This window comes from Adiantum capillus-veneris, chromosome 11, assembly GCF_014529385.1.
Source record: "Adiantum capillus-veneris isolate H3 chromosome 11, ASM1452938v2, whole genome shotgun sequence".
Taxonomy (NCBI): domain Eukaryota; kingdom Viridiplantae; phylum Streptophyta; class Polypodiopsida; order Polypodiales; family Pteridaceae; genus Adiantum; species Adiantum capillus-veneris.
Genome location: NC_140941.1, coordinates 21118009 through 21262187, shown reverse-complemented (window position 1 = coordinate 21262187; position 144179 = coordinate 21118009). Strand labels below are relative to the sequence as shown.

The 144179-nt window shown below is 43.3% G+C and overlaps 1 protein-coding gene and 1 pseudogene across 4 annotated transcripts; both read left to right on the top strand.

Annotated features, from left to right (window-relative positions):
- Positions 1–45591: 45591 nt before the first annotated feature.
- Positions 45592–46937, top strand: LOC147446975 (uncharacterized; annotated as a pseudogene).
- A 37053-nt stretch (positions 46938–83990) lies between these two features.
- LOC147446974 (uncharacterized) lies at positions 83991–134103 on the top strand. 4 transcript variants are annotated; one of them, XR_015189578.1, is made up of 6 exons: positions 83991–84687; positions 111054–112377; positions 112461–112566; positions 112646–112781; positions 113483–113606; positions 133831–133968. XR_015189578.1 is itself a non-coding variant. In XM_086522890.1 (6 exons), exons 1-6 carry the CDS (start codon positions 84217–84219, stop codon positions 134026–134028), a joined length of 2385 nt encoding a protein of 794 aa, XP_086379016.1. In that variant the 5' UTR covers positions 83992–84216; the 3' UTR covers positions 134029–134103. The 4 variants fall into 4 exon arrangements, 3 of the variants coding, with proteins under 3 accessions (XP_086379016.1, XP_086379017.1, XP_086379018.1); XM_086522890.1 differs by having other exon boundaries at positions 83992–84687; positions 113457–113606; positions 133831–134103; XM_086522891.1 differs by having other exon boundaries at positions 83995–84687; positions 113478–113606; positions 133831–134103.
- The last annotated feature ends 10076 nt before the right edge of the window (positions 134104–144179 follow it).

Below are 144179 nucleotides of genomic sequence, written 5' to 3'. Positions count from 1 at the left end.
CCCCCTAGCGTACACACTGTCCCGCCATGCCGGTGGCCTTGCCCATAGGACCCATGTCCTTACAGTAGCGTTTTTGAAAAAGGAGGTTTTTTCTTTTGCTTGGAGGAGGGAAGGAAAAAAGAGAATTGGAAGAAAAAGAAAGGCTTCGTGCATTCGGCGATCGAGGCTAGCGCACGCGTTGTTCACGAAGCGGCTCCAAAGGGCGAGCGTCTTGCAGAAGAAGGGGCCAACGAGGGTTGCCAAGAAAAAAAGTTGCGATTGTAGTGAAGCCAGTGGGGAGTTTTTTCTCGTCGAGGTGGGTACCGACAAGAGTCGAATTTGGAGGGAGGCGTGTGCCCCTTTGTATTTCGTGGTGATGGCCATGGTGCAGCCAAGAGTAAACCATATGGGTCCTATACATGTGTTTTTTGCTTGAAGGAGAAGCTGTCGTTGTCAATTTTGGCATCGCCTTTCCCCCCTTCCCCCCTTTCTTCTTTGCTCGTCTCCACGGTGTGTGGTGTTGGTGTGTGTGAGCGTGTGCGTCCCCCGGGGCCCCCTCTGTGTGTGTGTGTGTGTGTGTGTGTGTGTGTGTGTGTGTGTGTGTGTGAGAGAGAGAGAGAGAGAGAGAGAGAGAGAGAGAGAGAGGTGTTCAATTGTGGAAGAGCTGGAGGCATGCGAGATCGGTGTGTCCACTGTCTTAGGATTGTGCAGGTCGTGTGTGCGTTGGGCGAAGTGCAGGAGAGGCCCTGCTAGTGTGAATTTCTTTTTTTGAAGGTGTTTCTGAGAGGACAGGGGTGTTGTGAATACCTTGATCTATATAGGGGCAGCTATTTGTGTGTCGAGTGTGTTCCCCGTTCCCCCTCTCCATCTTCTAGTGCCCCCACACAGGAGCAACCTGACTACTTCTAGTTAAGTGAAGAGAAGCATTTTTTGGTGTTGGTCGACATGGCATCTCAAAGCTATGGGCCAATTTTTACAGGTGAAGAGAATCTTGATGAGTGGATCGCAGACTTTGAGCTGTATATGATGTCGTTGCGTATGCCGAACGAGGACAGCAAGATATAGACATTTCCTTTGGTGATGCGCGGGAAGGCAAAGGTATGGTACGAAGCTTTGGAAGGTGAGCCGAGGCATGCTTGGCCGGCTCTACGAGCGCGTTTCCTACTTGATTTCCGTAAAGAGGCGTTGCCAGTCGAGATGGATGCCAAACTGAAGGTGCTCAAGTAGGATGTAAGTGAAGAGTTTTGTTTGTTTTTGGATCATTTTGAAGTGTGATTGGTAGAGTTAGCGGGTGCCATGCAATTGGCCAATGGCGACTACTTCAAACTGGATAAATTCATGGCATGCCTGCATCCTAAAGTGAGGGAGAAAGTGGATTTTGAGAGCCCAGAAAACTACAATGGTGCAGTGGCCATTGCAAAGGCAAAAGCAAGAAAATAAAAAAGACGATTGAACAAGGCGTGTCCAGTTATGAAGTGGTGGTCCAACCTCAGGGTCTGAAGGATGTGGTTCATGGTGAGAACAAGGCAAATGGACGTGTAGCCATTGTGCCACAAAATTGGGTGCAAACTGTGCAAGATTTGTCTGAGCAAATGCAAGAATTGCGGCTAAGTGTGATGGATAGACGTCAACCAAAAGGAGCAGGAGGCAGGGCAAGGTCACTGCCTCGCTGGTGTTACAATTGCGGTGAAGAAGGACACTATGTGCCGGATTGCCCTCATTTGCTAAGAGAAAGAGGCAGTATTTATCCACTGTTTGGCAGAGGTAGAGGCCAAGCACAGCTCAATGGCCCGAGGGAGCAGGTAGTCGAGAATCAGGTGCAGCCAACTCCTCTGGAGGGTGGTGAAGTCCCTAGGGTGAACATCATCGGAGTGGATAAGCAGGATGTTGAAGTTTTGGCCAACAAAAGAGCAAGGGTGGAAAGGGAGACAAACCGAACGGGAGACAAGGGCCCTTAAAGTAAAAGAGAAAGGGTACGAAGGCAAGGAGCATCCAGAAACTAGCAAGAAGAGAAGGCATCACAAAATCAAGAAAGCAGACTTTCAGCTAGGGCGCGGGGCGCGGCTACCCCGAATATGACTTGGTAAGTGATGTTCAAAATCAAAAGGCTAACAAAACCTTTGGTCAACTATTGGCTTTAAATCCCAAGCTATGAAGACAATGGTCTACAAGCATTAGCACGAGGCTACCAAAGGCTAAGGGAAATGTGCATGCAATACAAAATATGGCATTGAGAGTGGGTAGCCTGACGGATGTCCTCCCTCTAGTGGATGCAGTCATTGAAAAGAGGATGCAGGTTTAGGCCTATATAGATGGCGGAGCACAAGTTTGCATTATGACAGAGGCTGCTAAGAAGGAAACATGGGTCAAATTAGTAGCTAAATCAAATGTACGCATGAGGATGGCTAACCATACCAAAAACCAGGTGTTTGGGCGTGGCTCAAGATGTAAGAGTGAAAGTGATGGGCATTGAGTGCCTAATTGATTTCTTTGTGATGAAAGCAAGTGACAATGCTTATCCGATCATCTTGGGTAGGCCATGGCTACTTGCAATAGGGGCTAAGCAGGATTGGGGGAGCAGGGTGTTCACCTTGCTTAACAAAGAGAGAGGGAGGCAGGTGATGCTTGATTTGAAGACCAAAGAGAACCGTTTTCACCCTGTGGCAGAAAAAAATAAGGATGACACGACAAGCTATGAGTATGAGACCGAAACGGCCTATGATGAGGGCTACACAGATACTGAGGAAGAGGAAAGTGAGGATGATATGCTAAAGATAGATGCCGACTTGTTTGGGGTCACTCTTGCAGGTTCCCATGTAAAAGGAGAGGTGCAACCACAAGTTCATAGCATAGGTGTGGAGGAGGTAACTGTTATGCTAACCGAAGATTTGACCAAGAAAGAGAGACAAGGTTATGTTGAGTTGTGTGCCTCTTTTCGGAATTTATTTGCGACGAACTATGAGGGGCTACGAGGGGCAAAGGGTGCAGAGCACAAAATAGTTCTTAAAGAAGGGTGCAAACCAAAGGCACAAAAGTTAAGGAGGTTAGGGAAGATTCAGAAGGAGGCTCTTTGGTAGGAGATTAACCTATTGTTAGATGCACGTATCATATACCCCGTGAAGGAGTCGGAGTGGGTTTCTCCGGTGGTTATCACCCCTAAGAAGAATGGAAAATGGCGGGTATGCGTCGATTACAAGCCATTAAATGCGACGACCAAGAGAAACCACTACCCGCTGCCATTCCAAGATGAAATCTTAAATTAGGTAGCAGGTCATGAGAGGTACTATATTATGGATGAATTCTCAGGTTACTTTTAGATAGGGATTGCTCTTGAAGACCAGCTAAAGACGACATTTATCTCTCCATGGGGGTGCTTTGCTTCTCGCAAGATGCCGTTTGGTTTGGTGAATACCTACGCCACCTTCCAAGACTGGATAAATAGGGTGTTTGGTCCCTACATGGGCAGGTTCATTAGGGTTTTCATGGATGACATTGGGTGTTATAGCTCAAGGGCAGATCATTTATCGAAGTTGCGGCTATGTTTTCAAAGACTTGACGAAGAAGGAGGTCAGTTGAATCCTAAGAAGTGCAAACTAGCACAACCTCGAGTGCAGTTGCTAGGTCATGTGTCACAAAATGGAATTGAGGCGGATCTGGAGAAGGTCAAGGCTCTAGTCTTGATGGAGCCTCCCTCTAGTGCACAAGGTTTAGCCTCCTTTGTACATAAGCTAAAGTACTTGTCGTGTTTTTTCTGGATGCTGTCAGTATGTGTATCCCCTCCAAAAGAGCGCTCAGATAGTGCATGGCTTTGAATGGGATAAAGATGCTCAAGAAGCTTTTGACAGGGTGAAAGAAATTTTGTGTCAGCTGCCAACTGTGTGCCCTAAAAACCAAGAGGATGATCTCTATGTGGCAATGACGGTAGGTACAATGGCTATTGGGGCGGTGTTATTGCAAAAGGTAGTGATGGGGGCTTTTCACAAGCCAAGCTCCCATACCCCTCTTCTCTCGTCCCCACCCCATAAAAACCCCCTCTTAGGGAGGGAGTGATAAAAGGCATTCAAAAAAAGTAAGAAAAAAATAAAGTATGATTATGTAAATATATAAGAAAGGTAAAATAGGTCACCTCATGCCTGCGGGGTAGCCCATCCCCACCTTGCCTCCTTTTTCTTCATTGTTGCCCCGCCGGGTGTCCCTTTTCCTCTCCTCCACTCAAAAGGTCAACCCCCTCTCTCTTCCCCTTGTCCTTTCTCCTTTCTCTCTCCCCTCAAGCTACCCCACCTCTCACCAATAATTCATTATAACTCACCAATAATGCACCCTAACTCACATGCAACTTACCCTATCTTCCAAAATAGTATACCCCACCCCCTCTTTCTCACTCCTATCATATCCCATGACCCAAATACCCCCCTCTCTCTCTAAAGGGCGCCATGTCTCTTGTCTTGTAGCTAAATAACCTCCCCCACACTCACTCACACTCAGTTTCACTGAAAAAGGTGCCCACAAACCCATCCCCACCCGGTGGTTACCTGATTTTTCTTGTGTTCACACACATCTGCACACAGATTCACCTCTGAACACACTCCCCTGTCTCCCCTCTTGTAATACTTTATTCTCCATGTCACCTCTCACTTTTTTTCATCCACCCATCTCTCTCTCTTAGTCTCTCTCTCATGAGACTGCTGTTCTGGCACATATACACACAGCCAGACAAGTGGGGCCCACAATCACATAGCCTATGTAGATAATGATTTCTTCATTTCTAAATCCTAGAATTTCTCCCCCCTCCTCCCCTATATAAAGAGGGGTCACCATCACACTAAATACACACACCATCACCAAAGAGTACACTATGCATTGTGTGTGCCTAGTGCACACACACACACCCACACCATCACCATCACCGCAATCACCATGCTTGTCTTGAGCATGACCTCTACACCCTTGGCTATGGAAGATGAAGGGAAACTAAATGAAGGATGATGGCCATAACCCTCGTGCGAGTCTTCGCCATCAACTCCCACCTATCCGCCATGTGCTCTACCACGCTCTCCCTTCTCATTCCCCTACCCTATGCTCCCCATTTCATCGCCTTATTCTCTAAATAAATCTTGAGGTTTTGTGAGTATGTTTTCTTGCAATGTTTTGCCCATGTGAGGTGTGCGGAATCGCCACCTAGTCTTGTGTTTGGAGTGAGCTTGTGTATGTGTGAAGGGTGTGCGGATTCGCCATCCTTTTGTGGTGCCTAAGTACTAAGCCGCTATACCCCCTTCCTCACTCTCTCTCTATCTCTCTCTCTCTCTCTCTCTCTCTCTCTCACTTGATGTCATTCCCTTTCCTCTTCATCATTGCTCCCAAGCATCCATCTCTCTTGGATGAAAACTTTGTTATGGTGGTGTGGTGTTTACGTCCTAGCCGCTGAAGCTAGGTGGTGCCCCCTCTTTGCTTTACCATGACAGGCTCGAGGCGCGCCATTCGGTCCCCGGTGTTTTAGAGGCCGTCGGGGTTCGAGGTTCGCTTTGCTCCCGTCATTTGGTGCCCCCACGGAGGACCTTTTCATGAAACCCTTCAGTTTACAAGACTAAAACCCCTAAACTATTGTGAATGGATGAATGGCTAGCAGGATTTGCTAATTGGACGACAGAAGAAGAAGAGATCCAAGCACAACTAGACGAACTCCGCATCTCCATTGAAGCTCGAGTGCCAGGTGTAACGGTAATCGATTTGCAGTGGGAGAGTCAACCAACACGCCAAACCCAGTGGATATACATAGGCCAAGTGCCAAGAAGAAGAAGGAGAAGGTCGAAACCATGTCCGCAACCTACAACCAACCCACAACAACAAAATGGAAGGAGCTCTGCACAATAGAGAATCAACACTATTCTACTTTGAGAATCAGGTAACTCAAGTCACCGAGGTAATTATCACAGTCAGTTTTCAAGTCGCACCTGATGCTGCAGCACAGATAACGGAATCATTGGCTCACACTCTCACTAGAGAAACTAGGGATCTACTGAGTTTGTTTCAGGAAAGAACACCACCCTCTCCCACAAGCTTGGACAGTGACTAAGCACCTCTAAGATTCACATGAATCAGTACAACCTACCTCAAGACAGATCACACATACCAACACGTGTACGCTCAATCAAGGTGATACTGGATTTGAAGGCTCACTACCAGCACGTCATTGACACCATGCTGGGTGGGGAGCGATTTTTTGAGGTTCTGGCATCAGATCAACCATTTGTCCTACCTTTGGTACAAAGCAATGTACCGTTTGAAGTTTTAATCTATGTCCTAGTATAAGAGGGTATACATGCCTCCTTGTAAAGAAGAAAAAACTTTTGCAAGTTAAGCAGTGTGTCTTTCTAGATCTCTCTCAGTAATCATGGCAAGTGTAGCATTTCCAACATTTAAAGGAAAGAAGGGGGAGGATTTGGTAACAGCCTTCCTAGATGACTTTGAAGTAGCATGTGTAGTGAGCAACAAAGATACGGATGAATCCCGGGTTAGAATCTTTAAGTATCTCATGAAGCTAGAAGCTAGATCATGGTACAATGCACTTCCACAAGCAACCAAGGATGACTGGGAACCCTTAAAAACCGCTTTTAAGAGGCACTTTGGGGGAGGTACCACTTCAGAAAAGTTGTGGGACAAGTTGAGAGACTTGAAGCAGGAGGGTCTTTTAGAATATGCCACCTATGAGTCCAAATTTGTGGATTTGTGGGAACGGTGGGTTGAGTCACTGGCAAGGGGGGAAGCTGCACCCGATTTCCTAAAACAAGATCGGTTCACGCATGGCTTATGGCCGCTTCTCAAGGAGAAGGTGAAAGGTAGATTCCCGACTACGTACGAGTTAGCCGTTGAGATTGCTCGCCTTAAGGACAAGAAGCTACGAATGAAAGCCAAAGAAACCGAGTCAACAGAAACAGCAACATCACGTCGACCAGCAACTACGACAACCACCATTCCACCACCACCACCGGCTCTTGGGGTAAGAGATGACCAACAAGATATGTTGGCCCATATTACTGACCAACTGCAGAATTTGTCTGTCCACTTAATACAACAAGGGAGGAGTCAAGAAAAAGATCAAGACCCTGGAAGAGCACGACAACAAAACAGGGAGTATCATTGCTACAACTGCGGGGACGGTATGTACTATTGTCCCAAACCACGACAAAACTATAATAGAGGAGGTAGGAGGAACCAATTGTCACCCCCTAGAGAAAGAACACCCCCACCCCGAGCACCAACCCCACCAACACAAATTCTACGTCCACCCCAGACACCACTACAAGCATCCATTCCACCTCTTCCACCAGCCCCACCACCTGATCGCCCTGTAAACATCATAAGGCTAGAAGAGAAAGGAAAAGCCGTAGTAGTGGATCCACCCAGAGCAAAGGAGAGGGACAAGGGTAAGGAGAAGGTAACCTTTTTAGAACCACTTGAGGCCATGACTATGAAAAGAGCTAGGAGGGAGAAGGCTACACAATCAAATGATGAGAGAAGCATGAGAGGAGAAACTAGCAAGAGTCCATCCAGGCCACGACGGAAATTGGGCATCACAGACTTCCAGCTAGGGGAAAGTTCTAAGCCCTATGATCTAACATTGGATGTGGCAGAGCAAGGACCAAAGATTACATGGCCACAGCTGCTACATCTTGTACCTAAAGTAAAGCGACAATGGTCTAAAATGGTAAGTACAAGACGCTCCAAAACAAAGGTAGCCGGAGCAATTTCGGGATGCAACATGGATGACATCCTTCCAATTGTCGACGTAAACATAAAAGGAAAGAGGGTTGGAAACACCTACATTGATGGAGGTGCACAAATATGTGTAATGAGCGAAACTATGATGCTTCGATTAGGGCTCAAGGTTGACAAGCCTTCTCCATGCAAGGCAAAGATGGCAAACAACGCAAAAGTAAAGTGTGTGGGTGTGGTAAGTGCCGTGAAAATCAAAGCTTTCAACACTGAGGTAGAGGTAGATGTTTTTGTAATGCCTACTAAGGGGGAGGGCTATCCACTAATTTTGGGAAGGCCATGGTTGATGGCCATGAAGGCAAAACAGGACTGGGGTATTGGCCTTCTACGCATGACCGGTAAGAAAGGGGAGACAATCTACTACGACATGAGGATTGGCAAGAAGAAGCAAATGAATCTGGAAACATCGGCATATGAAACCACTAGCGAATCTTCCAGTTCTGAGGAGGAGACCACATCCACCGACGAAAGTGACAGTTCCATTGATGTGATGGGTATCATTATGAAGGATCCACAAAGGGTAAGCACAATTGGTGATCCATCACCAAAAGGGAAACCCAATGAAGAGGAGAGAAAATCACCTGGCCTAGGAGGAAGTAGGTTGAAGGGTATGTTGTCTACGGAATTAACACTTGAGGAGAAAGATAGTTTTTTGCAAATGTTGATGGGATTTCCGAACCTATTCATTGACAACTATGAAAGAATCACATGTATTACAGTGGTGGAACATCATATTAAGCTGAAGGAAGGGGTAAAACCAGTTTTGCAAAAGCTACGACGACTGGGGGTCATACAAGAAAATGCACTCTTGGCCGAGGTAAGGAAACTACTGGAGGCGGGATTAATCTATCCTGTAGAAAACTCAGAATGGGTGTCACCCGTAGTGGTGACGCCTAAAAAGAATGGTAAGTGGAGGGTCTGTGTTGACTACAAACCACTAAATGCAGCTACAAAGAGAGACCACTTTCCTCTCCCTTTCTTGGATGAAATTCTGAATGAAGTAGCGGGTTTTGAATTCTATACCGTCTGTGATGGTTATTCAGGATACTTTCAAATACGCATAGCCTTGGAAGATCAGCTAAAAACCACTTTTATCACGCCATGGGGTTGTTTTGCATACAGGGTTATGCCATTTGGTCTCACAAATGCACCTGCCACATTCCAAAGATATGTCACATATGTTTTTCAACCGTTCTTTGGAACATCCATAAGAGTGTTCATTGATGATTTTTGTATATATAGCTCCCGTATTTCACATTTAGAAAAGGTAACTGAAGGTTTGGCCAGGTTGGAGAGCTTAGGTGGGCAATTAAATGTGGATAAATGTCACATTGGGGAGAGTAAAGTCATTCTACTAGGCCATGAAATTTCAGCAAGAGGTATCAACGCCGACCCAAGTAAGGTGTCCACACTCATAGCCCTACCTTCACCAACGACCGCACGTCAACTGGTCTCTTTTCTACAGAAGGTGAGGTACTTAAGTAGATTCATACATCTACTATCACAACTTGTTCTACCACTGCAACAACTCACTCAAAGATCAACTTTCACTTGGGACGAGGAAAGCGAACATGACTACAACAAGGTAAAGGAGGTCTTAGCCACTCTGCCAACTATCTCACCACCTAAGTGGGATGAAAAATTCTATGTTACCTCAAGTGTTGGTGATGACTCATTGGGGGCTGTGCTACTCCAAACGGATACGATGACATCTTTCATGAGGCCAATCTACTTCTCTAGTCGAATGATGACAGCAGGAGAGAAAGGTTTCACCCATGTGGAACACTTAATCCTAGCTCTTAGATTTGCAACTACAAAGTTTAGGTCATATTTGCTGCCTAACCAATTTGTGATTCTAACCACGGATGAAATATTTCCCTATGTTGTACAACACATGGATGTGTCTGCTACAATTACTAAATGGCTAGTTCGTCTGCAAGAGTTTGACTACATGGTACAGGTAGAAAGCACGACAAGGGAAAGTTTGGGGGGACTCATGACCTACCAAGTCTTTGAAGGGAAGGAGAAGCAATCTAAGGAAGGAGAAGTATGATTACCTCCAGTACCACCGATGGTAGAAGGAGCATACTCTCTCTACTTTGATGGAGCCTACAAGCGAGCGTCCGACAAAGCAGCTGCAGGAATAGTGGTCTTTGATGACAAAGGGACAAAGGTATTCTCGTTGGGCCAATTGTTAGATTCACATTCTAACAATGAAGTTGAGTATGCAGCACTAACCAAGGGTCTACAATGGTGTGTCTCACAAGGTGTACAACGCCTTAATGTATTTGGGGATGCTCTACTTCTGGTAAGGCAAGTAAATGGAGCATGGACATGCAAGAATCCTAGTTTAAGAACTCACTTAAGTGGTGTAAAAACCTTGTTGGGTAATTTTGAAGAAGTTCAAATACACCATATCCCAAGGGCTCAAAACCAAGAAGCAGATGCCCTAGCAAGTGAAAGACTACAGGAAGTGGTGGTTGGAGCAATAAAACTAAAGCTCCCTCTATTTCAAAGCAATGATGCCTTGCCTGACATCATGCATTTTTTGGAAATAGGGGAATGCCCATCAGATTTAACAAAGGGACAGAAGCAATGTCTGACGCGGAAGGCCACAAGGTATCGACTCATCAATGACGGTTTGTAATGTAAGGATAAGGACCAAATACTCAGGAAGGTCCCTCTCTCTCAGGAAATCACGGGAGTAATTGCTAGTTGTCACGACGGGGTTTGTGGTGGTCACTTTGGCCTAGACATAACAAGTAGGAAAATCTTGCAGGCAGGCTTCATATGGCCTAGCCTCAACCGTGATGTACACCACTGGTGCAAAACGTGTAAGTTGTGTCAAAAGGCCGGCACTAGGTCACTTATGCCTGAACCACAGACACCTATTCTATCATATGGCCCATTTGAAAAATGGGGTATCGATGCCATTGGGCCATTACCTAGGGCCAACTCAGGAAAATTATACATTATCATGGGGGTCGACTACATGACTAGATGGGCAGAGGCTACAACCACCACTAGAATCACAGCGGTAGAGGTAGCTAAATTTATATACGAGCACATATGCTGTAGGTTTGTCACACCTTTAGAGATCATCTTTGATAGAGGGCCAGGTTTCAGAGCAGACTTGGTAGGAGAATTAATGCAGAAACTGGGCATTACAAGGAGGCACTCTTCACCATATTACCCTCAATGTAATGGCCTAGTTGAAAAGGTAAATGGAATGGTTTTTAAAATTATTACCAAGCAGGTAAACAATCATCCTGGAGACTGGGATAAGTATCTACTACCAACTTTATGGGCCTACAGAACTTCATTTCATACATCCTTGGGATTCACACCGTATCATCTAGTATTTGGTAAGGAGGCAATCTTGCCCATTGAAGTGCAACTACAAAGTCTCAGAGTAATGGCAAGCTAGCTTCAACAGCCCAACATGCATTTGAGAGATCACATCATCAACTTGGAAAGACTGCAGATGGACAGAGAAGAAGCAATAAATTATTATGCAGCACAAGCAGAGCATAGACGGCTTAGCTTTAACGAGCATCTCTGGAAAAAAGAATTGAAGAAAGTAATGTTGGTGCTCCGCTACGACAATCGCTTCGACACGCGCAAGGATAAGAAACTCCTACTCCGATGGGAAGGTCCTTTCATCGTCAGGAAAAAGTATGCCAATGGAAGCTACCAGCTTATGGAGGCTGATGGAAAACTTCATAAAACCAGGGTAAATGGTTGGCGACTTAAACCTTATTTTCTTCGATTTGACCAGGCTCCACCAATTGACATTCCAGATGAGGACACACCATCAGCCGCCACCTCCGACGATAATGATCAAACAGATGAGCTAGAGACATGAATGCCTCTAGCCAAAAGGGGAGGGCTAATGATGGAGGCTTTTCACAAGCCAAGCTCCCATACCCCTCTTCTTTCGTCCCCACCCCATGAAAACCCCCTCTTAGGGAGGGAGTGATAAAAGGCATTGGAAAAAAGTAAGAAAAAAATAAAGTATGATTATGTAAATATATAAGAAAGGTAAAATAGGCCACCTCATGCCTGCGGGGTAGCCCATCCCCACCTTGCCTCCTTTTTCTTCACTGTTGCCCCACCGGGTGTCCCTTTTCCTCTCCTCCACTCAAAAGGTCAACCCCCTCTCTCTTCCCCTTGTCCTTTCTCCTTTCTCTCTCCCCTCAAGCTACCCCACCTCTCACCAATAATTCATTATAACTCACCAATAATGCACCCTAACTCACATGCAACTTACCCTATCTTCCAAAATAGTATACCCCACCCCCGCTTTCTCTCTCCTATCATATCCCATGACCCAAATATCCCCCTCTCTCTCTAAAGGGCGCCATGTCTCTTGTCTTGTAGCTAAATAACCTCCCCCACACTCACACACACACTCAGTTTCACTGAAAAAGGTGCCCACAAACCCATCCCCACCCGGTGGTTACCTGATTTTTCTTGTGTTCACACACATCTGCACACAGATTCACCTCTGAACACACTCCCCTCTCTCCCCTCTTGTAATACTTTATTCTCCATGTCACCTCTCACTTTTTTTCATCCACCCATCTCTCTCTCTCTTAGTCTCTCTCTCATGAGACTGCTGTTCTGGCACATATACACACAGCCAGACAAGTGGGGCCCACAATCACATGGCCTATGTAGATAATGATTTCTTCATTTCTAAATTCTAGAATTTCTCCCCCCCCCTCCCCTATATAAAGAGGGGTCACCATCACACTAAATACACACACCATCACCAAAGAGTACACTATGCATTGTGTGTGCCTAGTGCACACACACACACACCCACACCATCACCATCACCGCAATCACCATGCTTGTCTTGAGCATGACCTCTACACCCTTGGCTATGGAAGATGAAGGGCAACTAAATGAAGGATGATGGCCATAACCCCCGTGCAAGTCTTTGCCATCAACTCCCACCTATCTTCCATGTGCTCTACCACGCTCTCCCTTCTCATTCCCCTACCCTATGCTCCCCATTTCATCGCCTTATTCTCTAAATAAAGCTTGAGGTTTTGTGAATATTTTTTCTTGCAATGTTTTGCCCATGTGAGGTGTGCGGAATTGCCACCTAGTCTTGTGTTTGGAGTGAGCTTGTGTATGTGTGAAGGGTGTGCGGATTCGCCATCCTTTTGTGGTGCCTAAGTACTAAGCCGTTATACCCCCTCCCTCACTCTCTCTCTCTCTCTCTCTCTCTCTCTCTCTCACTTGATCTCATTCCCTTTCCTCTTCATCATTGCTCCCAAGCATCCATCTCTCTTGGATGAAAACTTTGTTATGGTGGTGTGTTGTTTACGTCCTAGCCGCTGAAGCTAGGTGGTGCCCCCTCTTTGCTTTACCATGACAGGCTCGAGGCACGCCATTTGGTCCCGGTGTTTTAGAGGCCGTCGGGGTTCGGGGTTCACTTTGCTCCCGTCAGTAGGAAGGAGTTATGAGCCAATCTACTTCGAAAGCAGGGTAATAATTCCTGGAGAGGTGACTTACACTCAAGCGGAGCAGTGGTACATGGCATTGGTTTTTGCTTGCAGGAAGTTCAAAGTGCACCTCATTGTGTGTAAGTTCTATGTGTTGACCGCTAACAATCTATTGCCTGAAGTGGTGTTACACTTAAAGCCAGGGAAGCGGATCATGAAGTGGCTGATAGAGTTGCAGGAATTCGAGTTTGAGTTCAAGATCGACCATACAAGTCGGTCCCATTTGGCGGACGTTTTGGTCAGCAAAGCCGTGGATTTGCCAATTTATCCAAGAGTGGTACGAGATGAAGCCAGAGAGGAGCCAGACCTGGTGGGAGCTTTTACCATGTGGTTTGATGGTGCATATAGGAGGGTGATAAAGAAAGCTGGTGGAGGTGTGGTGATACACGATCCACACTGCAAGGTAATCTTCTCAAAAGCCTATGATTTGGAGGATATTCATACCAACAATGAAGCATAATATCTCGCCCTCCATCTAGGTTTGAAACAATGCGTCGAGTTTGGAATTTCTAGGTTGGTGGTCAAAGGTAATGCCTTATTGGTCATCAAGCAACTGTTAGGCCAGTTTGGCAGGTAAATCAAGATTCTTAAAGCATTGCTCTTTGCCATCAAAAAGTTGTTGAAGTTTTGTAGGGAAATCCAGTTCAAGCATGTGAAGAGAGAGCACAACCAAGAGGCAAACCAGCTAGCAAGCAGTAAGGTGAGGGTACATTTCGCAGGTATATATGCGGCCCCGGCCACATACACGGGCCACATACACGGGTAGGGAGCCATCGGTCCACTCCCTAAGTCTACAAGTGGTAAGAGATATGTTGTGGTAGCCATCGACTACCTCACCAGGTGGGTCGAGGCGAAAGCTGTGAAGGAGGTAAATGCACAGGTTGTGGCCCACTTTGTTTTTGATAACATTTGTTGCCATTTTGGAGTGCCGTGGGTACTGATTTCTGATAGAGTGCAAGGATTCAGAAGCAAGATTATGCATGCATTGGTTGAAAAACTAAAGATTCAACATTGATTTTCCTCGCCTTATCATCCCCAATGCAATGGTCTTGTGGAGAGTGCCAATGGACAAATCATCAAAATGCTCACGAAGTATGTGTATAAGTAGGAGACAGAATGGGAGATCAATCTAGATAAGTGCCTATGGGCCTACACGACGTCCTACAAACTGGCGACCAACTTTACTCCATTTGAGTTGGTTTATGGTAAGGAGGCAGTGATGCCAGTGCATGCACAGATGGGTGCTTTAAAAGGTATGTGGCGCATCAATGAGAATCCACAAGCTGTATCACAGGATAGAATTGTCGGCCTTGAGGCATTACAGATGGATAGAGAAGCAGCAGCTGTCATAATAATCAATATCTAATTCTCCTAAATGATTTTCTCATGTTAAACTGATCATTTAATATGGGGAAGTGCCAGGGGAGAAAAAGCTACAATATTGGTTAAGCTAGCAGACCGGCCACACTTAATAAAAAGAACTAATGAAAATTAAGTCTCCTGGATGATTATTGGACAGCCTGTGAAGGGGTCCAATAGGAATTGAGCAGCCCAATGGGCTAGTTAATTCCTATTGCTTCAATGCATGCTCATCTCCTCTACCAAGCTAATTACTAAGCTAAGCTATGCTAATATGAGTGATTATGTGAGGAGATGTTTATCTTTCTCGTAAGATACTCCTTCTTCCTCTCAATCTACTCTCATACCGTGCTAGCTCTCACCATCTTCGAAGGTGTGTGAGGTCTTGGGTCTGAGAACGGGGATAATTAAAGTTGTGTTTACTAAGTGTTTTGCTTAGTGCATGAAGCTTTCATCTTCATTGCACTAGCTAGTCTTGAAGAAACACAAAGAATTGTATTGTACAATGTCTCTCTTGATGGGAGAAACCATAATACAAAGCTTTTTGGAGGGGGGACCGGCTCCATGCAAATCCGGTCCTCAACTGTTGTCAATAGCTTAATTTCTCTCTCTTTTGAAAGTATTGTTGATGCTATCTAACTAGGTGTTATGCTTTTTGTTGCTCTCTCCACCTAAGCACTCTTGTAATTCTCATTAGGAATCTATTCTAATGAAATGCCCACTATGGTCATGCTAATTTCCGCTACACACAAGTTTTTAGGCCATTAAATGTTACAGCAGCAGACTACTATGTGAAGCAGCGGGAAAGACGAATGGCCAAAGTCAATGAGGGTCTACCAGAAAAAAAGATAGAAGAAGGGGACCTAGTAATGAAGTATGAGAGCTACTTGGAATTCACCTTCCAGAAGAAGTTCAAAAAGAAATGGACGGGTCCGTACAAAGTACAAAAGTCCTTTGTAAATGGGACCTATCAGCTGGTGAGAGCTAATGGTAAGCTTCTCAGGCACAGGGTAAATGGTGTACTGCTCAAGTTGTACTTTGATATGGGAGTGGTGCCCGTGGTGAATCAAATTGTGACCAAGGTGGTTGGGCAACCCACCTGAAAGAGCTCAAGAGTAACAGACATACAGTTTAGTACATATTGTACATATGGTGGTGTGTTTTCCAGTGTGCTTGGGTGTTTGCAAAGTGTTGCGAGCTTCAAGTTCAATAAAGCTACTTTTGGTTGAACATGAATGTTCAACAAGGGGGTGGGCAATGATGGTGCAGCCAAAGTTGGTCCGCGCTGGGAAGTGTGATGTGAAGTGCAAAGGGTGCTAGCAGGCACATGGCAAAGGGCTAAAGTAGGTATGAAGGCCCTGGGCAGGAGAGTGGCAGCAGAAATGTATGCTTAAAGGGGTTTTTTAGGCCAAGGAGGTCCTCCAAATTGGGATAATTGAGATGGTAGGTCAAGGTGTCCAAAATGTGGGAATGTGTCCTGGAGTGTAGTGTTTGAGATGCTCTAGAAGCCCATCTAGACTGCTCGTCAAACGGGGCCATGTGGTGGAAGATGTGCTAGTTCAAAGTGGGAAGGCTTTGCAGATCTCGACGGACAGGGCAGGTACAGACATGTGAACAAAACTAGGGTCAGTGGGTATCTTTGTAAAGCTCGAGTTGTGGAGAATGTCGGTCTTTTCGGATTACCATTCGGAGCTCAGGCAGCCAAGTTATGGCCTGTGGAATATTTGCCGGGGGTCGGATACGTGCTCACCAGGCCACATTGCTAGGCGCGCCGCCAGGTGTTTTTTTGAGCTCGCTAGAGTTTTGGAAAGTTGCATGCGACATGGGGAGTCAACCGAAATTTGTGGCTTGTCGATTGGAATCGAAGGCATCGTAATACGCACAGTTCAGGTTGGCAGGCAATCATGATAAAAAGAGATCGGATGGTTCTTTTTATTTTTGGACGTGTTGTCCAAGACTAGCGTGACATCCAATGGACAAGGGTTGGAATTTGGAATCGGTACGATCAAATTCTCATGCGGCATGACTGGAAAAAAACTCATTTGACGAATTTGAGCACGCAAAGCACCGACAACATGGAAACTTATGTTAAAACTCTACCTTGGTTATCAATTGTAAAGGAAAAGAGTGGTGGCTGGAGTTTGCAAAAAAAGAAAATGTCCAATACTTTGAAGAGGAGAAAAAAAGGAAAAGAGGAGGATTTCTTGAAGTGAAAAGTAGTAATATCGCCGGGTGCTATTGCTTGCTAAGTGGCCTTTTTAGAAAGTGAAAGAAAAAAGAAGAAAAGGAAGCGGGCAACGTTTTCGAAAAAGGAGGTTTTTCCTTTTGCTTGGAGGAGTGAAGGAAAAAAGAGAATTGGAAGAAGAAGAAAGGCTTCATGCGTTTAGCGATCGAGGCTAGCGTACGTGTTGTTCATGAAGCGGCTCCGAAGAGTGAGCGTCTTGCAAAAGGAGCCAACGAGGGCTGCCAAGAAAAAAAATTGCGATTGTAGTGAAGCCAGTGGGGAGTTTTTTATCATCGAGCTGGGTACCGATGAGAGTCGAATTTGGAGGGAGGCATGTGCCCCTCTGTATTTCGTGGTGATGGCCATGGTGCAGCCAAGAGTAAACCATATGGGTCCTGTACATATGTTTTTTGCTTGAAGGAGAAGCTGTCGTTGTCAATTTTGACATCGTCTTTCCCCCCTTTCTTCTTTGCTCGTCTCCAGGGTGTGTGGTGCCGATGTGTGTGAGCGTGTGTGTCCCTCCGGACCCCCTCTGTGTGTGTGTGTGTGTGTGTGTGTGTGTGTGTGTGTGTGTGTGTGTGTGTGTGTGTGTGTGTGTGTGTGTGTGTGAGAGAGAGAGAGAGAGAGAGAGAGAGAGAGAGAGGTGTTCAATTGTGGAAGAGTTGGAGGCGTGCGAGATCGGTGTGACCACTGTTTGAGAATTGTGCAGGTCGTGTGTGCGTTGGGCGAAGTGCAGGAGAGGCCCTGCTAGTGTGAATTGCTTTTTTTGAAGGTGTTTCCGAGAGGACAGGGGTGTTGTGAATACCCTGAGCTATATAGGGGCAGTTGTTTGTGTGTCGGGTGTGTTCCCAATTCCCCCTCTCCAACGTCTAGGTGGGTGTAAGCACCTCAAAACTTACTATATTTGGATGAAAGTGACAATAAAGTAAAAATTTGAAATTTAAAAATCTTACATTAATATATTTATCATTAGCTCATTAGAGGTGGAAAAACTATCAAAAATAGAAACTTTTTGTGTACGACTGAAATGGTATGATATTTCTTTTCTTTGCATAGGAAGGGAATCCCTCTCCAAGGGTGCCAGAGACCTTATATTCTTCCCAATTTGAAAAATTGAGATGTCCTCATGTCAAAGGTAAGTCACGATGATCTTTAAGGAGAGATGTTTCATCTTCCCACGTTGCATCTTCTTGAGAGAAATCTTTCCATTTGACAAGGTGTTCGGTGATGCTACTATTCCTAAGTTTTCTCCCCCGAGTTTCTAGGATATAGTAAGGCTAGAGTTCAAGGGGTTGGGACAACTATTTGTTCGATATCCAAAAGTTGATCAAGGTTAGGAACATAAGGTTTTAATAGACTAATATGGAAGACATCATCATTTTTGAGGTTAGAAGGTAGCTTTAGCTTGTAAGCTTGATCACTTATCACTTTGACAATTTCATAGGGTCCACAGTATCTTGGGCTGAGCTTCTTATACTTTCCCAAGGATAGGTTTCTTTTCTTGGTCCTGCTGACCTTAAAGAATATCTTGTCTCCTTCTTTAAAGATTTTATCTAATCTCTTCTAATATGCATAATGTTTTTGTCTATCTTGGGTGGCTTGAATATCCTTACGTATCACTTTGGTCTAGGCTTCCATATCTTCGAGCATTTGCTTTGGGGCTTCTAACTTGATAGTAGGATCTGAGAAGTTTAACAGAGCCAAACATTCTTGTCCATAAAGAGCCTTGAATGGTGACATGCCTATGCTTCTTTTGGTCAGAGGAATTATAGGCATATTCTACCAAAGGAAGATATTGGATCCATTTCTTTGGTTCCTGTGAACAATATGCTTTAAAATGTCCTCAATCACCTGGTTTACTCTTTCAGTCTGACCATATGCTGAAGATGATATGTTGTGCTGAAACACAGTTATGTCCCAATGTCTTGAAAGAGTAAAGTCCAAAACTTTGAGGTAAATTTTGCATCCCTGTCTCACTGATAATTCTCTTAGGTAAACCCTGAAGTTTAAAGATTTCCTTTACAAAGATTCAGCTAATATCAAAGGTGTGAAGGTAGTTTTCACAGGCATCAAGTGAGCTACATTAGTAAGCATATCAACAACAACAAATACTGAATCATAGCCTCCAGCTAAGGGTAATCATGTGACAAAGTCTATACTGATACATTCCCATTTCATTTGAGGTATATCAAGAGGTTGAACTTGTACAAGTAGTTTGATTCTTTCAACTTTAATCCATTGGCATGAGAGACATTGCTTCACATAGTGAAGAATATCCCCCTTCATTCCTGGCCAAAAGTAGCTTTTTCTAGCAGCATGTAAGGTCTTTGCATACCCAGGGTGACCTAAAGTTGGGATATCATGATCCTCAAATAGGATTTCTTTCTTCAGTGTTGGGTCCTTAGGTACACAAAGCCTTTGTAAAAAATAGAGGCATCCCTCTTGAATAGAGTAATCCTTTATCGATATGTTCTTTGTCGCAAGTGTTATGCCTTGTTGAATCTACAAGGATAACTGCTGATAATCTGGGTCTTTCAAGGCTGCTTCCTTAATTCTCTCCCACATAGGATTTTAGGTATATAGATAGCACTAAGGAAAGCTTTGCGACTAAGTCCATCCGCAACTAAATTTTCCTCCCCCGGTCTAAACTTTATGTCGAAGTCGTATTCTTAAAGAAGTTCAATCCACCTTCTTTGACTCATGTTGAAATTTGGTTGTGTAAAGATCCACTTCAATCTTTTATGATCAGTGACTAACTGAAATTTGTGACTAAGAAGATAATGTCTCCATAGCTTTAATGCATGGACACTTGCTAAGAGTTCCAAGTCATGGGTTGGGTAATTCTTCTCATGATCTAAGAACTCTTGAGAAATATAGGCTACTGGCCTACCTTCTTGAGTAAGGACTCCCCCTAAAGCAAGCATGCTAGAATCTACTATAACTTCAAACTCCTTGTTAAAATCAGGAAGCCTAAGAATAGGAGCTGATGCTAGGTAACCTTTTAACTCTGTAAAATTGGTCTCGTATTCTGCTTTCCATTCTCCTTATTCCTTTCTTTAGCAATTCTGTTAAAGGTGCTGCAATGAGATCATAATCCTTGACAAATATCATGTACCATCCTGTGATTCCAAGAAATCCCTTTATTTCACTGACAGAAGTAGGTTGAGGCCATTCTAAAATGTCCTTAACTTTATATGGGTCGATTGAGATACCTTTGTAAGATATAATAAAGCCAAGATAGCTGACTTGGGAAGAACAAAAGGTACATTTACTCTTCTTAGCATAAAGCTGATGCTATCATAGGAGCTGTAATACTTTACGAATGTGCTCTTCATGATTTGCCTCATCTTTAGAATAGATCAAAATATCATCAAAGAAAACCAAGACAAAACCATCTAGGTAGGGTATGAAAATATCTTGCAATAGTCGATTGAAGCTTGCAGGAGCATTAGTAAGACCAAAAGACATTAATGTGAACTCATAATGTCCATACCTAGTATTGAAAGCTGTGTTTGGAATGTCTGATTCTTTGATCCTTATCTGATAATACCCAGAGCAAAGATCAATCTTCGTGAAGATCTTAGCCCCGTGAAGCCTATCCTATAGTTCATCAATCGTAGGAATGGGGTACTTGTTCTTAAAGGAACTTGATTAAGCCCGTGGTAGTCTATGCAAAGTCATAAAGAACCATCCTTATTCTTTTAGAAAAGGACTGGAGCACCCCAAGGAGAAGTACTTGGTCGAATAAATCCTTGCTCAATAAGTTGCCTAAGTTGCTCTTTAAGTTCAATTGCTTTAGGGAGTGACATTTTATATGGTCTCTTTGAAACGGGTTCACAACTAGAGATAGTCTCAATTTCGTGATCAACTTCTCTAGGTGGTGGAAGACTTGTAAGTTCCTCAGGGAACACATCTAAATAATCTCTCAAGCAACCAGGTTGAAAGTTTGAATCTGTGTCTTCTATGTTGTATTTACCTGCATAAATTTGCTGACCCTTTCATAAACCCTTAAGAGGTCTACTAGCCTTAACTAAGTGAGCTTTAGGTTTCCCATTCTTTCCTTGAACTAAAACTGTAAGAAATGCGGAATACAATAAGGATCTAGTAGCAGGGAGAGTAGAGAGAGATACGATGCAAAGTAGATTAGTGGCAAATCAAAAACTTTAGATTAGCACACTGTTACAAAGTGATGGCGTCATCCACCCATGCGCTCTCAAGGTAGAGCTTAGATGGTGATTTAGACAACTAGAGAAAGTAGGAATACAAGGGACTAACAATCCTTACACAAGGATGTGTTGTGTGCGTCAAGTGTGCACACCATTCTACCGAATTAGTCATGATAAGGCCTCCTTATATAGACGTAAGGGATCCTCTAAACGCCCACGTGCAGATACCCTTAGATAGCCAAGTCCAAGTAGGACACTCCCACACGCCCATGTGTAGCCCCTTTCGGGTAAACAAGTCCTCCTAGAAATAGGCCACTGGCCACCGGACAATTGTCTTCCGGCCGTCGTCGCCCGATTGTCTTCTTGGCCATCGTCCGGCCAAGATATTTCGACAAAAAGGAATATTCCAGTGAAGGGAAAAAAAGTCTCAGAAAGTTGCCCCTGAATTTGCTCCATACCATCCATGATCACAAATAGAGATCTCGTCAGTGTGCAAAGCTGGAATCCACCAAATATATGTGCACCACTGGCTTGGCCTTACAAACTATGCAACATATATTGTGGTGGCAAAACTGAGAGAGGTGGGCATTGCAAGTATACCAACAAGAACTCCATTCCCTAGTTTGTCTTAAAGGTAAAATTACCTTGTGCACAGTGAATATGAGCTTGGTTTTGCTTCAACTAGTCCATTCCCAATATCCCATCGTAAATCCTTAGAGATAAAGTGCAATAGTGAGTGAAAGTAGAGTATCCCCCTTGTTCAAATTCTACTTGTTCTGTTGTATGCTGAGTTAGGACTTCCTTCCCATTTGCTAGTTCTACAATTAACCTTTTAGCAGGATACTAGTTTAGTTGCAGTTTTCTCATGCATTTGGGAGAGAGAAATGAGTGTGTGCTTCCACAATCAATTAAGAATAAATTTTTTCACCTTGGCGAGATCCTAGTGCTTGAATGACTGCATATTACTAGCGAGAACTAGGGTTGTCAATAGGGCATCATGTAAAGTTGCTCTCTCTTCAGCTTGATCTCGTACTATTGGTTCTTCCTTAATAATGGCATGAGTTTGAGCCATCACTCCTCTTCCACGACCTCTTCGTGTGTTCCTTCCTCCACAACAAACAGGTTGGCCTCTACCATTTGGTGCTACAGGAATGGCATTTGTGGTTGTTGCTACGTTTCTTCTAGGACACTGGCTCCTGTAATGACCCAACTCATTACACTCAAAGCAGCAAACATTTGGATGTTGCGGCTTAGTTTCTCTCAAACTCCCCGATTAGTCCTACTAGATTCTGAAATATACGCTCTTTTCAAAAATTCCTTGTTTGGACATCGATTGCTCTGTTTTTTAGGATTTCACCAAATTAAGCTTCGCAGGCCCACTTTAGGCTTTCTGTCACCATCTTGAGAATTGAACAAGATTTGCCATGGTCATTCATCTCTTCTAATTGATCACCATGGTATCTTCCATTTCTCCATGTGAGCCTGTTTACTTTTTATTTTCTATTTTTTATCCTTTTTATTAGAAAAATTAAAATAAATATACAAGACTAATCCAAAAATTACCTAAACACATATAAGCACTACACTTGGCCATATTTTTAAGGATTTCTCCACTATGATCACTAATATATTTGGTTTTTTTTGAAAATATTTACATTATACACACACACATACACACACCTACAGGATATCATATTAGATTATCTTCATTCTATTTAGTTATAAGGGCATCTCTCCTGAGCTTGCCATAAATTCACACATTAACATAAAAAAACTTCAAACATTGCCCTTTTTCTAGCCGATATCATTTTCTTGGGTCCGCATTTAGAATGCTTCCCCCCTTCGAATCGGAGTCCTTTGAGACGACATGATGTAGCACGGATAGTGCAATGCATGGGCCACAAAGTCGAGATTCGCTCTACCATGCTATCGATGTTAATACCATATACGTGTAGTAGTGATGTGTGTGAACACACTTAGGACCGTCGGGGCATTTTTCCCTCACTAGGAGGTTTTTTCCCCAATGCATTGTATATACACCCATCCCTGTAGGGCTATCTTATCTTTCCATTGCACACTAAGTAATACACCCTCTATTGTGTGTGTTGAGCTTCCTTCATCTTCTCCAAGCTGTGAGTGTTTCCCTGCAACCCGAATTCCAACAATTGGTATGAGAGCAGGTTACATCCTCTCAAACTTAGTTGGCAGCAGCTCCAACACATGCTTGCTCACTTTCTTCAATTTTTGTTTGCTTTGGTGAGCGTTAGTAGGGCGACAAATACTTCAAGTGAAGTTGTAAAGCTCAGTCTGCTCAGATTTTTGATTCGAACTCATTTTGGCCTTCGTTTCCACTAAAGACAGTCCTACACATGCAATTTTGTTATTTTGTGCAAAATTATTGTCAGTGTCGTTTTTTGCATAACAGGTCCCTTATAGTCTTCTATGGGTTGTGCTATAAAGCACATGCTCGTCTCACTTCCTTTCTCCTCTTTTCGAGTAGTTTTCACATCAGGTGCAGGCATTCTCCATGGCTGACAACAACACAGATGTGTTCAAGATGTTTGCCGTTGAGGATAGATTGGATGAGGACAATTACCCTATGTGGGCTTACATGATGCAACATTTCCTTGTGTTAAAGGGAATTTGGAATATTGTGCAGGGCATTGATGCATGTCTTGATTCTGAGGATGTAAGTGATGTTGAGGATGTTGCAGGTTTTGGTGGCAGGGTTGCTGTTGCCAGAGCTCTTTTGCCTACGTATGAGCAAGCTTGCTGGGATGTAAGTGATGTGCAGGCTCATGCATTGATTGTGTTGTCTATGAAGAGCACTATTACTCCTCACATCTCATTGAGCAAAATCTGCAAAACAGGCTTGGGATATTCTGGCTGGTCTTTATGCAAGTCGCAATTAGGCTAAAATTGCATTACTGCCGAAAGAGCTAGAGTCAAAGATTATGCATGAGGAAGATGAGATGGACACTTTCCTTGCTGGTGTAAAGGATATTAATGAGCAACTAATTTTTGTAGGCAAAATCATTTCTAACCATTCCTTTGTGCAGTCTATTCTTGATTCTTTGCCACATTCTTGCTAGACTTTTGCTAGAACTTGGAGACTTATGACCCAAGGAAATCTAGAAGTTGTTAAGTATGATGCATTATGCACATTGTTGTTACAAAGAGTCACCTTCTGGAAAAAAATAGGGGTAACATTGTGCAATTGAATAGGCGTTTATTGTTGCTCAAAGAAAAGGTGGTAACAACAATGTAGCCAGTTCTCAGGGTGCTTCTTTTATGGGTGGTAAATCACATGTTCCTAATGCTTCTGTTGGCAACAATTTGTCTGGGAATTCTAGTGAAAAGGAAAAAAAGAAGATGTGTTGCCATAATTGTAAAGCTAATGATCACTTGATCAAGCACTGTACTAAGTTGAAGGCAAAACTTAGGCTAAGAAGAAAGAGGCTGGTTCCACTACAAATGGAGCTATTGTTGAGTCTTCTGTGAAACGAGATTGTGATGTTGATGTTGATGCAAAATGGGCTTTTAGTGTAGAGTGCACTCATGATCCTTCTGTTTATGAGCATGTATGTTAGTTGCTACAGATGATGATGTGTGGTACTTTAACAATCGTGCTACAAAGCACATTACCTCTCATTGTGACTTCTTTACCTCTCTTAAGGATTTCCCTCATGGGAATTCAGCCACTTGTGTCAACAATGCCTCTTATCCGGTCAATGGATTTGAAAATATTGTGTTGACTGCTGCGAATGGCAGTTCTTTCACCCTTGTTGATGCACGTTATGCCCCTGGGATCAAGAAGAACCTTTTGTCTGTATCTGCACTTGCTAGACTTTATCTTGTTGTGAAATTTATGGATGGCAGATGTCAGTTCATGAACTCAGTTTTGGTGATGAGATTGTTGCATTATGCATTTTATGTCGTGCATTATATAAGCTCACTTTGTATGACAAGTGTGGGCAAAATTTTGCAAATGCAATTGTGGATTCTAAGGCTATTTCAAATGCAATACTTTGGCATGCACATTTTGGGACTCTAAATTTTCCAATTTGCTTCATTTGCAAAAATCTGATATGGTTGCTTCTTTACCGCCTCTTGAAGCACCTGTTAAGCATATTTGTGAAGGATGTATTTTGGGTAAGATGCAGCGTTTGAAGTTTCCAAAGGATTGTTCAGTTAGGGCTACATACAGGTGATGTTTGTAGGCCCATGCAAACTCTGTCCTTGGGCAATTACCTTTACTTTGTGACTTTCATTGATGATTACTCCAGGCATGCATGGTTGTATCCGCTTAAGGCAAAGTCTGAAGCTTTTATGTGCTTCAAGAAAATTTTGGCTATGGCTCAAAATATCTCTAAATGTACTATGGGCACCTCCGTTCTAATCAAAGGAGTGAGTATATGTCTCATAAATTTAATGCATTTATGGCTAGTGGTGGGATAAAACACCAACGTACAAGACCGTATACACCTCAACAAAATGGTGTTGCCAAAAGGAAGAACAGGTTGCTTGTGGAGATGGCAAGATGTATGGTCAAAATTCAAGCTTTGCCACATTTGTTTTGGCTTGAGGCCATCATGTGTGCCACTTATGTACTCAATAAGTGTCCTATAAAAGTTTCGTAGTCTACGACTCCATATGAAGCATGACATGATAGAAAGCCTATTGATCACATGAGTGTTTTTGGGTGTTTGGCTTATGTGTTGGTGCCACAAACACAATACAAGAAATTGGGTGATAAGGTTTTCAAGTGCATTTTTGTTGGTTATAGTGATGAAATCAAAGGTTACAAGTTGTACTATCTGCAAACAAAGCTTATCTTGGTTTCATGGGATGTTGTGTTTATGAAAGATTCTTTTTAGCCCTTGGTGTCATGTACTAGAGACAGTAATCTAAGCTTACAGGACATTTATGACACTTTATTGTCTCTTTTCAATGGTGGAAGTTCGAATGTAAATTCCAATGACACAAATGTATAGCCTATGGGGGTTTCTGAAAATGTTACAGATCAAGCAATTTCTGATGCAAATGTACATGTGGAAAGGGCTGAGAATGAGTAGGCTAGAGGTAGGCCAAAATGGCTAGTGCATACTTTGCGTGATTGTGAATTGGATGCACCTTTGTCTAGTCCTACTCGTTCAGTTTCTCACCATGCATCTTATGCATCAGATTGCTATGCTTTGGTAGTTTCCAATTTATGTGATGCTGAGAAACCTCTATCTTTTGATGAAGCACAAAATTCAAAAAATTGGATGGCTGCCATGCAATCAAAATATGATGCACTTATAATAAATGACACGTGGAATTTATGTGATTTGCCTCCTGGTAAAAATCCCATTGGTACAAAGTGGGCTCACAAGTTGAAACGCAAGCCGGATGGTGAGATTGATTGCTATAAGGCTTGACTTGTTGCAAAAGGCTATGCACAACAGAAAGCCATATATTATGAAGAGACTTTTGCTCCCACTTGCCGTATGACTATTGTGCATTGGCATCTCATTTTGGTTGGGATGTACATCAATTAGACATCATTACCACTTTCGTGCATTTTGACATATTCGAGGAAGTTTACATAACGCAGTCTTGTGGTTTTTTCAAGAAAGGACAAGAGGATAAAGTGTGCAAATGTAAGAAATATTTGTATGGGTTGAAGCAATCTCCTTGTGCTTGGTATGAGAAAGTTGACACTCATTTGGTCAAAGAGGCTTTCATAACAATCTAGCAGAAAGCACTTAATTTGTATGTAAAGTGTGAGGGTGATGTACTTCTCATCGTTCCTCTATATGTGGATGATTTTTTATCACTGGTCTGAACGATGCACCTAATGATGATTTGAATGCTAGTTTCAAGATGAAAGATTTTTGGGATGTTGCATCATTACTCTGGCATGCAATTTAAGCAATGTGATGGTGGTATCGCCTTTTGTTAACACTAGGTTGGTAACCTAACAGGACATAAAAGTGTCCTTTCAGGGTTTTGAAAAAAACCTCCAAAACCATAGTAGATCCACTCATTTTCTAAAATCCTTTCATGAGGTTATAGTTCAAGGCCTACTACACATGTAAAAAATAAGAAACTTGTAAAATTTCTCATCTTTTGGTCACACCAAGCCTCCAAAGTTGATGGACCACTACATTTTCATCAAAACAGTCATTTCTTACGTTTTGTTGCATAAAAATTAGATTAGGGATTTTTATGGAATTGAGATAAATTCCCTAGTTAACTTCAATGGGTTGGTGATCAGAACATATGATTGCTTCTCACTCACTTTTTTTTTTTGCCAAAAGAAATAGGTACAAAAAAGTTGATTTTTTACCATTCTGCAAACCTATCATCAAAGTTTCTATAGCCACGCTCAATACAAATAATATATGCATGTTTTCTTAGTTCCCTATTGTCCTTTAGGTTCATAAAGAGCCATGGAGCATGTCAAAAGAATAATACATCTCTTACCAAGGGGAATCTTGGGGACAAAGATGAAGTGCTAAATACAGCAAACATGAAAAAACTAGGTTCAACATTATGAGTTGTAGAATCCCATAAAACTATTCAATATCTAGCCAAATTTGATCCTTATGACTAGATATGGTTACTACCTACAAAATGCATGTAGTTGTCACAAGAAACTAACAATATTGAAAAAGCTATACTTGATATACTAGAATGTTTCATTTTCTTCTATAATTGAAAAAATCAACCATCGTTGTCTACTATGCAAAATAGGGTATTAGGTGCCCCAAAAATCAATGAATATTAGCTTTATGTTACAATATGCGACATAGAAAATCAAAACTGCATTTGGATATCATGAAAGCCACCAAAAAAATCATAGAAGAGCTAAAATTGGCTCAAAAACAGGATTTGACAATTTTTGTAATTTGGTCATAACTTACAAATTTAACATTTATTTCTCCCTAGAAGCATCAGGACATGTTGAGGACTACTAAAGATAGTTCTCTAGCATTATAGACCTCACAAACATGAATTCTAGAGTGGTATAGTTGCAAAAAGTTGAAAAAAGCCAAAAACAGGACCCGTTTTTTCACACAGTTTAGGTTGTGAGATGTTGTGCAAGGACAAGGTTAAAGATGGAATTGATATTCCAAAAAAATGTCGAGTTTTTTTCAGCTCATGAGACAACTTTCTAGACAGATAGCACCTCAAAATCCATTTTGAAACTCTTGACATAATTCAAGGAAAATGGTCACTTAACAGGACATAAAAGTGTCCCATTACCAACCTAGTGTTAAACAAGTTAGATAGAGACATTACTATGTAAGTTTGGACTTGAGGATTGCAAACTTATTGCCACTCCCATGGAAACAAGTTTGAAATTGAGTTTCATGACGCTGGTGATCTTGCTGATGTCACTCTTTACCAAACTATTGTTGGATTCCTTTTTTATGAATGCAACACAAGGCCTTATATTCAGTTTGCAATCTCATAAGTCAGAAGATTTATGCATAGCCTAGGGTCTAAGCATTCGCAGACTATCAAGTGGATCTTCCACTACTTGAATGGCCACAAGGCAATCTTCATAGCTACGGTTGAGTGTATATGGATCAGACGCCTTATGGCTGATTTGGGTGTTGGATAGAACACTGCCAACATCATCTACACTGACAGTCAGAGTGCATTGGCAGTTGTGAGGAACCTAGTTTTTCATGCTTGCACAAATCACATTGAGGTGCATTACCACTATGTCAGGGAGAGACGCTCAGTAGGAGAGACCATCATGGCTTATGTGCCAACACATGACAATTTCACATATATTTTTTTACAAAGACATTGTCTCGTGAGAATTTTGAAGCTTTCTGCTAAGCTTTGTGCTTAATCCCCTTTGTGGACTAATCATGTCCTCAGGGCATGGCACTTCCCTATACCTTATGTGCTAGCTCTCATTCATCGCAATCCCAATGGAGGATTTGTTACCATATACATGTGGTAGTGATGTGTGTGAACACAGGACTGTCGAGTAATTTTTTCCCCCATGCATTGTATACACTCCCATCACTCTAGGGCTATCTTATCTTTTCATTGCACACTAAGTAATACACTCTCCGTTGTGTGCCTTGAACTTTCTTCGTCTTCTCCAAGCTGTGTGTGTCAATGCAATTCAAACCACAATGTGGTGCAAGAGGAGGGTCTTGAGTGGATGGCTCAACGGTTGTCGATGTCAAAGCATCATGTTGGTTAACTCTCTTGAAGAGTAGACCTTGGAGCAATTGTGCCCACTCCTTGATAGTCCTTTACGAGCAACCATCTGTTTTCAATAGATCTGGTGTTAGAGAGATTGGTTGTTGATGCGGCGGTTGCCGAATTTTTGGTACCCACTTGTAGAACACTTTACCTGGTGTCTTTGACTTTGGAGCAGCTTTGGGTAACCACTTGTATACTGACTTGGTCGGTTCCACTTCTCTGGCACCTACACCCTCTTAGTTTCTTGCGACTACTTGGACTTGTTTGGTCGTGGTTGTGGAGCTAGTGGTGTTGATTTTTGTTGTTGGATCAAATGTTGCTTGGACACCCAAATCTGCTTAGGGTTGTTTTGTAATTGAGTTTTGGTACCCAAAATTTATGGTTCATTGCATGCATGTTTTATGAGGATGGATTTTATGAGGATGGTTCATTGCATGCATGTTTTATGAGGATGGATTTTGTGTCGAGTGACTAACACTGGTGTTGAAATTATTTTGCCATTTCTTAGCTTTGAAGCCCGTAGATCGGCTTTCCACTCTTCTTTGTTGTAAGAAAATGGTACTCGCGACTTTCCACCCACCACAATTGGTGACACCCAGTCGGTCTGTTCTATTTCATAGATAAACTCAACTTCCTTGAGTTTCTATATCTCTTCCTGTAAGGGTGTTGGTAATGCATGTGCTAGTCTCCACCCAATCGTGCTATCTTATAGCCTCCCCCTAGCGTACACACTGTCTAGCCTTGTCGGTGGCCTTGGCCGTAGGACCCATGTCCTTACATTACCCCCCCCCCCCCCTGGAGAATCGTTTTTGTCCTCGAAAATGAACGTAGGAAAATGTTTCTTAAGTGCAGAGACATTCTCCAACGTAGAACCTTCTTCAAATCTATCTAGCCATTTTACCAACACCTGACGTCTGACATGATGTCTGGTGCAAAGCTCATGAGAAGCCAAAATCTATCTGGGCTCATGAGGGATGCTTGGCGGTTCGATAAGGTCAACTAACACACCATTTTCAATGACATTATCATTCTGTCCTAACTGTTTTCGTAAATGGCTAACATGAAAAATAGGATAAACCTGTGAGTGCTATGGAAGAGCTAACTTGTAGGCTACTTGACCTATACATTTGAGAATGGTAAACGGTCAACAATAGCATGGTGAAAGTTTAGTAACTTTTCCCGTCTTCAGATTTTCTGAATGCTTCGAAACTTGAGGAAACCTTGTCTCCTTCTTCGAAAGTAGCAAGACGACGATGCTCATCTGCGTACTGCTTATATCGATCTTGAGCTTGCTTAGCATTCTGTCAAGCAACTCGAAGCATGTCAAAATGGTCTTGGAGAAAATCCTTCACTTGTTGTATCTTCTCCTTAGCCAACCCAACCGTAACGGGTGATCTAGGTTGAAATCCTTATAAAAGCATAAATGGAATAAACCCTGTATTCACATGCTTTAAAACTATTATAAGCAAATCCCAATATAGGTAAGTAGTCTTCCCAATTGGTTTGCTTCTTGCTAACGTATGCTCGTAGCATATCCTCTAGCACTTGATTAACTCTTTTGGTTTGACCATCTGTTTCTGGATTATCAGCCGCACTTAGATTAAGTTTAGTTTCCAACTTTTGAAACACAACTCTCCAGAAGTGATTATCGAACTTTCGATCTGTGTCACTAATGATACTAGCTAGAAGCCAATAGAGTCTATGTATATGCTTTACAAATAGGCCTGCTAATTTCGATGTCTTAATCGTAGTCTTGATGGGAATGAATCGACCCATCTTTGTGAGACGGTCTACAATTACCCATATGACATCATGGCCACGATTTATAGTAGGTAGTCCTACTACAAAATCCATAGAGATACTCTCCCACTTACCTTGAGGAATCTCTAAAGGATGTAAACGGCCACCTACCTTGAGGTGCTCTGCCTTATTAACTTGGCACTGTTGGCAGTTTAGTACATACTCTTGAACATCATGATGTAAGCTTGGCCAATAAAATTGCCGTCGAACTAAGGGATACTTCTTACAAATACCTGGATGACCAGCACTTGGACTATCGTGACACTCAAATAAGATTTGGCGCCTGGTGTTTGAGTCCTTTGGCACACATACTCTACCCTTGTGGAGTAAGTAGCCATCATCAATGGAAAAATTCTTCCATCGCTTAAGCTCTTTCTGAGTAGGGGTGGAGCTCTGTGTGTTGGAGTTTTATCTGCGCGTGTAGAGACATGTTGATCTGGCTGTACAGAGACATGTGAGTGTGAGGGATCCCTTTTTAAAACTGCACTCCACACTTAGCATATGATTGATCTTTTGCACACTTGACACATAATGACTCCAAAAATTCACTCTTTATTTTTGTGAAAGTAAGTGAATTAATCTGAGGCATCCGACTTAGTGTATCCGCTACTACATTATATCACCCCTTGCGATATCGTAGCTTACAATCATAATCTTGAAGGATTTTGGTCCATCTAGCTTTACGATGATTATTAAACCATTTGATACTCTCATGGTTAAAAACTACTTCAAACTCGACACCATATAAATAGTGTCGCCACTTTCGTAAAGCGTGAATTATGGCATAGAGCTCTCTCTCATAGACATAATAATTATGTTGAGCTCTATCTAAATTTTTACTTACAAAGGCTATAGGTATTCCCTTCTGGAGAAGTATTGCACCAATTGCTTTATCACTAGCATCAGTCTCTACCACAAACGTCTTAAGTGGGTCAACAACTGCTAGGATGGGAGCAGTGGCTATAGCTACCTTGAGCTTTTCAAAACTGCGTTTTTGGGCTTCTTCCCAAGAAAAGGTCTTACCTTTTGCTTTAAGTTGATCCGTCATAGGAACAATGATTTTGACATAATCACGGAAATACTGCTGATAAAATCCAGTCATGCCGAAAAATATTTGAAGCTCCTCGACCATGTTGGGATGTGGCCATCGAAGAATGGTAGCGACCTTGTCAGTGTCCATTTTGATGCCAGAATAAGAGATCACATGACCGACGTAATGTATCTCTATTTTAAAGAAATTACACTTGCTTTGCTTAGCATACAATGCGTAAGCTCGTAGTTGTTCAAATACTATTTTTAAGTGTTCTATGTGTTCATCTTCAATCTTATTGTAAATGAGAATGTCATCAATGAAAACCACAACAAATTTTCCAAGATAGGGACGTAAGACACTATCCCTGAGTGTCATAAATGTGGCTGGAGCATTGGTTAGACCAAAAGGCATAACCAAAAATTCAAAATGCCAGAACCGTGTTCTAAAGGCAATTCTGGAGATATCTTGCAAAAGGATACGTACCTGGTGGTATCCTAAACAAAGATCTATCTATGTATAGTATCTTGCCCCATGGAATTGATCAAACAACTCATCCACTCGAGGTAGAGGATACTTGTTCTTGATGGTTATGGCATTTAATCCGCGAATCTATGCACATGCGCATAGTACCATCTTTCTTTTTTACCAACAGAATTGGTGATGCCCAAGGCGAAGTGTTAGGACTAATGAAACCACGAGCTAGATAGTCAGCCAACTAACTCTCAACCTCCTTGGCTTCTTTAGCACTCATACGATAAGGTGGTTCACTCACCGGTTTAGTGCTTGGCAAGACATCTATGCCATGTTGCACATCACGTGTAGGGGGTAAACCCGGCGGTAAATCACTTGAGAATACATCACTATACTCCGTGAGTAAGTGAGTCAGCTTTTGTCGTGCAAAAGGAGAAATACATCACTTGAGAATACATCACTATACTCCGTGAGTAAGTGAGTCAGCTTTTGTCGTGCAAAAGGAGAAAGTAAACTAGAGTTATGTTGGGATGGAGAATCTTGTAATTCATGTAATGTTTGTTTTACAACAGTTGCACGTTGCTCTATAGAATTAAAATGGAGAGCAATTTGCTCGTTATATTTGTTAACACTTTGCTTATCATTAGAATTCATTGCACTTTACACTCAAGAATTCACAAGACTTGGAGACAAGCAGTAACACAAAAAGACTTCATCTATTAAATCTGCTTTCTGCAAAATAGAAAGCTTTGCTGTACATATAAGAGGTACAGATGGTATATTTTTCTCACCAAGCAAAAGCACATGTTTACCATTGGCCATAAAGGATAAGGAGTTGTGTTCATAACTAGTGTGCAATGTGTTGGTCCAAAAGACATTTAAAACACAAATTGTGTTTCTTTGCACGCTCAAAATCAGCAATGCTGAGAGACCCACGTGGAGTATCTCAAGATTGCTTAGGCTTCTTAGCCTCTTGTGGGTGTGGAGAGGTAGATTGTCTCTTATTCCTCTTGGAACGTGTGGGAGATCTACCTCGCCATTGGATCTTAGCCACATTGCTCTTAGCAAAACTATTCTTAGAGTAGGAAACATTTCCTTTCCTCTCTTGGTCGTCATCATATCTTTGGGCATGACTGATGGCTTCTTCCAAAGTTTTTGGATGTTGGGTCTTGACATGAAGACGATAGTCTTTGTCAAGACCCATATTAAAACCCCGTATCTTTTGGAATTCATCTAGACCTTCTAGTTTTAATATGATTTCCCGGTACTTTGAAAGGTACTATGTGAGAAAGAGGACAGACATGTGGCATGCATCCCATGCTAACCAATTCTTATCTTTTTCATTGGAGTCCAAAAACTCTTTGGAGAAAGAAGCTTGAAACGCAGTCCAAGACGGAGGACGACCATCTATTGGAACTGCCATCCACCACTTATAGGCCTTGCCTTTAAGAGATAGACTTGTTTCCATAGCCGTCTTTATATCCGGGGTGTGTCTCAATCTATGAATATCACTCAATTTGTGTAAGAACGTATTGACCGCATCCTTGTTACGATCACGCTCTTCCCCGTGAAACTCAGGAATGGTGATATTCTTAAGTAATACATTGCTACCTTCTACATCTTCTGAAGTACTTGTCTCTTGGACTCCTTGAATCCGCAAGCTTGGTTCCCTTGAACCGTGCCACTTGTGGCTCCTTGAGCCGTCTGTGAATTCATAAATTCCACAAGTAACTCCGTAAGATTGGTAACATTTGCATTGAGTGCAGAGAGGTTGCGTTCAAGTACACTTTGGTGATGTTCCAAAGTCTTGAAAGCAGCCATATCTACAAGGCCATGATCTCCTAGATCATCATCACCCGTGGTGCCCTGATTTTGATCTACGTGCTCAAAATCAAAAGTGTGTGCAGGTGGGATATACTCACTGGTCATGGTAAACACACACTAATGTAAACAGAGAAAAAAAACATCAACTTGTACCTTGTGAAATTAAAGTCTTTGTGTTTTGTATGCTCCGCGATTTGTGTTGCATGCGAACCTCGCCTTGCAAAAATTGTAGCGCTTCATGTGTCGTTCGTCATAAGAACATCTTTGTTGATTCTTCACAAAAATTCATCATTTTTGTGAAGGCTTTTGTTCACTTTGAAGCTACCTCCTTGAGAAAAAAAAGAATTTTTGGAGCTCCAAGAAGTAAAAGGAAGGGTGAAACTACTTCCTTGAAGTTTGAAGCTTTCCCTTTCCTTGTAGCTTTCTTTTCAACACAAGTATGCTATGTTTCCTTGTTATACACAGCAAAGGTCGATAACTTGACGGTAAAGTGTTGGCCTCTTACCCTCATGGGGTGGGTTCAACCCTCCTTCATGCAAGGATTAAAAGAGGGCCTTCATACGTGCGCAGCCAACGACGCTAACGGAAGCCTTCGAAGCCTCGGTGCCATCGAGTTGCCGGTCGAGTTTGCCTTGGTCTCCCACTATGGAGGGCATAGGTGGGTCAGTCACGGTCGGTTGTCACTATTTGTCTTTGCGCGCTGCGCATAGGAAACTGTGCATGTCTTCTTTTTGTTGCACAGCGATGATGTCGCTATCTGCGGAACGTGGGAGAGAAGAAGCACGTCGCATCCACATGCAACCCGCTTTTCCCCTTTCCCAAAAATAGCTCGAATACTAATGTAAGGGTGGTGGTAATGCGTGTGCTAGTCTCCACCTAACCATACTATCTTATAGCCTCCCCCTAGGGTACACACTATCTGGCAGTGTTGGTGGCCTTGTCCGTAGGACCCATGTCCTTACACTTCCTTTATCTTTTTGGAAATTTTTCATTGTTTGCATAGGGTCTCTATCTACTTGGCTTAGCATCGTCTCTTGTATGAATACTGTGCTGACAAATGTTGGGTTCTATTCCTATACTCTTTCAAAGTTTTGATGAGGATTTCTTCCTCTTCCTGAGACAAGTCTGTAGCTATGTAAGCTGGTTTTGGTTCTTCCCAAGGTTTCGCTAAGTCAATCTTCTTGGAGTTCTCCGGACCTTCATAGGATTTTCCAAGTTCCTTAGGCTGTCTCATTGGTTGCTCCACTATGATCCGTCAATTCTCCAGAGTGTATTTTTTATAATGTGATGGAACAGTGATAGCCCCTGGTTTGTTGCTATCGAAATCCATTTCAGTGGCCCATACCTCCTTCAAGGTTCTCTTCAACTCCTTGTTCTTAGCTTTCCGCTCTGTTTTTGTCATTAAAGGTTTTTTTCTTTGGTTTCCTCAATTCTTTCCAATTTTTTGTTTTGTTTTGGGTTGTCATTTCACATTCTTTCCTTTTCTGAGATGGGGTACCTACCAGTGATCTTATCCTTGGTACAATCTTCTGCATCTACCATCATCAAAAAATAAATTTTATCCCCTATTTTTGGCACATTTTGATTTCTTCTTAGTTATTCTCTTGTTTCTTATGATATCTCTATTGGCGTCTCTGATACTGATTTGAAAATACAAAATACTTTTCCTCCCCTCCTAGCAGCAATAGTTTTGCTCTCATGTGCTCTTTTTTGGAGTCACATTGTTCAGTTGTGAGTGTTTCCTCCTCTAGCTTATCAGTGGCATCGTAATTGTGATATGAAAAAACCTGGTGTTCATCCAAAAGCTCAATTGTCACCATTTGGATAGGAACAATGTCATAGCCTTCTTCATCACAAAATAAAGTGGGAGTGGACTCATTGACACAAACATCCATAGTGGCCAAAGTTTGGGTCCACTCAAATGGCTTGAACAAATGTTCCAAAAAGGATTCTAGTATATAATCACTGTCATTTACATCTTGATCCAAGATGTAATCCTTTCATCATAAACTACCATTCTCTAAGGCTCCACACATCCAAACCGGTGTGTCTTGGTTCAACCATGATAGCAGTTTAGTTTCGACCAAAGTTTTTGAATCCAACTCTTGGATTGGTGTCTTCAGGACATCCTTATGTGAATGGTCTTTCAAGTTTACCCATGTAATCAGTCAACGAACCTGCTTCAAGTAAATTTGATAATTTCTCTGGTCTTGGATCAATTATATTTGCTTCATAAAAGGTCATCCCAAGATGATTTCATTATTCAAGTTTTTTCTCAAAATCTAAAATGGAAAAAGTGTGTTTTGATTGTCAATCCAGCAAGAGTTGACTATCAAGTTTTCTAATAATCCCATGGGTTTTTCAATGTACCCATTTGCCAATTGCACTTGCATCCGTGTTTGCCTAATTGTAGGTCTTCCTTAGGCTTCCCAGACTGCTTTCATTGCAATGGCAATACCTGTCCCACTATCTATAACAGCCATGGTTGCAACATCGTTGTATTGTACTGGAAGAGTCATGTTCCCTGTAACATTTAATGCACTAGTAACTTGTGTGTAGTGGAAATTGATAACATAGTGAGCATTTCATTAAGAACAAGATCCTAATGAGCATAGAGAGAGTACTTAATTTGAGAAAGCAACATATCAATTGACACCTAGCTAACTTGGCATTGACAATACTTGAAAAGAGAGAGAAATAGAACAATTGACAATAGTTGAGGACCAGATTTACATGGAGCCGGTTCTCCCTCCATAAAGGCTTTGTATTATAGCTTCTCCCATCAAAGGAGACTTTTGTACATTACAATACTTGTGTTCCTTGACAAAACTCGTTGGTGCAATGAAGATGGAAGCTTCGTGCACCAAATTATGCTTGAAAAACACACCTAGTGTCCCTAGCCTTAGTCCCAAGACCTCACATACCTTCAACAATGGTGAGAGCTAGCAAAGAATGACGATTGAGAGGAAGGAGAGGTAGCTTACGAGAAAGAAGAATTCTCCTCACATAATCACTCTAATAGCATAGCTTAGCTTAGTAATTAGCATGGTAGAGGAGATGAACATGCCATGGAAGCTTGGCTCTTGGTGGTTGGATTTACATTCCATATCCAAGAGTTGTTGGTGTAGGCCTCTACTTCTCAATGCTTGGAGAAGGAGATGGGGTTCTTCTTGCACACATGAGTTGTGTGTGTGTGTGTGGCAATGTGTAAAATGCAGCCCTCTCTCTCATCTTGGTCGACCCCTCTTGCTATTTGCTCATGCTGGTCTCCCATTGGCTCCTGTAAAGCTTAGCCAATCACAAATTAGAAGCATAGTTGATAGCCTTTGACAAGTGTCCCCTTTTCCCCTTTTGTGAGAGCTGAATGTGGGAAGAAGTTTTAGTCTTCCCATGACCATCCAATTTTCCCCTTGCTTTGGCCATTGGATAAATGAGTTAATTTTGGAACCTTAGCCTATGGAAGTCTTAATGGAGCTGAACCTTAGGTCTTTTAAGCTCCATTGAAGCACATTGCTCTTTTGCAGATTGTCCCCCTTTGGATCCCTATTTTCGCTCCTTTGGATCCTTGACAGAGACCGGTCTAGCAGCCTTACCAATATTCTAGCTTTTACTCCCCTGGTACTTCCCCATATTAAATGATCACTTTAACATGAGAAAATCATTTGGGAGTATTAGATATTAGTTTTTATGAAATTCCCTTTGTTCTCTTCAATGTGTAATCTCCTACCTTATTCATAGGTACAAATTCTTCTTTATGCAACTCTTCAATATTTTCTTTGATTATTCCTAATATGCCCATTTCTTCTATGGAGCCTTGTAGAACTTTCCATAGATGTGGTCTTATCTTCAACAACTTACCCATGTAATGGTACATTGAATATGTGTCAACATGATGGACTGCAAGTTTTCCACATCAAAAGTCTCCTTTGCTTGATTCAGTTTTGTAGTCTTGTGCATACAAGTGATTTGTCTTCATTCTTGCCTACGTATGAGTGTAAAGTTTTGAGTGTCTAGGATTTTGAAAGGGTTGATCGCTCTGATCCCCAATCTCCATACAAAAATTTTCCATCTAGTTCCATAGGCGGTTGGTCTAACCATACTTCTTCAATTGGATTTCATTTCAAAGTTAGGCTTCCATCATTCACTTCTTTAACTCACTCCCATAGATGATCGGCCAGTCTTTCTTCACTAAGGGGACTAGCCCATCCTCACTATCTGCAACTATCAGCTCGTGTTTGTCAGTTATAACTAAATAATTTCTTGGTTCTTTAGTGTCTATGGTTTCCTCAGTTTTGGTTTCATTTCATTTCTTGTTGGATCTTTGATGACTTCCAATTTTAATTTTTGTGTTTCCAACATTGATTGCATGATTTCTACCAAGTTTTTGTAAGCTTCTAGCTTTGCGGCTTGGTGTTGGATAGTTTTTCCATTTCATTTCTAGTGTTTGACCTGCATTCAATCCTATTAGGAGATCTTCCAAGGCCGCATTGATAGGCTCATATACTTCGTCTACCAATACTGATCCTCTTGATCTTGGTTTTGGTTCCTTGAACTTTGACGACATTGATTGAGCTATTTCCTCAACCATTTTTTGGGCCTTCTCTCCAACTTTCCTTCAGTGTTTTTGCCTTCCAAGCCCGTAACATTGGCATCTCTCTCTCTCTCTCTCTCTCTCTCTCTCTCTCTCTCTCTCTCTCTCTCTCTCTCTCTCTCTCTCTCTCTCTCTCTCTCTCTCTCTCTCTCTCTCTCTCTCTCTCTCTCTCTCTCTCTCTTGAAGACTTCTTGCTTCCTTCGGTCTCACTTGCATTGTTTTGCTTGTTCTTCTTGTCATGTGCCCTGGTAACTCCTTTGATTGAAATCATGGGTTCATTGTCCGAGGAGCTCCTTGGCATGACTTGCACTACGTTTATGGCTGTTTTTCCTTTATTTGCAAAATTCCTATGACAATCTTCTAAAAAATTCCCACCCTTTTTGTTGTATTGCATGCAATAAGCCTCAAATGTTTAAACATTCTTGTATGGCTCTGGACAATCGTTTTTCCACCATCATCTGAACCACAATTATGGCAATTCTCTATTCTTGGTTTAGGCATTTGTTTCACCATAGTGATTTAGCTCCCTGGTTTGTAATAAAGTAAATCAATGCTACCTCTGGAGATGCCTAATAAACTGGCTCTACCATGGTAGGAGTTCATTGACTATACCACTCGTCTTCTATTGTGACCACAATTGACGAACTGATTCATTAGATGGCATATTCGGTACTAGTGCCTGCTCTTCCACTTGTCCTTTAGGAAGCATTACTTGACTATCACATCATTATTTCCAGGCAAAGGTGGTTGTTAGCCTGGCACTGGCTATGGTCTCTCCACAGCCATAGATGGTGTGCATTTGCTTCATGTTTGGTGGATACCTATACATAGGTTGTCCTTGTTGTCTCATCACTATGTATTGGACATTTCCATCGTATTTAGGCTTGTAATGCACTCATTCATTTCATGGTTTGTCCATTTACCTTCAATGGCACACCATTTGGACATTCTAGCTTGTCCCATTGGCTATCCTTGTGGTGGACACTGTCCTGGCCCTTGCATCGGGGGGAATTCCAAACTCCGAGAAAAACTTTTCAAGCAATCATAAAACTGAGCAGCACCAAACATGATTGATATAAAAAAGATCATAAGAGGCATTTGCATAGCAAAAGACATACAATAGTTTAGCTATCCCTAAACATCTCTCTCTGCCCCACCCCACCCCTGTTGTTCTATCTCTGCCCAACCCCCAACTTATTCAAAAATTGGAATATCCAAATATACTCTAAGGTATCCTACATCGTGATTTTAGGTTGGCCACCATGGACGTCAATTCGTTAGTCCTAAGCTTTCTTACTATTGCTACCCATCAACGAGCCTCAATCCTAGTAATAATGGTAGTAGCCCCATCCATAGCCTCTCAGCTCTTTCCTCGTGAGGATTTGCAGTAGCATCGTTAGTGAAATGCCCTACACCCTACCTTCGCTTTTTGTTTACGGTGGTCTCTTCTGCAATGTGTTCCAAATAGAACTAGTTGCATCCACCATATCACTTGCATGTTTCCACCACCTCCATAACTTTTGTATGCCGGCACACATTTTGCCTTGCAAGGGCGATCGATAATTGCTTGTCTAGCTATTACAAACAACAAGTACAGAACTAAAGACTAATAGTACTCACCACCTTATGATACTCTTTGTAGAGAGAAATATTTGTGAAGATTTTAAGGTAGCTAATAGCTTATGAGGTGACCGTGCTATTCAAAGAAGCACCCTAGTCCTTTTCGGAAGGTGGTAGGTCAGACAACTATTACTAGAGGAAAGCGGAGGGTTTCAAGCAAGCATCATGGATGCCAAGTTGGTCACGGTTGGAGCTTCAAATCTAGAGCACCCACCCTCAATTAAGCTTTACCTAGGATATATATTTATATCAGCTCTTTTGATCCCTTTGATAGGACAAGCAAGGGGCTCAATTCTTTTAAAGCCTTAAGATATTGCACTCAATCTTGGGACGTTGGTGCAACCAAATGCTGTCGATGATAGAAATGGGCACAAGCGGGTCTATGTGGTCGAGCAAATGTGGGCCCAGGTGATAATACAGCTGTGAAGTGCCACTGTAGTTAGGTGGATCGGGAAGTGTATGCATATGATGGTTTTCTTGGCCAAGGCTGTGCTGCCAGGTGCTAAATTGGACGGTGGCCTCATGTGTCCAAAGTGATGGTTTTGTGTGCCGAAATGTGATGCTTGATGTGCTCTAAAAGCTGGTCCAGACGGCTCGTCAAACAGAGCCCGTATGTGAAAGATATGGCAGTTTGAAATGGGGTGTGTTGCCGGATTGGGCGGGTGCATGTGATTGGTCAAAGCTGATGCGAGTTGATATACTCGAAGTGCTCGAGTTGTGATGCACGCCGGTCTTTTCAGCTTGGCGATCGGAGCTACGGATAGCAAGTTATGGGCCGTCGAAGTTTTGACGGGGGTCAATTTCGAGGCGGCAGGGCCGCATTGGGAAATGTGCAATTTGGTGTTTTCTTGAGCTCTCCAGGTATCTGGTGGATAGCATGCAGCATGTGATGCTAGTTGGAGTCGTCGGCACCTGAATCAGAGTCTAGAGCATGGAGGTATGCTCGGCCGAGGTCGGCACTTCGTAGGGAACGCGGATGATCGGATGCTTTTTCCGATGTTTGGAACATGCCATTTGGGACTATCGAGGCATCATGACGTGGAGCCGACAGATGGATCTCCCATGCAGCATAGCCGGAAAACTTATTGGGCGAGCCCGGGCACACGGAGCACCGACGGCACATGAACCAAATACTTGAGATTTCTTTGTTTTGTAAATGAAAAAGTAAAAGGGTGGCCTGGAGTCCTTTTTTTGATAAGTCAAATGAAGGCTAGAAAGGCAAAGGGAAAGAAAAAGGTCAAGGGAGAGTCCCAAGCAGTGGCGCCTGGCGCCATTGCTTTTTTTTAAAAAAAAATTTCTTCTTTGGCTGGAAAAAGGAGGTTTTTTCGAGTGGGGGGAATTTCCTTGGGTTTTTTTGGAGCTTGGGGTTGCGCTTGTTCGTTTGGAGCCATGGAGAGCTCACGAAGAGCAGTGGCCATGGAAACCTTCAGGCCGAGCTTGAGCGGGGCTCGCCCCTTTGATCTTTAGTGTGCGCTAGTTGCGCGATGATGGTTGTACAGTGTTTGGTGCCAATGAATGAAAGAAGGATCCCATTGCAGTGAGTTTTGTGCGTCGTCTCGTCCCCCTTCCCCCCTTCTCTTTTGCTCTCGTGTGTGCGTGTGGGCGTGTCGGCAAGTGTGTGCCGCCCCGACGGTTTCACAGAGAGAGAGAGAGAGAGAGAGAGAGAGAGAGAGAGAGAGAGAGAGAGAGAGAGAGAGAGTGTGGTGTGTTTTGAGCGTGTGGGAGAGCGCAAAGGCTATTGCAGATGGATGCGGGTTGTGTGAGTTCAGGTGTGTCTATGTGAGCGCGTGTGCGCGCAGAATTCGGTGAATCGATCGAGCCGAAGGTGCTCACAAAGTGGATTGGGGTGCAGTGTGTGCCCTGGGCTATAGTTGGCATTCCGTGTTGGCGTGCTAGGCGTGCTCCCCATTCCCCCTCTCCATCTTCTGGTGCCCCCACGGAGGAGCGCGCTGATAGCTCCCCGGTGATGTGATTTGAAGTAAAGATGTGGCAAAGCAGTGGCCCGATCTTCAGCGGAAGCGAGGATGCGGATGACTGGCTGGCAGATTATGAATTATTCCTTCTGTCATTGCACATAACAGGTGATGATAACAAGGTGCGTACGTTGCCCTTGGTGCTGCGAGGAAAAGCGAAGCTATGGTTTGATGGTCTGCGAGCGGCAGACAAACAGGTTTGGCAGAGTTTTAAAGAGCAGTTTCTGCTGCGGTTTCATAAGGTGTTATCGATTGATGAAATAGAAGCGCAGATCAAAGGCCTGCGGCAAGATGTGAGTGCTAATTTTGAGGTTTTTGTGGCCGAGTTCGAAGCTCGTTGGAAGCAATTGGTGGCTATCACCAATGTGGTCAATGGGGATTGCTTCAAATTGGAAAAGTTTTTGGCTTGTTTGCATCCTGTCGTTCGAGAAAAGGTTGATGACGAAGAGCCGAAGTGCTACGTCGAAGCGGTCCAGGTTGCCAGGTTAAAGAGCCGCAAAGTGAAAAGGAAAATGGATCTTGGATTGCTGAAGCCGGTAGATTGTGCGTCGATTGTGGCAGTAGCAGGGTGTTCTTTGGATAGGTCGAGGATGGTGCCAGGGATGCAAAGTGCGGAGCCTGTGGAGGTAAGGCCAATGGTCGATTTTTCTTATGTGGAAGGGCCTGTTTGCAGGGTGCCAGTGCCTGTGGTGGATGCGCTTGCCAACGAGGGCGAGCCATGTGTTGAGGAGAGCCTGTGTGTGGAAAAGATGGCAGATACCAAGTGCCAAGTGTAGCTTGAGGAGATGGTAGAGCCTGTTCTTGTGGAGGGTTTGCTTGAGAAAGTGGCAGATTGTGGCCGAGATGCCAAGAGTTTGGAGCTTGATGATAAGAGTGTGCAGGGCCAAGTTGGCAGTGGTCAAGCCTTTGTGGAGCTTAAGAGTGAAGATGTAGCTACCGAGTCGGCCTATGGAAGTGGTGATGAGAGTTTGAGCTCGACTTTGTGGGATACAAGTAGAGAGGACGAGTCCGCGTCCTATGGAGAGGAGACATACTCCAGTAAGCTTGAGATGGTGCAGATAAAGCTGCCTTGCTATGTGCATGAAGAGGTGATGGTTGCCACTATGGCTGAGGAGCAGGTGGAAGTGCCCAAGCTTGGGGATGATGGTATGCAGATAAAGGTCTTGTGTGGCACCATGCTAATGGTGATGTTGGTTAAAGTGGCCGTGCAGTGGGCTTTGATAGTGAGACAGGTTCGGAGCTTGGCCGGGAAAGAAAAAGCTGCCATGAATATGGAAGGAGAGCAGGTTGAGGAGGATGGTCTACAAGAGGCATTGGTTGAGCCATGTGGCTCTGTTTGCATGGATGAGCCTGAGGAGCCAATGCTCGAGGCCGCCACAGGTTTGGGTGATGAACAGATACTTTTGGCCATGGACAAAGAGAAAGAGCAGGTTATGGATGCGGCTAGGCCATCGAGGGAGATCTGCCATTGGGTGTTGAAAGCCATGCTTGTGAGTGCAGCAGTACAGTGGGCAGTTCGCCAACTACAGGAGTCTGTGGAGGAGTCCTCCACTTTACATGGTTGGGTGGAAGGGTCAGGTTTGTCCGTCTATGGTGGTATGTCGATTGGTGTGGCCGTTGGGCAAAGTCGTGAGCACGGTGGTGCTCTTTGGGATGCTTGGATGCAAGTGACTGCGTGGAGCAGTGAGGCTATGTTGTGTGCACTTTGGGTGCACTATTGTGTTTGTGTTGGGGTGCAACACTACAGTGAATTGCTACTTGTGGATGGTGATGGCCAGTGCCAGGTGTTTGACCCTGGTGGATGATAGTGGATAAAGCAGGGGGTTGGGCAACCCGCCTAAAGGAAGGCCAGTAGAGCACGAGCTATGTATATATTGTACATACATGTTGTGGTGTGGTTTGAGGTTTGCTCAATGTTGGTGTGGTTATGCCGTTTTGGTATGCAGCGAGTATGCTTTTGGTTGAGCATAAATGCTCAACAAGGGGGTGGGCAATGATGGTGCAGCCAAATGCTGTCGATGATAGAAATGGGCACAAGCGGGCCTATGTGGTCGAGCAAATGTGGGCCCAGGTGATAATACAGCTGTGAAGTGCCACTGTAGTTAGGTGGATCGGGAAGTGTATGCATATGATGGTTTTCTTGGCCAAGGCTGTGCTGCCAGGTGCTGAATTGGACGGTGGCCTCATGTGTCCAAAGTGATGGTTTTGTGTGCCGAAATGTGATGCTTGATGTGCTCTAAAAGTTGGTCCAGACGGCTCGTCAAACAGAGCCCGTATGTGAAAGATATGGCAGTTTGAAATGGGGTGTGTTGCCGGATTGGGCGGGTGCATGTGATTGGTCAAAGCTGATGCGAGTTGATATACTCGAAGTGCTCGAGTTGTGATGCACGCCGGTCTTTTCAGCTTGGCGATCGGAGCTACGGATAGCAAGTTATGGGCCGTCGAAGTTTTGACGGCGGTCAGTTTCGAGGCGGCAGGGCCGCATTGGGAAATGTGCAATTCGGTGTTTTCTTGAGCTCGCCAGGTGTCTGGTGGATAGTAGGCAGCATGTGATGCTAGTCGGAGTCGACGGCACCTGAATCGGAGTCCGGAGCATGGAGGTATGCTCGGCCGAGGTCGGCACTTCGTAGGGAACGCGGATGATCGGATGCTTTTTCCGATGTTTGGAACATGCCATTTGGGATTGTCGAGGCATCATGACATGGAGCCGATAGATGGATCTCCCATGCAGCATAGCCGGAAAACTTATTGGGCGAGCTCGGGCACACGGAGCACCGACGGCACATGAACCAAATACTTGAGATTTCTTTGTTTTGTAAATGAAAAAGTAAAAGGGTGTCCTGGAGTCCTTTTTGGCCTGCAGAAGGGCATAGGGTTTTAGTGGCAAGTTTGTTACAAACTGTAGGCCGTCCGATGGTTTGCTAGATGGCTGCCACGTGTAGCAAGCCTTTAGGGTTGTTTTATCAGGGGTCATTTGACCCATGTGGAATCCCTTTTCATGCTGCTCCTGGCGGGCCTCGGTCCTTTCTGCTCTTCTCCTGCCAGAGGATGTGGCGCGTGCGCAACGGGTGCTGTCCTTGTGAGAAGACCACTGCACAGCAGGTATTGTCCTACCACAGGATGTAGTTGTTGCATACGTAGCTTTTTGTTTAATGGCGGGCGGTTTTCAAGGCTCTGGAAGGTGATTGCATTGAAGGGGGTTGCTCTGCAAGCTCAGGCGGCGAGGACGTGGCAGCGAAAGCTTTTCCATGCGCTGTTCTACTCGTTTAATGCCGCAGGCGGGCTTCTCAAGGTCTTTGAAGGTGATCGTGCAGCCTGAGATTATGGGGACTGCTCGTGTTGGTCTTTGTGGTTCAGTGCACGTGCTGAATGGAGCACAGGACAATGAGGAGATGTAATTTGCATGTGGTTGTTGTAGCCTATATGACAGGCCAGAAAGCACAGAAACATGCTTTGTAATATGTTCTTGCTTCGAGTGTTATCATTATACTGTGTCATGGCAGCAAGTCTGAGAATTTGTTTTGATGTGTGAGCTTTTGAGCTACATTATCCAGTGCAAGATTCTCTGTTTGTCCTGCTTTGTACAAGCTTTTGAGCTACATTACCTAGTGGAAGATTCTCTCTCTGTTTTTCTTTTGCACATGTGTCCTCAAGTCTCAGTTCTTGCTTCGGGTGTTATCATTATACTGTGTCATGGCAGCAAGTCTGCGAATTTGTTTTGATGTATGAGCTTTTGAGCTACATTATCCAGTGCAAGATTCTCTGTTCATCTTTGAGCTTTTACCTATCTGTTACTATTCAATTTGTATCTGCTTATGTGCTGTAATCGTAAATTTAAATCAGTCGAGCATTTGAAAGTGCGTTGTGGATTGGTTTGAGAGTTTCTTTCTTGCGTCTCAAAGTACTTGGAATAACATTTCTTTGCAAATCATCTTCACCATGGCATCTGATGATGGCGTTGTCGGTGGCGGTGAAGGGAGTGCAAGCAGTGCCTCACCCAACGATGGTGAGAGCATGGACTTCTCTGGAGGTTTGCTTTTTTGACTTGTGCATTGCTCTTGTGTTGCGTTGTCAGTCATGGTTTGTCCTGCTTGCGAGCGTTGCAGTTCAAAAAGTTTGTTGCGCTGGTCTTGTTCTCCTGATCCTGCTGCTTGCTTTTTGTTGCGCTTGCAAGTGATGCACTCGTGATGGTGGTCACGTGTCTGGTTCCAGAAAAGCGCAACAGTAGGGCTGCGGGTGCATGGATCCTTGCTGGCATTATTGGCAGGTCATGCTACAAGGGGCTGGACCCTCATCGCTCCAGTGTGGGATTGGCATCAGGCCGTGAGCTGCCCTGCGTGGAGCCGCGAGCAGCCATCAGGGAGTTGCTCATCTAGGAGCCGAGAGCAGGCTGAGATTTATTCAATTGTGTGCCTCAGCGCCCGCATACGCGTTCTGACCATCTATTCCAGATGCCTGCAGCGGGTTCTGGTATTGTGCCATTGCGCCGAGGTTAGGGGCTGTTTTGCTCAATCGCCTGAACTGTGCAGGGCCAGGGTGATTAAATCTCAATGACTTTGTGCACATAGGTAGCAGCCCTTTTTGACAGAGGGCTTGTCTCCTTCTTTTGCAATGTAATCTGGTTGTGGAGCTGTGTCGAGCTAGACATTTGTTGGATGTGTTTGGCTTACGCTTTGAGGCCCGGAGTTAGGTCCGAGGTTCAAGGGATTCTGGATCCCTCTCTCTATTTTGGTACTTGGCTGTCATTTAGGTGTTGTCGGCTACTGTAGACCCGGGCATACTGTTGCTCTCGGGTTCGAGAAGCTCTCGTGTGTTGATCATTGTTGGAGTGTTGTGGGTTCCCCGTTGTATTAGACCAGGGGCGGTAATCTGTCTTCACCTTCAGTAAGCTCTGCTCAATCGCATTGAGTACCTCGCTAGGGGGCTTCTTATCAAGAAACGTAGGTGTTCCTAATCGGCATCCATGACTTCGATGGCTGGTGCGTTCAACGTTGCTCCTCGTGAGCATAAGGCCGCAATACAATAGCACGAGCATCACAGCAAATCTGGGCTTGACCTCCCAAGACTCTCATTTACTGTCATGTTTGAAACGAAACTTGGCTTGCACCATGTTACCTCCTTGCATTTTGTCTGCCTCTCCAGCTCAGGCTCCACTCGCTCGTGCCATCTTGACCGTCGACCAGATCGTCCACTGTAGTGCAGGACGGCTCAGGTAAAGGCACAGCTAGCCCTTTGCTTGCACTGAGATTTTTTCAACCACTTTTTGATTTTATATAATTTTCTAGGAGCTGTTATGAATTTTCTATAATTTTTAGGGATTTATCTGTGTAATTTCTTTTTAATCAGTGTTTATGAGTTCTTATGAATTTTCTATATTTTTGTGAATTATTTATTGATTTTTGGATTTCTTAATGAATCTTTTATGAAGTTTTTTATTTAATTATATTTTTTGAAGTTTTAATGAGTTTTTTCTTTTTTTTTGTAATTTTTTAATCCCTTTTTAAAAAATTTATGAGTTTTTTTTTAAAATAAATTTTTTGGTGTGTTTTTCTATTTTATTTTTATTTTATTTTTAATTTTTTTAATTTTCTATACCTTTTTTGATTGTTTTATTGAAATTTTTTATTTTTTGATTGTTTTTATGTTTTTTAAAAGGTTTTTTGTGAGTTTTTAAAGGGTTTTTTTATATTTGGTAATGGATTTTTTAAAACTTTTTTTAGAGGTTTTTTTATTATGAATTGATTGAAGAAAAAGAAAAGCTTACCTTTGACTTCTGTGGCGGGTTCTGACGGCAGCGGCGCGTAGCGAGATTGGAGGAGTTGAAGACGAGATTCGGGCTGGCGCGCTGTACGAGGAGAGAGAGGGTACGTGTGCAGGTGTCTGGCACGCTGCTCAAGGCGGGTACCAGCTGGCTTGGCGGGCAGTACACGACAGAGGGATTGTGGGTGTGTGTGCACTGTGGGTTGTGACCGCGAGCGGTACAAGACAAGAGGAAAGGGGAAGCTGTCAGCGCACGCGAGAGAGAGAGAGAGAGAGAGAGAGAGAGAGAGAGAGAGAGAGAGAGAGAGAGAGAGAGAGAGAGAGAGAGAGAGAGAGAGAGAGAGAGAGAGAGAGAGAGAGAGAGAGAGAGAGAGAGAGAGAATAGGTACAGTGGCGTGGCGGACAGATGAGAGAGAGAGAGAGAGCGCGACACAGTGCTGACGTGGCATCTGCACGGGTGGCGAGACAGCCGGGAAGAGGAGTTGAAGGCGATGGGGTCTCGGCGCGCACTAGAGGGTAGAGAGAGAGTACTTAATGGCGTTAGTACCCGACAGAGTGAGTGTGAGTGTGTGTGAGTAGGACAAGGAGCGAGAGAGGGGTGTGGGTCATGCAGGAGAGAGAGAGAGAGAGAGAGAGAGAGAGAGAGAGAGAGAGAGAGAGAGAGAGAGAGAGAGAGAGAGTGAGAGTTAGAGTTAGAGAAGACAGAGAGGGGGAAGAGAGAGGATGTTAATAATCGGGAGTGGGGTGGGAAGGAGAGAGAGTGTTGATTATTGAAGAGAGAGTGTGGGGGAGGAGAGAGAGTGTTAATAAGCGTGCTTTTAGGAGGGGGAGGGATTTTTATTATTTTTTTAATTTTTGACAAAGTTAAACCTTAGCACCGCAGCAAAAATCGAAATTCACCGTCAAGATTTCCACGAACGTAGATGCAGTATCGGACCGCACACCAAGATTCGGAAAATCCTACTAGTCCTCACCAAAAATCCAAATTGTTTTTTCTTTTTTAATTTCGAACGTCCAAAAATACCAAAATTAGGTCGATTTTTAGTCGAACGCTAAAAATCACCCGAAAATCAAAAAATCGTCAAAAAAATCCAAAAAAATCCAGAAAATTTCTAGAAATCTTAGAAAATCATTAGCAATTACAATCGAACACTTTCGACGCACAAAAGCACACCAAAAATAGCAGTTTTTATCGAAAATGCCAAATTCGACAAAATCGTCAACCCGGTCTTCAGAAATAGTAAAACCCTCAAAATTGACGAACCAAAGCCCAAATACGCTCGAAATCAATCCGTAAACACACATTCAAAATAGCTCATAAAGATCGCAAGATATTAATTTTTTATAAAATTAAGCAAAAAGTAATGCAAAAAATTAGTAAAAAATTACCAAAAATTAACAAAAAAATACCCAAAAGAATTCTGAAAATTCTCCACACATAGAGGATTAGTGCAGCCAAATAAAATGACAAAAAGCACATCAATTCAATTGCTAAATAATTTGATGAATAAAATCCAAACTAGGCAATTAAATTGGCAAAATTAGAGGCAAAATTAGGACAAAATTTGACGCATTTGAAGTGTGTAAATCCATGTTTTGAGCTCAAAAATTTCAGCATTTAACCATTATACACATCAAATATGCAATCAAAAATTGAAATAATCATGCACATTAAGCACTTTTTAGGCACACACATACTAATAATTGGCAGTTTTTTTCAATCTTTAGGTGCGCACACAAAAGGGTTAATCTTGTCGAAATTGCAATGTGATTTCACAAATCTCTAGTTGGGCATGACCACAACACAAATCAATCATCATAATTAAAAAATCATTAAGCACACATTGATTTTTAGGTGCACAAACAAGGGCAAAATAGTGCACACAGACCTAAAATTAAGCATACACACACTCAATTAGAATGCACACACACTTGATTTTAATGCACACACACTTGCAATTGACCATTCAATCATGCAATTAGATCAATTAAGCACATAATTAGCAACGCACATTTCCAATTAACAATTGAACTTGTCAATTTCATACGCCACCAAATCTAAAAAAATTTGGCATTACGACGGCATGAAAACGAACAATCCAAAAATTTTCAAACCATCATAGCATCAAGATTGCATTGCATTGACATTACATTGCATCACTCTGGAGTCTCTACACAATTCGACACATGTTTAGATTCAAGGAAGGTTCATAATACCACCTTGATTACCTTTTCAATGAAGATCGATTGAACGATTGAAAGCTCCAATTTGTGGTAGCAAATTAGTGTGTAAGTTAGCAAAATTAGTCAAATTAGCAAGGGGTTAGTATGAAATTAGAGTGTGTAAACACACAATTGGCAAGATACAGTGACAAATTAGGGAATAATGAACGCATTGCTTCATGCACACACATCCAAAATCCACAAAAACATAAACACACAAGTGAAATTAGTGAGAAAACACATCCGATTATGCCACAATTACAGCGTAAGCCATCGTCCCTAGCGATGGCACCAAATGTTGGGGGTCCCATCCTTGCATAGCTCCAATGAACAACAAAATTATCAATCCTGAGGGATGAGCTACCCGGCTAGGGTATGGAAATACTCACACGATTAGTGGGCTAATCACGGCAACACGAATGGTTCTCTACGAGGTGAGCTTCTCGACCTATGAAGGAGCTAAGCCACAATGATGAAAAATCTCCACATCCACTTCCCTTCACCTCCAATCAACCCAATCACACACACTAACGATTGCAAGACGCCCACAACACTAATCCTATCGAGCACCATACTCCACATAGATCTATCGAGCACCATACTCCAATCAAATCTACATGCACACACAAGCAAGAGAGGGCAATCACACAAGATTAGAGAGGGATTAATCACTAATTAGTTACGATCTAGCTAATCAAAGCATCATTAGTAATCACAAGAAGCATGAGAGAGGCATAGTGAAAGATAATTAAGCATTGATTAGTGTTAATAAGTCACATGAGCAAGGAGAAGCTCAAGAACTCCATAGCCACACACCTCAAGAGCTCTCACCAAAGAGTGCTCTCAATAAATGAGCTTGAGAACCCTAATTTCTTTTACACATTGCCTTATATATCTATGGTAAAAATATGTAATGTCCGGGCGCCCAAGGCCTTTAGGGCTCCACCATTTACTGAATCTGCAATCTAAGCGCACTAATTGACCTGTTCTTTATAGCTTGGAACTCCCATTGAGCCTGTAACACATTAAAATATTACGTTGGCTTGAAACAAATTGAGAATTTATAGTACATGACCATTTTGAAAAAACGTGAAAAATGTGTAACTGCAATCTTTATTGCTTCTTTGTATTCATCCTCAATGTACACCCGTAAGGCTCAGATGTTGACTCAATTAACACATAGAGTGGGTAATCAAGGAGCTCCTTGCTCGGGAGAACGGCCAATTGTATGCACCATGTCGGATGAGACCAAACGAAAGATTATCCTTGATAATAGTTGGATCTATTTGAGGGATCACACTATTAATCAACAAAATATGTGTCGCAAGGCATATGAGAAAAAGAATAAGAAAAACAAGGAGATCTCTCACAAAGAAAATGTGCCCAAAGAGAAGGCAAGTCCCTCAAGCAAATAGGGATATGCAACCTATGAGGCCAAGTAACAATTGAAAATATGCTTTTGGAATTGCAATGGATACCCATGGAATGTGGCGGTTGGCATTGATGAGCTAACAAGCAAAGTCGATGTTGCACTTCTTGTTGAAACTCGAGAGCATGATATACAAAGAATTAATGTCTTGGAGGATTACAATGTACATTCATTGATGTGGTCAAAGAATCTCAAGCAACAAAGAGGGCAAGGAGGGGTAGCATGTATGGTTAAAAAAGGATTGAAAGATTTTGTGTCAATTGTAAAAGATGACAAGTACAAACGCTATATATGGCTGAAAAATATGGTTAAAAAAGGATTGGAAGATTTTGTATCAATTGTGAAAGATGACAAGTACAAATGCTATGTATGGCTGAAAATTATGACACCAAAAAGAGCACTCATTTTTGTAGCCGATTGTTACAATCCTCATCATGATTCCCCCTTTTATGTTTGCATGGATAGAGATCATCCATTTTTTGATGTAGAAGAGGACATTGCTTATTTCAAAGGCAAAGGCGATGTTATTGTAGTTAGGGATATGAATGCTCACACAAAAACATTGCAACATGATACTCAACAATTTGATATGCCATACATTTCAAGGGAGTTGGAGGAAGTTCACTTGTATGATTGTACTTCAATGGATGAGAAAGAGCTGGATCATTGTGGAAAGTTACTTCTATACATGTGTAATAGCACGGGTATGCTCATTTCCAATGGTGTATCTTTGTGGAGTGGAGCCAACCGAATTTATATGTAGAAAACAAAATGGGGATAGTGTGATTGACTATATGTTACTCTCCGAAGACATCATATATCACATAAAGAGTTTTATGTTTGGCCAATGGACCCCGGAATCAGACCATCGGACCTTATGTATTGACCTTGCATGTGGAGAAGCAACTAAGCATGATAATCTCAGCCAAAGGGAAGGGAGGTTATCACTATGTATGGATTTCAAACGGGCACCAATGTACATTGAAATGGTTGAGCAAAAGTTATGGATGACAAAGCTTCAATATGAACACACATTGTAGGCAATCAAATGCTGAAAAAATATTTTATGTTCACTCCCATGTATGCCCTTATATTTTAGTATTGAGGATGTATGTGGTGGGCTTGAAAAGTTGGCCACTCGCAAAGCGGGAAATCTTCAAGGTATCAAGTCGGAGATGATCAAATGGACGGGAGATTTTACCCATGAGTGGGTGTGTGATATGTTCAACCTTGCACTTCAACATGGTATCCTTATGATTGGAGTACTAATTGGGTGAAGCCTTTGCATAAACAAAGGGATGTAAAGAATGTAAACAACTATCGAACTATAATGATTGGGTCTCTTATGGCAAAGTTGTTTGGGTGCATAATGGAGATAAAATTGAGTGCTTGGGCTGAAGAGAATGACAAGCGTGCAAAATGACAAGTGGGTTTTTGTCGATGCCATAGCAGCATTGATCATCTTATCACTCTTCGTGTTCTCATGGAGGAAATTCTATTGAAAGTCAAGCGATTGTATTGTTGTTTTGTGGACTTTAAGAAAGCCTTTGATATGATTCCACGTAACAATTTGTGAAGAAGGATGGAAGAAGTACAAGTGGTCAAGTGAGTTAATGCTCGCGGTTTCTCGAATCTATGAGAAGGTGATATGTCAATTGCGCATGGGAAGAAGACTTTAAAAAGAAAAATTGTAAGCACTATTGGGGTTAAACAAGGATGTCCATTGTCACCAACTCTGTTTGGTCTATGCATCGATCAATTGGAACAAATAGTACTTGAATTTATGCAAGAAGACGGCATTGAAGAGGTCACTATTTACAATGGGTAATCATGCTTTTGTTGTATGCGGATAATGTACTGCTTCTAGCACACACTTTAGAAGATGCATAAATGCTTATGATTGTCCTTGTAAACTTTTGCTTGCATAGTAGGCTGATTGTGAATGAATCCAAAACATGCTTGTGAAAACCAACCATAAGGAGAAGCCATGCATTTGTACAACAATGAGACACTTGAAGTAGAGCTTTAAGTACCTTGGCGTTGAGGTTCCGTCCGATCACAAGTGGCATGAATGTGCTATGCATTATTTAGAAGCGGAAAAGAGAGCATATTATGCATTTGAGAACATGTTTATTACGGGAAACATCAAGGGTTGAGTTCTCAAGGAGTACCTTTTTGATGCATTGGTGACACCGGTTCTTCTTTATGGAGTTGAAGTGTGGGGCGGGAGCATCTCAAAGTCTACTTGGAAAGAGTTTGAGTATGTCCAAAAGAGTTTTCTTATCCTCTTACTTCTTGAGTCGGGATCGCTTCCAATTGAGGTTATGGACATGGAAAAGGTTGTGGAGTACATGATAAAGATGCATCAAAATCCCTCACATCGACTTCCTACAATTTCATGGGAAACAAGCAAAAAAGTTCAAAAGACGCATAAAAGCAAGATCTTGAGCACGTGATGGATGCACGACATAAAGAAGTGGTTTGGGAGATGGGATGCATTACACTTGCTACATGATGCTTCAATTGATTCCCAAGTGAATGAAGCTTTTCTACAACGCCAATGTATTATGGCTTGGGAGAAATCCGGTGGGTCACGCTTCATACATTACAGCATCCATATTGCCCCCAACTACAAAACCATGTTCTTTGCTGCAAGAGGAAACCATACTCACACTTACATGCTTGAGCCTATCCCCTTGTTGGCGATACGCACTATCGCAGCCATTCGACTTAGCTCCCATTCCCTTCGATGCGAGACAAGGTGTCGGGGCAATGGAGAAGAGTCAAATTGACCGTACACATTATGCTCAATGTAAGTTCGAGAGTTTGAGTACCACACACTACTAGAGTGCTCAGCTTTTTCTCACATCTGAACTTTCTTTTCTCACATTTTCGGCCATGAGTTAGACCTCCACACTTTCCTGTCCCAGCACTAGTCTTTGAGAAGCATCGATTGCTCAGGAATCGATTCAATTCGGCTTGGTCTTGAAAGTGAGGATCTCATGGTTGATATGGTGTTCATGCCGAAGGTGGTGATTGGTTCTTGTTTCCATTGTACTCGCATAGGGATTATTGCCTGAATTCGGGCAAGGGACTCTTTTCACTTGAGGTCCCCCTCCCCTTTCCAATCGCTTGGGGGGGGGGGGGGGGGGGGGGGGGGGGGGGGGGAGGGAGAGAGAAAAGTCTCAATCCAAAAGCTCGCTTCAAAAACTCTTTTCGGAGCAATCTTTTTGAAGTGATCTTTTTAATAGATTTGATCAGTTGAGCAATATTTCAAAAAAGCTCACTCCAAAGCTCGTTCAAAAATCTCGCTCCATTCCGATCTCCCTACCCCTCCTTTCCCTCTTCATTGCTTGAGATTATTTGACCACATCAATGAATGTACATTGTAACCCTCCAACCCATTAATCCTTTGTGTATCATGCTCCTAAGTTTCAACAAGAAGTACTACATCAGCTTTGCTTGTTAGTTTGTCTATGATAACCCAACATTCCATGGGTATCTATTGCAGTTCCAAAAGCATATTTTTATTTGTAACTCGGCCTTATAGGACATGTATTCCTATTTTCTTGAGGGACTTGCCTCCTCCTTGAACACATTTCCTTCATGAGAGATATCCTTGTTTTTCTTATTTCTCTCCTCATATGCCTTTGCAACACATATTTTGTTGCTTAATAGTGTGATCATCACATACAAAACATTTTGTATCTTTCAAATAAATCCAACTATTATCAAGGATAATCTTTTGTTTGGTCTCATATCGGGCACAGTGTAAACAATTGGTTGTTCAGCCAAGTAGGAGCTCCTTCCTTACCCACTTTATGTGCTTCGTAAACCATAACTCTTTTGACATGCCCAAGAGGGTTTTGGATAATTTTTTGGTAACAATGACAAGAGAAGGAGGTGTCTCTAACTTCTCTTCTGGAATTCCACTAATAACAATGTTCTTGAAACGTCGCTCCCATTCCTTCAACTCCTCTGCATCCACATTCTCAACATTCTTTTTTTGAGCCATAGCTTGTAGGAGGGAGGAATTAGGAACCACATTGTTACCACATACATCAATGCAAGACTTTTTTGTGCATATATTTTTCATGTTGCATACATCCCAGCTCATAGTGTCATATTTCTCCTAATGCATGGTCATGCTTCACTTTGCTCATGCACTCCTTCAAAGCATTCAAGTCCACAAGAGAGTGTTTACATTCCTTGACTTCCTCTTCAAGTTGCAACAAACGTGTTGTTTGCATATCAAGTGTCCTCTAAGATTCTCATTCTAAACCACAAGAACCCTTAGCGCGCCATTCTCCATCGCAAGTTCACGTAAGTCTTCACCCTATTTGTTTACAATCTCTTTCAATGATACCAAGTATGCCATGATCATGGTTTTCGATGTCGATGGTTGAGTGGTTGTGTTCCTATCTCCATATAGGAAATTTTGGATCATTTTCTACAATGGTTGTGGACCTTGTTGAAGAAAAATAACCCTTGTGAGTGCCGAAAGACATTGTATGCAAAATAAGGTATGAGAGTCAACTTACCCAAACATGTTCCTTCAAAAATGCTACTGCTGAAGAGCCTCCATAACTCTAAAAGTTTCTATGTTTACATCAATGGTAGAGGGCATCGTGCTCTTCAATTGAGAGAGAGAGAGAGAGAGAGAGAGAGAGAGAGAGAGAGAGAGAGATTTTATTTATCATCCTCGAAGGTCACATATGACCTATGGGATCAAAGTTACATGTGATGTAGTATGTGTGCTGTTGATGAGTGATTCTTGATGCTTCAAAATTGTGTTGATGAGAGTCACAATGGAGAGCCCACATTGTGGCTAGGAAAAGAGATTGTGTAGGTCTAATTCATCACTAAAAGCGTGAGGGAATCAAGTTCAAATGTGACCAAATTTGAGCACTCCTAGTAGTGTGTGGTACTCAGACTATCACATTTAACTCACTAGTAACTTGTTGTAGCGAAAATTGATAACATAGTAGGCATTTCATTAAGAACAAGTTCCTAATGAGCATAGAGAGAGTACTTAATTTGAGAAAGCAACATAGCAATTTACACCTAGCTAATTTGGCATTGGCAATACTTGAAAAGAGAGAGAAATATAACAATTGACAATAGTTTAGGACCGGATTTACTTGGAGCCGGCGGTCCCCCCTCCATAAAGGCTTTGTATTATAGCTTTTCCCATCAAAGGAGACTTTTGTACAATACAATCTTTGTGTTCCTTGATAAAACTAGTTGGTGTAATGAAGATGGAAGCTTCATACACCAAATTATGCTTGAAAAACACACCTAGTGTCCCTAGCCTCAGTCCCAAGGCCTCACACACCTTCAAAAATGGTGAGAGCTAGCAGGGAATGAGGATATATTGAAAGGAAAAAGATGTATCTTACGAGAAAGAATTATTCCCCTCACATAATCACTCTAATAGCATAGCTTAGATTAGCAATTAGCATGGTAGAGGAGATGAGCATGCCACTGAAGCTTGGCTCTTGGTTGGATTTGCATTGCATAGCCAAGAGTTGTTGGTGTAGGCCTCTACTTCTCAATGCTTAGAGAAGGATATGGAGTTCCTGCTCAACACATAACTTGTGTGTGTGTATAGCAAAGTATGTAAGACTAAAAATGCCAAGCTTTCTCTCTCTTGGTTGACCCCTCTTGCTTTTTGCTCATGTTGGCGTCTCATTGGCTCCTGCAAAGCTTAGCCAATCACAAATTAGAAGCATAATTGATAGCCTTGTGACATGTGTCCCCCTTTCCCAATTTGTCTGAGCTTTAGGTAATTAAATAATTCATCTAAACTCTCATTGGACCTTTTTGTCTTTTGGCCAATAGGAATCAGGCAAGCCATTGGGCTGTTGGATGCTCATTGGTCCCCTTGGTAGACTGTTCAATAGTCTTCTAGGGAGATTAATTTCTATTGGTTCTTTTATCAAGCATTTTTCAATTGATTAGACTAACTTTACTCTAGCCTAATCCTCATTGGTCCACCTCTACGGCCATCCAATAGGATTTGAGGGGAGATTGGGAGCAACTGGGATAGGAGCCTAACATGTGTCTAGTATTCCCTTTGTGTAAAGGGGAGCTTTGGAGTGTGTGTGTGTGTGTGTGTGTGTGTGTGTGTGTGTGTTTCTCTCTCATCCCCTACAATAAGGACTCGCGCCCTCCTTCCTAGGGATGTGGGAAGACTTTTTAGTCTTCCCATGACCATCCAATATTTCCCCTACTTTGGCCTTTGGACAATATAATTAAAATCAAGAACTTTAGCCTATGGAAGGCTTAATGGGGTTGAGCCTTAGGTCTTTTAAGCCCCATTGAAACACATTGCTCTTTTGCAGATTGTGCCCCCTTTGGATCCCTATTTTCCCTCCTTCGGCTCCCTGACAATCGGTCTGGCAGCCTTACAATATTCTAGCTTTTACTCCCCTGGTAATTCCCCATATTAAATGATCAATTTAACACGAGAAAATCATTTGGGAGTATTAGATATTATTTTTTAATGAAATTGCCTCTATCTTGAAATCATAGTCATCCTCGACTATGAGGTAGAGAAGATAAAGCCTAGTCATTAGTCCGTTTGCTAGCGAGTAGAGAATCCCTATTTTACCCTACGACATCGTTCCAGAATGGATGACTAGTCCATTTGGTGCTTGAGAGCGTTAGCTGCCGCAAGCATGTTTGCACTTTAGTCCGTATCAATCTTCCATAGTAGAATGACAAACTCTACTTGGTGTTTGGGAGACGTCGTCTCCCCAAACATGATCCTAAGCATGCATACTTATTAGCATTTGTGCACAATAAAGAAAAAGAGAGTCTTATAAGACAAAACTTTGTCCATTTATACATAGTTACATTTGCTTACTCTAGGGAATCATTGTAACCATTGACAAGGTTTAGGTTATCCGCCGTTAACTGTATGCCTTGCATCCATCTAGCATCTTCAAAAGGATAATTTTTAAACTTGATAAGATATCATCAGATAATCTTACCGCCTCATAATACCTTGTCTTCGTGTCGGAGAATGGACTCGGGCTGCAGCATCTCTTCTTGGTCCTTGATCTTCGGGTCTTCAATGATTGCTTCTTGAGGTGGCTCTCTTTTGTAAGGCTTTAATAGGCTCACGTGGAAAGCATTGTGCATGAGACAATGGTTGGACAACTTGAGTTGATAGGTCATCTCATTGATTGACCTAAGAATCTGAAAGGGGCCATAGTACCTTTTTCCTAATTTAGCATAGTACTTTTGGTGTCCCATAGGATTCTTGCCTGTCGTATGCCTTAATCGAGCCTTTGGAAATTTAAGCAAGACTCAATCATTTTGTATAAAGGTTAGGGCTCTTATGTGCTTATCAGCAACAGCCTTTTGCCTTTGCTGAAAGATGGATATAGCATCCTTTATTTTTTGGAAAGATTCTTGCAGGTCTTGGCTATATTTATCTGCAGCGAAGATCTTCCCATGTACCTTGAGTAGTAGGGGACTTTTTTATCTTCCCTCTATCACGTCAAAAGGTGCTTTTCTTGTGGAAGTATGTACAGTGTTATTGTAGGCATACTCCAGTAAAAGTAAGTACTTCTCCCATTGGGACTATTGATCTACTTCTATGACATATGCTTTTAGTAGCTCAAGAATGGTTAGGTTAGCTATTTCACTTTGGCCATCCGTTTGGGGATGATAGGCAAAAGAGAAGTTTAGCCTTGTACTTAAATTCTCAAAGAGACCCTTCCAGAAATTACTGGTCATTCTAGGATCTCTATCCAACACTATAGACATTGGCAAGCCATGGTATTTGAAGATTTGTGATATAAAGAGGGTTTCCATTTGATGGCCCTTGATAGTCTTTTTGACAAGTATGAAATGTTCTAGTTTGCTAAACCTGTCTACTATCGTCCATATTCCTGTATTCCCATGGATAGACCTGGACAATCTAAAGATAAAATCCATGGATATGCTCTCCCATGGTGAATTAGGGATTGGCAAAGGTTGAAGCAATCCAGGTTGCTTCCCTCTATCAAACTTCGTCTTTTGGCATACCACACATTTTGAAACATACTCTTGTATGTTTGCTTTCATTGTAGGCCAATAGAAATATATTTCTATCCCTTTTAGGGTAATTGAATCCCTCTTATGCCCCACATAAGGAGGAGCATGAGATTCATACATTAATTTCTCACGTAGTGAGCTAGTAATGCATAGTCTATTACCATAGAGAAGATAACCATCTTGTAGGGTAAATGGTTCTTCCTTCTTCCCTAGTGCAAGGGATGAAATCACGTCTCTAAAATCGGGATCGATAGCATAATCATCTATCATAGATCATGGTGAGTTGCTATGGAGACTGCATTCGCTCTTGGTCATCTTGAGAGTGCATCAGCCACTTGATTATGCTTTCCAGCAATGTGAGATATGAAAATGAAATTGCAAAAGTAAATTTTCCCACCTCATTTGTTTGTCGGAGAGCTTGATCTGGGTCTGTGTCATGAAGTACTTAAGGCTTTGGTGATCTGTTCACGCAGAATGAAAGGAGTCCCCAATAAATAGTGCTTCCATGAGTCTAGAGCATGTAGAACTGCTAAGAGTTCCTTCTCATATATGCCTAGAGTTTGTGGGTCAAGCCTTCTACTTTCATAGGCTATGGCGTGCCCTTCTTTGAGCAAAATAGCTCCAAGGCAATCACCACAAGCGTCGCATTGGACCTCAAATGACTTTGAGAGATTTGGCAGTGTAAGCACATGTTGAAAGATAAGCTTCTCTTTAAGTTTGTCAAAAGTATTGTTCTCCTTGGTGGACCATATATACCTAACTTTTTTCTTTGTTAGGTCATATAATGGTCCCACAATTTGTGAAAACTTTTCTATGAAGCATCACATACCTATAAAGCTTCTTAGTTCATGTAGATTCCTTGGATTAGGCCATCCTTTTATTACCTCTAGCTTTGATGGATCCATTTGGATGCCATCTTGAGAGATAATGTGACCTAATTACTGAATCTCTTGTAACTGAATCTCTTGTAAGAAAAAACCACTTTTCTTTCGATAAAGTTTATTCTCTCATAAAAGTTTAAATGTTTACCTTGAGGTGTTGTTTATGTTCATCTAATGAATTAGAGTAGATGATCATATCATCAAAGAACACTCCAGTAAAGGTGCAGTGAGGCCTGAATAGCTTCTTCATCAAGCGTTTAAATGTGGTTGGTGCATTGGTCAAGCCAAAAGGCATGACAATGTACTCTTAAAGACCAAACATAGTGTGAAATGTGGTCTTTACAATGTCTTGATCAACTATCGTTATTTGATGGTAGCCACTTTTTAGGTCAATCCTACTGAAGTAGATCAACCCCTGTAGCTTATCAAATAGGTCTTCTACTCGTGGAACGGGAAACCTTTTCTTGATAGTGATCCTATTTAGTGCTATTGTCATGTAGGGTACCACTGGGCCCTGAATGGTTTGTCCCCACATTTGCATTAAGATTTAACTCAAATTCTTCATCCTCAGAGTCAATTTCAATTGATGATTCTGACTCTGAATCATGTGGGCTATAGTCTTGTGAGACGGTACTGATTCCAATGTCAGTCAAGCCTTCCATCTTGTAGGTCCACAGAATCTATATGCATAGCTTCTATCATATTTAAAGGCGCAAGTGGTGGCATTTCATCCCCCTCAGGTGTTGCCTAGGTTGTCCGCCTATTTCCCCAGGTGTCTATCATCAATGCAGGCACTCGAGGTGTGTCTGTCCATGCTAAGGTTGGTTAAATCGTAGTCTTGCTGATTTCCATTGTGGCAAGCCTTAGGATTTCACTTCTTTGACTGTAAGGAATTCCTCTTGTGCAAATAGCAACATTGTGATATTACCAAGCTTTGAATGTGAGTATTTGAAAGAAAAAGTTCATGTAAATATCGTGGAAGGTTTTCAAAGGCTGTCGAGTACCACATACCGTTTTGCGGATAGGAGGGATAAGAAAGTAGTCAAAAACAGGCTCGGCATGGGGCTCTACCCTTAAGAGGGGAGGGGCCCCTAGAACTGCCCCTTGGGCACCCTTGGGCGCCCAATAGCTGGCCCCACGTTAAAAAAACACCAACAAAATCTGAAATGTGTTGTAGCGATGGCGATGGCGGCTACACAAGCTAGCGAGGGAGAGAGAAGAGGGACCACATGAGCGCTCATCGGCTTGTGCTCCTTTGTTGAAGTGTTCTCATCATGGCTTTGCGACCACAGAGAGGCCTCTTGTTTTGAGTTTTGTGTTGCTTCCACCATGGCCTCATCCCACCCAAGAGCTGATTCTTGCCATTGCTCGGCACACGAACACGGCCACCATGGAGGTGGACAGAGAGAGGGTTGAGAGGGTGGAGAGGGTGGAGGGGGAGAGAGAGAGAGAGAGAGAGAGAGAGAGAGAGAGAGAGAGAGAGAGAGAGAGAGAGAGAGAGAGAGAGAGAGAGAGAGACAGAGAGAGAGAGAGAGAGAGAGAGAGAGAGAAAGAGAGTGAATCCATGCATCTCCATGCAAAGCTCATGCACCACGACCCTCCATGTTTGTTTTCCCCCTCCTCCATCACTCCCCTCTCGCCTCAGCTCTTATACCAATCTAAGACCAAAGGGGATTGGACCATGCAGCTCTCCACCCAGCCTCGCTATATATAGGCTCATAGCCGTCCAAATTTAGCAACCCTTGACCGCATGTCTGTCTTGGCCCTTGGCATGCCCGACTTACCCCTAGGCATGACATAATAGGTAAACGGCGGTGGGCATAGATGTCATCAAGAGGCTTATGAAATGTTAATTTATGAGGTTTCTCAAGGACTCCAACAAGGCAGTGACAAAGGTTTTTCCCACAACTTTCAAGGGCTTTGGCATGGCCGAACTTGCAAGGAAAGCCAGGCAACATGTAAAGATAAATTACAGGGTCGACGAGGTGCCAAAATTCAAAGATAGGGTGCCATGGTTCAAGCAAATCCAATAAAATTTTTTCCATAAGAGGTTGTTGGGCAACCCAAGTCGCGGACTCTGTTTTGACTTTCAGCATGGATAGACACAAGGTCACATATGGGTGTGTCAACAATGCAAGGGCCATAAAATTGGACACATATATCGGTTATGTTTGACGACGGAGCACGGCTTCATATGAACCAGTTACATTGGTCCTGAGTATGGAGCATGTAATCAAGCATTGACTAGAGAAGGACAAACAAAATTGATCAGCACGGTTGGGGGTAAGCAGGTTTATTTTTGTTCGCTTGATCTCAAAAATATTTGCAAAGGAATGTTGCATTTGATGAACTTATCAAGGCTTTACATGTGATCATGTTTGGACAAAGGAGCAAGGCTCCATACGAGGCCCCTCACGAGCAAGGCTTATGTGGCACTATCAATTTTCTTTTTTTGCCGAAGGAGGCAAAGGTATTCGACAAGGTAGACCTTTTATTGCTATTCAAGAAGCTGACAGACAACTTTCTTCTCGGTTGGAGTTTTGGATTTGTTGGGGCATGGCTCCTAGGAAACTTTTCTAAACTCGATGGAGTCATGATTAACCCATTATCAACACACCAAATTCAACCAATTTTCAAGAGTGATTGGCAACGGGTGCATGCAGGTAGGAGTTGGGCAACTCAGGTACATTTTGACATTTGTGTGTCAACAAGAGCACCTGTTAGCTATGAGCACTTCGGTTGCGTTCTATCTCATCTTTTTTATGAACATATGTGAATCAAGACTTCACTTTGGGACATATTGCTTAGAATCTTCTATAGTTTGGCACATGCTATTAGCATACCAACTTGGGAAAACTTCGCAACATGTCTACCTAATGTTTTTTTTGAGGTTGGTATGAACCAAGCCACGATGGCATACAAGGTATATCTGATAGCTTTAAATTTCTCAGCATACATGGCTATGGGCCAGCTTCTAGCAAAGGCAATTGGTCTCAAAGAGGCAACAAGGTTAGTCCATTTTAAGTTCTACTTGTTTTTCTATCTTTAACATTTCATTTGAGCAAGTTTTTTTTGTTGTGCAAAGCAAAGGCTTTAGACTTCATGCGAATCAAGGCTTCTATTCCGTGCCAAAGTACTATCCAGTGACTTAGGATGATGGATAATGGCACACAGGTTTGGAAATAATGATATAAGCTCACAATTATGGTTGGAAATGACCAACTCTAATGTATCCATACCAATACAAATCGTACAAGGCGTGTATGCCATCGGCTCAAACTATTGAGACCATCATTGAACCCAAAGGCTTATCACACTATTTTTTGATATGAATGCATAGCATGCCAGTATGGTGGATTCATTCGACTAAAGCATCGTTTACGCTTCCATTCTACATTAGCTACTCTATTCAGGAAGAATTGAGGCTGTGATTGGCTTGTGATTGTTATATATGTCTACAACGGCTTGCGCTTTGCATCATTATTTATATGCACAATGTGCAGCTAATATAGATTATGCTTTTTGTGGATAGCAAGTAGGCATGGCCTTGCTATCAAGCAAATAATTTATGGGACGACATGAATAGACTAAGAGAGCCTCAAAGTAGGTGATTTCTTGTGTGAACACCCAAGAAACTTTACTATGACTACCTTCTTTGGGGTGTTAGACATCTTTCTCCTTTGTTCATAAAGAGATGGCTATTTCACAATCTACGATTCCAACTTCAGACAATCTGTTGTTTAGTATATAGCATTGATTGTGTCTATAGGAGTGATACTCTAGGGGTATAACCCAGCTAATACCAAATTATTCCATGCATGTTGATGGTCATTGATTGATCTCTTCACAATTGTAATTTCAAGGAAAGAAGTCCAAAATCTGCCAAGGGATAGTTGATAAGTTCAACTTTACAAGTTGATTACAATCTTTGTTAGACATGGTAGACTGAGTTGGTCACCATTTCAACAATATACATGCAGAATCCAACCAAGGGGTTTGGATTGCCAAGAAAACACCCACGGTTACCAGTTACATGTTGTACTCTTCAGGTTATACCCTCGTTATACCTTTCAAGTTTGGCTAGTGCATTTAACTACGAGTAAGTGGATGTTATCTTTATTCTCTAGGTAAGTCTATATTTTGGTTTCTTTTTATTCATGCATATGATTTGATTATGTTTTCCAAGTGGTTTAAATATGCTAGAACAATTTCATCCATTTTGCTCTTGAGAGACATGACAAGATCATGTAGGAGCAAACCCCACATAATTTTTTACATCATGAAGTTATGGAGCTACACGGTAGGGATTTGTTTAGCACATGTTGTCACAAGAGGAGCAACATGGTCCAGGAACTCATGGAGTTTGGCTAGTGTGGAGCAAGGTTTATGAGGGTCTATCTCACTCATGTCGCTGAGTGTTAGTTGTTACCTCCACACACAAGTACATCTCGTACTTACAGGATGTCATTTTCTTGGGCCTCCTTATTTGAGACATATTCCATATGTGGAGAATATGAGTATGGCACCTGTTCTTTCAATTATGTGTCCTGAGAGTCCCTAACTATGCTGGTCACATCCATTTTGTAAACCATTTTGACTGCGTAGTATCAAGAACAATTTCAGTGGCCAAAAATTATTGAGTACTTAGGACGACTTGTTAAGGCTACAAGTGTTGTTGAACAACATTAACAGATGGTTGTTTATGCATATAGTAAGGCTATGTACTATTAATGAAAATGTCTCATTGTTTGTACCTAGATGTGATTTATGTTTCACATTTTACTATAGTTCAGAAGTTTTATCAAGGCTTGCAAGTGATTGTTGTTGGAATTAGGGTTGCAGGAAAACACACAGAGCTTGGAGAAGATGAAGGAAGCTCAAGGCACACAAAAACGAGTGTGTAACTTAGTGTGCAATGGAAAGATAGATAACCCTAGAAATGAATGGGCGTGTATACAATGCACGGGGGAAAGAACCTCCTAAAGAGGGAAAAAATGCCCCAACGGTCCTAGTGTGTTCACACACATCACTACCACATGTATATGGTAACAAATCCCCCCTAGAGTGATGTGGTGAATGAGAGCTAGCACATGAGTAAAGTGAAGTTCCATGCCCTGATGTCATGATCAGTCCACAAAGGGGAGTAAGCCCAAAGCTTTGAGAAAAGCTTCGAACTTCTCATGAGACAATGCCTTTGTGAAAAGATCTACAAGGTTGTCATGTGTTGGCACATAAGCCGACTGTCAGTGTAGATAGTGTTGGTAGTGTCCTGTCCAACACCCAAATCAGCCATAAGGCGTATGAGCCATACACACTCAACCGTAGCTATGAAGACTGCCCTGTACTCAGCCTCACAACTCAAAGTGGCCATAGTAGGTTGCTTCTGGCTCGACCATGATATACATGAGCTGCCAAGCATGAAACAAAACCAATTGTGGACACTCACGTGTCAAAACAACCAACCCAGTCTGAGTCTGAAAAAGCATGTAAGTCTGGCGGCAATGATCCCCCCTTGGGATAAAACAAGCCAAGATGTAAAGTGCCACTGAAGTAGCAGAAAATCCTCTTGATAGCCTACCAATGCTTAAACCCTGGGCTATGCATAAATCTGATGGCCTGTGAGACTGCAAACTGAATATCCGGCCTTGTGTTGCATACATAAATAATGTAGCCAACAACAATTTGGTAAAGAGTGACATCAGCTGGATCACCAGCATCATGTAGACTCAACTTCAAACTTGTTTCCCTGGGAGTGGCAATAGGTTTGCAATCCTCAAGTCCAAAATTACATAGCAATGTCTCTATGTAACTTTTCTGACACAAGGCAATACCACCACCACACTGCTTAAATTGTATGCCAAAGTAATGATGCAACTGTTCCAAATCTTTCATCTTGAAAGTAGCATTCAGATCAGCCTTAAATATACCAATATGTGCCTCATTGGGACCAGTGATTAGCAAATCATCCACGTAAAGAACAACAATGAGAAGTACATCACCCTCACGCTTGACATACAATGTGCTTTCTGTTGGACTGTTACAAAAGCCTCGTTTGACCAAATGAGTGTCAGTTTTCTCATACCAAGCACGAGGAGATTGCTTCAACCCATACAAAGCCTTCTTACATCTGCACAATTTGTCCTCTTGTCCTTTCTTGACAAAACCGCAAGGCTGCGTTACATAAACTTCCTCAAATATGTCACCATTCAAAAAAGTAGTAACAATGTCTGACTGATGTACATCCCAACCAAAATGAGCTACCAACGCAAATAGAAAACGAACAGTAGTCATACGACAAGTGGGAGCAATTTTTTTTTCATAATCTATGCCTTTTTGCTGTGCATAGCCTTTTGCAACAAGTGGAGCCTTATGGTGATCAACATCCCATCCGGCCTGCATTTCAACTTGTAAACCCACTTTGTACCAATGGCCTTTTTGCCAGGAGGCAAATCACATAAAGTCCATGTGTCATTTTCTATAAGTGCATCATATTCTGATTGCATGGTAGCCATCCAATTTTCTAAATTATGTGCTTCATCAAAAGGCAGAGGTTCCTCAACATCATGTAAGCTAGACACAGCCAAAGCATAACAATCTGATGCATAAGAGGCATGGCGAGAACTTGAACTAGTACAACTAGACAAAGGTGCATCCAATTTATTGTCATGAAAAGTGTGCACCAGCCATTTTGGCATACCTCTAGCCTGCTCGTTTTCAGCCCTTTCCTCATCAAGTACATCATGTACATCTGCATCAATAATAGGCCAATCTGTAACATTTTCAGAAAGCCCCATAGGTTGTAGATTTGCGTCATTGGAATTTACATTCATACTTTCACCATGAAAAGAGGCAACAAAGTGTCATAAATGTCCCGTGAGCTTACATTACTGTCTCTAGTACATGGCAGCAAAGGCTGAACAAAATCGTCCACAAACACAACATCACGTGAGACCCAAATACGCTTTGTTTGCGGATGGTACAACCTATAACCCTTTGCTTTCAACACTATAATCAACAAAATGCATTTTATAGCCTTATCATCCAATTTTCTCCACTGCGCTTGTGGCACTAAATCATAAGCCAAACAACCAAAAACACACATGTGCTCAATAGATGGCTTTCTATCGTCCCATGCTTCATATGGAGTAATAGACTACCAAGCTTTTGTAGGACACATGTTTAGTACATAAGTGGCACACATGATGGCCTCAAGCAAAAAAAAATGCGGCGAAGCTTGACTTTTGACCCGTTTTTCCTCTCAGCAACACCATTTTGTTGAAGTGTACAAGGCGCTGTACATTGGTGTTTTATCCCACAGCTAGCCAGAAATGCATTAAATTCACGAGACATATACTCGCTCCCTCGATCGAAACGGAGGGTGCCCATAGTACATATTGAGACATTTTCAGTCATAGCCAGAAATTGTTTGAAGCACATAAAAACTTCAGACTTCACTTTAAGCGAAAATACCCATGCATGCCTAGAGTAATCATCAATGAAATTCATGAAGTACATGGAATTGCCCAAGGATAAAGTTTGCATGGGCCCACAAACATCACTATGCACAAGCTACAACCTGCATGTGGCCCTAACTGAACCATCCTTTGGAAACTTTGAACGTTGCATCTTACCCAAAATACAACCTTCACAAACATGTTTGATAGGTGCTTCAAGAGGCGGGAAAGAAGCAGCTATATCAGATTTTTGCAAACGCAGCAAACTGGCAAAATTCAGATGCCCAAAACATGCATGCCAAAGTTTTGCATCTGAAATAGCCTTAGAATTCACAACTGCATTTGCAAAATTCTGCCCACACTTGTCATACAAAGTGAGCTCATACAGCCCATGACATAGCATGCCAGATGCAACAATTTCATCACCAAAACTGAGATCATGTATTGTACATCTGTCATTCACAAACTTTACTACAAGTCCAAGTCTAGCAAGTGCAAATACAGACAAAAGATTCTTCTTGATCCCAGATACATAAAGTGCATCAACAAGTGTGAACGAACTGCCATTTGCAGCAGTAAGCACAATCTTTCCAACTCCTTGAACCGGATAAGAGGCATTGTTGGCACAAGTCACCATATTCCCATGAGGGACGAACTCAATAGAGGTAAACAAATCACAATGTGAGGTAATGTGCTTTGTAGCACCACTCTCAAAATACCACACCTGTGAATCTACAGCAATTGACATACATGCATCATGGACAATAGGATCATAAGTGCACTCTGCACTAAATGCCCATTTTGCATCAACATCAGCATCACAATCTCCTTTGTCAGAAGACTCTACAATCGCTGCACTTGTATTGGACCCTGTAGTGGATCCAACCTCTTTCTTCTTAGCCTCTTTGCCTTCAATCTTGGACACTACTTGATCAAGTGATCATTAGCTTTACAATAATAGCATCGCATCTTCTTTTTGCCCTTATCACCAGAATTTCCATACAAAGTGCTGCCAGCAGAAGCATTAGGAACATAAGTTTTGCCACTCGCAGCAGAACCATATGAAGTGGTTACATTGTTGTTCCCACCTTTTCTTTGAGCTGCAATACAAGCCTATTCAACTGCACGCTGCCTAGTCCTACTCTTGCAACAACAATGTGCATAATGCATCAAACTTGACAACTTCATGATTTCCTTCCGTCATAAGTCTCCAAGTACTAGCAAAAGTCTGGTAAGAGTCATCAAGAACAGTCTGCACAAGTGAACTGTGAAAAATGACTTCTCCTGTAGAAATTAGTTGCTCATTAACATCCTTGACACCAGCAAGGAAGTGTCCATTTCATCTTCCTCATGCATAAACTTTGATTCCAGCTCTTTACGCACAAAGCAATTTTAGCCTCGTTGCGGCTTGCATAAAGACCAGCTAGAATATCCCAAGCCTGTTTTGTAGATTTCGTTGAACGAATGTGAGTAGTAATGGTGCGCTTCACAGACAACGCAATCAATGCATGAGCCTGTGCATCCTTTACATCCCAACGAGCTTGTTCTGTCTCGTAGGCAAAACAACTCTAACAGCAGCAAGACCTGCAATATCCTCAACATCGCTTACATCCTCAGAACCAAGACGTACATCAATTCCCTGCACAATATTCTAGACGCCCTTTGACACAAGAACAGGTTGCATCATGTAAGCCCACCTAGGGTAATTGTCCCCATCCAATCTGTCCTCAGTAGCAAACATCTTGAACACATCTGTGTTGTTGTCATCCATGGTAAATGCTGCACCTGATGTGAAAACTGCCCAAAAGAGGAGAAACGAAGCGGGCACAACACGTGCTATATAGCACATACTGTAGAAGACTTTAAGGGACTTGTTATGCAGAAAACGGATCTAACAGAAATTTTGCACAAAATGACAAAATAGTTTGTGCAATACTGTCTGTAGTGGAAACGGAGGCCGAAATGAGCCCGAATAAGAAATCTGAGCAGATTGAACTCAACGAGCTTGCCCAAATTTTTTGTCGACCTGCGAATGCTTGCCAAAGCTCACTGAAATGAGAGAAAGTGAGCGGGCGTGTGCTGGAGCTGCTGGCGACTAAGCCAGGGAGGACGCAACCTGCTCTAATATTGATGTTGGAACTAGGGTTGCAGGAAAACACACACAACTTGGAGAAGACAAAGGAAGCTCAAGGCACACAAAAAAGAGTGTGTAACTTAGTGTGCAATGGAAAGATAGATAGCCCTAGAAATGAATGGGCATATATACAATGCACGGGGGGGAAAAAATCCTAAAGAGGGAAAAAATGCTCCGAGCGGTCCTAGTGTGTTCACACACAGCACTACCACATGTATATGGTAACAATTGCAGCAGGAAGTCTTTAGTTTCTTCTCATAACTATTTACTTTGCTCTTTGATGTATGCTATGAGCATGAGATTTTCCATACTCATTGACAATTATAGTCATGAAAATGCAGGTTTGGATGAGTTTTTTGCTAAATGCATGCACACTAGGTGTTATGGGCCCTAGTGTTTAGCAAAGGCTGATTTAGAACGGCATGCAAATTCATGAAATTGATAGCTTATGAAGCATTTTTCATCATAGGTGCACTATTTCTTTGAGATTTTTTGTTGGTCTATCAATCACAATACATGGTAATGACTCAATGTGGGTGTTTGTAGATAGATTACAAGTAATTATGCACCCACGTTTATCAGTCATTTTTGGAGGACTGTCTGTAAATGGTTGGGAGAAACAAAATACATACTACCACTCGTCTAGAAATGGATGGGCAGATGGTAAGTATTAGTCTAGTGTTGAGAGCATACGTTAGTGAGAAGCAACCCAAATGGAAAGATTGCTTTTCTAGTTTGAAGTTTGCTTATCATGATGCCAAGCATGTTGTGACTAGGTTTACTCCATCCTTGTTATGGTCAAGTTTTCAACCTTGATCACCATTTCTAATGAGGTTACTTACTGATGAGAAACGATAGCAAGTCAAAGGACTTGGTTGATGTTGATGACCTATGTAAGCATGTCACTTTCATGGAAAGTTGGGACGAGGTATTCTTGCATGTTCTAGTGTCTTCAAAAAATTTGAAACCTGGTCCTTCATTGAACACCTCTTAGTTGTGTTAATTCATTTAAAGTACTCACGTGAGTTATAAATTGAGTCTACACACTATCATATTCACCCTGTTGTGGATAAAAGTAGTTACAAAGGGACAACAATGTGGAAAATCAAGATGTCTCTCTTGGTTTCATTGAACCTCCTACACTACAAGAGGTTGTGTGCTCTTGTGACGCTGTTAGCGACGGAAATACATTGGGTTTTTATAACCCCCGGTGTCGCTAAGACCATCGCTAACAATGTCGATACGGGAATGTCACTATAAGCGTCGCTATAACGGTCGCTATAACCGTTGCTATATAGCGACGGTTATAGCGACGTTTGCAGGCCATCTATAACGATGTTTATAGTGACGCTGCAGAGCCTTATATAGCAACGGTCATAGCGACGCCCGAGAGGAAAAAAATTTGGTGGCAGGGCATTGAATGCCCTACCACCCATCAACCATATTGAATGTTTCATTCATTGATTCACCTTTGAAAAAAAGTACAAGGGTAGATATAGACCCAAAATAGTCACCCACAAGACAATATAACCATTAACTCCATCATCCATAGTACGTATTGTTTGCAAAATAAAGATACAAAACTGACAAGCGTAAATTGATGAAACTAAATCAATGACAATTGTATATATCATAGGCAAAATCACTTGATTGTTAAACTTTGCAAATGTAATAGTTACAACACCATTGTCATCATTGAAAAAATATACATGGTTTTCAAAAAGACGTATAAAAGTTGTCTCATGATACATAAGCTATGACAAAAAGAAACTAATGCTATCTATATATGGCTAGACTGACGTCGTCTAATCAGACATCTCATCGTGTCCAAGCGGCGTATTTGTCGGATTCTGCAAAAAAAAAACAATAAGACAGTTTTCTGTAAGTATAAACATATAGCAACGTTTATAAAACAATACAACAAATAGAAAAGAGTAAACCCTAATACTAACCATGCCGCCACAAGAACTCAGAATGTCCATCAGGGCGTTTAAGCCCTTCCTGCCTGCGTACTCGTGCTCGTACGGTGTGGGATCACGTCCTCTCATCGACCACTGTCAAAACATACAAAGAATCCATTATGTTAGAATTTAAAAACCCATAAACCCTAAACTATCAAACATAAAGAGCAATGCAAAAACACTTACAAAATCGGACTCAAATGATGCCCACCCGCCGCTCCCCAAGTGGTGCGAGCTCCCTGCCTCTACTCGCGCTCTGGCTGCCTCCTTTTGTTGCTTCCACTCGTCGGGATTCTCACGCGTTGCTTTCTTTGCATTCTTCCAATCTTCTTTGTCCAGCCAATCTGGTCTATTCCACCCATGCTTGATTGCTTTTTGCACTTCAGAACGCTTGTGCTTGCAGTATTCGCGCATTCGAACCTTCATCATGTCTTCATTGAAGCACTCATCCCGTGTTGGAACGGGAAACTCGTCATGAAGCATGCTGATGACTCTGTCTTTTAAATCACTCGATACTTCACTCCATGTGTCTAGTATGTAGTGTCTAAACACCTGAGAGCAAAGACCGCGCATGCGCGCAATCACCTTCTTGCCTTCATCATCCAAGATGATGTCGTCGCTGAAGTCGACAGAGTAAGGCAAGCCCTCTCGCCGGTGACGCATGAACCTGGGTGTCCCGGCAGGGGTCTAGCGGCGTGTCGACGGGGGTACGGACATCAGGTGTCTCCACTGGAGTCTGGCCCCCGAAGCGAGGAGTGTCCACTAGAGTGACTCCTGGAGGAGTAGGGTAGTGGTGTGTAGCCGCTAGGAACGGCCGTCAGCCGCGCAAAACCTGGTGTCGATGGCGATGCCGTGGCTAGTGTCATGGCGGGCAAGAAGGGGAGGGTAAAGAGCCTCGTCGAACACAAGGCGGTGTCGAAGCATCGACAGCGGCATCCCCACAACAACCGCCATCGCCACCACTAGAGCGTCGGTGCCTAGACGATTTGAAGATCGTCTTGTCGACACCGAAGCTTCGAAGCGTGCTGAATGCTCCGAAACATATGGAGATGCGGTCGGAGTAGGAAGGTGCGATGGTGCGCCAGAACGATGACGCTCCACGTACCACTGTCTTTACTCGGGTGACAAAGAAGAAAGAAACTGCTCATCATCCATACCTGCATTAAACGCACGAACATTTAAACTTAATATTGAATGAATGGAGTAGAAAACATGGACAAGCAGATAGATGAGAGAGAGAGAGAGAGAGAGAGAGAGAGAGAGAGAGAGAGAGAGAGGAGAGATTCCTGTGTAGAGAGTTTTCATTGAATTTCTGTGAATTTGTAAAAGCATTGCGCTCCGGGTGCGATGGAGACTAATGCTGCAATCGCGAAGGAAGTCCGTATCTGCTCATAGATGTTGCTTGCCCCACCACTAAATCTAGTTGATCGGGTGAAAGAGACGCTAAGAAGCAGTAGTAGTAGTGCTTCTTAGCGTCTCTTTCACCACTAAATCTAGTTGATCGGGTGAAAGAGATGCTAAGTAAGCAGTAGTCGTGCTTCTAGCGTCTCTTTCACCCGATCAATTAGATCTAACGGTGGGACGAGCTGCATCTATGAGCAGAGACAGATCACTCCCTTTCGCGATTGTTGCAGCTTCAATCTCCATCCCACTCGGAGCGCAGTGCTCGTCGTCCCTGCTTGTGAGAACATACCTAAAGCATACGTACCTGGAGTGGATGCAAAGACCATTAAATACAATGACGCATATAAACAAAAATGGATAAAAAGCCACGTGAATACAGTATATATTATAAAACGGAGCAAAATTGTTCAAAACGAAGAATCCTACAAGAATCCCAACCATCTCTTTCTTTTTTGACGTAGAGCTTGAAGGTGCTTGTAGCTTTGGAATGTTCAAAGGCTAGCAGCAACAACATAATGCGTTCTTCTTGTATTCAACTTGAGTGATGGAAGAGGCAAGTCGATAACTCAGAATTTTCAATCGAAAGAGAGAGAAAGAGAGAGCACGCACACAATCAAATCTTGCAATCAAAAAACCAAGTGGTGGAGCTGCATGTGGCCATGGATTGCCCAGCATGTGAGCGCAAAATCAAAAGAGCGTTATACAACATGGAAGGTACCTAGAAAGCCGGAGTTTTTATAAAACGGAGCAAAATTGTTCAAATACAATATGTATGGCTTTAAGAGGTCTCTCTCTCATCCTCGCATAGCTCAACATAACTTCCTATATCTATATAGAGCTCTCCGTTTAGACAGATGTCCTCCGTTTCATTTTGTAGATCCTCTACATGCACCCCATAGAGAGTAGCAGCTCGATGCTCGTTTGGCACCACCTCAACAGCTTCTGGCTGAGCATCTTCTCCGATCTCCTCCATTGATGCCGTTGTGATTGGCACATGGTAGCCTTCATACGTCTGTGCACTACGAGGGGCTACCTCTATGACGTACCACCAGTTTGATGCAGACTTTGTAGGATGAAATATCACCTGGCAGAGCCACATAACTTACATGAGAGCTTCCAAGCACATAACTTCTAAAATGGGATGTTAACTATTTACATACTTACTTGTTCACAATGCTCGGGTAGTACAAAAGTGTCTCTTAGTTCAGTCCATTTCTTAGTTGAATCCACCTCAAGAAAACTAGACTCTCCTCTACGCACAGTAGCGTTGCGACCCTCCATGATTATCTTGAACCATTGCACGTCGAACAAGTCCACAAAAAATCCTCTATAATCGATCCTCAAAATCTCTTGTAGCATGCCGAAGTAAGTGAGTTCCGCCACCACAGGATCTGCATCAGAGGACCGTCGTCGACTAGACTGTTCAAATTTTGCCATGATTCCACAATTTTGAGTAAAACGCTTTTTGTCGATCCGTTCCACCCTAAAATGTCGACCTTTACACCATGCTGTTGTGTATGACTTATACTACAACGAACAAAGATTATGAGTGGCCGTTCAAACATCTAGAAAGTCACTAGTCATACATTACAAACTTACCTTGGTCGCGTAACCCCGAGACTACTCCCACTCTTCCTCAGTCCTTCTTCATCGCACTGTTGGGCGCTTTTCAATTGGTTGTGCAACCATCTTAAGCTCATAAATGTTCCAGACTCGTCGGATAGTGCATCGGTGGTAGTCTTCCCCATCTCCACTCGATTTGTGCCCTTTGTCGCTCTTGCTTTGCATCCTCATATTGTGAAATCCACTTTTGCATCATTAGATTGTGAAGCATGCAAAATCGGTTGATTTTAGCCTCTAGATCTTCCGTCATCTTCTTCTCAACACCGAGATTGCACATGACAATCCCCGATATGTGCTCATCATCTATGGTTCGCCATAGTGTGTCCCGAGCTTTATCAAATCCGTCTAGCCACTCTCCAATGTACACTAGGGACTCTGATACCAGCCAACGTTCAGCCATGGTACCCCCTGGACGTGCCTTCTAACGCACATATCCCTTCAGCATTTTCATCAAACGTTCTAAAAAGAACATCCATCTGGAATGTATTGTGCCAGCTATTTCCACCGCATCAACTATGTGAACAAGAAGATGCACCTGAATGGTTAGCATGGTAGTAGGAAAATGTTTCTCAAACATGCACACAACCTCCACAACGTTTAGTTTGGCAAATGGTATGGAGTCTACGTTGATCTCCTTTTGTGAGATCCATTGCACCAACTTTGCAAGCTTGTAGATTGTGTTACGGACGTCAAGAGACAAACATCCCTCAATGGCCACCGGTAAAATAAATTGCAAAACACGTGCAACAATGATATTAAAGTCCACACACAAATTTGTTACACAATTCCCACTATGATATATTCCACTATGAACATACCTGACACATTTTATGCCAGTCGTGTGACTTCAAACCGGTAAGCTTTCCTTCTTTAGTAAAACACGTTCGGAGTGAGTGCATTACGCCAGTGGGGGTCCGCAAAGATCGAATGGTCTCTTTTACTTTGCGTTCTTGGGCTCCTGTGAAAATCCATGGTGCTTTAGGGAGTTTTGTCGATCCATCGGACGCTGTTTGCGACCAATATTGCTCCATATGATACACATTTCTAAGGTCAACCCTGGCTCCCAAAGTATCTTTCTTGCTGGTCAGATGGTCCCATAGTAGATTACCCACATTTTTGAATATGTGCATTGGATCGAACAAGTGATTGATCATGAGTCGGGTCCAGTATGGTAACTCGTACCATAGAGATAGTCTCTTCATCCCTAGGGACAATCCATCATCACACATCTCCTTCTGCTCTAACCATGCTTGTGCAGACATCCTCGGTGGCTCTCTTCCCAAAAAGCCGTTGCGTAACACATGATTCTCTAGAAGATACGCTTGATGACTTTCGTAGATTTGCTTCTTCAATGAGGGCGCCCTACGTGCATTCAGTCTAGGTCCACATGTGACACATGCTCTATATCCGCTTGTTTGAAGCCCTGCATGTAAACACATGATAATAGATAAGCTTGAGAAAAACCAAGATTTACAGTGTTTGAGTGAGGAGTGTAAATCACCTGAGCATTCTGTTAGTCCGGGATAGTCATGCATGGTCCACATTAGAATGCCTCTGATCAAAGCATTCCGTCGACCTGTGTGTCGGCTCATATCCACCACTTCTATGCCAATCCACAATTATTGTAGCTCTTCCAATAGTGGACGAAGATACACATCCATATTCTTCACTTTATATCGCCCCGGCACAATCAAACTTAGCCATAGGTGCCCCTTCTTCGTAGTCAACCACGGGGGAATGTTGTAGTTGACGATGACAACGGGCCATACACTGTAAGATGTTGATCTTTGACCAAATGGATTTACACCATCCATAGCCAGGCTTAAGCGCAAATTTCGAGCTTCCCTAGCAAAATCCGACCATGTTTCATCTATATGTTTCCAGGCTGCGCAATCTGCAGGAATCCATAGCACACCATCTGAAGATTTATTCTCCTCATGCCATGATCCTAGGACGGCCATGGACTTACATTCGAAGAAATGCTTGATGCGAGGAAGCATATGAAAATGTCGCAAAACCTTTTGCGGAATTTTTGTTCAGTGGAGATCTACTCGATATCTCTCGGAATCACATTTCAGACACTTCTCCATGTCTATGTATTCCCCTCTGAAAAGAATGCAGTCGTTAGGACAAACATGGATCGAATTGTAATCCATCCCCAAGTTTTGCAAAATCTTTCTTGCTTCCTCTCGAGAATCTGGCATCACATTATTAGCTGGTAGTATGTGCTCTTTGAGCAATCTACACAACGAAAAAAATACGGTACAATTGTGTAAAAATTTATCAGATCATTATACATCTAGAGTTTTTTATTAAAGTAAACTAATTGTAATAGATCACCTGAAAAGCGTTGTGACGCTAGTGTCACTCCATCCAAACTTTGCCTGCATGTTGAGAAGAACCAGGAGCGCCTTCAATCTAGACACACGTGCTCCATTATACAATGGCGTATCGGCTTCACTTTTCATATCATCATAGATAAGTCTTTCTGAATCCATGATCGTCTCGATCATTTCATCGATCTCGGGCTCAAACATTGCCTCGTTGGGAATGTGGTCTGCATGATCATCCCCTGAGCTGTCAGAGGCTACATCTTGTGGCCTCACATATGTTGCTTGACCAAAGCGCCTGCGAACACGTCTATTGGGTTGCAAGATTGATACCTGTTGGCCAACGTCAAAGTCCGACGAGTTATAATTGGCAACAACTCGATCTATAATAGATGGATTGAACTAGCCAAATTAGTAAACGTGCTGCAAAGAAACGCGTCTTGTCCGTCGCACAGTATGCTTGCATTGATTACAAGGACATAAGATCCTCGTTGAGAGATAGGTGTTTCGGTTGGACGGCCCTACATCCTCGTCACTACTCATAATGAGGGTAATAATTTTATAACCTGGACAAAAAATTTAATCTTCTATTGGCATTCTTCGTCTTTTATCTGGCTCTCTCTCTCTCTTTGTTCACATTGTAAACTACCTCACATTCTCTAGTCATGTCCAACCCCCGCAGACCTTGGTCTAGAGGTGCACGGAGATTAGAACCACCGGGTTATAATCTCATCTTTATTGGTCAATGCCTATATTTGCGGGTACAAGAAATCTACACACCCACGTCTACATGATAGTGCATGTAGTGGACAAAACCCCTTTGCCTCTTCTCTAGCTATAGCATTTCACAGCATCTTAACATCTTTTAAAAGTAGATCTTTGTCTGTAGCATGCACGTACGCCATTCTTGCAATGTAGCTGATGCTTGCTCAAAGCACTTAATTCTTACTCTAGATTTGACGGGTTGTGGTGTGTGTGTGAGACCCTTGGAATCGTCGTTTTGCATCACTAATTTCTATGTAGGCTCAATTTGCTCTTCCATTGGCTGATCATGACGGCTTATTGTATGGTAGCAGCAGTCGAACATGCAAGTGGAATTGCTGGTCCGCATGGACTGTCGAGGCTATGAGCACAGGATATTTTCTCATGTAGGAAAACGGAGTCTTTTTTAGTGTTTTTCATATGAGCAAGTGTTTTTCATACAATGCTTACCATCATGAGCGTACCTTCATTGACATGCACTAAAATCTAACATAAATCTAAAAAAAGCTAGTCCATCGAACATAAATCTAGATCTAATTTAATCTTAAACTAAAAATAAACCTAAATCTAATCTAATCTAGCTTAAATAAACCTAAATTTAATCTAACGTAAGTCTACATCTAACCTAATCTTTAACGTCTCTTGGGATATTTTCCTACGATCTTAAAACTCTCTTCTTCTCGTGTATGTGTGTGTGTGCCCCAATAAAAAGAGGAAAATGGTATAACCTTTCTATCACCCAAGTGTGGTAGATTGGTTATGCCAATTCCCTCTTGAATAACAGGTTTTGAGTTCAACTATTTGTCGGCTAGATCTTTAAGGTCTCTTGAATTAGTTTCCTACAATATTAAATTAAACTCTCTTCTTCTCGTGTGTGTGTGTGGGTGTGCCAATAAAAAGAGGAAAATGGTATAACTTTTCTATCACCAAAGTGTGGTAGATTGGTTATGCCATTTCCCTCTTGAATAACAGGTCTTGAGTTCAACTCCTCGTCAGCTAGATCTTTAAGGTCTCTTGAATTAGTTTCCTACGACGTTAAATTAAACTCTCTTCTTCTCGGGTGTGTGTGTGTGTGCATGCCAATAAAAGGAGGAAAATGGTATAACCTTTCTATCACCCAAGTGTCATAGATTGGTTATGCCATTTCCCTCTTGAATAACAGGTCTTGAGTTCAACTCCTCGTCGACTAGATCTTTAAGGTCTCTTGGGATAGTTTCCTACGACGTTAAGACTCTCTTCTTCTCTCTCTCTCTCTCTGTTTTATATCTTTCTCTCTCTCTCTCTCTCTCTCTCTCTCTCTCTCTCTCTCTCTCTCTCTTTTCCTCTTTCAATGTGTGTGTATGCATTCTTTGTTTATGCATGTGTGTGTGCGTTTTTTGTTTATGCATGTGCTCTCTCTCTCTCTCTCTCTCTCTCTCTCTCTCTCTCTCAAAAACACAATGTGCGTCTGTGTGTGTGTGTGTGAGAGAGAGAGAGAGAGGGAGAGAGAAAGAGGGGAAGGGAACATGAGAGCGAGGAGAGGGAAGGAGCATGCGTGGCTCTCCTTCCTCTCCTCGTGTGTGTATGTGTGTGTGGAGAAGAAAGAGAGAGAGAGAGAGAGGGAGAGCACGGTTTACCTTTGCTTGCTTGAGCGCGCGCTGAAAACTCAGATCTGAGATCTGAGTGTTCGGACTCTCTCGTTTATTTTTTTACCCCTGTCCTCGGCGTCGCTATGGGCGTCGCTAAGTTACTTATAATTTAGCGACGCCCATAGCAACGCCTATAGCGACGCCGTGGGTTTTCACATTTGAGCGTCGCACTGCGAGCGTCGCTAATATTAAGTACCTCTTGTAGTGCTACTACACCACGTATCAATCCAATGGACAATTGGCCCAAGTGAGGGATGCCACTGCGAAAAACATTAGTGTTCTTACGAAGACATCACCACTTGTGTTTTCAAGGATGAAACGCTTCTCCAAGGGGGGGAGTAATGTCAGGCCAAGTGCCAGAACTCACATGCGGTCAAGGGGAGCTATATTTTTAGCAAGGTTACAAGCCTATATATAGCGTGGATGGGTGGAGAGTTGCATGTGCAGTTACCCAGAGTCTCATACTTGCCTAGTCTACTTAGTTTCCTTGTCGAGCCATGCTTGGAAGCCATGCCAAAACTATGCCTTGCCAAAATCTTCTTGTCGAGGGCCTTGTCGTAATCTCCTTATCAAGATCTTCTTGTTGAGAGCTCTTCTTGCTCCGAAAGTGGACTTCCCTTATTCCCACCTCCTATCAAGGCTCTTTGAAAGTTGCTTGCCACTTGAAGGCCTGTTGAGGCTCTTGAAGGTCCATTGCGAGAGGTCATAATCTAGGGTCAACACTTCTTGTGATAGCCTTGTGGTGGTAACAGCACATGGCTAAGTTTGGGCCACCAAAATGTGAGCTCAAAAGATATATCCATGGCGGCCATCCAACAACGTAGAGAAGGGAAGTGGTAGAGCAAGCGAGAGCTGTGTGCCTCCTTGCGAGATGGTGTAGAAATTGAAATCTTCCTACTCCTCAGTGCGACCTTGATGAGCTCCTCTATATGCCTTTTCATGTTGTTTTCCCTTTGCCTCTTGAGTGTGTGCAAGGTACCTTTCCCAATGGCCATGAGCTCTTTGTCAGCTTTGTCTTCCTCCTCACAAACATGCATGCCCATGCAATCTCATGCAAGGTCCATGAAAAAGCGGTCCACGACCTTCCGAGAATTGTCCTCGCTCTAATACCAAAGAAAGGCCAAATGATATGGATAACCACATTCTTCACCTAGCCATCCCTGAATATACTTATAGACAATCCCCCATGCCGATTTCTCATTGTGCCATGCTTGTAGCCTTGCTACCCTTGCCTCACAATCCCCCATGCCGATTTCTCACTGTGCCATGCTTGTAGCCTTGCTACCCTTGGCCTCACATGTTATTGAAAATCCATGTACACAGTCAATGGAAGGAATTAAGAGCTTTAATTTTTGAATTGAGGATTCCAAAAAAGCGGGGGATTGAGATTAGAAAACACACAACTTAAGGTAAAGATTCTTAGCTCACAATGACAATGCCTACTTATTCACACATGACAATGGGGGGAAATGAGATTAGAAAACACACAACTTAAGTTAAAAGATTCTATGTTGATTAGCCTATAATGACAATGCCCAATTATTCACACATCTTAGGACAATTAAGATCAACCAAATTGAAGTGTGAAGGTGGGGTATTATTCATGTGTTGGTTGATGGAACTAATGAATGATCAAAGAATGCACAATTGCTCTAATGCACACACTAATGAAAATAATTCTCTACTAATCAAAGTTTAATTAACCACGATGGTTAGTGGTTCATGGGACTAGTTTTTAAGAATATAATCACTCTTAATTAATGTTCCAAGTATTAGAGAGGATGATTATTAGGCCCAACCAATCACCAATTAGTACCCTATTGTGGCTTTGATATCACTATTGGGTAAGGGAAGGTTAATGAAAGTAGGATTCATGGTATTTAAGAGAATGCTTAATGATGAAAGAGACAAACCAATAAAAGACTAGAAATGCGTTAGTAATAAACTCATTAAGGTGGTTACAAGAAGTGATCTTCATTAGAGCTTAAGGGGGTAGTACAAATACAGTACAAGCATGTGAGTCCATAAAGAAGTTCCCAAATCAATCCCTACAAAAGGGGGGTCAAGCCATGAAGCTAGACGTCCCCTTTGGCAAGATGTATACGTCATTGGGACTCATCTACAACTCATCAAGTACACATGGAAGTCACATGACTATCTGCCACCACATAAGATATGCCTAGACAAGAGGTGTTACACATGATGTCTCTAAGGAGATACAAGGTAAGGCTCACAAAGAGTAGTAGGAGGCATGGAAGAAAGGCCGCACACCCAAAAACTTATGACTATGTTGTGGAAGATAGGTATCATTTCACATGAGTTGCAATTTTCTGATGGTTTGTACATTTTGGTGTGTAGGCCCTAGAAATTGATCGAAGACTTGAAAATCTAAAGAAATGTGAGTTTTGTTTCAATACACGTGAGTTTTGTGGAATTTTTGCTATTGTATAGGGTGGAACCTCTTATAAGGGAAAAACTTTCGCTCTTGTCAGGTTTGTGAAGTTAATGTATAATCACTATGATCAAATTATGGGATCAACTTTGTAATGTACACAAATGACTCTAGCCTTCAACCATGCTCCCCACTTGATGCAGTTTTGATCCACAAAGCCCTTCGTGTCTTCGTAAATAAATTTAGTGAGAACATCCATCTAGAATGCACCTTTCTTGCAATTTCCAATGAGAGATCCACTTGAATGGTAAGCATCATGTAGGGGAAGTGCTTTTCAAATATACAAGAAACTTATGCTCTTGTATATCCTTTATGAAGAGGATGGCTACACGTCTTTAGCTCTGAATATGAGCCTCTTGTCATGTATAGCCAAGCTGGTAGAGGTTATAATGTGTAGTGCTCTCTTTAGCTCTGAAATAGAGTTTATGCAAGAACATCCTCTTTAATGTGTAGCAAAGAGTTAAGTTTTGACCATCCTCCAATTTCCAATTGAACCTTTTTTTTGAGTTTTTTTGCTGTAGTGAAGCGAATTTTTTCAAATGGGTGCTTGTCGCTGCATTTCATTGCATATATGTCAGCACCTTGGGAGTTCCTTTGGTGATATATATAATCTTCAATTTCCCACTGAGTTCAGGTATTCATGATAGAGGCGTGTTCAATTATAAGGGGACAATTCTTTGTGAGTTGTGTGTCGTCAAGAGTACCTTGGGTGTTTGCTAGGTTATTTCGGTTGGAGAGGATAGAACCACATCACCATTTATGAGTTTCAACTTTCATTATAGGAGGTTCTTTGGAGGTCACCCACTTATCGATAACCACTTCATGTAATCTTCCTTCACTTTTAACTAGAGTAGGAGAGACCAATTCATCAAAGGAATTACACGAGAGAGGAGAAAAGTGGCCTCCATATGCTTGTCTTCTGAGAAAGGGTATTCTATTTCTACTCTTTTCTTTTACACGTAGACTCTAGAGTGCTTTTGTACTTGTCTTCCAAGAAAGGGTATCCTATCTATTCCTACCCTTTTCTTTCACACTTGGAATGCTATTGTGCTTAGCGCCCCCCCCCCCCCCCCCCCCCCCCCCCCCCCCCAACACACACACACACACACACACAAAACCAAAAAAAAAAAACAATAAGCCTTGAAAGAATCCAAAAAACAAAAAACCCCAACATTTGCCTTGGCCAATTGTTTGCTTTTAATTGTGATTGTCGGCAACAACTTGATGTGCATCACCTTTTGATGTTTTTTCTTGGTTCAATTTCAAGAGATCGTGGCACAGGCGTCTACCCCATTCATTGCCTTCCACATAACACATGGCCAGTGGTCACGTGTCATAGGTAGGCCTTAACGGAAGAGCGTGGGAACGACTTAGGGAATATCAAGCTAGGCTACATGTTTGCAATGTGAAATTATTGTCACTGTCATTGACGAAGCCGGAGGTTGACACGTAGCGTGCACAAGAAGTCCCATCTAGCATGGAGCAAGTTTTCCTTCGCAGCCCCCGCCTGCACACTCTCGCTTCATCCCTCTGAAATATGTAGATAGACGAAGGCAGACAAAACCTGGTTTTATGTTAGGCAACAAATGGACGCGCAGCATTCCGTTGTTAGCGCTCCTGACGCCTTTCCATGGCTGGTGGCCATCTCCTCTTCTTCGGCAGCCGCAGCATTCCCATCAGTGTCACCCTGTTCCTCAGCATTCTCGCCATCTTCATTTCGACGGCATCCAAGAAGGAAGTATGTACCACTGGCCTTCTCAGACTCACAAGAGTTAGCCTCATCATCATCTCCTCCTACAGCATCACCAACATCAACATCAGCTTTAAACACGCAACCCACCAGAGGGATGCACAGCACTAGATTTTTTGCAGATCGCACTTTTTTTGGACTCCTCTCAGCTGAGCGGATTCAGTCACCTGGATCGCATGTAACAGTGAAGGCTTCGGTCGGACGACTCTCGGGTGCTGTGCATGGTGGAAACTCTCGGAAGGGCCGCATCCACAAGCGTTGTGATACACAAAAGCAACAGAACAGCCGTGAGCTTGAAAACCTTCATGTATGCCTCCTCAATGAACTCCTTGTGCCTCATTTGGACTTGATTGCAGATATGTGCTGCAGCCTTGATTATTTTTTGTTGTTGTGGGGTTGTGTGTTTGTGTGTGTGTGTGTGTGTGTGTGTGTGTGTGTGCGTGCACTGTGGGGCATGCATGCTGAGCACATCTCTCAGGGTGGGTTGTTTGTTAGAGCTTAATGCAAGCTGCCAACCAGAGGTGTGCAAGAAAGCAGGGTGTATGTGTGTGTGTGCACTGTGGGCCATTTGAGGTGTGCAAGTGGGGTAATTGAGTATAAAGCGCCCAACCAAGGCAGAAGTAGCTGCTGCATGTGTTGAAGGGAGGCAGTTAATAAGGTGAGGCCTATGTTTGGCTTTTGTTAGCTTTAAGTCATGACTGTCTTCTTGAGATATGAGATTCTGGTGTATTAATTGCTGTGATAGTTGTCTGAAACACTATTTTATTTTATTTTCGAGTTTCAAAAATTGAGTGCCACCTCTCCTTGAGATCTTTGAAAAGGCTAGTCGGGCAAGGAGTGTTACAAGATTGTTTCCAGCCTATGAGTGCTCTCTATAATTACTTCAGGCAACGAGCTTGGAAAGCAAGGCACGGCTCTACATCTCTGGGTCAATAATACCCAATTCTCCATCTTCCCTCGGCATAATGATGATACGTCGTGCTACTGCAGACTGACGGGTGTCGTTAGAGCCATCACAACCTCCCGAGAGAGATTTTTGCAACAGGTGGCACAGCCAGGATAAAACCCCTGGATGCAATGTTCAGCAAGAAGTGGTGTACCAAGCTGTTGCAAGCAGTACCTGACTCACAACCATAGCTCTGCTTGCAACTGATGAATGCGTAGAAGATGACAAAGCTTTCTCCGCATGGACTACAAATCTAACCCACCCCCATCAAGGATCCTTGAGATGTCATGCCTATGCGGAGAGACTTTACCATACACTTGGACAGTCACCGATTGTAGAGCCTCTAGAGCCATACCTAACTGCATCATCTTTCTTTACTGCAGCGATCGTGGCAACAACTATTTGCCGCTTACAGCATAGGCGATCTCCTGATCATACAAGTATAGAAAGTGAGCATCTCATCTCATATATACTATGATTGGCCACGCTCTGGCTGAGCTATGTGGAGCAATGCTTAGGGTAATCCTGAGGCAAGGTTCAAAGTGATGAATTGGCACATGCTACATTGGAAACTAAAAAGAGGGCCCTGAAGTCTATAGCTGTTAGGGTTATGGCATCTCTCCGGATTCGTCCAATCGGTCCCGGTTCCTCCGGCTGTGCCTGGCCGTATTGAAGCAGTTTTCTCATGTTGGGATTTATTTAGCCATGTTTAGCTTGGGGTTTTGGCTCGGTTTCATGGCCAATAGGCTCTTGCAAGTTGGGAGTATTTTTCCCAGCCTTGCCAAGTTTATGTGCTTGGCTCTACTGGCCCTTTGGTGGTGCTCTTTCCGACCTATTTTCCTATTCTTGAGGTTGTGGGGAAGCATGATCTCCAAGTCTACATATTCAAAATATTCTTGCTTAATGGCTTTTTCAAAGTCATCCCAATTGTCCTCATGTTCCCTTGCAAGGTCTTGGATGCTCTCAATAAGCTGTGGAATAACTATTTGCTGGAAGGACACAATCATCAATCCTTGTGGAACCCCTTGAAGCCTCATCTCCCTCACATAGCACTCAAGATATGCTTTTGTATCATAACCCTCAAAGGTATTACATTCCTCATACATTGCTTGTAATGCGATATCCATTGCTTATTCCATTTGCTTGGCTTTAGTTACCTGCATACTGTATGGTGACCCTGCACTTGATAAGCCTTGCTAGAATTGTATTATTCACCTTTGATTTCCCAAACTCACAAACCCTCACCCTAGCCTACTTTGCGTCGAGTTCACCAAATTTGTGTGAAGAAGTGCGTAGTGTAGCTAGGAAAGCGTCGAGCCTCTGATTGTGAGGATTCGAAGCAACCTTTGAAGCTAAAGACGCACTCAAAAAGATCAAAACTCCAGCAGAAGAGGCAACAGGAGCCAAGCTCAGCAGGCAACTTCTCAGCAAGACCAAGCCTTGGTGGACCTTCCCTCCAAGACAGAAGAACCCTTGCCCGTAGCGTTTTTCTCATTAGCAGATCCTCACCAGAAGCAAAATCACCTAGGGTTTTTGAAGAGCACATCAGATAGCGTTTTTGCAGAGCATAAGCGTGGCGTTTTTGCATCATGACACCATCGCCACAGAACCTTACAGCTAGCGTTTTTGGGACCCCATTAGCCTAGCGTTTTCAGCCATTATGACCTCAGCATGCAGAGATTTCAGCAGCAGATAGAGACCAATAATTCAGCCTAAAGTGTGGCAGATTCCTCGCGGTAAGAACCTCAGTTTTCAGCCTAAAGAAACCTTAGTTTTCAGCCCTAAACCTGCAGATTTTCAGCATCAAAGACCCATAGAAAACAGCCCCCAAATCAGCGTTTTTGGACTAGTCACAGATTTCAGCCCATAGCGTTTTTGGACAGCAATAGAAAGATTGTAGATTTCAGCCCTTAGATCGACTTCGTCATCACCGTCGTCATCGTCAACATAGCCTAGACTTGCATCAGTCTCATGCATACCTTTGAAGGGGATCGGGGAGCACCACAGATGGAGAGAGTAAGAGAGAGAGAAGGAGACACACACACAATGTGGGTGGGGAGATTGTGAAGTGGCAGCTCCCCCTATACAATATACTCACTATAAGTATAGGGTAACAGTGGGCGGCTGTCCATGACCTGGGCGATCGATCAAGGCACATAGGCCTTAACCCCAACAACCTCCCACTTAAAGGCCAATGTGCCTTTAAGCAAGATCTACTAGTGTACAACTAATAGAAGGTGAGATATTCTCTCAACCTATGCTCACTGACTCTCGATGAGCTAGTGCTTCCGGCTCTACTGATAGACAAACATCCCGCTGCGGAAGCCACACAGAGCTAGCTCCAAGCTCTGCAAAGAGTCTACAAGAGCTCATGCACTCCTGCAAGTATCGGTCCAATACCTGCAAACCTCCCCTATGCTCTATGCCGAGATCAGTCATCGAACAACTAATCAACCTTGCTGCAAATGCTCCCACTGCAGCTGCTATGTCGGGCCTCGAGATCAGCATCTCGTACATGAGGACACCGAACGTTGATGCAACCCTGGCAACCTCTGCCACCTCCAACTCAGAACTCAACTCATGGCAATCCTGTCCCCTATCATAGAGACCATGACACTCTGAATCCGAGCTCTGGAGTGACTCCTCATGCCCACCACATATCACATGTGTACCAAGAGTATCCATCTGTCCTGAATCTGCATCAAGCTCTGGCATAAGCATATCAAGAAATGACTCCACAATAGCCGACATCTTAGCATCCATGTGAGTCATCTCTGTCATCACCTCTGATGACTTATCCTGCTGTGACTCACTAGAGCTGTCCCTCTCTACCTGTGCATCCGTAGACGCAACATGCACAACAAGGTCACTGCTTTGCACTCCATGCAAAGCATCCTGCAACCCACAAGCAAAAGAGACTCGCCTGCTCTCTTGCTGTCTACCTGGCTGCATGATCACAGAGACAACACCGTCTCTCGCGTGATCCACATGCAATGGGTAACCTGTACCACTCCTGGCACCTCTCGCAATCACTAGCGAACCCAAATGCATCACAAAATCTCGCTCTCGTAGCGAAATTTGACATCCACAATCTCTAAGCTGACTAATCGAGATCAAACCCACTGTCAAATCTGGTACATAGCGCACATGTCGTAACAAGTAAGATGCACCACTCGGTAATGACAGTCTCATATCTCCTGCACCTGCTATCGCATGCACCGATCCATCGGTCAAACGTACACTACCAAGCATCCCGCTAGAATAGCTACAAAACCATTCACGATGCGGCGTGACATGAAACATAGCATTTGCGTCTAGCAACCACTGCGAAGGGAGTGCACTATCCACATGTATAGCATCTCGTGCATAGCTCGAGGTAAAAGTGACATCCCGGTCACTAGTATACTCCAACACTACATCTGCCACAACTGTCAAAGCAACTGAGTCCATGGCATCACTACATACATCTCTGAGACTGCCATGTCTCCTACGATGTCGCATACGACGAAAACAGCGCCGTCTAACGTATTGAGAATGACCACAATACCAACATGTCACCTGTCGGCGTGCTCGTGAATGTACATGTCTCACATGAGTCCGTGATGACTCAGATCTATCATACATATCATGTAATCTGCGCCAAAGTGCTATCGAAGTAGTCTCATACATAACAAGAGCATATAGAGATTCCGCAAGGTGCAAAGAGAGTGTAGATAGTGCCATCTCCTCTAACTCCTGCCACTAATTGTCAGACATGTTTGAAGGTCTACCTGCATCACCACTCAATGGTCGATACAACCCTCGCTGTGTCAATGCATCAAGCATACACTCTCTCCATGCTGCAAAGTGTGACCCATCAAACATGCACATTTCAAAGAGATCATAATCTGAGCGATCACCTGTCTCTGCCATGAGCACAATGTAGCAAACTAGAAAGCAAAACCACCTCACCAACAACACCTGGAAACTGTCTACAAATATGGCCAGAAACACAATGTAAAACCTGTGAGACACACTCCAAAATAGAGCTTCCGCAATGTCAATACAAGCCTTGCCTGCTCTAGTATCACACTGCAATATGTGAGCTAATCACCAAGCCCACATTGTGCGGTATCGATGCATACACACGCACAAATCTCCCATCTGCAGAGAACACCGCACGCAAATGCTGAGTGCAACCCGCAATCTCTACCTAGATCTCATAAATGATACGCATAAAACTCCCGGGAAAATTTCGCCAAAGTTTCGACGCACAATGGCTATCAACACAAAATAACCATTGTCCTGCAAGCTCAATACAATGAGCAATCAATGCGCATCAAACTACACTCAACATACATGCATAAGCTCTGCAAAACTATGGCAAACAATGCTCGAGATCACAAGACTCTCCCACCCGAGAGCAAACCACTATCTCAAGCAAAGAAAGATATACAACTTCTCACTCTTGCGAGAGTGGATACAAAAACACAAAACTGTGTCCAAACTGACAAAACCTGTCAAAGTGAGAGTAAACACTCGATCACAAACTATGGCAAGAATCTCGGAAAAATCAGACAGAATTTCCCCTGAAAACTGAGCAAAAAACTCAAGTACAATCTCTACCATAAACCATAACACTACTCAATGCCAATGAGTAGAAATGCCAAAATGGCTCCACATTTTCACATACAATGGCAATCCGCACTCAACGTACATCAACGGAGTGACCGCGCATAAGCAAGCGCCAAAAGATTTGCAATCCGGAAACTTGATCAATGCGAAAACAATGCTCTCAAGAGAGCTCACCGGCACTTGAAAGTGCTCGCCAAAATGTATGTATAATGGGTATCAACCATGTGCCATAACCATATGCAAACCATCCGCAAAGACCATGAATCCAAGCACAAAATCACTGCCAAAGTATCCTGTGAAAACCAGTGAAAGAGGCTCCACCTGTGTGCTCCAAAAAAAAAACTGCGTCTCTCAAGAGACCGCTTTGGTGGTGTGTAAACGCCTTCGTTCTTCGTTGCCCAAGTCTACCAAAAAAACCCTCAAACCACAAGCTTAACACAAGCTGCAATTGCATCTTCAGCTCAGAATTTATGCACTTAACTTCAAGCATCTCCCGTGCTTCCAAAAGTGCATCAAACTCGCACACAATGCGACAACAGAAAATCTGGAATTTCTGTATACAGTCAGTCTGAGCTGAATATCAGCAAAACGGTGAGGAATTTGCAAAAAGTTTCTTCTGAAAAGTTGTAGACCACGTCGAAACGGATGGGCGAATAGGACATAATTCTCAAATCTGCATTCTACAAGGAGAAAAACGAATCTGAAAACAGTTCTGCTGCGCACACATTTCAGGGCAGCATCTTCACTTAGACACAATCTTCCACACTCCTTTCTGAGCTTCCACAAGAGCATACATCACTCTCAACTGAGCTCACAAGCTCCCATTGCATTCTCACAGCAAGTCTTCTCCACAGAATTTTGAACTCAATCTTCTACTGCTTGTTGGCTCTCCGCTGTCGTCATGACTGTGCACACACGCGCTCCCTCCGCACCTACGCTCTGATACCAATTGAAGGGGATCGGGGAGCACCACAGACGGAGAGTGAGAGAGAGAGAAGGAGACACACACACAATGTGGGTGGGGAGACTGTGAAGTGGCAGCTCCCCCTATACAGTATACTCACTATAAGTATAGGGTAACAGTGGGCGGGCGCCCCTGACCTGGGCGACCGGTCAAGGCACATAGGCCTTAACCCCAACAACCTTTGTACTAGATTGTGCAATCTGATGGAATTTTCCAGTGCATTTAGCCTATTTTACCTATTTTTGGCTTTTTTCACTTATTAATTTAAGTGACTTTCCAACAAAAGTAGGTAGGGCGATTTGGGTAAGAAAATATATAAGCAAACCAAAGTTAGCACTAAATGGCAGAAGAGGCAACAGGAGCCAAGCTCAGCAGGCAACTTCTCAACAAGACCAAGCCTTGGTGGACCTTCTCTCCAAGCCAGAAGAACTGTTGCCCCTAGCGTTTTTCTCATCAGCAGATCCTCGCCAGAAGCAAGATCACCTAGCGTTTTTGAAGACATATCAGATAGCGTTTTTGCAGAGCATAAGCCTGGCGTTTTTGCATCATGACACCATCGCCACAGAACCTTACAACTAGCGTTTTTGGGAACCCATTGGCCTAGCGTTTTCAGCCATTATGACCTCAGTTTGCAGAGATTTCAGCAGTAGATAAAGACCAATAAGATTCAGCCTAAAGTGTAGCAGATTCATCGCGGTGAGAACCTCAGTTTTCAGCCTAAAGAAACCTCAGTTTTCAGCCCTAAACCTGCAGATTTTCAACGTCAAAGACCCACAGAAAACAGCCCCCAAATCATCATTTTTGGACTAGTCACAGATTTCAGCCCATAGCGTTTTTGGACAGCAGAAAGATTGTAGGTTTTAGCCCTTAGGTCGACTTCGTCATCACCGTCGTCATCGTCAACATAGCCTAGACTTGCATTTGTCACCAGCGAGTGGCAATTCCATTTTTGTTTATTTTCTCTTTCTTTGGGGAATTTCGTTTGTTTTACCTTTTGGAAACACCCCTCTGGAAATCTAACTGCCTTGCATTGCATAGCCAGTGTGGAACTGTTCAGAGAGAGTCTAGGCCTGAGGGCTAAAGAGCACTAAGGTTGGACAAGGACTATGGTTAGCCAAAGTGGGGTCATTGGCCAGCCAAAGCGGAATCCTTTGCTACATAGGCTACATTTCAGTTCTGGGTATGGCTGCAGTGTACAAAGAGGATCAGATGACCTAGAAGAATGTAATCGCAGAAACTCTTAAATTTTAGGGACTGCTATTTTTGGACGGCAAAATGTCTTCGCGTCATTACGTGCAGTTTGACATGGGGATCATTTTGTTACTTTGTGGCCAAGTCAATAGAGGTTGCAGGTGAGATATTTTTAGACCCGAGGGTCTAAAGTGGGAAAATGCACAAATGAGTGACACTTGGCTCTCTGAGGCCAGTTTACTACTTAAAGAGAAGGCAAAAACGTGATTTTTAGTTGTGAGCTCGTTTTTGAGTGTTGTCACAGGTGGGAGAGCTTCAATGGAGTGCTGGCTTACCCTCTATGTACAGTGAGGTGCAGGATGTCATGACCTGCACACCTCTCACTGCTCTCTCTCTCCCCTATTCTTTATGGTTATGCCCCTCTAGTGGGCTCATCAGATTGACCAATGTACAGTTGTGTGGGTTCATGCGCGATTGCCGAGGCAAGAGCCTCTTGCACAGGTACTGGATTAGCTAGCGGCTAATCCCCCGCAGGTACAGGTGATTCGGAGAGGTTTCACGTGCGAAATTTCGTCCGATTCAAAGGGCAAGTAGCCCTACAGGTGCGGGAGCTCGAGGACTCGCTACGGATGCGACCGGCACGCGAAACAGTGAATTACAGTCTGCTGTGTATTTTTGCAGGTTTAGGGTTTTGGCCCTAAACGGACCCTAATACCCCCAGGAGGTTCGGGGACACAAGGGGACCGTTGTACAGGTGATCTGGCGCATTTTCAGGGCAGAAAACAGAGAATTCAGCGTGCTGCAGATTCTCGCCAGGTTTTGCAAAGTGTCCGTATGCATCGGGAAAGTCATCTAATGCGTGGGAATACTGACTGTGAAGGGTCCTAGTACAATTATGCTGCTGAAATCGGGCCAGAACAGAAGAAATTCAGCCAAGATTGTGCGGGGCAACTTGTAGGGAACCACAGCTTTTATTCCCTCTGTTAAAGAATAAAGAAATACCGAAAGGGGCGCCTAATTTAGGGGCCAGTCTGGTGTCTGACTCACATACAGATGCATTCTAGCATCTGTATCCCATTCCCCTCTCGTGTCATTATAGCACAGGTAGAATAGACGACTAATAATGGGTGAAAGCTAAATCAAGGTTTGAAGTAAAGTCTACCGCCCTTTTTGAAGGTAACAGGTCGGTTACATGCATCAGTCTTATGCATACCGTTTGTACCAGATTGTGTAATCATAAGTAGACCACTCTCGCCGACGAGAGTGGGGCCTTCGGAGGAGGGTTTTACAGCGTCTCTAGTGTTGTATTTCTCTTCTCTCTCTATCTCTCAATCTCATACACTTGCACGCACAGTGTCCATTCACTTTGTTTGTGATCATAGCATTCTCTCATTAAGAACTGAAGGCTCTACCTTCCTAAGAACAAAAGGAACCTTGAGCACAGTTCAGAGCACTCATCTTGAGCAAAGCGCAAACATTCATTCCGCTGCATCTTACATTCAACTCCTCCATAGGAGTTAGCGCAATCCTTGGTGTAGATGGGGAAGGGGGAGGGTCGGAAAAACCTCTTGGTGGGGAAAATTCTTCCTCGCGTCTCTCATGCTCATCACCTCCAAGCGAAGTATCCATTTCGCTTCGAGTGATGACCATCCATTGAAGTCATGGGTTCTTGTGGTCTTGGGTTCTTAAGTTCACAAGGAACTTAGGTTCTTAGGGGTCTTGGGTTCTTGAGGGTCTTGAGGTTCTTGGGGGTCGTGAGGTTCTTGAGTTCTTTCGCTTGCAATCTGTGCTAGAGAACGATCTTCTCTTCACCCGAGTTCTGCTCTTTTCCGCGGGCACACCCCTTGGCGGCCTTGTGCTCACACCAAGGTTGCTTTTTCCCCCCACGCCGATTGGCCGGCCGCTAAGTGCACGGTCCGCTCTCAATGAGTGAAAAGAGGCACAAGGGGAGGCTGGACAAGCCCTTCTTTCTTGGGTTTCTTGTCACTCTTCAAAAACACGATTAGGCAAGAGGTCTTGGGTTATGTGCGACCGCAACAAGCAAAAAACAATTCTTGTGATTCTTTCCTTGAGTGATGTAGAACACTGCCAAAGCTCTGATACCAATGTAAGGTGCAGCGGAATGAATGTTGAACTTTGCTCTAGATGAGTGCTCCGAACTGTGCTCAAGGATTCCTTTCACTTAAGGAAGGTAGAGCCTTCCGTTCCTTTAGTGAGAGAGTGCAATGGACACAAACAAAGTGGTGAACACTATGAATGAAGGTGCATGAGTCTGAGAGATAGAGAGAGAAGAATACGACACCAGAATGTTGTCAAACCCTCCTCCGAAGGCCCCACTCTCTATGGCGAGAGCGGTCTACTTATGATTGCACAAATCTCTACAATGCTTGGACTTGCCGACGATGTCGACGACGATGAGGAGGACAACGAGACGGACTGAAATCTGAAAATGCTAAGGGCTGAAATTTGCAAATCTTTATCTGTTGAATTCTGACTCTATGTCGATGACGATGTCGATGGTGACGACGACGCGTTGAAAATGCAGATGCTGAAATCTGCGTTTTCTGGGCTGAATCTGTAAACCTTGCGGAATTTGATCGTGCGGCGAGGAACTGTTGCGGGAAGGTGAGATCTGCGAGGTTCGGGGGTTCAATTGTGGGTACTGCCTGTTGAAAATTGAAAACGCTGGTCTAGGGGGCTGATTCCGTCGCGAAGATCTGCAAAAACACTGAGGTGTCTTGCAGATGCAAAAATGCTAGGGCTGAAAATCTTCCTGCGGTGGGAATTTGCTAATGCTGGGGCTGATCTACCGTGGTTCTGTCGCCAAGCTGATGCAGATGCAAAAACGCTGGTTGATCTGGGTACTTGTCCAAAAAACGCTAGCTCTTATGCTGTGGTGCAAAAACACTAGAGATCTTTGGGGTCCTGCTGAGAAGTTGCCTGTGAGCAATGCTCCTACTGCCTCTTCTGTCAAAAAGTGCTAGTGCTAGGTTTTCTTACATACAAACTTAGTAAATTTGCCCTACCTAGTTTCCAACAAAAGTTACTTAATAAATAAGTGAAAAATGTCAAAAATAGGGAAAATAGGTTTAATGCACTGGAAAATGAGCCTGATGGAATCTGATGGGAATGTTGATGATCATGCTGTGTGCAACCAGAGGATATGCATCTAATCTAAGTGTCTGGACATGCACGGTCTGCGAACAGACTCACAAAAGGTGCCAGATCACTTCCTATTCTAGATTGACTTGACTGAACTGAACCGAACCGAACCCTGGTCATGCTGTAGCTTGTCCACGGACACATTGGGTTGGATGTGTCACGTGACAACGGGACTGCACAAGAGGGGAGTTACTCTGCTCCTTTGTCACAGACTTTACCTGGATGGAATAAAGTCACTGACTTCCTTTGAATTTCAGGGATACTGATGAGGCTGGGAGTATTCTGTTGTATGACTTTATGAAAGAAATACTTTGAACTTGGAATTTCCGAAATAAATCTGCTACATGTGCTCTCTCATGTGAGTAGTGTTTGAGTGCATGTTTGAAAGATGAAATGACGGGAGCATTTTAGTCTTGTTCTCCGGACAGATGAGATGGATATGATAGTAACAAGATTTAGTCAATCACGAGGCCCATGCGTGTGTGTGGAATCAGGAGGAGAAAGAGGTGTCTCCTCCATAAGTTGATGCATGCTAGCGGCGCTATTCTCGTGCAGAGAAGCATCGTGTGATGCCATCATCCATGGCTCATAGGTGAGAAGCTAAATACGGGAATATGTAGAAGAGGATGGCCTTGGGAAGACGCTCAAGGCACTTCAGTAAATAAGCAATTTAATAGAATGAGAGAAATAGAGAGTGCGAGAGAACTGTGTACAAAAGAGAGCTTACATTGACAATCAAGTCACGCTCTGGTTCGCCGACGCACTTAAAATAGAAGAGTGGGGAGATTTAGCAGCCTTAGAGAAGTAAGCAGCTCAGGAGTGGAATTTTCTCAAGAGATTGTGGGTGATTTTATTCACCGGAGAGGTGAATTTCAGGTTCCTCATGTGGGCGGCCTTTTAAACGAATAAGTTAAAAGAGGCCGTTTCAAACCTAATTAAAATAGGTCCAATCACTTAAAAGGTTGGGCGGCCTTTGTGAGGGTAGAAAATAACAAACATAAAAAATGGAAAGAGGCAGCGAGCATTGTAAGGTGCCGAAATGATGCAAAGCAAGAAAAAAGAGGGCGCCACCCTAATGCCGCCTTAAGGTATAGTCGCCCAAATTGCATGCGTGTGTGGGTGCGTAAGCATCACCCTAAGGTGTACCGCCTTAACACCCAAGCACCACCCGTGTGTAGCAACCATGCGAGTGCTGTAAGGTGCAACGGAATGAATGTTGTATTTTCTCAAGATTAGTGATCTTTATTGCTCAAGGTTCCTTTTAGTTCTTAGGGAAGAGCTTTCCGTCTTATGGAGAGTGCTATGATCACGAACAAAGTGAGTGGATATTGTGCGTGCAAGTGAATGAGACTGAGAGAAGGAGAGAGAAGAGATACGACACCCGAGAGGTTGTAAAACCCTCCTCCGAAGGCCCCACTCTCGTCGGCAAGAGTGGTCTACTTTGATTGCACAAAGGTGTACAATGCGAATGCAATGGACTGATGCAATGGGACTATGCCAATGACGACTTGGTGGTGACGACGACGACTTGGTGGCTAAAATCTGCGATCTTCTATATGCTGAATTCTTGGACTTGTTCGGGGCTGAAAATGGATTGTTTATTGCTGTCTTGAGACTGAAAGTAGATGGTCCTTGTCTGGGGTCATGCTGCAAATGAAAACGCTGATGTTGCTGGCTTGAGGGGCTGCGTTTTTATGGCTTTTATCACCTTCTGAAAACACTGCAACAATGCTGCAAATCTCTGATGATCTGCAATAATGGGCTGGCATTTTTTGGCTGAAAATGCTGAGGGCAAAAACGCTATGGCATGCTGATGTTGCAATCCCAAAACGCTGGCCTTTTAGGGCTGCCTGAAGGGAGACAAGCGCCAGAGAGAGATCTTGTTGGCGATGGCTGAATCTGTGAAGAAAACGCCAAGGAAGTGAGAGGTATGACGAGGCTAAGTACTGAGGGTGCTGCGGGGGGGGGGGGGGGTCTGCTGAGAAGTTGCCTGTTGAGCGGGAAGGTCCCGTTGCCTCTTCTGCCAGAAAGTGCTAACTTGGGTTTGCTTATATATTAACTTATCAAAATTACCCTACCTACTTTTGTTGGAAAGTCACTTAAAATAATAAGTGAAAATAACCAAAAATAGGAAAATAGGCTAAATGCACTGGAAAATTCCCCTAACTGATGCTAATGGATTCTAATGGGAATTCCGATGATCATGCTGTGTGCAACCGGAGGATATGCATCTATGCTAAGTGACTGGGCATGCACGGTCTACGAATAGACTCACAAAAGTGCCAGATCACTGTAAATCTAAACTAACTTGACTGACGGGAACCCTGCTATGGTGTAGCTTGTCCACGGACACATAGGGTTGGGATGTGTCACGTGACATCCCCTCCTTTTCAAAGTGAGGTACTGGTACCGAACTGTATGGCATCGAGGGAGATCGCCAACAGCATCCGGAATCCTGGAAGGGACTCTTCGCCGGCCCACTCTGATGTGTGGGTCGTGCGGTACTTGAACTTCATAAAGGTCTGCAATGCTTGCTTCTTTGGGCTGCGCCGAAAGCGACTCAAAGTCTTCTGTGGCTCCGTCCTTGCTTCAACTTCGTCTAGAGTCCTGCTTCTTTCGTCTTCAAGAATCTCGATGGCTGAAAACTCGTGAAACCATCTCCAACACAAAACCATGAACATACCCATTCCATGTAAAGTGAAGGAAAAAAATCTTGTCTTCTCTAAAGACTGTGTATGCAATGTAGATGAACATAGAGACGGAGTGACAAACCGTTCATCAAACACATGCAAACAATGTGCTCGGATCTTGTCTGTTGGATCGAAATCAATCAACTGTGGCAAATCACAATGGAAATGCCCATGCTTGGTGCTCATACTATCATGTGCTCTTTCGGAAACTGTGTCATGCCAAGGAAGAGACATGGAATGCGACTTTCTTACATACAAACTTTTCAGCTTTTCATGAACAATCCGCATACATTCGTGCTCATCCATGAGAGAAACGTGCTCAATATGCAATATGTCATGCCTAGGAAAAGGGATCACATAACGATGTTGACTAAAATACAGGAAACCTTCACGAATGAAACACTCGAACAATGCGTGCGTATCAATCATGCGAACACATAATACTTCCTGCGAGGGTTCTTTGGACCAAGGCTCGAGAGCCAAGATTGCTTCTTCTTGAATGATCAAATCGTCTTGTGGGGGTTCTTTGGACCTTGACTCGAAAGCCAAGATCGGTTCTTCGTGATTGATCGAATCTACAACGAGGTTAGCTTCGCTAGAAAAAGCATCCACTAACACATCATCCTTGTGAACAATCACATCATCTTCATGCAATTCACCATGCTTGTGAGAAATCACATCTTGAACATGCAAATCATCATGCTTGTCATTGTCATCCAAATCATTATGCAAATCATTGGCATCCATCATCATGCTTATCATTGTCATTCAAATCATCATGCAAATCATTATCATTCAATTCATCATGCTTCTCATCATCATGCAAATTCTGTGTATCATGCGATGGAGAAGAAGAGACTGAGAGAGTCCTTTTTTCCCGAATCTCTTGCATCGGTGCCTGCACTTGAGAAAAGAGTCGCAACATCTCTTGCAGTCGTGCTTTGTTCTCGCGATAAAATTCTGCTTGTCTTGCTTGGTTCTTTGCTTGTCTGCGTTCCATTTCTGCTTGTCTTTCTTTGAATTCATGATCCAATTTGGCTTGTCGTTCTTTGGCTTCCAAGCGTGCTTGCTCGCTCTCACGCGCTATGGCTGCCATTCTTTCTTGGTACTTACGCTCGATGGTTGCGATCCTTTCTTCGCTTTCTAACTTTCTGTCCATCATCCTCTTGTCGAAAGCCTCCATAGGAGTTAGTGCAATCCTTGTCGTAGATGGGGAAGGGTCGGAAAAACTTCCTGGTGGGGAAAATTCTTCTTCGCCTCTCTCATGCTCATCACCTGTATGCAAAGTATCCATTCCGCTTCGAGTGATGACCATGCTGAAGTCGTGGGTTCTTGTGGGTTCTTGGGGTCTTGGGTTCTTAAGTTCACGAGGAACTTGGGTTCTTGGGGTCCTTGGTTCTTGAGGTTCTTGAGTTCTTGAGGTTTTCTTTCGCTTGCAAATCGCGTTGGAGAAGGATCTTCTCTTCACCCGAGTTCTACTCTTTTCTGTGGGCGCACCCCAAGGTTGCTTTTCCCCACCTCACATCGATTGGCCGGTCGCTAAGTGCACGGTCCGCTCTCAATGAGTGAAAAGAGACACAAGGGGAGGCTGGACAAGCCCTTCTTTCTTGGGATTCCTGTCACTCTTCAACAAAACACGATGAATCGCCACGCTCAAGTAAACTTGGGTTCGTGCGACCGCAACAAGCAAAAAAATTTCTTGTGGTTCTTGTGGTTCTTTCCTTGAGTAATGCAGAACACTTCCAAATCTCTGATACCAATGTATGGTGCAGCGGAATGAATGTTGTATTTTCTCAAGATTAGTGATCTTTACTGCTCAAGGTTCCTTTTAGTTCTTAGGGAAAGAGAGAGCTTTCCGTCTTATGGAGAGTGCTATGATCACGAACAAAGTGAGTGGATATTGTGCGTGCAAGTGAATGAGACTGAGAGAAGGAGAGAGAAGAGATACGACATCCGAGAGGTTGTAAAACCCTCCTCCGAAGGCCCCACTCTCGTCGGCGAGAGTGGTCTACTTTGATTGCACGAAGGTGTACAATGCGAATGCAATGGACTGATGCAATGGGACTATGACGACGACGACGACGGTGAATGACGACGACGACTTGGTGGCTGAAATCTGCGATCTTCTATATGCTGAATTCTTGGACTTGTTCGGGGCTGAAAATGGATTGTTTATTGCTGTCTTGAGACTGAAAATAGATGGTCCTTGTCTGGGGTCATGCTGCAAATGAAAACGCTGATGTTGCTGGCTTGAGGGGCTGCGTTTTTATGGCCTTTATCACCTGCTGAAACGCTGCAACAATGCTGCAAATCTCTGATGATCTGCAAAAATGGGCTGGCGTTTTTTGGCTGAAAATGCTGAGGGCAAAAACGCTATGGCATGCTGATGTTGCAATCCCAAAACGCTGGCCTTTTAGGGCTGCCTGAAGGGAGACAAGCGCCAGAGAGAGATCTTGTCGGCGATGGCTGAATCTGTGAAGAAAATGCCAAGGAAGTGAGAGGTATGGCGAGGCTAAGTACTGAGGGGGGGGGGGGGTTGCTGAGAAGTTGCCTGTTGAGCGGGAAGCTCCTGCTGCCTCTTCTGCTAGAAAGTGCTAACTTGGGTTTGCTTATATATTAACTTATCAAAATTGCCCTACCTACTTTTGTTGGAAAGTCACTTAAAAATAATAAGTGAAAATAACAAAAAATAGGAAAATAGGCTAAATGCATTGGAAAATTCCCCTACCTGATGCTAATGGATTCTGATGGGAATTTCGATGATCATGCTGTGTGCAACCGGAGGATATGCATCTATGCTAAGTGACTAGGCATGCACGGTCTACGAATAGACTCACAAAAGTGCCAGATCATTGCAAATCTAAATTGACTTGACTGACAGGAACCCTGCTATGGTGTAGCTTGTCCACGGACACATAGGGTTGGGATGTGTCACGTGACAAGTGCCCACTCATGAGCACACGGGAAGGCGCCGTGCTCCAAGCGCCATAGTAACAGGGAATGGCCGTTTTCAGGTCTCCGTTCCCCGTTCCCATTCCAAGTTCCCGTTCCGAATCCCCGTTCCGTGTTTCAAACGTGAGTACTCGTAACAGGGAATGGCATTTTGTTCCGCGTTCCTGTTTCCCGTTCCCGTTCCGGTTTCCCGTTCCTGGTAACTATGCCAAACGCACACAAGCATCTTATGTGTACTAGCCATGGCACGTGGGTGCACGTGCATAAGAGCTCTCCAACCGATCGACCTCTACACATGTGCGGCATCGCCTCAGCCGATTATTTGTGCAAAAGAGCCTGAAGGATAATACCTCTCTCTTTCTTTCTCTGCAAAACGATACAATTGAAGCATATTCCTAAATCAAGGGCTCTCATCAAAGTGTGTCTACGGAGGTTTTGCCAAGTCCTCAGAGCGGTAGCTCTCAAGGACACCCTCAAGCACACTTAGCTTACGGAAAAACCTGAGTACACGAAGCATCCATGTGACTGCATCCAGCAATCAACATTCCACACACGAGAACCCACAAGAGACAAAAAAGAGAACTCGCAAAATTCCCACCATTGGCTATCATGTGCCCTCCTTGTCCTCTCTCGCTAGTAGCGTCCCATACTGCCCTACACGAGAGTTGGGAGGGCTTGTCAGGTTGGGCCATCAGGGCCCCATGAGCTCTAGTGGTTTTGTGCACGTCATCATGTCACGCATATGAGAACAAGGGGCTCCGATACCAACGCTTGTCCCTTGCCGGATCCATCCTACACACATGACATGACACAAGCCAAACTCACACCTAGACACACGTAGTGAGCGGACATCAGACTCACCTCCTAGCCATAGAGCCACTACGGGCTCACCCTCGAGCCTGGGAGCTGCAGCCAAACGGGCTAGCCTCTGCCACAAGAGCTGGTGTCACATATGACCAAGCCCACACCAATACGAGAGATTAAGTGTGGTGATGAGACAAGATGTCTCACAAATGAGACCTAAGTCCTATTTATAGGACTTCTTAGCCGCCCTTCTTAACCTCCCTTCAACTAAGGGTGCGTTCACACACGGTCGGTTCACACTGGCCAGACATAGCTGAGGCGCCCATCCTGATGTCTGGAGACGTAACAACATGGCGCTCAATAAGATGATGATGGTCAAGAACAAGTTTCCTATGCCTTGCATCGAGTACATTTTGAAGTGTCTCAATGGGGCGATAGTGTTTTCGAAAGTTGATTTGTAGAGTAGCTACCACTTGTTAAGAATTGCAAAGCGAGACATCTACCAGACTACCCTTAGAAACGAATGCGAACAGTACGAATTCTTTGTTATGCCATTTGGTATAACGGGTGCACCGGGTACGTTTAATCGTATGATGATGCGTATCTTCATTGACTTGGTCGGTAATTGTGTTTATTTTCTTGGATGATTCTCATTTTCTCCTCTTCTTGGAAGCAGCATGCTATTGATGTGGAGAAAGTTTTGCCCCGATTGAAGCTAACTGTCTTTACATTGCAGCAAAGAAGTCGGAATTCTTTCTGACTACTGTGTGCTATTTGAGCTACATCATCTCTCCCGAGCATTCGACTTGATCCCGTGAAGGTAAGTGAGGTAAGAGAGTGGCCTATGCTTGAGACATCATATCATATTTGCTCATTTTTGGATTTGTGTCAAGCATACAGTTCTCACATCAAGCGCTTTGCACATATTGCAGTACCATTGTTTAATTTGTTAAAGGGTGTCAAGACTCGCCATCAGTGCGGTCATGATCGATACCGCTAAGAGTGCTTTTGAAGCGCTCAAGGTATAAGTCACTGAGGCACCATGCCTCATCCTTGCCGCTTGGGTTGAGCCTTTTGAGGTTTGGATGGATACTAGTAACATTGCCATCGGCGTCGTGTTAAAGAGTAAAACAACCATCCAGTGGCATTTCTCTCTCGGAAGCTAAATAGTCCTGAGAAAAATTATTCTGTCTATGATAAGGAACTTCTCTTTGTCATTTATGCATTAAAGTATTGGAAGCTTTTCATTTATGGACGTGAGTTTGTCGTTCGCACAGATCACCAAGCACTTAAATGGCTATACCTTGCACTTTCCTTCAAGGGTGAATCTGGGTATACCCTGGATTCATCTAGGTATATCAATTTATGCCTAGTGCACATTGCAATGATAGGCAAGCACGATGGTGTAACAGACTTGGACACTCCAAGTCAAGAATCAATCACGACAACACCAAATAACCACTTCAAAACAATTCACACATCACAATAGATTTGCACTGGCCCGGCTTAGTTCCGTGCCTAGAGATATTGGCCCCAAAGATTGGCGCCCCTTTCGGTATTTCTTTATGTATTAAATCAATGTCAAAGTACAAGAGAGAGGTTAGGGTTTCGCTCTCAGACTCTGCGTCCAGATGCTCTACAAAGAGAGCCCTAAACCGCCAATTTTTTTGTTTACAAGGGATGCCCAAAAGCAGAGCCCCAAAAGCTTCTAAATCAAAAGCTAAAAATTCTCTCTCTCTCTCTCTCTCTCACACAAGAGAGTTTTCATAAAATAAAGCAGAATCTTTCTCTCTCTATCTCCCACACAACTTGCGTGGAGGAAAGCAAGAATATTGCGTCGCTCAAAAAACTGCAAATCAGTCCCGAAAAATCCGGAAATCCGTACTGCTTGCCATGTGGCATTTCAGTTGCCAAAATTAGAGTTTCCACCACATTTAGGGTTTCAGCCAGCAGTTAGGGTTAGGGTTTCTAAAAATTAGGGTTTTTGCAAATTAGGGTTTTTGCTCTCGGTAGCCACGTCATCACTTTGTGACATACCCCCCTCTTGAAAGCATTGTAATCGCCCTCGATTACGCCTGCAAAACAGACAGAGGCCATAAACCGTCTTAGCAGACACTGACTGTTAGTACCTACGTACTAGGAACACACATCTAGCACATGTACTCACTGGATGCACCCTCTCTGACTCTTACACAGTCCGAGATACCAGGCTCATCCGCTAGGACCTGACTCAGCTAGACACCAGGAGGACATGGATATAGCCAGCGCAGGTGCTGGGCACGAAGATGGCTTTCTACAGAGAGCATCTCCTCCAGCTTACGGTGGATGGTTTTGTGACGAGGCCAAGATACATGGACACCCACTTGTTTCATGGGATACAATGTGCTATTGGCCAGATATGCACATCTTCACACCAGCTGTGGATCGAGACTGGGAGATACAGCGGAGTACCAGCAGAGGCCAGGACATGCCCCCAGTGTGAGATCGAGCCTGAGACAGAGTTGCACTACACATGCCACTGCCCCGTCTACTACGAGATACGAGGCCGCTTCCATTGCTTGTTGAGAGAGGGCTTTGGACCATTCTCCAGAGTCATGCGGTACGAGGATCAGAGATGCTTGGGTTTGTTTTTGCTCGAGCTGCACAGACACAGAGAGAGTCTGATGAGAGGAGAGGCAGGCCAATCTCAGAGATAGATCACAGACTTCTTTAGAGCTGCCATTGCACACTCGGAGGAGTTACTACCACAACAAAGCTCGTTGCCTCACACCAGAGGCACATTGATCAACCGAGCGATTGAGCTGTGGAGATCCAGACGCCCACGACTGAGGAGGACTACACAGCATCGACGGAGCCTACATCAGAGGATTCGGATCACTTTGGCCCGACATGCACGACGCCCGGTCAGACTACTGACCATGGAGGAGATTGATTAGATCCTCCAGTGACCGATATTGGATCTCTTGTGATCTAGCTATCCTAGCTAGTTGCTTAGTTCACACCTAGCAGTTTAGGATTCCATAGTATCTTATTTTGTCATTCTATCATTTCATTTTTGTTATCTTGTTACTCGGACTTTGTATCAGATCCACCACATTGTAACCTTCTGGTCTCATAGGTCACTTTGGCCTTTTGAAGACGTTAATATAACATTTCATTTCTCTCTCTCTCTCTCTCTCTCTCTCTCTCTCTCTCTCTCTCTCTCTCGGAGCTGCTGAGAGACTCTCCCTCACTCTCTTTGCTCCGACAGAGAGAGCATGGTCTGCTGAAGTTCACTGCAACACAAATTTTGATAAAGTAAGTAAAAATATCATATGCAAAGTAATCAATTCTTTGATTCCTATGCAAAAGCAGTAAAATTCAGCAATTGGACCAATGGAAATTGCTGTTTTTAAGTAAAAAATCAGCAAATGTAAATGAAAATTTGATTTCCGTCGAAAAGTAGGTAAAAATCAACAACACATCACCTGCACACAAGCTTATGTGAAGAAAAACGCACAATTTCAGCGGTTAATTACTAAAAATTACACGAACTCAAGGTTCCCCGACTCGAACCGATCCGTAGGTGTGCACACGATCCATCCCGTAGCCAAGCAGGCTTTGATACCATGAAACAAACGCAGGGAGTGGATCTCCCGACTACACGGACCGCCACCTACAGACGCGTCGGACAAACCACCCGACCATAGCCACCATCCAGCAGCTCCCGTGTGCTGGGGTCAGCGTCCGAGGACGTAGGCGTGCACCTGTAAGACCGAGCATCCCATACCACCTGGCCTCACCTCCTCGAGGTGACCTCGCGCACTCCTAGCCTCGCGCGCTAACCACTTGCACTCTGCCAGTGGGGGTCGATAACTGCAAATGAGGCTTCGGCCTCCCTTTTATGATAATGGCCGGCCACACTGGCCGGGTTTACACTACGTCCACTTGGACACTGGACGTCCATCCTGATGGCGTCTGCGCTAGATCCCCTCTCTTAAGAGCGGGACATACAAGGCATCACAATGAGCGGAGTAACTTCCCTCTTGTGCATCCCACTGCACCAGATCTCCGGCCAAGCTGAATTCTGGGTTCCATTTGGAGTAGACTATGCTAAACCAAAAGCATCGAGGTAAAGTTTCACAATCTGAGGAGTATCTGCTAGGTCCTCCTCCTCCATCCACTTCGCATCCAATGCAGGATAGTTCTTGAACTTAACTAAGAACCGCCTTCGGACAACCGCCTTCGGACTTTACCTTTATTCTTCTTATCCTTATGTGCCAAAATCTGTTCAGGAACAAGGATCTCCTCGTTTTCTTCCACTTCGGTGTCACGTGACACATCCAACCCTATGTGTTTGTGGACAAGCTACACCAGGGTTCCCGTCAGTCCAATCGGTCTAGATTAGAAGTGATTTGGCACTTTTGTGAGTCTATTCGTAGACCGTGCATGCCCAGTCACTTAGTGTAGATGTATATCCTTTGGTTGCACACTGCATAAGCATAAGCATTTCCATCAAATTCCATCAGAGTCAGTTTGGGGATTTTTCCAGTGACTTTATCCTATTTTTCCCTATTTTTGACATTTTTCACTTATTTATTAAGTGACTTTTATTGGGAACTAAGTAGGGCAAATTGGGTAAGTTAATATCTAAGCAAACCCAAGTTAGCGCTCTTGGGCAGATGAGCAAGGAGCACAACAGGCCCCCAAGCAACAGGTACTCTCCCCCTCTCTCAACAAGATCCTCTCCAAGCCTTCCTTGGTGAGTCCACCCCCATCAGCCCCTAGCGTTTTTGCTATAGCCATCCTCCCTTCCACTTGGCATTTCCGCCAGCAGGCCATCGCCACAGACAAGCAGCCCTTGGCGTTTTTCCACCCCTTCAGCAGCCCCCACCCTTGGCGTTTTGGATCGCCAGCCAAGCTGCAGTTTTTCAGCGTTTTTCTCTCAGCGTTTTCAGCATTGAAAACGCAGCCAGACAGCGATTTACAGCCAGGACAGCAGCGAGTAAATTCAGCCTAAAACCCCTGCAGACCACAGCGTTTTTGGTACAGAATTCAGCCCTTAAAGCACAGCAACATCTGCGTTTTTCAGCCATATGAAAACAGCCCCAAAGTTTGCAGATTTCAGGCCCCAGTTCTCATAGATTTCAGCCTCTTAAGTCATCGCCGTCGTCGTCATCGGCATAGTCCCAGGTTACATCGGTCCATTGCATCGTCATTGTACCTCTTTGTGCAATCAATAAGTAGACCACTCTCACCGACGAGAGTGGGGCCTTCGGAGGAGGGTTTTACAACCTCTCGGGTGTCGTATCTCTCTTCTCTCTTCCTCTCAGTCTCATACACTTGCACGCACAATATCCACTCACTTTGTCGTTATCATAGCACTCTCCATAAAGACGGAAGGCTCCCCCTTCCATAAGAACTAAAAGGAACCTTGAGCAAATATAGATCACTAATCTTGAGAAAATACAACATTCATTCCGCTGCACCTTACATTCGGGTTGCTCATCAGGCTCCCCATCATCAGACACATCACCCTTAAAAGGTTTCAAGAGACTCACATGAAATGCACTGTGAATCCTCCAAGTATCTGGCAGTTTCAATCGGAAGGAGACATCATTTATCTTTTCAGTGATTTGGAAAGGTCCGTAGTATCGCATACCAAGATTTGGAAAAAGCCTCTCCTTTCCCTTTTTCTTTCTAAGGCGTGCCTTCTCAAGACATAAGAGCACCCAATCATCCTCCTTCAATTTCAAGTCGCGACAATGGTGATCCGCTGCCTTTTTCTATCGTTCTTGAGACTTCTGCAAAGTCTCGCGAACCTTGGCAAAATCCGTATCCAAATCTCGTGTATATTCATCCGCTTCAAAGACCTTATCTTTCGTGCTTAGGAAGGGTGGAACCTTCGCAACACCTTCAACAATCTCAAATGGTGCCTTCCCCCTCGAAGAGTGTATCGTGTTATTGTAGGCAAATTCCACCAAAGGTAAGTACTTTTCCAATTGAGTCTTCTGATATGAGATATAAGACTTCAATAAATCTAGAACCACTGAATTTGCAATCTCAGATTGCCCATCAGTTTGCGGGTGCAACAATGACGAGATCTGCAACCGCGTGCCAATGTTCTCCTAAATTGCCTTCCAAACAAACTCGTAATTCTGGGATCTCTTTCAGAGACAATTGTCTCAAGCATGCCATGTAATCTGAAGATCTGGGCCACAAACAATCTCGCTAAGTGATCCGGCTTGACTGTTTTCTTCACTGGAATGAAATGAGCCTGTTTGCTAAATTTATCAATAACAGTCTAGATACCATCGTGACTACTCTATGTTCTCGGGAGATCAAAAATGAAATCCATTGCAATACTTTCCCGGGGGTGGGTGGGTATGGGTAAAGGCTGGAACAATCCCTGTGCCTTATGCCTGTCAAACTTGACCTTCTGGCATACTAAGCAACTACGTACAAACTCTTCCACATTTTTTTTGAGTCTTGGCCAAAAGAAGTATCTCTCTACCCCTTTCATGGTGGTAGCAATGCCGCGGTGACCCGTAAAAGGTGGACAGTGGCATTCAGTCATAACCTTTTCCCTCAATGGCTGTGTAACACACAACATGGTTTTTCTCATCAAGTAGCCTTCCTGAATGGAGTATCTTGCTACTGTCTCCCCATCTCGTATCCGTGTGAAAATATCTACAAAATCTGTATCTGTGGCATACTGGTCGACCATGTCCTCGAAGCTCCTATGATGTATCGCGGAAATAGCTTTTCACATGCGTAAAGATTTCCACGTCACTATATGGCCGCTGGGTTTGACATTGTGATAAACGGGTGCCTGTAAGGTGCAGCGGAAGTAAATGTTGAACTTTGCTCAAGATGAGTGCTTCGAACTGTGCTCAAGGTTTCCTTTTACTTACGGAAGGGAGAGCCTTCCGTTCTTTTAGTGAGAGAGTGCAATAGAAACAAAGTGAATAGACACTGCACAAAGTGAATAGACACTATCAATGAAGGTGCATGAGTCTGAGAGATAGAGAGAGAAGAATATGACACCAGAATGTTGTCAAACCCTCCTCCGAAGGCCCCACTCTCTATGGTGTGAGCGGTCTACTTATGATTGCACAAATCTCTACAATGCTTTGGACTTGCTGACGATGTCGACGACGATGAGGACGATGACAAGACGGGCTGAAAACTGAAAATGCTAAGGGCTGAAATCTGCAAATCTTTATCTGCCGAATTCTGACTCTATGCCGGTGACGACGACGATGCGTTGAAAACGCAGATGTTGAAATCTGCGTCCAGGCTACTTTGCGGGATCTGGCCTTGTGGCGAGGATCTGCTGCGGGAAGGTGAGATCTGTGAGGTTCGGAGGTTCTTTTGCGGGTTCTAAATGCTGAAAACTGAAAATGCTGATGCTTGTGGGGATTCCGTCGCGAAGATCTGCAAAAACGTTGAAGTGTCTTGAAGATGCAAAAACACTAGGGCTGAAATGGTCTTGCTGTGGAGAATCTGCTAACGGTGGGGCTTCTGCTTTGTCTGATGTCGCTTGAAATCTGCAAGAGCAAAAACGCTGGTTGATATGGTCCTAGCTTTCTGCTGTGATGCAAAACGCTAGGGCATCTGGGGGTTCTACTGAGAAGTTGCCTGTTGAGCGAGTGCTCCTGCTGCCTCTTCTGCCAGAAAGTGCTAGCTTTGGTTTGCCTATATATTATCTTAGTCATTTTGCCCTACCAAGTTTACAACAAAAGTCACTTAAAAATAATAAGTGAAAAATGTCAAAAAATAGGTCTATGCACTGTAAAAATGCTCTTGATGGGTTTTGATGGAAATCTGATGATCATACTGTGTGCAACAAGAGGATATGCATCTAATCTAAGTGTCTGGACATGCACGGTCTGCAAACAGGCTCACAAAAGTGCCAGATCACTTCCTATTCTAGACTGACTTGATTGAACTGAACCCTGGTCATGCTGTAGCTTGTCCACGGACAGGGTTGGATGTGTCACGTGACATTGCCACATCATCATGCGGGTCAGGTTGAGTTCAACTCCGTCGTCGGCTAGATATTTAAGGTCTCTTGGGATAGTTTCCTACGACGTTAAAACTCTCTTCTTCTTCTTCTTCTTCTTGCTGACGGGTCAGGTTGCCACGTCATCACTTGTGACAATCTCTAAGAGAGGAATCGCACTACAGCAGGGAGAGATTTCTCGATTGCAAGGGCGGCCCCCAACGCTAGGGTATTAAGCCATGAGAGTACATTACAGGCGTATTCGAGAGATTTGGACAAGACATCAGCAGGCTAGACGAAAGGATAGAGTACTGAGCAGTTTTTTCACATCGTGCGGCTATTCTCCACGGGCTCTTCACCCCATATTCATACCGTATGGTTTTATACGGGAAAATACGATGTATTTCAAATTATATCATACAATTTGGATAAATACAGCGTGTTTTCTAAAAAACTCTTTAAAAGCATAAAAACTTGTGCAAATGTGACTTGGGACTATACCTAGGGCTGAGGTTAATGGGGCCTAACCAACTTATGAAAAATGGCCTAGGGAGTGGGCACAAAGACCAAACACTCAATGTACATGCTAAATTTAAAAAAAAGGTTGGACCGTATTTGTGTAAGTACGGCAGCACGAATGTATACTGTACGACTGTACGATATGGCATTTGTACGACGAACGGAAACCCCGAGATCCCATCATCATTGTTACACCACACATGGATGTACTACCCCCCCCACCCTCCATCTTAAATTGCTTGCTAGCATTTTATTTCTGTTCCTTTTATACTTTTTTAGGATGCTCAGTGGATAGCCCATGTACATTGATCTTCTCATACACCGACGTCGGCCTCGGGAAGATGTTTATACAGCTCTCTCTCTCTCTCTCTCTCTCTCTCTCTCTCTATGCTTGGCCTACAGTTGTGTTACTACCAAAATCAGTGTCTTCTGATGACAATACAGCCATTTTAATGGGTTTTGACTCCTGCGTTCAAGCCAACATTTGACATCTTACCAATGGTCTTAATGATTGTAATTTGAGTTCCATTCTTGAGCCCACATTTGGCATCTTTCAAGTGATCTTAACTCATTATAATTCTTCATAGTTCGCTTCACCTATTTTGTATCTTTTTGCAGTCGAGGAATATATATTTCTTTTCATTCTCTCTCTTAAGTATTGACTTCCTGAAAGAAAGGCATTTGTTGCGGGTAGCTAGGTATCAAATCAAGCAAGCGTCAGAAAAAATACAACAGCCCTTTGAGCAGTCAATCTGATTGATATGCTTCGACATGATATTGCCCCTTGGATTTTGTTCTTTTTATCAAGTGATTATACTTGTCGTAAATTTCAGCTTTCCTATTGCAGGAAAAGGAGATGGTAGATGAGCCTATTTCAGAGTATGCTGACCATCATCAGGACACAGATTTTCATGTTTGCTCTGATACGGCACTTGGCACTGATGAGAACTTTAGTTCCAAATGTACTGCCAGTCTGCTCGCAAATACAAGCGTGTACGACAGTATTCATGGAGACTTCTGGATGAATGACCCCTATTATCAAGCATTTGAGGCTGTAGGCTTTCAAGATGGAAGGCCAAATCCAGAAGATAAGCGCTTGAGAACTAATGAGTTTGCCAGTCAATATGGGAATATTTTAGACTCTAGGACTGTTCCTCAAACTACAGTTGCAGAAGCTGACAGTTTAATGTGTAGAAAGGCCCACAATTCTTTTCAGGAGCCAGTGGGTGTACCTGAAAGGAACCAACATCTCAATGTTGACCATCAAAGGACCTTTTATGATCAGATCAATACTGGTGAAAATGGGTTTAGGAAAGTTGAAAGTGCTGAGAGGCCATTGGCCAAGTTTGGCTCTTTGGACGAAATTGAGGTGCATGTTTTGGAAAACAGGTTTAGTTCTGGTAATGCAGTTGAGCAGGTTGGCCAAGTAGTTGAACAAGTCGCAGATTCCATCATAGAGCAAGTGGCCAGTGCAGTAGATCAGGTGGAAAAGTTGCCGCAAGTTGCAGAAGAAGTAGTCCTGAAAGTGGTGGATCAAGTTACTGAGGTTCTACCTGATCCTGTCGTAGAACAAGTTGGCCAGGTTGCAGAACAAGTCACACAAACGGCAGAGCAGGTTGTAGAGCACCTCACAAGTCAAGTTGTTGAACCCATCAGTACGACTGCCTCCCAAATTGCAAACTTTTTGTCTAGTGATGAAGAGGACGAGGAAAGTGATGATGAGTTTGAAGCTTATACATCATTAGATATCCCAGAATTTAAAGGTCGTCAGGGTCTTAACAATTTTACAATCTTGCAAGATGAGCATGGGTTTCTTGCATTTATCTATGATTTTTACATATTCATGTTGAAGAGGTCCGTGTTTGAGTTCTGTTTGGGAATGTTTGCTGCACCGGTACTCCTCAGCATGGTCTTTACACTCTTATATCTCCCCCAGTTCAATGGACTTGCCTTGGATGAGACTGTCCTAGAGTTTTTTAAAAACTCCAATCAGAACTCCCTTGAAGGATTGCAGATGTCTTGGCAAACGGTCTTTCAAGTGTTCATGTTCAGTGTTTCCCTTTCAACAGGCTTGCAACCAGAGTTAGCTCCGTTGTCACCCTACACCTTGGTGGTTGCAAATCTAAATGCACTCATTGCACAGCTTATCTTTGTGTTTCTCAGTGGTGCAGGTACTTAGAATAAGCTTGCTCTTAACCTTCTTGTTTACAAACTCTAGCTACAACGCGCCACACTGCTCACTTCAAGCTCTCAGTTTTTGCAAGGTTATCTCAACCTTCACAACCTGTCAAGTGCTCAACAGTTGCTCTCATCTGCCCAGCTCCTAGTAACAGACGGCTTAGGAGAGAAGCTTGCTACAAGTAGGGATTTTTTTTGTCATCAAAAGGGTATCTTACACAGATTGGTAATACGCTTAGCTTTCTGGTTATTGTGCTGCAGGGCTCTGCTGACAAGGTATGTTCTAGCTGGCCCTCAACCATGTGAGTTGGTAGATGTGAAGGTGGATCTTACTTATCTCTACAACACTGTGACAAGATCTGGAACGTATTTTCGGACATCACAATCTCTGAAACTGGTAATTAGATGGACCCTCTGCATTCTCTTTTTAACAAGATCTGCTCCATGCCTCCAGGTCCCTTATTGAGTATATAACTTGCGCTTCCCTTTGGGTGAATTTGTGCTATATAGGTATATACATTAGTATGCATCACATATTGTGTGTGTATATAATATACAATAATATAATATATGTTGAAGAAAGCGAAGCAGAGTGGACACTATGAATGCCAGTTTTGTGACAGGACACTTTGTGTCTTGAAAAAGTAGCAGTTTCTAAAGATTTCTCTTCATTGATACTGTGTGCATCAACTTTGTCCTTTCAAGACCGTGATAAAGGAGTCATGTGGATGCCATGTTTTTTTGTAGTGGCCGTGTTTTGTGCACCACTTGAATAAGTGTTTTGAATGCTTGGAGTGCTGAAGATATACCCAATTTTTGCATTTTCAAGACTGGGCCTCATGTGTAGCTGTTTTTGCTGCCTTCTAATTGTCTTCCAGTCAGTGTCAGTGAACACCTCGGTGAACACTCGGTTCTTGATTTGCCATGGCTTTCTTACTTCAAAGGACACCACGAAAGAGAGTCTTTTTTGTAGCGCCTTGTTACTGCTTGTTTGTATGTCCTCTGGTTTTTGTGATGAAGTGTGTTAAAACTGAAAATTCCCTTCTTGAATACTAATGCAAAACTTTGATAGATGTATCGCGGTGTTGCACAGGTTAGGCCAGAGATAGCATTTCTTGATCATGGCATGGTAGTAAGGCATGTTATAGATGAAACCAGCCCTTTGTATCAACGGACTCGAGGAATGCTTGAAAAGGAGGATGCAGTATTTTCATTAAGTGTGGTAAGTAGATTTGATTTTTAAATTTTTAAAGCTGTGTGACTGCAAGGGCTCGTATCTCATGCCTTTTAAGTCTTGTTTGTTTTGTTTGATGCAAGTTCTGTGTCTAGTACAGAATGGTGAATGTTCGTTTATTAACATGACTTAGAATTACTCCTTAGAATGGCGACCGCTATGTTAAGAATGTCTTCCTCTCTGTTTACACATCCACACTAATACCTGCAGGTTAAACTGCTTCCTGAGCTTGCTCTAGACATGCCATCCCCATCGCCATCAATGGCAATCGATTTCGGAATTTTTAAGGTTTAGAGGGTTCTTTCGGTGGACAGGTTGTGCTACTAAGGTCATTCTTAAGCACTACAAAATGGCACATCTCTGTGTGTAGGAATCGCCATTATGCTTGTGCTGGCATGATCTGGGGCTTCAGGCCCTATTTACATGGAATGGGAAAGGGTGCAGGAATTGATATGGACACACCGAGAGTGGGGGCGGCCAAAGGTGTTGAATGGGAATGGGGTAAGAAAACAGTTGAATGTACAACTTGCTCCTCTATGTTAAAAACAATCATCCAATGAACTAGAAGCCTAACATTATTATGTGAGAGAAATAAAAGTAAACAAAAACTCCTTATCTGAGATGAAATAAGAAGAATCCCACATTAATGAATGTAATCCAAAAGTCCGTAAACTGGTATTAAGTTATGAGAATTGAATCTTGTTCGTGTTTGTGCTAAGCCTTCTGCCCTTTTTTGTGCTCGTCCTGTATCTTCAGTGATGAGTTTTTGCTGCTCATTAATGTCTATAGTTTTACTAAGGTAGGGTACTGTGCATTTTCTACATGTGTGTGACAGGGGGTGTGTGCTTGTATGTGTACAGCTGCTAGGAGAGTGTGAGTGTGTAGTGGATTCGCGCGCTAGTGCACGGAGAGCAAGAGAGGAGAGAGAGGACACAGCATGTAGGTGGAGCTTGTGCAGCAACGAGACTTGTACGTCCTTATTCTTGATTGTATTAAAATAAGATCAAAATGGTTACTATTATGGGTTAGTATGTGACCGGACACGGCTATCGGGCACAATGGCCCTTTAATCCCAACAATCTCCCTCTTAAAGGATTTTGTGCCGTTAAGCAAGCTATGGACATATGTATAAGGTATGTAGAGTCTGTATCTCTACCCAATGCCCATAAGCATGCGACAATGTGCAAACTTCTCAAAGGGTAGACCTTTGGTTAGTAGATGAGTTGGGTTATCATTTGTGTGAATTTTGAAAAGCTCTATGCGCTTGTCCTCGAGTACCTCACAAATCAAGTAATACTTCATATGAATGTGTTGTCTTTGAAACATTGGATTCCGTGCTAGTTGGATAGCACTGTGACTATCGCAATGCAAAATTGTAACATCTGCATTGATGCCTAGATCTCCCACTAGATGAGTAAGCCATATAGCTTCTTTACTGCCATCTAATGGTGCAACATAGTTTGCTTCCGTAGTAGATTGATATGGACAAACTTGCAGAGAAGATCGCCTTGAAACTGCACCACCAATGAATGTAAAGAGATACCCGTCTAGACCTTCTGTTGTCCACATTCCGTGCATGATTTGCATCCACGTAGCCAACTACACGGACATCTTTACTTCCAAATCAAACGCACAACTCTTTTGTACCATTCAAGGATCTCATCACAGTCTTCACTGCCTCCCAATGCTTCTTGCTAGGAGTCTTCATAAATCTTCTCACAACTCCCATTGCAATGCAATGTCTAGATGAGTCCCAATCATGACGTACATCAAAGAACCAACTGTAGATGCATAAGGACTCTTGGCCATCTCAACCTTTTCCTCATCAGATTTGGGGCAATCCTCTCGGCTCAGTTTCATTTATGCAGGCAATGGTAGATGGTAGCTTCCCCCCTCCATATTGAAACGCTTCGGAACACGGAAAATGTACACTTTCTGTGACAAGCAAACAATCCTCTTTCACCTATTTCGCATAATGTGCACGCCAAGAATATGGTTTGGTTCACCCAATCCTTCATGTCAATTTGTCAAAGTTCTCATGTAACTTCAACTTCAATGTATCTACCTCAAAACAACTCTTTCCAGCGATGAGCATATCATCCATGCATAGGATCAAAATCAAAAGGCTACCATTTGTAGCTTTTTTCATGTAGAGGCAATGATTAATTTCGCTCCGCCTATACCTTTGGCTATTGCATGTAAATGTCCTCATGAAGGTTACCATATAACATATAAGGACACTGTCTGAACATCCATTTTGACCAAATGCGTCAGCAAGTATTGCCCGCAAGGTAGTTATCTTGACAACTAAAAAATCTTGTCGAAGTCTATGCCATACTTTTGATTGAAACCTTTGACATGGTTTTTCCGCTTTGTACCTATCGATCTAAAATTACCTCAATCGGTCTCTCAGTTGACTTGGCTTTGCGGCAAAGTAATAAAATGTTCCTCTTGTCATTCCGGAGCTAATGACACGAACACATTTCAAGGTCCAAATAGAGTAACTCCCTAAATTTCAGGGATCACTTCCATTGCATTCCCTCTGGTCTTCTGACCATCTTTCAACATTGTGACCGCATCAAAACATGCAATGTGGCACATATACAGTGACTTCAAGTAGGTGTCCACTCACAGGAGTGCACTTTCATGTCCGGTCAGACATTCTATCCTGCACCTTTTCTAGTGGCCAAGCATACGGTCCTGATCCAGTGTCAATCTACTTCTTTAGTGCCAATTCTCAGGCTCAGATAACCATTAGTTGTAACAGACTTGGACACTCCAAGTCAAGAATCAACCGCGACAGCACCAAATAACCACTTCAAAACAATTCACAGATCACAATAGATTTGCACTGGCCCGGCGGAGTTCCGTGCCTAGAGATATTGGCCCCAAAGACTGGCGCCCCTTTCAGTATTTCTTTTTATATTAATCAATCATCAAAGTACAAGAGAGCGGTTAGGGTTTCACTCTCAGACTCTGCGTCCAGATGCCCTGAGAAGTGAGGCCCTCACCACTAATTTAAAGGTTACAAGGGATGCCCAAAAGCAGAGCCCCAAAAGCTTTTAAAATCAAAAGCATCAGTTCTCTCTCTCTCTTAGAGAGTCTTTTCTCTTTTTTTTATAAAAAAAAAAGCAAAAGCAAAATTCGCGTCGCTCATCATTTTCCATTAAAAAAAAAATAAAAAAAATCCGCCTCCGCGATTTCTGGAATTTAGGGTTTTTGGCAAAAATTAGGGTTTGCAAGAATTTTAGGGTTTCTGGCAGAAATTAGGGTTTCTGCTGTCCGCCACGTCATCACTTTGTGACATACCCCCCTCTTGAAAGCATTGTAATCGACCGCGATTACGCCTGCAAAACCGACAAAAGCCATAAACCGTCTTAGCAGACACTGACTGTTAGTACCTACGTACTAGGAACGCACATCTAGCACATGTACAAAATCGATAGTCACATCACACGACATCACAGGACATCACCAGACATCACAGGACATCACATGACATTCAACATTCATTCGGATCTTAGACCATGATTTATCGGCAATGTAGCTAGCAATCACATCTAGGTCCAATCGGGACCTCATCGATGTCCGATTGACTAACCCCTATTGCAACCATGTCTATTCGAGATCAATCAGACCAAAATGCTGCAGTCATTTCGGCTATCAGTTCCTGCACTCACAAGAAGTCAAGAACAAATCAGTATCATAATCAGGAATTCCATTTCATAAAGTCATCCAACAGAATACTGTCAGCTCTCAGTATCCCTGAAGCTCAAAGAGACATCACTGACTTTAGTATCAAAATCGAGGCATCTGTTGACAAAGGAGCGGAGTAACTCCCTTCTTGTGCATCCCACTGCACCAGATCTTCGGCCAAGCTGAGTTTCTGGGTTCCGTTTGGAGTAGAGTATGCTAAACCAAAATATCGAGGTAAAGTTTCACAATCCGAGGAGTATCTGCTAGGTCCTCCTCCTCCATCCACTTCGCATCAAATGCAGGAAAGTTCTTGAACTTAACCAAGAACCGCCTTCGGACTTTACCTTTCTTCGTATCATTATGTGCCAAAATTTGTTCAGGAACAAGGATCTCCTCGTTTTCTTCCACTTTGGGTTGCTCATCAGGCTCCCCATCATCAGGCACATCACCCTTAACAGGTTTCAAGAGACTCACATGCAATGCATTGTGAATCCTCCAAGTATCTGGCAGTTTCAATCGGAAGGAGACATCATTTATCTTGTCAGTAATCTGGAAAGGTCCGTAGTATCACATACTAAGCTTTGGAAAAAGCCTCTCCTTTCCCTTTTTCTTTCTTAGGCGTGCCTTCTCAAAAGTAAGAGCACCCAATCATCCTCCTTCAGTTTCCAGTCGCTACGATGGCGATCCGCTGCCTTTTTCTGTCGTTCTTGAGACTTCTGCAAAGTCTCGCGAACCTTGGCAAAAGCCGTATCCAAGTCTCGCGAATATTCATCCGCTTCAAATTTCTAATCTTTCGTGCTCAGGAAGGATGGAACCTTCGCAACAGTTTCAACAATCTCACATGGCGTCTTCCCCGTCGAAGAGTGTATCGTGTTATTGTAGGCAAATTCCACCAAAGGTAAGTTCTTTTCCCATTGAGTCTTCTGATGCGAGATACAAGACTTCAATAAATCTAAAATCACTGAATTGGCAATCTCAGATTGCCCGTCAGTCTGCAAGTGGAACGATGACGAGAACTGCAACCACGTGCCAATGTTCTCCCAAATTGCCTTCCAAAACAAACTCATAAATCTGGGGTCTCTATCGGAGACAATCGTCTCAGGCGTGCCATGTAATCGGAAAATCATCGTGATCATTCTGTATTCTCGGGAGATAAAAAAAAATGAAATCCATTTCAATATTTTCCCAGGGGCGGGTGGGTATGGGTAAAGGCTGTAACAATCCCTGTGCCTTATGCCTGTCAAACTTGACCTTCTGGCATACCAAGCAACTGCGCACAAACTCTTCCACATCCTTCTTCAGTCTCCGCCAAAAGAAATCTCTCTCTACCCCTTTCATGGTGGTAGCAATGCCGCGGTGACCCGTAAAAGGTGGACAGTGGCAATCAGTCATAACCTTTTCCCTCAACGGCTGTGTAACGCACAACATAGTCTTTTTCATCAAGTAGCCTTCCCGAAGGGAGTATCCCGCTATTGTCTCCCCATCTCGTATCCGTGTGAAATTATCTGCAAAATCTGTATCTGTGGCATACTGATCGACCATATCCTCGAAGCTCCTATGATGTATCGCGGAAATAGCCAGAACCAACGGTTTTCGAGACAAAGCATCTGCCACCACATTCTTCTGTCCCCGCACATGGACAATCTGGAAGTGGAACTGTGACAAGATGTTCACCCACCTCATCTGCTTTTCCGAAAGCTGCTTCTGTGACAAGAAGTAGTGCAAACTCTGATGGTCTTTAAAGACAGTAAAATCCGCTCCGAGTAGGTAATGCCGCCACTGAGTAAGAGCGTGGATAACCGCCAAAAGCTCTTTCCCATAGATCTGTGCTATCATCTTCGGCCTAGAGAACAAACGGCTCTCGTAAGCTATGATATGGCCTTCTTGCATCAAGACCGCACCCAGACTACGACCACAAGCATCACAAAATACTTCAAATGACTTTTGCAAGTCCGGCAAAGTCAAATCTGGTCCTGTAGTGAATTTCTCTTTCAATGTCCGAAAGGCAGTCACCTCTGTGGGTCCCCACGAAAAAGGTACTCCTTTTTGTGTCAAGGTATGCAAAGGGAAAGCAACCTCTGCAAACTTTCGTATGAACCGCGTGTAGTACGAACACAGTCCCAAGAAGCTTCTAACTTCATGGACATTCCTCAAATTGGGCCAATCACGGATAGTCTCTATCTTGGCCGGGTCCATTTGCACTCCTGTTGTTGACACAATGCGTCCCAAAAAATGTATCTCTGGTAGGAAAAATTCACTTTTCGTAGCATTAATCAATAATGTGTGATCTCGTAATGCCTGAAAGACTTGAAGCAGATGATCTCTGTGTTCTGCCTCATTCTTGGAGAAAACAATGATGTCGTCAAAGAAAGTGCCAGCAAATAGCCTGTACTCTTGAAAAATCCTATCCATCATCCGGTTAAATGTCGCAGGAGCATTGGTTAAGCCAAAAGGCATCACCAAAAACTCAAATAACCCAAAAGTCGTCCGAAAAGCTGTCTTGTAGACATCTCCTGGCGCTATCCTGATCTGATGATATCCACTCTTCAAGTCAATCCTGCTAAAGCACGAGGATCCCTGTAACCTGTCGAGTATATCATCGATCCTAGGAATCGGAAATCTGTTCTTGATGGTGATTTTGTTGAGAGTGCTATAATCAATGCACATTCTCCAAGATCTGTCTTTCTTCAAAACCAACAACACTGGAGAGCAATACGGTGAAGTACTAGGCTGGACAAGACCCTTTTCCAAGAGGTCTTTCACTGAGTTCATAATTTTTTCATTCTGTACTCGGCTCACACGATAAGGTGGCCGATTCGGTGGCGTGCTTCCAGATATCAGATCAATGGTATGATCTTCAGGCCCTCTCAAAAGCAATCGGCATGAGCGTGGAGAAAAAAAATCTTGGCGTTCTTTTCTTCAGGTCAAAACATATTCAACCTTTATCCATCGTTCAGTTCTCCCAAAAGAATGAGTAAGAAAACTGAAGTTCATCAAGTACAATCTCTAAGCCCTTCATTTATCAAAGTCACTTTCTCGGCCCGGTAGTCAACCACGGCATAGTTCTTGTGGTACCAAGGGATCCCGAGTAGAACGTCACTCGCGTGCCCTGAACACCCCTGTCATTGCAAACGAAGTTTGCCAATGCTCGGTGTAATGGCAACATCCCATCCGGGTGCTAGTCGAACTACCTCCACCTGCGGCGTCAGTCTGTCGGGCGTAGTTCCAAATCGAGCCGCCAATTCCAAGTGAAAAGAAGTTGGCCTTGGCTCCTTCAAAAGAGCTTCCTGATCCTTCACTTTGCCCCAAAAAAAGCGGCAAAGTTTGTACTTTCATTCATTAGATTCGGTGCAAGTCCCACGCCATGTGGTACCAGTTCTGCTTTTCTATCTGCCTTTTCTGCCACATTCCTCAGCTGCTCTCGAACTCTCAGACCTGTCGTCGTCTTTATCATTCTGTTCTTTCTGTGCCTTATCAGGGCACTTTGCGGAAATATGTCCATGTTCCCCGCATCCAAAGCACTTCCCCTCTCTGATGAAGCGAGCTCTCTCCTCAGGAGTAAGCTTGGGTCGTGCATCCTTTTTTTTTCTCTGGGTTGCTCTTTTTCATTCTTCTTTCATTCCCAGAAGTCTGTTCGGCTCGTTGTGTCATGGCCTCATCTGTGGGGTAGGTCAGACTGCCAGAGTGAATGGCAAAGCCCCGCTTCGCATGACTCATCAACTCCTGAATAGAAGCTGACTTTTGTTCCAAGCAGTGATCTCGGATCTCTGTAGGTAGACCCAAGGTAAACCGTCAATCTGTTCTCTGAGATCTTCTTGAATGAAGAGGCGGGTAGAAAAGAGTTCTAGAATCTTTCACAATAAGCATTGATTGTATCTTTCTTGGTCATCCGAAGATGGTTCCAAGCAGCTCGTACATCTCGTTCATATTCTTGTGTCAACCAAGAAGAAATAAAAAGCTTCTTAAATTTCAGCCATTTAACTGGCGCACTCTTGTTAAAAGAAGCGTGGACCACCAAGTACGAGCATTCCCCTTAAGGTAATAGGTAGCTCTCTGAATCTTGGAGTGCTCTGAATAGCGTCCTTCCGCGAAAGCGATGTCAAACTGCTGAATAAAAGACAAAGCCTTCGAAGCATCTAAGTATCCTGAAAAGTATCAAACTTGATCGAGTGGCCACCTTCCTTAAACTCTCGGACTTTCTTGCTTTTTTCTTCGAGAAAGTCATACTGGTTGGCTTTGTAAAAATTCTTCTTGTTCTCATAAAACTTACCGTCATCGGAATCTGAGCTGTCTGTAGACAAGTCCTCAGAAGAACTATCAGTCTCTGGGCGAGATGTAGCCTTCTTCTTGACCTTTCCGAAGCTTTGTTTCTTGCTTCGCTTTTTACCTTTTCTGTCTTCTTCGCTCGAATCTGAAGAGCTAGAAGAACTGTCAGAAGAAGAAGAAGAAGAACTCGGTACTCCTTCAAATCGAACACGCTTCTTCCGTTTCTTTGCCTTGTCAAATGTCAACCAACGACCCAAATATCCCGGGAAGTCAGTGCCTTTCTTCTGCTTTTTGCCGTGCTTTTTGTCTTTCTTTTGCACGTCGAAAAGCTGAGCAATCCGTGCATCAACCACGTTCTCCAGTTCCTTCTCCGTATATTTTCTTGGAGGCAAAAGGTTTCTTGAGAGTGGGTTTCGGGAGTGGTGTTGTGGTTCTCTGCCACTCCATGTGTACCTCTTCCAAAGAGGTCTGGTTCATATATTTTGCGATTTTTGGATCCTTGGCAAAATTGAGCATCATCTTTGTTGCATCGCCAATCAATTGACGACGCTCCATCTCTGTTTGCTCCGCCTGAGTAGGCCGAGGCGGACCATACTCTCTGTTTGAATCTTTGTTGTGATCCCAGCCCGCATCTCCAGATGCAGAGGGAGTCGACTGATCATTGCCTGAAGCCATAGGTGCCGTGGAAAAGAAATTCGGGGATCGGATTTCCCGTAGAAGAGAAATCGACCGTGCTCTGATACCACTGTAACAGACTTGGACACTCCAAGTCAAGAATCAACCGCGACAGCACCAAATAACCACTTCAAAACAATTCACAGATCACAATAGATTTGCACTGGCCCGGCGGAGTTCCGTGCCTAGAGATATTGGCCCCAAAGACTGGCGCCCCTTTCGGTATTTCTTTTTATATTACTCAATCATCAAAGTACAAGAGAGCGGTTAGGGTTTCACTCTCAGACTCTGCGTCCAGATGCCCTAAGAAGTGAGGCCCTCACCACTGATTTAAAGGTTACAAGGGATGCCCAAAAGCAGAGCCCCAAAAGCTTTTAAAATCAAAAGCATCAGTTCTCTCTCTCTCTTAGAGAGTCTTTTCTCTTTTTTTTATTAAAAAAAAAGCAAAAGCAAAATTCGCGTCGCTCATCATTTTCCAAATTAAAAAAAAATATAAAAAAAATCCGCCTCCGCGATTTCCGGAATTTTGGGTTTTTGGCAAAAATTAGGATTTGCAGGAATTTTAGGGTTTCTGGCAGGAATTAGGGTTTCTGCTGTCCGCCACGTCATCACTTTGTGACATTAGTCCAATGTCCCAATGGCCGTCTTCACTGGCCATGCAATGGTCCAAGCTTAATCCAAGAAAATTGGGGGTAAACAACAGCAGCAAAAGAAGAGGACAAAGATATATGTTTATATGTATATAAATAGAGAAAGCAACTGCAAAAATTTCACCACCTGGTGACATACCCCCTCTTGAAAGAAGCAAGCGACCTCGATTGCAAGCTACACATGCTAATGGATGACATCGGACGATAACAAGATTCCCCAGGTTATTTTGTCATCGCATGTATCTCTTGCTAACGGATGACACTGGGTGATGATAGAAATTTCCCACTACCACTTGTGCCATCGCAAGTTCAAGCCTCACATAAATGTAGTCAAATATGCTTACTTGGAGCCTTTCATATTGTCACGTGACACATCCAACCCTATGTGTCCGTGGATAAGCTACATCATGACGAGGGTTCAATTCAATCAAGTTAGTCTAGAATAGGAAGCGATCTGACACTTTTGTGAGTCTGTTCACAGACCGTACATGTCCAGACACTTAGATTAGATGCATATCCTTCGGTTGCACACAGAATGATCATCAGCATTCCCATCAGAATCCATCAGGGGAATTTTTCTGTGCATTAAACCTATTTTCCCTATTTTTGACATTTTTCACTTATTTATTAAGTGACTTTTGTTGGGAACTAGGTAGGGCAATTTTGTTAAGATGATATATAAGCAAACCAGAACTAGCACTTTCTGGCAGAAGAGGCAGCAAGAGCATTTCTCAACAGGCACCTTCTCAAGCAAGACCAACCAGAGAGCGTGGCGTTTTTCCAGCAAAAAGCCAATGTTTTCTGCCCCCCTAAGACCACGTTTTTGGAGCCTAAAGCCAGCGTTTTCAGCCTGCTGTACCTGGCGTTTTCAGCTCTGAGACGTCATCGATTTTCAGCCTATGAACCAGCGTTTGTAGCAGCAAGACCAGCGATTTAAACGACCAGCAGCATAGCGTTTTTCAGCAGCCACAATTCAGCGTTTTGCGATCAGCCATCAGCGTTTTCACAAGTACATCTCAGTCCAGCGTTTACACACAGCAGAACCAACAAAGTCAGCCAATGACTAGCAAATCAGCGATTGGAGCAGTAGAATTCAGCAGATAGCCCTTTCAGCAGTCGTTGTCGCCAACCTCGTCGTCGTCGTCGTCTTCAGGTTAGATCCACCTTGCATCGTAGTCTCATGACTTGCATCAGCCATTGTACCATATTGTGCAATCAATGGTAGACCACTCTCGCCATCGAGATTGGGGCCTTCGGAGGAGGGTTTTACAACTTCTCGGTGTCGTATTCTCTTCTCTCTCTGGCTCTCTGTCTCATGCACCTTCATTCACAGTGTTTACCATTTTGTTTGTGATCATTTGCACTCTCTCACTAAAGGAACAGAAGGCTCTCCCTTCCGTAAGTAAAAGGAACCCTTGAGCACAGTTCGGAGCAGTCATCTTGAGCAAAGTTCGACATTCACTTCCGCTGCACCTTACATTGGCATCAGAACTTTGACAGTGTTCTGTATCACTCAAGGAAAGAACCACAAGAACCACATAATTTTTTTTTGCTTGTTGGGGTCGCACGTGACCCAAGACCTCTTAGGCGTGTCGATTCCTAATCGTGTTTTTGAAGAGTGATAGGAAACCCAAGAAAGAAGGGCTTGTCCAGCCTCCCCTTGTGCCTATTTTCACTCATTGAGAGCGGACCGTGCACTTAGCGGCCGGCCAATCGACCTGAGGTGGGAAAAAGCAACCTTGGTGTGAGCTCAAGGCCGCCAAGGGGTGGGCCCGCAGGAAAGAGAAGAACTCGGGTGAAGAGAAGATCCTTCTCTAACACAAACTGCAAGCTAAAGAAAAACCTCAAGAACCTCAAGAACTTGAAGACTCTAGAACCTCAAGAACCTCAAGAACTTGAAGACTCCAGAACCTCAAGAACCTCAAGAATCCAGGAACCTCAAGATCCTCACGAACCCAAGATAAACAAGAACCCAAGTTCTTCGTGAACTTAAGAACCCAAGACTTCAGTGGATGGTCATCACCCGAAGTGGAATGGATACTTCGCTTGGAGGTGATGAGCATGAGAGAGGCGAAGAAGAATTTTCCCCACCAGAAGGTTTTTCCGACCCTCCCCCTTCCCCATCTACGGCAAGGATTGCACTAGATCCTATGGAGGCTTGGTGCAAGACGATGATGGACATGATGACAACGTGGCACGAAGCAAGAATGGCAGCCATGGAGCGTGAGCGCGAGCAATTACGTTTGGAGGCCAAAGAATTTGATCGCAAGTACGCAAAAAGAAAAACAGAATTCGATCGCAAGAACGTTGTTCATTCTTCATCCCTCATTTCTAATGTGCAGGCGAAGATTGAAGAGATTCGAGAAAAGGAGATTCTCCTGGTCTCTTCTTCTCCTAAGCATCACACACAGGATTTTCATGATGATTTGAATGACAAGCAAGATGATTTGCATGATGATCAAGATGTGATTTCTCAGGAGCATGATGATTTGCATGATGATCACAATGTAATTTCTCACAAGCATGATGATTTGCATGATGATCAAGATGTGATTTCTCACGAGCATGATGATTTGCATGAAGATGACGTGATTGTTCACAAGGATGATGGTTTAGTTGATACTTTATCTAGTGAAACTAACCTCATTGTAGAGACGATCAATCACGAAGAACCGATCTTGGCTCTCGAGTCGAGGTCCACAGAACCCTCACAAGAAGATTCGATCAAACACGAAGAACCGATCTTGGCTCTCGACCCTAGGTCCCTAGGTCCAAAGAACCCTTACATGAAGTACTATGTGTTCGAATGATTCGTCAGCACGCATTGTTCAAGTGTTTCATTCGTGATCGTTTCCTGTATTTTAGTCAGTGTCTTTATGTGATCCTTTTTCCTAGGCATGACATATTGTAAGTTGAGCACGTTTCACTCATGAATGAGCACGGATGTATGCGGATGATTCATGAAAAGATGAAAAGTATGCATTCAAGGAAGTCACATTCCATGTCTCTTCCTTGGCAAAGAGCACAAGAAAGTATAAGCACCAAGCATGGGCATTCCCGTTGTGAATTGCCCCAGTTGATTGATTTAAATAAGCAAGACAAGGGCATTTTCAGGTACTTAAAAGGTACACAGGACACATGTATATGTTATGGTAAGGGTGCACTATCATTGCAGGGATTCTATTCACACTTGTTGGAGGTGCTATTTCATGGTGTTCAAGGTTACATAAGATTGTGGCACTGAGCACTGCAGAGGTTGAATATATATTTCAGCCACGGAGGCTTCTAATGTTAGGTGCAACGGAATGAATGTTTGAACTTTGCTCAAGATGAGTGATCCATATTTGCTCAAGGTTCCTTTTAGTTCTTATGGAAGGGAGAGCCTTCCGTTCTTAATGGAGAGTGCTATGATCACGAACAAAGTGAGTGGACACTGTGCGTGCAAGTGTATGGGACTGAGAGATAAAGAGAAGAGAGATACGACACCAGAAACGTTGTAAAACCCTCCTCCGAAGGCCCCACTCTCGTCGGCGAGAGTGGTCTACTTATGATTGCACAATCTGGTACAAATGGAATGTAAAGTGAGTGGAAAAAATCCTGTCGTCCTAATAGACTGTGCATGCAATGTAGATGAACGAAGAGATGGAGTGCCAAACCGTTCACCACACACACACAAACAATGAGATCGAATCTTTTCTTGCTGATCTAAATCAATCAACTGTGCCAATTCACAACGGAAATGCCCATGCTTGGTGCTCATACTTTCATGTGCTCTTTCTACAATTGTGTCATGCCCCAAGGAAGAGACATGGAATGTGACTTCCATGAATGCATACTTTTCAGCTTTTCATGAACAATCTGCATACATTCGTGCTCATTCATGAGTGAAACGTGCTCAATGTACAATATGTCATGCCTAGGAAAAGGGATCACATAAAGACACTAACTAAAATACAGGAAACGATCACGAATGAAATACTCGTACAATGCGTGCGTATGAATCATGCGAACACATAATACTACCTGTGAGGGTTCTTTGGACCTAGGCTCGAGAGCCAAGATCGCTTCTTCCTGAATGATCGAATCGTCCTGTTGGGGTTCTTTGGACATCGACTCGAAAGCCAAGATCGGTTCTTCGTGATTGATCGAATCTACAACGGGTTAGCTTCGCTAGAAAAAGCATCCACTAACGCATCATCCTTGTGAACAATCACATCATCTTCATGCAAATCATCATGCTTGTGAGAAATCACATTTTGATCGTGCAAATCATCATGCTTATCATTAACATCCAATTCATCATGCTTATCATTGTCAACCAAATCATCATGCAAATCATTGTCATTCAAATCATCATCATGCTTGTCATCCTGCTCATCATTATCATTCAATTCATCATGCTTCTCATAATCATGCAAATCCTGTGTGTCATGCTTTGGAGAAGAAGAGACTGAGAGAGTCTCCTTTCCCCAAATCTCTTGCATCTGTGCCTGAACTTGAGAATAGAGTCGTCAAAACTCTTTGTTTTGTCGGTCGCTGTGCTCTTGTATTGCTTTGTTCTCTGCTTGTCTTTCTGCGCGCTCACGATCCAATTTGGCTTGTCGTTCTTTGGCTTCCAAGCGGGGTTGCCTTCCGTTCTTAATGGAGAGTGCTATGATCACGAACAAAGTGAGTGGACACTGTGTGCAAGTGTATAAGACTGAGCGATAGAGAGAAGAGAGATACGACACCAGAAAGGTTGTAAAACCCTCCTCCGAAGGCCCCACGCTCGTCGGCGAGAGTGGTCTACTTATGATTGCACAATCTGGTACAAATGGAATGCATGTGACTGATGCAAGTCTAGACTATGTCGACGACGATGACGGGGATGACGACACCGACATAAGGGCTGAAAGTTGCAATCTTTCTACTGCTGTCCAAAAACGCTTTGACACTGAAAATCTGCGATTGAGCCAAAAACACTGATTTTGGGGCTGTTTTCGGTGGGTCTTTGACGCTGAAAATCTGCAGGTTTAGGACTGAAAACTGATGATCTTCAAAGCTGAAAACTGAGGTCTTTCTGGGGCTGAATCTGCTACCTTTTTAGCGCTAGTTCTTGTTGATCCTTCTTTGCTTAGAATCGCCAAGGCTGGGATCTGCAGGGGTTGAGATCTGCAAACGCTGATGATTCCCAAAAACGCTAGGTGTGCAGCTTCTTCAAAAAGTCTAGCTATAGAAACTTTTGCCTCGTTGGTTGCTGATGCAAAACGCTAGTGCTGAGGTCTTCTTGGTGATGGGACTGCTGAGGAAAACGCCATGCTAATGTTGATGAAAAACGCTAGGACAATGGGGGATCTTGCTTGAGGGAATTGCCCCCAAGGGGTTCTTGCTTGAGAAGTTGCCTGTTGAGCGGTGGAGCTCCTGCTGCCTCTTCTGCCAAATAGTGCTAGCTCTAGTTTGCTTATATACAAACTTAACAAAATTGCCCTACCTACTTTGCAACAAAAGTCACTTAAAAATAATAAGTGAAAAATGGCAAAAATAGGTAAAATAGGCTAAATGCATTGGAAAATTCCCCTGATGGATTCTGATGGGAATATTGATGATCATGCTGTGTGTAACCAGAGGATATGCATCTACACTAAGTGTCTGGGTATGCACGGTCTACGAATAGACTCACAAAAGTGCCAGATCACTTCTAATCTAGACTGACTGGACTGACTGAACCTTGATCATGCTGTAGCTTGTCCACGGACACATAAGGTTGGATTTGTCACGTGACATCTAAGGAAGCTATTTGGCTTGGCAGGTTGGTTAGGGACTTGGTCTTCTGCATATGCTCCAGTGCTTGGTTGTGATCTCCATAGTGCTGTATGCCTGGCTAAGAATGCCATGTTCCATGCTCATACCAAACTCATTGATGTGCAATACCATTTTATACGACAAGTATTGGATGATGGCCTTGTCACACTGACAAAGGTAAAAACACAGGATAACCCTGCAAATGTTCTCACTAAGTGTCTTGCTAAGACACAACATCAGCATTGCTTACACTTAGTGGGAGTTGCTTATAGGTATCACATCGGGTCTTTAAGTGGGAGGTTGTTGGGTCTAAAGGCCCTTTTGGGCACCTCTCATACATATTTTTTATTCTTTCACACTTTCAATGTGAACCACCCCTAGGATCACTTAAGTGACCCTCATAACATGTACTCAAAATAATAAAACGTGGGGCTTTTAAGTGTGTGCCTTAGAAAACACACGATTAGCTAGTGTACTCTCTCTCTCTCTCTCTCTCTCTCTCTCTCTCTCTTTGCTCGTAACCCTTGTGGGTTCATCGCTAGCCCCTCCTATTATTCTTATACACTATGGGTGTGAACCATCCCTAGCGTCACTTAAAGTGATCCTCATAATATGTACCCAAAATAATAAAGCGTGGGGCTTTTAAGTGTGTGCCTTAGAAAACACACACACAGCTAGCGTACGCTTTCTCTCTCTCTCTCTCTCTCTCTCTCTCTCTCTCTCTCTCTCTCTCTCTCTCTCTCTCTCTCTGTGTCTGTTTGACCAATCCCTTTTGTCGCTAGTTTAAGGTGTTGAATTGTTTCCAACGCATGTCTTTTGTAAGAATGGATTTTCATAAGACGTGTGTTTCCAAATCTGAGAGTTTTAGTTTCATTTCTAGATTGTGGGTTCATCGCTAGCCCCTCCTCTACCTTCACCTACGCTAGGCTAATTGAACTGAACTGAACCCATGTCATGAAGTAGCTTGTCCACGTACACATAGGGTTAGATATGCACGTGACATCCCCTCCTTTTCAAAGTGAGGTACTGGTACCGAACTGTATGGCGTCAAGGGAGAATGCCAACACCGTCCGGAATCTTGGAAAGGACTCTTCGCCGGCCCACTCTGTTGCGTGGGTTATGCGATACTTGAATTTCATAATGATCTGCAACGCTTGCTTTGGGCCGCGTCGAAAGCGACAGTCATTTCTAGCTCCTTCAGTGCTTCAACTTCGTCTATAGGGCATGCGTCTACCTTCTTCAAGAATCTCCGAGCGTAAAAATTCATGAAACCACTTCTAACACAAAAACATGAACATACCCATTCCATGTAAAGTGATTGGAAAAATTCTACTTTGCTTTAAAGATTGTGCATGCAATGTAGGTGAAACATATAGACAGAGTGCCAAACCGTTCATCAAACACACGCAAACAATAGAATCAAATCTTGACTTTCTGATCTAAATCAATCAACTATGCCAAATCACAATGGAAATGAGGATGCTTGGTGCTCAGTCCTTCTTGTGCTCTTTCGGATACTGTGTCATGCCAAGGAAGAGACATAGATTGTGAATTCCTTGGGTGCAAACATTTCATCTTTTCATGAGTAATCCGCATACATCCGTGCTCATTTACGAGTGAATCGTGTTCATCGTACAATATTGCATGCCTGTGAAAAGGGATCACATAAGGACGGTGACTAAAATACAGGAAAGCATCACGAATGAAATACTCGAACAATACGTGTGGACTAATCATTCGAACACAGAATACTTCTTGTGGGGGTTCTTGGGACCTCGACTCGAGAGCCAAGATCGGTTCTTTGTAATTGATCGAATTTGCAATGAGGTTAGCTTCACTAGACAAAGTATCAACTAAATCATCATCCTTGTGAACAATCACATCATTATCCTGCAATCATCATCATTGTGAATAATCACATCTTTATCATGCATATTAGCATGCTTATCATTCTCATGCAAATCAAGTGTGTCGTGCTGTGGAGAAGACAAGATTGAGAGAGTCTCCTTCTCTTGATTCATTTCAATCTGCGCCTGCACATTAGAAAATAGTAGGACCAACTCTTGCATGTGTTGGTCGCTCTGCGCTTTACGCTCTAAGGCTACTCTTCTATCTTCAGCCGCAAAGCGTACTTGCTTGCGCTCACGCTCTAGGGTCGCTATTCTTCTTTCGGCCGCCAAGTGCGCTTGCTCGCACACACGCTCAAAGGCTAACCGTCTTTATTCGTGCTCATGATCCAATTCGGCTCTTCTTTCTTTGTGTTTGCGATCCATTTTTGCTTTTCTTTCTTCGTGTTCACGAGCCAATTCTGCCTTTCTTGCTTCGCATTCTAACTTCCTGTCCGTCATTTTCTTGTCGAAAGCCTCCATAGGGTCGGAAAAACCTCTTGGTTGGGAAAATTCTTCTTCACCTCTTCCATGCTCATCACCTCCATGCGAAATATCCATTCCGCTTCGGGTAATGACCATACACTGAAGTCTTGGGTTCTTAAGTTCACGAGAAACTTGGGTTCATGAGGTTCTTGAGTTCTTGAGTTCTTGAGGTTCTTGAGGTTCTTGAGTTCTTGAGGTTCTTCTTTCGCTTGCAATCTGTGTTAGAGAAGGATCTTCTCTTACCCGAGCTCTTCTCTTTCTTACGGGCGAACCCCTTGGCGGCCTTGCGCTCACACAAAGGTTGCTTTTTCCCACCTCACGTCGTTTGGACGGCCGCAAAGTGCACGGTCCGCTCTCAATGAGTGAAAAGAGAAACAAGGGAAGGTTGGACAAGCCCTTCTTTCTTGGGTTTCTTGTCACTCTTCAAAAACACGATTAGGAATCGAACCGCAACAAGCAAATTTTTTTTTGTGGTTCTTTCCTTGCGTGATACAGAACATTGCCAATGTTGTGATACCAATGTGAGTGCTCCGGAGTGTGCTCAAGGATTCCTTTTACTTACGGAAGGCTATCCCTTCCGTTCCTTTAGTGAGAGAGTGCAAATGATTACAAACAAAGTGGGTAAACAAAGCTGGAAACGCTCGACAGCAGGGCTAGAAAACGCAATTTCAGCAGGCTGAATATTACTGCTTGCTGGCCCTTGTAGAAGGATCCAAAAACGCTAGGCTTGATCTTTGGTCTGTTGGTTGGAAAACGCTAGGTTGGTGTGTCTGGGAGTCTTGCTGAGAAGGTGCTCTGTTGGACACTTGATCGCTGCTGCCTCTTCTGTTAGAAAGTGCTAGCGCTAGGTTTTCTTACATACATGCTTGTCAAAATTGCCCTACCCAATTTCCCAATGAAGTCACTTACTAATAATACGTGAAAAATGGCTAAAATAGGGGAAATAAGTTATGTGCATTGTAAAATGCTCCGGATGGCTTCTGATGGGAATGTTGATGATCATGCTGTGTGCAACCAGAGGATATGCATCTACGTGCCTAGGCATGCACTGTCTACCGAACAGAGTCACAAAAGTGCCAGAACACTTCCTATGTTAGGCTGATTGAACTGAACTGAACCCATGTCATGAAGTAGCTTGTCCACGTACACATAAGGTTAGATGTGCACGTGACAACAAGGACCGGGTAGGGGGTAATACGTGCCGACAGACGGCGTTTCAGAACGCTGTCGCAATGGGGGAAGACCGCCGTGGACTCCAAGAGGCTGCAAGGGGTGGGGTTTCAAAACGCAGACAGGTTGGGGGGGGCAGCAGTGCCGTCAGCAGGGAGGGTTTCAAAATGCTGCAGGGCACTGTTAGGTAGAGTTTTTGACAGCGACAAGGGTGGGAATTGGAACGCCGGCGACGAGGGGGTTCGGATCTTCTTCTCCAAGCCGCTCTTCTTCCACCAAGGCTATTCAAGCGCGACACGGCTTTGATACCATGTCAAAGTCGACGATGCGGAAGCGTAGAGACCCAGGAGAGTGAGCACCAGAGAAGAAGAAGAAGAAGAAGAAGAAGGAGAAGAGTATTTTAACCTTAGCAATGAATAATTGAATGTGTCTACAATGAGGCAAGGGCTCAGTAAATTGCCCTATCCAGACTTTGATAAATAAATGAAATAAATACCTAAAAAGCCAAACTAAATAATGGGATCACATTGTTCACTTGAGATGCCAAAACTCTTGACAATTGTAGCCTAATGATAGTGATAATGCATTATGCATTGGATGCTATGTGCATTGAGCATCATGATTCAAATTTGCATCATATATGGATAGTGGATCATGGCATTTGATGCCTTGATCCAGAGAGAGAGAGAGAGAGAGAGAGAGAGAGAGAGAGAGAGAGAGAGATGCTTGAAAGAGAGAGATGCAATGCCCTTAAAGAGCCCGCATAATGGGCATCCAATGCTCCCGAAACAGCCCCAATAAGTGGCTTGGAATATGCCCTGAAGAAGGCTTGCAGCTAATGGTCAAATTGATAGAATGGGTCGTGAATGTGACGGAACGTTCCGAACAGTAGACAAGGACAATCCTGCCAGGAGCGGAGCAGAGTCTCTGTGCATAGTCATACTACCTTTGGGGATTGTTGAAGGGGTTTGGTGGGAGGACTCTTGTAGTTGGTGCTATGCCACAGTTTGGTGGGAGGACTCTTGTAGTTGGTGCTATGCCACAGTTGATTCCTTGGCAGGTCAAAGAGCTCGAGCTCTCGGGCCTCCTTTTCCACTTTTTACGGCGGAATAGAGTATGAACACAGTGAAGGGTCAAAGGCATTCTAAAAAAAATCAAGGTGAAGGTTCATGTTTTAACATGCCAAAAAAGGAAAAGGCATATGAGATTGTGAAATGAATGTGAAGACCCATTGACAAACTAACTCACCATAGGACTTCAATCATTCAATGCTTCACATGCAAAAAATCAAATAGATGCCTAACTCCCTTCTTCACGAAGGCTTGTTTAGAGAGGCGCAAAAGGATGGACAAACATTGTATGCACTCTAGGAAACTTTTCTATATAGTCAGTCGAGGTCTTTTGACTTGGGCCTTTGATCTCATGACCATTCAAACTAGCATCATTTAGATGCCTGACTACTTTTATTTGAACCAACTGGTTATATCCTCTACAAGTTTTCTTGTCTTAAAATTCTCCCTTTTTTTGGGGAAGATTTTCAACATTGCTTGCTCACACAATTGTAACTTCTAATTGATGAAATCTCTTTTTTCATGTTGACAGGTGGGGCTCGAACGATCGTCCATGCAGTCGGTGTTTCATGTTCAACACTATTGCGTTTATGACAAAGATGTAGTTTGGGATGCAGAGTTTGTAGATATGATTTTGATAAATAAGAAAAATAGACGCGTTGTTGATCATTCATTGCTTAGTGAGTGGAGGAAAGTAATCCCTAAACAAGGAAGGTCACACCAAATTTAATTTTTGGAAAGCTTCCCATATTGCTAGTGGTTCCACAATCAAGCAAAATATAAGCAATTAACTCTTGTTCTGCTGTGTGAAGATGTCAAAATTGCAAATTGCTCTCTCTCTCTCTCTCTCTCTCTCTCTCTCTCTCTCTCTCTCTCTCGCGTGTATGTGGAGAAGAAAAAGAGTCCAAGTGTTTTTAGACTTGTTAAATATTCTCAATGGAAAAAAATTGCTAAAACAAGGTATCATTTGTGGCTGCGAAGGAGAGGGCCTGCAATTAGTGAGGTGCAAGAGAAGAGGGTCTGCATTCTGCTGTATTGTGCTATCCAGCATTGAGTGCGTGCGGTTTTGCATCTGCAAGACAGCCCCCATCTCAGCCATTTAATTAGGCTTTTCAACAACACTCCTTTAACTTTGCAGGTGGTTGTTTCATAGGCAGAAAAGAAGAAGAGAGCGGCGTCTGTTGAATTTTGGAACAAGGTGCGAATGCAAAGTTTAGACTTTATTGTGTGAGAAACCCATGAAATTGTCACCATGATATATATATATATATATATATATATATATATATATATATATATATATACACACACGTATGTACATATATGTGTGTGTGTATATATGTGTGGTTAGCATTGGAACCCATGAAATTGTGTGTTGATTGCAAATATGCCCAACATGGAGGCACACAAATCTTGATGGAAGCTTTGATGGGAAGGCCTTTCTTCAGATGTAATCTCCTCGTCGCCGTCCTAAGCTGATTATCGTACATAATATACTTCGAAGTCCTGTTCTCTTTCTCTGTTTGTTTCTCCACTCCAAAACTTAATTGTGTTCTCGTCATCACCGAGCTTGCTTAGACTAGTTGTCATGCAAGTTATACTTCGGCATCTTGTGCTTCACGAACTGAATTATAGTTCCTATTGCTGTGTTCGAATGGATAGAACTTGTTGCTAGAGAAGGGAATTGAGGAAAATTCTGGTTAAAATGTTTCTTCATCGTATTATTGCAGAGCAGTATTTGAAGCCTAACCCTTCATTTTATTGCCAGATGTAGTGGACGCTCTTAGTGACACAAAGATTACGACATCTAGAGCTTTGTGAACTAGTGTAAGTATACTTGGAGAAATTTTCAATGTACTTGCTTCTAACACTAGAAGCCCAAACCTAGCTCCTAACAGTAAGAGAGTAAGGAGGGTGCGTCTTTTTGTGATTATTTTAAAAGGGGGAGAATAATGCCACCTCCCTTCACACACTCGTTTAATGATCATGTGTGTAGCGTGTTTGGTTTATAATCATGTATAACATAGATTGTGCACAACCGTGATTAGCACCGAAAACATCTATTTGAAAATGTGTGTAGGAAACAACATCTAACACATTTTCTTTATCTGTGGCCACAATACGGAGGGATAAATATGAAGGGCGAATGTTTTGGATGAGGCAGTTGACAATTGTTGCACAAACCGATTATTTACGCGTGTAAGTGTATTCTGCTCCTCTACTCATTTTCCATAGCTCCATCACTATGGATATTGTTATTATGGTTGCCTAAAATATAGGAGTGTTTCACATACCAAACATTGTTTTCAAGAAAAGAAGATCTTTTGTATTTGTTTCTCTCTCACTTGCATATGCTAACTCATTGGTTCCTACGTACATGCATTATTTCAACACGCATAATGAGGGTTGAAACATTAGGAACCAAACGTCAATGCTCACTTGTTAAGCCACAATTAAATGCATTACACCTTAATATATAATAAGAGTTTTGCTAAATAGAAAGACGAATTGAAACCTTGACGCTCATAAATTCTTCTAGTTGTATCTCTTTGCGCACCACACCTAATAGTTAAGGTCAAAATCATGCATGACTTGCAACCCTCTTATTTCTCTTCAGGATGCTCCTTGTGCACTACTAGTTTGACATATTGAGAAAGTACAATTGTGGATATTGAATCTAACCTTTGTAGTAGGGTAGGGGGTATTGATTTTAGAAAAACGTCAAAGGGTGGTGAAGATTAAGGTACAATATATATCCTTGATAATAGTGTTGTTGCACTTCTAATAGCCTCTCATGCATGGTTTGTTGGAATTAGGGGTACAGGAAAACACAACTTAAAGAAGACGAAGGAAGCTCAAGGCACACAACAGAGAGTATATTACTTAGTGTGCAATGGAAAAGATAGATAGCCCTATAGTGATGGACATACATAGAATGTACGGGGGAAAAAACCTCCTAGTGAGGGAGAAAATATTCCGGTGGTCCTAAGTGTGTTCACACAGATTACTACCACATGTATATGGTAACAAATGCTCCCTGGGAGTGATGTGTTGAACGAGGGCTGGCACGAAGAGTAAAGGGAAGTGCCATGCCTTGAGAACATGATTAGTCCACAAAGGGGAGCAAGCCCAAAGCTTTGCGAAAAGCTTCGAACTTCTCACGAGACAATGCCTCCATGAAAAGATCTGCAAGGTTGTCCTACATAAGCCAAGTTGATCTCTCCTGCTGAGAGCCTCTCCTTGAAATAGTGGTAATGCACCTCAATGTGCTTTGTGTGAGCATAAAAAATTGGGTTCCTTGCAATTGTCAATGCGCTCTGACTGTCAGTGTAGATGATGTTGGCAATGTCTTGTGCAACACCCAAATCAACCACAAGGCGTCCGAGTCATACACACTCATCGTAGCTGTGAAGACTGCCCTGTACTCAGCCTCACAATTGAAAGTGGACACAGTGGGTTGTTTCTTGCTTAACCATGAAATACATGAACTGGCAAGCATGAAACAAAAACCACTTGTAGACACGTGTCATAACAACCAGCCCAATATGAGTTCGAAAAAGCATGTAATCTAGCAGCAATGATCCCCCCTTGGGATAAAACAAGCCAAGATGCAAAGTGCCACTCAAGTAGCGAAAAATCCTCTTGATTGCTTGTCAATGTTTAGACCCTGGGCTATGCACAAATCTGCTGACCTGTGAGATTGCAAACTGAATATCCGGCTTCGTGTTGCATACATAAATGAGGCACGCAACAACAGTTTGGTAAGGAGTGACATCAGCAAGATCACCAGCATCATGTAGACAACTTTAAACCTGTTTCCATGGGAGTGACAATAGGTTTGCAATCCTCAAGTCCAAACTTATATAGCAATGTCTCTATGTAACTTTTTTGACACAAGGCCACACCACCATCACACTGCTTAAACTGTATGTCCAAGTAATGATGCAACAACTCCAAATCTTTCATCTTCAAAGTAGGATTCAAATCAGCCTTAAATTCAACAATATGTGCCTCATTGGGACCAGTGATCAACAAATCATCCACATAAAGAACAACAAATGAGCAGTACATTGCCCTCATGCTTCATGGCAATGTGCTTTCTATTGGACTGTTACAAAAGCCTCTTTGACCAAATGAGTGTCAGTTATCTCATACCAAGCACGAGGAGATTGCTTCAACCCATACAAAGCCTCTTACATCTGCACACTTTGTCCTCTTGTCCTTTCTTAACAAAACTGTGAGGCTGCGTTACATAGATTGCCTAAAAAATGTCACCATTCAAGAAAGCAGTAACAATATCGGATTGATGTACATCCCAACCAAGATGAGCTGCCAATGCACATAGAAACGAATAGTAGTCATACGACAAGTGGGAGCAAAAGTCTCTTCATACTCTATGCCTTTTTGCTGTGCATAACCCCTTGCAAGTCGAGCCTTATAGCGATCAATCTCACCATCCGGCTTGCATTTCAACTTGTAAACCCATTTTATACCAATGGCCTTTTTGCCAGTAGGCAAATCACATAAAGTCCATGTGTCATTTTCTAGAAGTGCATCATATTCTGATTGCATCGCAATAGGTGCTTCAAGAGACGGCAACGAAGCAACCATATCAGATTTTTGCAAGTGCAGCAAACTGACAAAATTCAGCTGACCAAAACATGCATGACAAAGTTTTGCATCTGAAATAACCTTTGAATATAAAACTGCATTTGCAAAATTTTGTCCACACTTATCATACAAAGTGAGCTTATACAGCCCATGACACAAAAGGCCATATGCAACAATTTCATCACGAAGAAAACTGAGATCATGAATTGTATATCTGTCATCCACAAATTTGACTATAAGACAAAGTCTAGTAAGTGCAGATATAGACAAAAGATTCTTCTTGATCCCATGTACATAAAGTGCATCAACAAGTGTGACAGAACTGCCATTTGCAACAGTAAGCACAATCTTTCCAACTCCTTGAAACGGATAAGAGGCATTGTTAGCACAAGTGACTGAATACCCATGATGGACAAACTTGAGAGAGGTGAAAAAATCATGATGTGAGGTAATGTGCTTTGTGGCACCAATGTCAAAATACCATACATGTGAATCTACAGCAACTGACATGCATGCATCATGGGAAATAGGATTATAGGTACACTCTGCACAAAAAACCCATTTTGCATCAACATCAGCATCACAATCTCCTTCACAGAAGACCCAACACTAGCTGAATTTGTAGTGGAATCAACATTTGCAGTGGAACCACCCTCTTTCTTCTTAGCCTCTTTGGCCTTCAACTTAGGACACTGCTTGATCAAGTGATCATTAGCTTTTCAATAATGGCAATGCATCTTCTTTTTTCCCTTATCACCAGAATTTTCAGACGAATTGCTACCCGCGGAAGCATTAGGAACATGTGATTTTCCACTCGCAAAAGAACCATAAGAAGTGGCTGCATTGCTGTTACTACCCTTTCTTTGAGCAGCAATAAAAGCCTGTTTAACTGCACACTATGTAGTCCTGCTTGTCCTGGAAAGTGACTCTTGCAACAACAATGTGCAAAATGCATCAAACTTGAAAACTTCAGGATTTTCTTGGGTCATTAGTCTCCAAGTACTAGCAAAAGTTTGGTAAGAATCTGTAAAGGCAACAAGGATAGTCTGCACAAGGGAACTATCTGAAATGACTTCACCTACAGAAATAAGTTGCTCATTGATATCCTTGACACCAACAAGGAAAGTCTCCATGTCATCTTTCTCATGCATAATCTTTGATTTCAGCTCTTTATGCAACAATGCAATTTTAGCCTCATTGCGACTTGCATAAAGACCAGCCAAAATGTCCCAAGCCTGTTTTGCAGATTTTGATGAACGAATGTGAGGAGTAATGCTGCGCTTCATACAACGCAATCAATGCATGAGCATGCGCATCTTTTACATCCCAATGAGCTTGTTCTGCCGTAGGCAAAACAACTCTAAACAACAGTAATCCTTGCAGCAAGACCTGCAACATCCTCAACATTGCCTATATCCTCAGAACCAGGACGTACATGAATGCCCTGCACAATATTCTAGACACCCTTTGACACAAGAACATGTTGCATCATGTAAGCCCACATAGGGTAACTGTCCCCATCCAATTTGTCCTCAACAACAAACATCTTAAACACATCTGTGTTATTGTCAGCCATGGAAAATGTCTGCACTTGATGTGAAAACTGCCCGAAATAAGGAGAAATTGAGTGAGACCAGCACGTGCTATATAGCACAACCCGTAGTAGATTGTATGAGACCTGTTATGCATTAATTTGCATTGGAAAAAATTTTGCATAAAATGAGGAAATTGCGTGTGCAGACCTGGCTGTAGTGGAAACGGAGGTCGAAATGAGTTCGAAATGAAATTCTGAGCTGACCACTCTCCATGAGTGACCCCAAAAGTTTTGTCGACCTACTGACGGTTGCCAAAGCTCATTGAAATCTGAGAAAACAAGGGGTGTTCTGGCGACTAAGCCCGGGAGGACGTGACCTGCTCTGATACCAAATGTTGGAATTAGGGTTGCAGGAAAACACACACAACTTGCAGAAGACGAAGGAAGCTCAAGGAACACAATAGAGAGTGTATTACATAGTGTGCAATGGAAAGATAGATAGCTCTATAGTGATGGGCGTATATACAATGCACGGCGGGAAAAACCTCCTAAAGAGGGAAAAATGCCGCGGCGGTCCTAGTGTGTTCACACACATCACTACCACATGTATATGGTAACAATGAAGACTGACATGTACTCAGCCTCACAACTAGAAGTGGCCACAGCAGGTTGCTTCTTGCTCAACCATGAGATACATGAACTGCCGAGCATGAAACAAAATCCACTTGTGTAGACTTGCGAGTCAAAAAAACTAGCCCAATCTGAGTCCGAAAAAGCATGTAAAGTCTGGCAGCAATGATCCTCCCTTGGGATAAAACAATCTTCCTGTGTTCTGTTGTTTGAATAATGTAAGACAGTGTGCAGGTAATCATTCCCGTAATGCTTATTGCTCCTCTGCGGGCAATAGACATTACATCTGGCGACCACGATGCGCGATGGGCGACCTGCGGTGAACATGCATGCGCACTAGGTCGCAGGGTCCTCCTGACCCGGTGGTTCCAATTGTGGGGAGACGTCGGAGAAGAGGTGGTTCAGATGAATTCGTTTTTTCTACACCACAGGCTGAGGAACATGTATCTCCATCATCAAGTCCGGTGTGTGGTAGACGCATACGACGTGTGCGGCGTACTCCCGTAGCCAGTTGTGTCCTCCTACCGTGCGTTCACCCTCACCTACCCATGTTGCTCCACCACCGTCTTTGGTAAGCAATCCTAGGGTTTCGTTGCCATTGTCCCCCCGTAGTTTGGAGTCGACGGCTGCAGAATCAGATTCCTCAGATTGAGGCAGCAACGATTCAGGGAAAGAATCAGAGGAGGCACCTCAGAGAAAATCCCAGCGTCAAGGGAAAGGTGCTCCATCCGGCTCGTCAGAATCTACTACAGTGGTTAAAAGTTTGAAGGAACTATGGTGTACTTAGTGCCGAAATCCTGGACATGCTGCTCAAGAGTGTGCAATGAATCAGAAATGGTGTGCGATTTGCACGGCCAACACTCACAATACAGTGGAATGCTATTTCAATGGTCGGGGTTGTAGGAGTCGGGATTCTTCTACATGGCACCCACCACAGTCAGGGCAGGGACAAGAGCCTGCGATGGCGATGGCTCATGCTCATACATCAAAAGTGCCCTTTCAAGGACAAGCAGGGGGACGGGGTCAAGGAGGGGGACGAGGTCGCGGGAGAGGTGGCCAAGATCCTAATCGACCCAAGACCTGCCTTCTCTGTTTGGGGGATGGGCATTGGTGGTCAAGGAGGGGGTGGAGGTCCCGGGAGAGGTGGCCGAGATCCTAATCGACCCAAGACCTGTCTTTTCTGTTTGGGGGATAGGCATTGGCGGTCAGAGTGTTCAGAAGCCATGGAATATGATCGGAAGAAGCAGGAACGTGCTGCACGAAAACAACCTAGTGTAGCTGTGGTCTAGATTGAAGGGTTGGAGGACTAAAATCCGATGGTTTCACTAATCACGCGATCTGGTAAAAATGTGGTTCCCACAACCGATGGTAAGCTTCCGGATTGGACGACTCAAGAAGACGTACGGAAAAAAGACAGTGACCTGGATGCCACAGTCATCACCACCAGTGAAATCATCAGGACCATCGAAACAAATGAAGGGAAAGACAGAAACAAGGATGATACTAGAGAAGGGGATGATTGGAATTCAGTTTTGGAAAGAGATTCTCAATTCGCCAATACAAGTACCTTTGGGTTCACTACTGAAATTGGTTCGAATTTTCATAATGCCTTGCTAAGCCAGAAGTCCAAAGAGCTGAGGGAAGTGGACATTGCGATAGTTGAAGGCGAGGGGGACGAGTCTGCTCCGCTGCCGGCAAATAGGATCACGGATACCCGCATTCTGGAGCTTTCAGTCAAATATCATGGTACATATATTGACAAGGTACTATTAGATGAAGGAACGGGAGTAAATATTATTACTCAAGCAGCTTGTGAGCATTTTGGACTCAGTGATTGGGAACCTGCACCCTTTGTAGTCCGCATGGCAGATCAAAGAAGAGTGCAGCTCGTAGGATTACTTCGGGGCATTGTCCTGGATGTAGCTGGCCTATCTTTTGCTGTTTCTTTAGTAGTCTTGAATATTGAGGATCATAGTCAGGATTATCACATTATTTTGGGGAGACCATGGTTAAGACAAACCAGGGTAAAGCACAATTGGGAGGCAAATATGCTTACAATTAAAAAGGGTCGCAGGAAAGTTCGGGTGATGTTGGGAACATGTAGGCAACCCATTTAAGCAGCATGGCCTGTGATAGAAAAAACAGTAAATATGGTAGAAGGATTAGAAGAAGATGAAGAGGAACAATTGCTGAAGGCTAACCCGGATTTAGTTTCTTTGTACCTTGCCGACATTTCTATGATACCGGAGGGGAACTCTCTCGGGGCTATAGGAATTTCACCCAAGACAGGGGTGCAACAGAAAGCTTGGCCTAGTCCCGAATCATTGGAGGATATTATTAAGCAGGAATGTGCGTTTGAAGCACAGATGGGAAAAATTACACGAGTGAAGGAAGATGAATTGGAGCAGGTCTTCCTAGGGGAACAAGCGGAGTCTCAACCCATTTATATTAATAAGCAGTTTGAGGCAAGTTTTCGAGGAGACTTAATTGGCTTACTGATATAATTTAAAGATGTTTTGGCATGGGAATATGTGGATATGAAAGGATTGGATCCAACGTTTTATCAGCATACTATTAACCTGAAACCAGATACTGTGCCAGTGAAGCATCATTCTTATAGGATGAATCCGAATGTGGCAAAGCAAGTTAAGGTGGAAATTGATCTTCTTTTGGAGGTGGGTTTTATTACCCCTATTGATAATCCCGAGTGGATTTCTCCCATTGTGGTGGTACCGAAGAAAAACAAGCAAATTCAAATTTGTGTGGATTATCGGAAGCTGAATGCAGCTATAGTTCCGGATCCTTTTCCTCTTTCATTTCTGGATTCTATTTTTGAATGCAGCTATAGTTCCGGATCCTTTTCCTCTTTCATTTCTGGATTCTATTTTTGATGATGTGGTAGGTGAGTCATTTGAGGTTTGTCGCACATTTGGCAATGCCTATTAATCAGGCAGCACATTCTAAGGATTTTGAATGGACGAAGGAATGTGATCTGGCTTTTTGGAGATTAAAACAAAGCTTTGATTATGATTCCTCCAAATTGGAGTTAGGATTTTCATGTATTCATGGATGCTTCGGACCGGGCCATTGATAGTGTGCTGATGTAAGACAAAGTTAAGGGTGGTTCCGACCTGTCTATTACGCCAATAGAAGATTATCCTCCGCAGAAATGAATTATTCAGTGACAGAAAGAGAATGTTTAGGGATGATTTATTCAGTGAAAAAATTCTGACACTATCTGTTGGGCCGTCGATTTTTCTTTCATGTGGATCACTCGGCTCTTTTATATCTAGTGCGCCAATAGAACTTGACAAGCAGATTGGCTAGATGGGTGCTCTTATTGCAGGAATTTGATTTTGAGGTCATACATCGTCCCAGAGCCCAACATGCGTTGGCTGACTACCTATCCAAGTTAGATTCTGGTGAGCCGCCGATAGGGGTCGCTGATGGATTTTCGGATGCGTCTCTGTTTTTAACTGGAGTTGTTGCGGATGATATTACAGTTACGCAACAACCAAGGGTCATCCCCAACATTCCATGGACTTGGTATGAGGAGATGTTTCATTTTCTTGATAGTGGAGAAATGCCTTCATTCTTGTCCAGTCATCAAAGGAAACGGATGGCTATTCGAAGCAGGAATTTTGAGATTATTATGGGGAAGCTCTATTATCTCACGGTTGCGGAGGTCTTGCTCAGATGTGTTCTACCTCAAGAACAAGAAGTGGTTTTGGAGGAAGTCCATGTCGGCATTGCAGGGGTCCATTTTGCAGCCTTGATCACGGCTAGGAAAGTTTTACAATCAGGATTATGGCGGCCTACAATGTTTCAAGATGCGAGAAGTTATGTGCAACAGTGTGATGTGTGTCAGCGGTTGGGACAACCCACTAAAATGTCCAGAATGTCTTTTCAGCCGGTATTGCCTTTGGAACCTTTTCAAAAGTGGGGATTGGATTTTATTGGACCTTTTAAACCAGTGGCAGCTCACACGGGTAATAAGTATATTTTGACAGCCACGAATTATGCTACCAAATGGGTGGAGGCATGGCCTTTGAAAGATAATACTACAGTTTCTGTGGCTGGGTGTTTATATAAGGATGTTTTTTCCA

Coding starts and splice junctions, on each gene's coding strand:
- LOC147446974 (XM_086522890.1), top strand. CDS start 84,217: ATGGACGCGCAGCATTCCGTTGTTAGCGCTCCTGACGCCTTTCCATGG. Junction 112,378..112,460: donor TGTGTTTCTCAGTGGTGCAG/GTACTTAGAATA, acceptor TCAAGCTCTCAG/TTTTTGCAAGGTTATCTCAA. Junction 112,567..112,645: donor AGGAGAGAAGCTTGCTACAA/GTAGGGATTTTT, acceptor ATTGTGCTGCAG/GGCTCTGCTGACAAGGTATG.